General features: G+C 43.1%; 4 protein-coding genes across 11 annotated transcripts; 2 read left to right on the forward strand and 2 right to left on the reverse strand.

The window, feature by feature from the left end:
* Positions 1–48259: 48259 nt before the first annotated feature.
* mfsd8l1 (major facilitator superfamily domain containing 8-like 1) lies at positions 48260–57226 on the reverse strand. Of its 2 annotated transcripts, XM_010898724.3 has the most exons (12): positions 56584–57226; positions 54504–54689; positions 53346–53408; positions 52669–52788; positions 51978–52057; positions 51234–51570; positions 50818–50891; positions 50164–50377; positions 49772–49894; positions 49163–49293; positions 48929–49026; positions 48260–48515 (listed from the first exon to the last, which is right to left on the reverse strand). In XM_010898724.3, the coding sequence occupies exons 1-11, from the start codon at positions 56657–56659 to the stop codon at positions 48943–48945; spliced, it is 1488 nt and encodes a 495-aa protein (XP_010897026.2). In that variant the 5' UTR covers positions 56660–57226; the 3' UTR covers positions 48260–48515; positions 48929–48942. The 2 variants fall into 2 exon arrangements, with proteins under 2 accessions (XP_010897026.2, XP_010897027.2); XM_010898725.3 differs by lacking the exons at positions 54504–54689; positions 56584–57226 and adding an exon at positions 53502–53738.
* Positions 57227–60714: 3488 nt separating this feature from the next.
* Positions 60715–62504, reverse strand: polr2h (info polymerase (RNA) II (DNA directed) polypeptide H). The gene is given in 6 exon segments (NM_001303889.1): positions 60715–61125; positions 61428–61511; positions 61605–61698; positions 61794–61877; positions 61977–62069; positions 62346–62504. Coding segments are annotated over 5 exon segments (453 nt in total). The 5' UTR covers positions 62050–62069; positions 62346–62504; the 3' UTR covers positions 60715–61007.
* A 283-nt stretch (positions 62505–62787) lies between these two features.
* Positions 62788–101921, forward strand: LOC105026919 (lisH domain-containing protein ARMC9). Of its 7 annotated transcripts, XR_002197094.2 has the most exons (27): positions 63156–63292; positions 63871–63969; positions 64210–64335; positions 64661–64831; positions 65623–65778; positions 65908–66000; positions 67532–67556; positions 68191–68348; positions 68434–68532; positions 69771–69806; positions 71801–71835; positions 72240–72354; positions 72645–72737; positions 73352–73442; positions 73958–74081; positions 76173–76312; positions 82319–82395; positions 83375–83449; positions 83556–83646; positions 85960–86024; positions 86891–86989; positions 87585–87697; positions 90992–91152; positions 93746–93851; positions 95236–95417; positions 100290–100804; positions 100841–101921. XR_002197094.2 is itself a non-coding variant. In XM_010898722.3 (26 exons), the coding sequence occupies exons 2-26, from the start codon at positions 63889–63891 to the stop codon at positions 100310–100312; spliced, it is 2535 nt and encodes an 844-aa protein (XP_010897024.1). In that variant the 5' UTR covers positions 63156–63292; positions 63871–63888; the 3' UTR covers positions 100313–101921. The 7 variants fall into 7 exon arrangements, 6 of the variants coding, with proteins under 6 accessions (XP_010897020.2, XP_010897024.1, XP_012990500.2 ...); XM_010898722.3 differs by having other exon boundaries at positions 100290–101921; XM_010898718.4 differs by lacking the exons at positions 63156–63292; positions 100290–100804; positions 100841–101921 and adding an exon at positions 62788–63013 and having other exon boundaries at positions 95236–98584.
* Positions 101922–115383: 13462 nt separating this feature from the next.
* Positions 115384–119301, forward strand: b3gnt7 (UDP-GlcNAc:betaGal beta-1,3-N-acetylglucosaminyltransferase 7). Its single transcript, XM_010898716.3, has 2 exons — positions 115384–115642; positions 116847–119301. Coding segments are annotated over exons 1-2 (1263 nt in total). The 5' UTR covers positions 115384–115640; the 3' UTR covers positions 118108–119301.
* The last annotated feature ends 2357 nt before the right edge of the window (positions 119302–121658 follow it).

Raw genomic sequence — 121658 nt, forward strand, 5'->3', positions numbered from 1 at the left:
GATGTTACATTTTAGAATAAGGCTGTCACATATCAAAATGTGGAAAAGGGAAGTGGTATCTTGCTGCAGTACACACTGTTTTCCATGGATTTGTCCAGCGGTCCCAGAGGAGAGGAGTTTGAGAGTCCTGAACGTCTGTGATAATTGTGTAATTTTGGTTAACAAAAGTCCAATGCCTTTTCCTTTAATTGTATACTTGTGACGTTTTGGCAATTGCGCTAAGGAGTAGAGTAGAAGCTAAATATGGCAAAGTGTCTAATTTCAATGTCGTAAACGCAGCTGCAATTGGGCAATGCCGCCTTCAGGTTTAATGAGGATGAGGTGCAGTACTGAGTGTGCGCCCGCGCGTGTCGAAGTGCAAACGTCGTTTCCGTAACTAAGTGCACTTTACGTAGGCGCCTGTCCTCACTAGCATGGCTCGGCTACGGTAACCCAAAGAGCGAGGCTCCGCTCCCAGACACTCCAGCTCAACAGTTGTCTTTACTATATTTTTTCCTTCTGCATTATTCAACAGGCTCCTCCACCTTTAAAAAGGAGTCCAATCCCATCCATTATTAACATGCTTTTTTTACTCTGGCAGGAGGTACCTTTAATTATTCAAAGGCAATATAGAGCATGGCAAGGGGTTAATAGGACTTTTGCTGGCACTGAACGGCGGGGTGAGGGAGGGGGGTTGGGGGGGAGGCTGGGTATTGGGGGAGGTAGAGGATTGATGACACCGGTATACCGGCTGGGCGAGAGAGTGTGGCGCCGGAGGGGGTGGTTGGGCTTGGGGGGGGGGGGGGGGGGGGGGGGTGGGGGGTGAAGCTGAGAGACTGAGAAACGGAGTGGGCGGTAAAAGCCTCCAGGACGGCATGGAGGAGAGACAGTGGTCCGGAATGTGACGGGATCACTGTGTGTGTGTGTGTGTGTGTGTGTGTGTGTGTGCATCTCTGGCATGTGAATCTACAGCGTGTGGCAGATTTTTATTATTAATACCGTTTTTTTTATTGTCTTCACTTCGCACTCAGTCAACGTACCACGTCACTGACTCATTAAAGGTGTGACCGTACAGTGTGTGTGTGTGCGTGTGTGTGCGTGTGCGTGCATGCATGTGTGTGTGAGTGCGTGTGCGTGTGCGTGTGCGTGTGTGTGTGTGTGGGTGCGTGTGCGTGCATGCATGTGTGCGTGCATGTGTGTGTGTGTGTGTGTGTGTGTGTGACCTTGGTGCGTTTGAGGTGATAGCGCCGCCCGTGACCCCGTCAAGGCCAGTGTGCTAACAAGGATTCCGATGGCATCTTCACATGTTTCCAGTGGCATGATCTTGTTGAACACGGTGTTATTCACAGCCAGGCAACAACAGCACCGGGGAGCTTGTCATGGCAGCTTCACAACAGGCCGGCTGTATGATCCCAGGTCATCTACATACACGCTGAAAATTACGATTGTGCAGCAAACTGTGTCAGATTTGTCCGTCGGTGCCTGAAGCAGTTCACTAGAATAATGCGTTCCTCTCCCCAAAACAGGTCAGCAACATGCTAAACCGGTTTTGTCGTTTTTCTGTAGTATGAATACAGACATGTCTTCACTTCCTGACTCCGTCAAGCTTCATTCAACACATCCCATAATAGGTATTTCATTACATTGCACCTTGCAATTGGTCAAAAGTCCTAATTTTGTTATCTTTATCATTACCAATTGATTTGATAATCCATCCATTCCATTTATAATGTAATGTATGGGAAATTAAGAATTGAACTCCCCATGGACATTAATGTGATCAAGATGTAATAAATGCATTTATTATGTCTCATTAAATTTAATTAAATTTAATTCTGTCGTCCAGTTTCAGTCTAGCCCAAAAGGATTATATATTAGACCTTGGATGATGTGAGAAGTTTTTCCATCTCATTAATAAAATGCACCCCTTATACAGTACATCGACATGGAACACTTCCTTTGAAATCACGATGTGATTAGATGGACACAGCGAGAATCTCCTGAGTTAACTGTCTCCGGTTGAGCTGTTCAACACCTGAGCAGTTGTCATAATGGTAAGAAAAGCTTCATATGACAGCTTTCACTGGCTGTAGAGTACTGTACTCCAAATCCATATCACCCCACAACTTATTTCTCCATCATTTGAGATGTTGCAGCGCCCCCTGTTGATCAGGCTAAAGTCAGAGACCACGGAATCCGGCTCCTATACAGAGTTTCAGACTTCGCTCTGTAATGTATAGCCAGGCAGGAAACAACAAACCCTGCAGTTAATTGATGCTGTTTAAAATGATATCTCTGATCTGTTTGCCCTAATTACCTAAATCGCACCCAATTTCCTTCATTGTACTCTGACTACAGGAATATATAGGATCAAAGGATACAACCAGTCAAAACAGCGACGCCGGCCAAAGTGTTTGTGAGTAATTGACCGTGCCGTATCTTAAATGTCATCGGGATCAGTTCAGATCTTACGGTGTGCATAAGAGCTTTGAATTCTTTCCACAGGAACATTTCATCAAATGGCCCTCTGATATCAACACAATTACGGTTTTATTTCCCGCAGCTCGCAAGACAAAAGCGTCCCCTTTACCAAACCCCTTTTAATTTGAAGTGGGGCGACTCTCAGTTGCCTGTGTCTGAGACAGCCTCTTTAAAGCCTGTGGCCCGTCCAAACTGGACATCAAGCCTGGACGCGTTGTCCTGACAGTGAAATCTTGATGCTCTTCACCACAGTCAGAGGGATGGGGAGCGGTGTATTATCTTTGGGGACTGCTTTCTTGCCTTTGGCAAGTACTGACACGCACCCTCATGCACACACACACACACACACACACACACAGACACACACTAATGTTGCTGCTCACAAAAACCAGACTATTGAGTATATCAACCCTCTCCTCTTCTGTGCTGTGCACCCAGAGACTCACTAGAATCTTAATGTAACTCTTCCCATCTGTCGGCCTCTCTTTCACTCTCCATCTGTCTGTCCAAATGTGTCTGTCCATCTTTCTGTCTTTCTGTCCGTTTGCACGCTGGTCCGTCGGTGGAGAAAAACACCCCGGTGAAAATCCCCGGGCCCTGGGTGACAGTTTGGAGAAACTCACACGAAGCCCTCCGCTGAGAGGTGGTTGCTGGGACGTTCTGAAAACAACGTGGTAATTAAAGCGAGGGTTCAGCGTGAGTCCCCTGGAACTCAGTTTGACGTATGAACAAGCCGGGGAGATGTTTTACTTTCAACTTTTTTTTTTTTTTTTTTTTTGTGGGGGGGGTGTTCAGTTCAGATCAAGGGATTTGACACAATCTGGCTGGGGTTCGGGCTTAATGAATGGGTCCAGTTATTGGAGCTGAGAGGCCGTCTCCGTTTGCACTGTGGCCCGGCTGGACCTGGGGCTGCGGCCCGAATAAGGGCGTCTGTGGCTGTGTGTGAGCACTTTCTTAACCGCATATCGCAGATCGTTAAATTGGGCAACTAAATCTAGAATTGGTCTAATCTGATCATTTCAAAAGGCAGTTTCAAAAGGCAAGACTGGATTCCCAAAGATAACACGCTGTGCCATATGGGAAGACTTAGGGAAAACTGGCTTTTCTATACGTTCATCAAGATAGGTGGGGTGTGATGTACATGAGCAGGAAGGGCTAGGGAAGAAGGAAAAAGGCGATTTGACCACATGTTCAGGGAGGAGAGGTCAAGTTGAGTCTTAGCTCAATACGATAAGCAAAACACGTGTACGGAGAACCTCTGGTTCGTCTCTCTTCATGATTTGTCATCGCGTTGCTCCCTGTTGACGAGGTCTGAGAATGAAACAGCGGGCAACTCCCATATTCCTGGTATCTCTCATGAACACAGCCTGACTCTAATCCTCCACTGGAGCCTAAACTGAGCCAGATAGACTCCATAAGCTGGACACAGTTCAGACAAAGACGGAGGGAGCCAGCTAGAGAGGGAGGGAGAGATGGACTACATAGAAGGAAAGGGAGGTCACTGCAGTTGGGAGTGGCTTGTATGCTTCCCGGGATAACACCGAAGGAAAGCAGAGAAAAATGAGGTCTACTGTTACATCGACTGTCATGGGAGGCTTTGACAATGCCCAAATATGACAGGTTACTTCATGATTACTGACTTTACAATTGGCAGAGTCAACAGTTAGGCTTTCCTTTAAGCCAAATGTTGAGTTGGGGGAATTCAAATGTAGAAAAATTATAATAATCATGATAAAATGCACTGCAAATGAATACTACTTGTGGAGGATTAGGCAAGAGTTTCTGTTTTTCGCTGGAAAAGAAAAACATTTGGACAAATCTTCTCCTATTTGTAATTAATTCAAAGTTATGTTGTAGGTGTTTTTTAGCATGGATTTGTGTGGGCTTTGGAACCGAAGATGATTTCAAGATGAATCACACATACTATAACCATACTATAACAATCGGTTTAATCTGAAATTGCCCATCCAGGCCCCTGCCAAGAATAAATAGAAAGTCAAACCTTTTTGACATCAGATGCCTAGCTGACAGGCAACCATCTGATCCCATCATCAGCATTTCTTGTTTACCATTCTACTATACTTGTCTTGGTAACAACTGTCTGTTCCGATGTTGACAGCTGCTTGTTGTGCCAAATATTGGCGGCCCTCCTGCCTGTCTGTGTGCCTCAATGCCTGTCTGCCTGTCGCTCTTCCTGTCTGTGTCTGTTTGCCTGTCTGCCTGTCAGCCTGTCTCTCTGTATGCCTGTCTGCCTGCCTGTTTGTGACTGTCTGCCTATCGGCCTGTCGCTCTGCCTGTCTGTCCTTTCTCTCTGCCTTTCTCCCTGCCTGTCGCGCTGCCTCTCCGTGTCTGTCTGCCTCTCCGTGTCTGTCTGTGTGTCAGTGTCTGTCTGTGTGGTTGGTTGGTGACATTGCTGATAGAGTGGTTGTCACTCATAGGTGACAGGTCTACATTCAGCCAATCCACCCCATCTGCCACCCCCGGACAAACACCCACACACACACACACACACACACACACACACCATCTAAAGGAGCGTGTCATAGTCAGGGGTGCAGAGGGCCCTGAGGGTGGCCATGTGGAATTATAATTGTAGCAATGTTGTGTCAGCAGAGAGGGCAAGGGGCCTGACCTTTTACACTTCAACATATCCAACATTTAGGAGAAATCAACAGCAGTCTCCGCCAGTCTGAGACATCCACTGAACTCAGATCCAGATTTGGCTTTGAGTTTCATTGGATAACTTTGTGTGTGTGTGTGTGTGTTTGTGTGTGTGTGTGTTTGTTTGTGTGTGGGTCTTTGGGTTTGTTTATGAGTTTGTGTGTGTGGGGGGGGGGGGGTATTTTTTGATTTTATAAGCACCTAGGTTTTAAATCAGCACAAACTATTTGCATTGTCTGTGAGGTGATATTCAAAGCCATCTGTTTGAAACGGGTCGGTTGCTAAAGCGCAGTCATCCAAATTGAACCATTTAGAAAATGGACTTGCAGTCCAATTCTGTACAAAGCCTGAGACCAGGCAAGTTGTTTTTCTAAGGGAACAAAAACATAGCCCACCGTATTGTGTAAAATGATAAAAGGTTTTATGGCTTCACAGCTCGGCGCAATCAGGAGGGACATTTTACAAGATGAGTTTTGCTGTCGCGATGACCACAGGCAATGGCTTTCTAAGTGAATGACATCAACTGATACAGCGTTTTCGTTGCGCTTCAGTACACCATCAACACACTTAATTCTGGGGCCATATTACTGTATTTGCCCGAACTATCTGCATTAGCGGGTCCACAGTTTTCCAGACAACAGAAACTGGATGGCGTCAACTGTGACGTGTTTCTTAACTCGTATCTCTGAGGGACTGAATCCAGCGCTGTCCCTGCGATGCCTGTGGAAAGTGAGCAGACATCCAGGCTGCGGTTGAAGCTGGTATCACCCCAAACAGATAGCACTCGTCACGATTTATCTCCGCGACCGGCCAGGATGCGATTGTCGCGGAATGATCCTGGGCTGGATGCAGACGTCAACAAGCATGGGGTGTCTGCACTGCATGTGCATTTCACGTGGAGGGGTGTGTGTGTGGGTGTGTGGGTGTGTGTGTGCGTGCATGTGCGTGTAGGTGTGTGCGTGCGTGCGTGCGTGTTTGTATGTGTGTATACAGCGGGGGGAGTAATGGGCCGATTGCAAACCGGCCGGCGCTAAGTAAAACACACGCGTCTCTCAATGGGAGCTGATAAAAACGTCGCGTGAATAAATATCTGTGTATCTATTAGCGCCATTACAGTACACTGAACCCTAAACACTTATCCATATCTGTCCGTCCCAGAGATGACCCCAGAGTGTGCAGTGTGGGTGTGGGCAATGGGCAAGATGCTAGGACAGGGCCAGACGTATGGTTCCTTTCTAGATTACAACTTTATTTTCATTGAACAGTACAAGTACAGCGAAATGCAGTTAGCATCACCAGAAGTGCAAATAGAAACGAGCAGAAAATGTGCAAGTATAATGTATGTCACAAGGGGGATTTATAGACGTGCAATGAAGGCAAACTCAAATACAAATGGTGTTTCTAAATGTGCAACGAAGGCAAATTGGAGGTGCGTGTGCAGCTGAAATGCAGTAATACTTGTATTCGTTTGCAAGTATTACAAATTTACAAAATGTACAAGAGAAAATGTACTAAGTATTAAGGACAAGCAATGTGCTGGGCGGTTTTCACCACCCATTGCAGGGCCTCCCTGGCTGCCACAGAGCATCCACCAAACCACATCGTGGCACAGTTAGTCAGAATGCCCTCGATTGTGCAAAGGTAGAAGTTCACAAGGATCTTGGAAGAAGGTTTCTTTTTAGGTTTTCACCCAACTAGGTGGTTTTTCCTGGCCACTGTGCATAAACTCTGTTGTTGCTTTGCTCTTTGGGATTTCAGGCTGGGTACCGGTAAAAGCACTTTGTAATAACTGCTGATGTACCATGGCCTTTAAAAAATACATTTGACTGATTGAATTTGGAAGGGGGATGCATGGCGGTAGTAAGTGTTGTATATCTTTGTGTATTTATATGGGCTTGTTTTACTTACCTACTGGGGAATTCTGGGGATTAAAATTCCCCAGAAGGTAAGTAGAACTTGAAAAATGGATGATGTGCGGATATCCCTGCACATGAAAAAAGGCTGCCTTAGTGGCTAGGTTAGGGTTAGGCATTAGGGCTAGGTTAAATTCAAGCATTATGGATTAGGCATTAGGGCTAGGTTATGTTCAAGCATTATGGGTTAGGCAATAGGGCTAGGTTAAATTAAAGCACTATGGATTAGGGAATAGGGCTAGGTTAAGTTCAAGCACTATGGGTTAGAGAATAGGGCTAGGTTAGGTTCAAGCACTATGGGTTAGGGAATAGGGCTAGGTTAAATTAAAGCACTATGGATTAGGGAATAGGGCTAGGTTAAGTTCAAGCACTATGGGTTAGGGAATAGGGCTAGGTTAAATTCAAGCACTATGGGTTAGAGAATAGGGCTAGGTTAGGTTCAAGCACTATGGATTAGGCATTAGGACTAGGTTAATTTTGGGCATAGATTAAGTTTAGGTACACAAAGTTTCAATTATTGAAATTAAGATTAGGGTTAGGGCTCTGTTAGGTTTAGAGAACATCAAATATTTCTGTTCGTGCCCCCACAAGGTTAGTGATACTGAACTGTGTTTTTGTGTGTGTGTGTATTTTTGATTGAATCCAAGCTTTTCCATGTGTACATGTCCCTCTCTTTGTGTGTGTGTGTGTGTGTGTGTGTGTGTGTGTGTGTGAGAGTGGTACTATGTACTGTATGTGTGTGTGAGAACTGGACTGGCGGGGCGAGTTGCTGAGTAGGAAGTGGTGACGGAGGACCGTATAAGCTCCCCATTCGACCTAAAGGGCACTGCGGGGACAGCTTAGAGAGGTGGCGACGAGTGAGCTGAGGAGAGAATTAAAGAAATCATCGAAAAAAGAGAAGGGTGTGTGTTTGGCGAGGGAGGGGTGACAGAACGGGGCTCTTCTACGCTGACCGACATCAAACGAGAGCACAGCTGAAGGGACCCATTGTGTGATGTTGAGCGAAAGCGAGAGGAAGAAAAGAGATGGAGAGATGGATGGAGGGAAAGAGATAGTCAGAGGGTATTGGAGGGCGAGCCTGTGGGAGAAAGAGGGATTATGGGAAACGTTTGGGGGGACACTGCAACACGGGGCGCGATTGAGAGGAGTCGGAGAAGAGTACAGGGATGCTCTTTGTTGCTCTGTTTCTCAGGGATTTTTTGTGATCCCGGTAACTCCCGAATAAGCGGATGTTGAACATCTTTCAGGCCAGAGTCCACTCATCCATGGTCTGTTTGTACGCCAGGCCCGTCAAATGCCTCAGAAACACACAGACGGAAGATAGCCTGGCGATATTCCCCATTTGTGAAGCTGACGGAAGGCTATCAGCTAAATCTTTGATGGGGGGTAAAGAAGTTGAATTTGATATTTTAAGGGTAAGCCATTTCATCACATCAAGCCCCTGAAGCGTAGAGGGACAATCACAAAACTCATCCTTGCGCACGTTAAGAATTTGGCGCCGTCTGTCACGGTTGACAACGCGCCAATGGAAAGACAGTCCACCTGTGAAAAGCGACCCCTCCCTGACACAGCCATAGTCTCCCACGGGTTCCATCTGGGATCAATGGGAATGAATTTCAGGGGTTGAGAAGAGAGAAAGCAGGGGGTGAGAGATGATGTACAAGCTAGAAAAACAGTGTCCCCATGGTCCCCTCGCACAACACGCACACACACACCCACTTACACAGTTTCACACACACACACATTCCTTAGCCCTAGCTTTCTATATCCGTAGCCTGTCCTCGACGTTGGCACTCTAAGCGATTTACTGTGTAGCGAAACAGCCACTAGCCTTGCGAGAAAAAAAGCACAAAAAAGCATGACCAGGCAGACTTAGGAAATCAGATTCCCAGGGGAGTTTTAATGCTGTTGGACGGAAACAATTGGCTGTACAGTAAGGGCAATGTCTTCCTCAACGACAACTTCAGAAAAGAAAATACTCACCCCAGATAGGATAAGAGAGAGCATCGGTGTACTGTAATTTACATACTTTGAATTTTAGGGCAGCCTACTGCTGACATGATTATTTGTTTGAAAAAGGCCTTTTTCCCATGATTCGATCAGGATGTGGGTGTCTCATGCCCATCGTCATCTGGTACGGTGCTGCCGACACATTGAAGCGCCACTGGCAAAAATGATGAAAGTTTGGCCGGTGAATGAAAGATGTACCGCAGATCAGCCCCTGTCTATGCCAACTTTGTACTGTTAAGTATGATGACAGGCATAAGCAAAATAAACGGTCACTTAGGACCCCCTGACAGCTAAGTAAGGGGTCCCAACAGGCTACAGCCAGCCCTGTATGATCATATTTAGTTATAAGAAAGCAATTCTGTTTTAATTGGCTAGAACCTGATGTCACTCTTGTTTTTTCTTCTAAACCAATGGTTTGTCTGCAAGGTGGGACTTTCCAGACGGTATAAATGTCAGCCATTCATGTGATCAGAGTGCACCTTTAAAAGCATTCCATTAATTTCAAGCCCTAATAGTAATTCATATTTTCCATTTTTATACTGTCATAATATATTTACAATGTACTTATTCTTTTGTCTTCAAGAGTACGCCTTAGCAATGCATTACTATATTGGCTGGAATGTGGGTTGCAGACCATGAGAACTCTGCAGCATTTTGTCTTTGTTTTTGTCCATCTCATGGACAGTTGTTTATTTTGGATGTCAATCGACCTAATTCATGTTTTCTGTTGCTTCAACCTTACTTCCCCATGTGTAGAACTGGCTGCAATTAAGATAGAGCATTTCTGTATTTATTCTGTAGAAACAGGCTAACATTGAGCTGTTCCTGAGAGTGTTAAGGTGAAGACAGATGACCATTGCCTGTTCAGTGTGAAGACTGCTCCCTTCACTCGCCTGTCAGAGTCCAGGCCTATCTGTAAACAAACTGTGAGCATACACAGACACACACACACAGACACACACACAGACAGACACACACACACAGACACACACACACAGACACAGAAATGTTCTCAAGCACATACTGTCTACTAGTGAATTGCTACAGAGGACCTTTTGGAGGGTAGCCACGTGTTTACATGGAAAATCATATCTTGCCTAAGCCCTAACCCTAACCCTAAACCTAACCCTAACCCTAAACCTAACCCTAAACCTAACTCTAACCCTAAACCTAACCATAAACCCACCCAGATCCCTGTTTCCCTAATCCTAACCCAGACAAAAATCTAAATTAACAACATGACCTTTTATATTTCAGTGCTCAGGAACGCAACACGTCCGTTCTACCAGTAACACCTTACAGTAATATACTCTTTAAGTGTCATTGCTGCCCTTGGCTTTCTAGTCCTCACTTGAAACACAAAAGAAGAGTGCACACTTATCAGAAGAGAGGTCTAATACAGCTAAACCCTGTTCCTCTATTTTTGCCTGTATATCTGCTGTTATTGTCCTCAAAAATGAGTCCCAGTTGATGTCAACCAGTATTTGTCCCTGCCCAGGATCCCCCTTACAACTGTGGCTTGTCTACTAGCTCCGGGATTTGGTCCCCGTTAATTCAGCCTTACGAGAAAAGGACAATACACCGGGATTCGTTAGGGGTTCGTTAGGGGTTCGTTAGTGGTCGGCCAGTACCAGGCGGGAGCCAGAAACCTTTTATTTGCACACAAAAGTATTCACTTGACAAGAACCAAACATGTCTTCCCTTTCATTCGGATTGGGAGTGTGCTAAAACGTTTTATACTCATGACACTTTGACAACACAACGTGTGGTGAACTTTTTAGAGCCAGAAATGTGTGCAAATTGCCGTGCAAGCCTTCTTACAAACCTTTTCTTTAGTCTTGTGCATTAGAAGATGTGAATTATGTATGCATTGGTTAGTTTGCTTCCATCACCTCCTAAAAACGCACATTGTAATACAAAATGTTGCAATAAAACATCACTGCCACATTGTAATGTTAAATTTAATGTTAGGTTTTGTGGGAAGAAGTGTATGTTATTTTTTTTGCTAACATTTTAGTTTGCATCATGAAAAACCCTAAGTCTATTCAGACAGTAATTTTGCCATGTGTACTTTGGCGTTTTGCAGGAGACAGACAGTATTAGAAACCTCACAGGACTAGCTTAAAGAGAGTATACCATTAAAAGGCAGACAAATAAAATGTGACAGGCCACGCTCCTGGACTGAAATGGCTGTCACATATCAAGTCAAGCCACTATTATCTCAGAGGAAATGGAGAGCGCGTCCTCCACAATGCAGTTTTCACTAAGTGGAACAGCCATTATGGCATCATGGTATTTATGACTTTGCTTTCTCCTGACTTGGTGAAGACGCCTTTGAAGATCACCCTGTAAATCTCAGTCAGTGATGTGATCAGCTGAATTGACAAATGGAGCGTGAATAATCCATAATCGAGTGATATCAATGCCCATCCCAAATAAATCTTGCGATGGCAGGAGGCTCTTTGATGATCAGAAGGTCACCTTAAGAGGACGTAAACCCAAATGTTCATACCGATCCATTGTTTTAATTCCAATCCAAGTGGAGGTTAATGGAGGCCTTGTTTAACTGGCTAAGATATTCCATTAAATACATAACCTTTCTGCCCTCTTGGCAAGACACTAAACTGTTGAAAATGTTCTACATATTTAATAAGGACAGCGTCCCGCGCTGGTAGACCCTTTTATAATGCGCCAGTTCTTCCTTCCATCTTTCATTTATACCCTATATAAATATGTATAAATATTTACCATTGTGTCAGTCTCATAGATAATTCATATGCTATAGAGTGCAGGGTCTCGTGGCTGGTTTTAGTTGATGCTCTTTTATTTGGTTTTATTATGCTTGTCCCAGAGCTCAGATTATTATTTTTTTGTTTCAGGTGTGCGCCGAGTGGTTTTGTTGGTTCTGTAAGTGTTGTCTTTTTGTCTGCTTTTCAGAAGCTTACCAGTGAGAGGCCAAAATATGAAATAGGTCAATTGTGATGAATGCCTGGTTTAGAATTATGTCTGGATTATGTTTCAAGTGCATCCTAAAAGAGGAAAATGTTTCATTTTACTGGTGCAGACAAAGTTCTGTCTCAGGAAGTGCCATCTTCCTGAAATGTCTTCGGTCTCTGTCAAGTCACATAGTCAGAGACAGATATTGTTTATCCATTCAGTGAATCCTACAGCCCACTCCATCACAACCACCCCACCATATGGGCTTTGTCCAAACCTGCGTGATTAAGCCAGGTCTGTGGTCCAAAGAATACACAAAAAATCTAAAGTCCGGTGAGTAAAGCCCCTGTCAGATTAAGGTTAATAATACTTGACTTTCTCCCAGCTGTCTTTGCGGTACTCCCACGCAGGTGGCTAGGAGAGGGAGGTCTGCCAAACGTTAAACAAGATGAGCGCAGGAGGAACAGAACAGAGGGAGCGCTAATGGAGGGTAAGACGGGAAGATAAGGGAGAGATGTAGGCAGAGGAGGAAAGAGGAGGTAGGGGACGCTGAAACAAATAGGGGACGCTGAAACAGATAGGGGACGCTGATGAGCATTTGGACGTGAATAAAGATATTGAAAGAAACAGACTTTGGGATGGGGGGCTGACAAAATAAAGACCGGGGCAGGACTGGGACTGTGGTAAGAGAGAGCGAAGAGCGAGACAAACATTGGACAGGGAGAGAGAGAGAGAGACAGAGACAGAGAGAGAAAGAATTGGAGGTGAGGGGATATTAAGTTACATAATTACTGCCAGACCCAACTAAACACTCAACCCTGCCCTCCGGCGGCAATGGCGGTACAGATGCCTCTCCCAGAAGGGCCAGGGCAGGTCACCTGTCTCCCAGAAGGGCCAGGGCAGGTCACCTGTCTCCCAGAAGGGCCAGGGCAGGTCACCTGTCTCCCAGAAGGGCCAGGGCAGGTCACCTGTTTCCCAGAAGGGCCAGGGGAGGCCAGGTGAAGGCCAGAAATATGGTCTCAGGGATGTCCCGTCCTGGGGGCTGCCCACTATCATCCTCCCAGGTCTCAGGGATGTCCCGTCCTGGGGGCTGCCCACTATCATCCTCCCAGGTCTCAGGGATGTCCCGTCCCGGGGGCTGCCCACTATCATCCTCCCAGGTCTCAGAGATATCCCGTCCCGGTGGCGCCCATGTCTGGTTATTGCACTCACTGTGTTACTGAGCAACGACTGAACGCCTGACAGGGACGGACCACCTGCATTTAAAACCGCATTTCATTAAGTGGTTACGTGGGCCCTTTAATGTTTTTACTACGCCAGCACGTAAAGATAAAATTGAGTCTTAAAAGTGGGATGATTTAGGTATTTTTCCTCTCTGACTAGGCCTTGAGGGTCCAAGGACTTTCCTTTATCTTGCCCAAAGGTTTTATAGACCATTTTTTATTACTTCCGCACATTGTTTCAGCAGATGATCCAGTCGGAGATGTTCGCATATAAACCCCCTCCCCTTAGTTTTTATTCGGTGGCCGTGTCCCATGTGACCATAAATGTCTCCTTAAAGGAATCATGTTTTCTGGAAAATAGGTGCAATAAAGTAGCTAAGTCAATGAATCCTTCTGGAGATGTGCAGTTCTAACAACCCTCTCGGTGTCTTAGTATCTGTGCGTAAGCTCTGACCTTTCACCAATATCTGTTCCAAGGAAAGACTCCTGGGAAGTGCCAAAACAGTGTATGTATGCGCTCAACAAACATGCGCGCTTACAGACACTGTCACACACATACGCATATACACACACACACACACACACACACACACGCAATCCACACCACATCCATCAAAAGCCCGGAGGACCATTGCACGCTCACCAGTTCACCACAGGTCACCGACCAATCAGCAAGCCTCTTACAGACGAATCAGCGGTGAATGGCACTTCCTGGTTGCTCAAAAAATACAAAACACTGATGCATCCTGAGGGGGATGTAATTGCATTCCGGAGTTTGTACACACAGAAGTACACACCAGCTAACTACTCAGAACCTCCAGCCCAGTTCTCGCTGTGTGGTCAATCAAATCAATCAATCACATTTATTTATAAAAGCTCTTTTTACGTCAGCAGGTTTGAAAACCCAAGGAGCAAGCAACAACAACGTTGAAGCACAGTGGCTAGGAAAAACTCCCTAAGAGGGGCCGAAATTTTGGAAGACACCAAGAGAGGAACCAGGCTCAATGGGGTGGCCGGTCCTCTTCTGGCTGTGCCGGGTGAAAATGTTATGACTTACAAGAGCACATCTGGGTTGTGTGGTGATGCCCAGGGAGCAGCAAATAGATGGGCTGTGTCCTGTCACCAGTCCAGTCTAATAAAACCACCACAGGCAGAAGGAGTGATCCAATGAGCGGTAGCTAGGAGAGCCCCAACGTATACATGAAACTGTACAACATCCTGATACAGGCGTTACAGGCAAGGCTCAAACAGCGTCGTTGGAAGTGGGACTTCTCATAAGAAACAGTCTCCCTTTGGCCAAAATGTATTTATGTAGGGATCAACTTCTATTTGTATTAGATCAGCACGGGTGAATAGCGATGACACACAGAGGTGTTTTAGTGTTTTGGCGTTCCTCCACTTCCACGCAACCACATCACAAGGACATAACAAGATCACAACCATCACAAGGACTGGCCAGCGGATGACTGTGAGCTGGTTATCGTGGATCTTTAAGAACAACTGAGAAGTCACAAACAATGACTGGGCAGTATGCCAGAACATGTCCAACATACATCTGTTGTCACTCAAAAAACCATTACAGTCAAAAGACACTGGGACTCTAGCTATGCCCATTGCCAAATATTGTCTGACACACACACGCACACACGTGCAGATAAAAAGAAACGCACAAAAACACCTTTCACGCCAAAACGTAAATTTTATGACACATCGACCAATGATTCCTCAACAGGAGATTCCCATGACTCTGGTGTATCCCGCCCCCTAGTCAACAGCCAATGAGAGAAGCTCCACAGGTCACTGGACGACAGACCCACGTCATCAGGGGTCACTGGACGACAGACCCACGTCATCAGGGGTCACTGGACGACAGACCCACGTCATCAGAGGTCACTGGACGACAGACCCACGTCATCATGGGTCTCTGGACGACAGACCCATGTCATAAGAGGTCACTGGACGACAGACCCACGTCATCAGAGGTCACTGGACGACAGACCCACGTCATCAGAGGTCACTGGACGACAGACCCACGTCATCAGAGGTCACTGGACGACAGACCCACGTCATCAGGGGTCACTGGACGACAGACCCATGTCATCAGAGGTCACTGGACGACAGACCCACGTCATCAGGGGTCACTGGACGACAGACCCATGTCATCAGAGGTCACTGGACGACAGACCCACGTCATCAGAGGTCACTGGACGACAGACCCACGTCATCAGGGGTCACTGGACGACAGACCCATGTCATCAGAGGTCACTGGACGACAGACCCATGTCATCAGAGGTCACTCGGCAACAGACCCACGTCATCAGGGGTCACTGGACGACAGACCCATGTCATCAGAGGTCACTGGACGACAGACCCATGTCATCAGAGGTCACTCGGCAACAGACCCACGTCATCAGGGGTCACTCTCACCACCTGCAGGTAATGAAACTGGATATGGACACATTCATAATAAAACAGAAATCACATACAATAGAAATGGTTTGTCGGGATACCATTAAACCAGGAAAAAACCTGGTCTGTTCAGCAAAACGCCCTGCACCATAATACCCCACTAATCTGCGGTTAGCTATTGCACTTTTAAAAGACTAAATCGTTCATTTTGTGGATGTTATACCGGTATGCCCAGAGGCTGGGGTAATAAAAAGTTTATAATTCCACATTCTTGTTTTATTATTATTGGAATGTAATCATAACAACATATTTATTGCTTTTATTAATTTCCTGCTTGGTTTGAATAAAGCTTAGATACACTTTCTTTGCATATAGTTTTATCAATATCCACGGCAAGACAGACTTTTCAGTCACTGAAACTTGTAAAAGTTGGTACGCTGGTTCTTAGAGACATCATCAGCCACACAATGTTCACCCTATTCTCTATTTAGGGCACTAAATATGGCCAAAGCATGCATAACATTGAGAACAAGCTGCCATTTGGCCCACAGACCTTCTCGACTTCCACTAAGTGAAAAACAACATACAGAAGTGAAACACAGTAAATGCCTCCCAAGGAAAGAAACTTGATTTGGTTCATTGGCAACCATAACTCTAGCATCAAATTCTCTTATACCCTTACCCATTAATTTTTAATGTTGAGCTAGTTAATGGCAAGAAACGCTGTCATTCGGTGTCAGCGAGGGAGAGGGGGGGGGGGTGAGAAAGGGGAGAGGGGGAGAGAGAAAGGGAGGATGTGTGTGAATGTGTGTGCCCGTCATACTGTCTCCAGGAGGATTTAATGTAGTCCCCCAGGTCTTGTGCAGAGAGGCAGTGAGTGGCAGCTGGCAGGGTGTGTTAGAAAATATTAAGTGTGTGTGTGTGTATGCGCACATACTTGTGCATTCATGTGTGTGTGTGTGTGTGTGGCTTTGAGAGTTTGTGTAATTTGCCCCCTGTATATGGTTGTAAGTGCGTGTGTGTGTGTTATGGACAGCTGGAACGTTCTTTCTACAGCATGGCAGGATGGGTAATCGAGGCTCCATCTGCAAAGCGGTCGTTAGTGAACTCCATTTGTGGTATGTTAATGTGTCACCCCTCCACGTCGCCATTGGTGGAGTCAGTATGTTAATGTCTCACCCCTCCACGTCGTCATTGGTGGAGTCAGTATGTTAATGTGTCACCCCTCCACGTCGCCATTGGTGGAGTCAGTATGTTAATGTGTCACCCCTCCACGTCGCCATTGGTGGAGTCAGTATGTTAATGTGTCACCCCTTCACGTCGCCATTGGTGGAGTCAGTATGTTAATGTGTCACCCCTCCACGTCGCCATTGGTGGAGTCAGTATGTTAATGTGTCACCCCTCCATGTCGTCATTGGTGGAGTCTGTATGTTAATAACGTGATAATTGATAATTGATAATTTACATAACTAGTTAAGGAATGACAGTGGGGAAATAGACAAGTAGGAACTAGACAGGTGGGAGACACTACAGCGGTAGAGTTGGGGTTTGAATCCCAGTCTCCAGTCAAGGGAGGGGCTGTATGTGTGAGGAGTGATGCCAGTAGACCACAGCAAAAAAAAAACAGAAACGTCCTAAACAAGCTGTCTGCCTGGCCAGTCAAGACGTTGCAGAGAGAAACCAACCAAGCATGTTTTTTATGTTTCAATTATATTTTTCAACATTTGCTATTCGTGCAAATGGAAGCTAACAAATGGAAATGTTTTACAATGACTAGAAGATGAATCATTTAGTAATGTCATTTTGAGTTGTTGGAAACCCATAGAACTTCATAGATAAACACACTTGAAATTGATTTGAAACGTACCTTTAGTTCTACAAACCTATAGGAAAGCATTTAACAATGCATTTTTACCTGGCAAAACAGAGCTAATTGAGGTAGTTCTTTATTTTTTGCCTGTCATGTCCTGAGACCGGGTTTGAGAAGTTAACTTTGTAGGAAAGAGATGGCGGTCCTGTCATGAATTCTAATCTTGGGAACCTGGTGAACCACATCCAGGCAAAACCGACCACAAGCGTCTTGGTCCCTCAACACCACACTTAGTTAAAATACTTATTGAATGCCTTTCGGACTGGGTTTCTAGCTCACACGGTGGATTCATAAACTATCCACAGGGCACCAGGGCTCGGCGAAGGGCTGCTGTGTACGACAATGATGTGAATCAAATGCTAGGGACTTGGAAGTCAGGACGTCTCAACCCAGTCGAACACCCATGGGAGACGTGTTACACAATGTTCTCCACCACCACCATCAAAACACAGAATGAGGGAATGTATTTTGGAAGAACAGCGTTTCATCTATGGTCTGTTCACACTGCTGCCGTCTGGTAGACGCTACCAGAGGATCGGGGGCACGCACTTCCAGACTCACAAACAGTTTTCTCCCTCAGGCCAAGAGGCTTCTCAACCAGCAACACTGATCTATGATCATACTGATCACACACAAACATTCCAGATGCTCTGATATCTTTCCATGTATATTCATTGTACATAAGAATATTATGTACCATTAATAGGCCTATCACACTCATATTTATAATATTCAATACTTCTACCCATATTGTTCATATTCCCCATTCTACCCATTTTACAATTACACTCTTTTACAATTGTTGCTATTTTAAATTGTTATTTATAGTATTGCTATATTTTTGCTTTATATATTTCTTAATTCTCACTACATATATGTCATGTGCCATGTCATATACATTTTATTGTTCAGAATGATGCTGTGTTATTGGGTGAATTTGATAAATACAGTGAACCATCCCTCCAGTAGAGTTCCAGAATCCTCCAGTAGAGTTTCCGAATCCTCCAGTAGAGTTCCTTAGTCCTCCAGTAGAATTCCAGAGTCCTCCAGCAGAATTCCAGAGTCCTCCAGTATAGTTCCAGAGACTCATAGAATCTATGACAAGACACTTTGAAGATGCTCTAATGGCTTGTGACCACACACTTAACTGAAACACTACATGTTGGCTTTTTCTATAATTTGTCACCTGTCTGTATTTTCTGTACAGACAAAGAGCAAGAGAAACTGTATGTAGATATACAATATATAGCTTTATAGATGCTGTACATAGAGTCAGGAGTAAAGATCAGTGTAAAAGAAATTCCATTCAGGAGAGTCACCGTAGCCAATATAATTATTTAACACGATGACAAAGACCTTCCAGACACATCACTGCAGACATAAACAAATCCCACTAGCTCCTAATAGCATATATGTCCGTTTACATTAGCTTGATTAGCGAGAACATTAGCTGCCACTCACTGATAGCCGACACAAAATAGACCTAGCCTAAATAAAGGATGTCCACTTTGATGTGAAGGTGCATGCTCTTCATTATCGCATACCAACACGACTGTGGTCAGTCGTTGACTAAAGACATAATCACACATGTCCTGGCCGGGCCTGTGAATGCCAACAGTGTGTGTGTGAGACCTACAGTGGCCAATGTCAATCCATATAGGCTCCGGTTTCTATACATTAAGCCATACTATTGTTACAGTAGCTACTGTTGGGAGGTGTGTGTGTGTGTGTGTGTGTGTGTGTGTGTGTGCATTTCTTTCACATTATCAGCATGCGTTTGTGTGTGTCCATTCAATCTATGTTTGGGTTTGCACTGGGTGTGTGTGTGTGCGTGTCCATTCAGAAAATGTGTGTGTGTGTCTTGGCAACAGATCTGACACGGGGCAACAACAGGACCCCCAGTGGCACTAGAAGTCCACTGCTGCCAAGTCACACAGAGTTCCACTTAATCTCCCATAATCCACTCTGTCTCCAGCCAGGTGATCTTGGTGTCAGGTCACACTCTGACATCACTGGTGTGTGACCGCTCCAGGATCTGGGTCTCATTTTCCCATCAGCCTCTGGCTGTCACCTCTCACTGTATCTTTGTGGGTCTGTAGCCAATAGGATAACACCCCCCTTCACAGTCCACAACCCAGCTAAGAACTGGGAAATCTTATCGCGACCTGTGTCTTTCACTAGGGGTATTCCATGTCAAAACATTCCACTTCTCTCGTGGTAATCGCCCCCCCGACGCATCGGGGGGCATTGAGACGATGTGTCAGTTACTAAAGCACTTCCACACATGTACATGTGAACCTGCACACCCACCCACACACACAAACACACACCCACACACAAACACACAATTCTGCATCCATTCCTACTCCTGTTCACCCAGTTGCTTTCCTCACCACCCACTGTGTGTGTGTGTGTGTGTGTGTGTGTTTGTGTGTGTGTCCATTTGTCCATCAGTTTGAACCCCCCGCTGTACCCCTGTGTGAACTTCTCACCCCCGTCGTGGAGCACTTGGCCTCAGTCCAGCAGCCTTCAGCCTCCCCCCTCTCTCTCCCCTCTCTCCCTCCCCCTCTCTCCCTCTACTTCTCTCTTTCTCTCCCTTTTTCCCTCTTCCGCTCTCCCCTTTCTCTACCCCTCTACTCTCCCTTTTTCCCTCTCCCACTCCCTCTCTCTCTCTCTCTATCTACCCCATCCATGTCCCACACTTCCTTGCCCCTCTCTCTCTCTCTCCCTACCCATCTCCCTCCCTCTCCCTCTCTCTTTTTCTCTCTCTCTCTCTCTCTCCCTCCCTCTCCCCCCCCTCTCTCTCCCTCCCTCTCCCTCTCTCTCTCTCTCTCTCTCTCTCCTTCTCTCTCTCTCTCTCTCTCTCTCACTCCTATTCTATTCACAGCACAGACATTTAATGGAGTCGAACAGATCCGTCATTCAGGCCTCTGGAAGTTTTCCTGGCCTAGGCTCTTAACCAACTATTCTTGGTATGCCCCTGAGTGACAGCATTTAATAACATGTAAAGAATAATAGTGCGCTATATTAAAAGGCGGCTAACAAATATTTTGGGTCCCTGTCAAAAGCCAAGGGAGCATAAGTTCCTGAGCCAGTCAGGTGAGGAGTTGGTTGCTGAGTAAATGTTACACAATCACACACACACACACACACACACATAAACACGGGAAAAAACTGAACAAAAAGCTTACAAATCTAGTAGGTCTCCAGCTCTAAGATCGATCTACATTAGTCAGGTGAGCGACAATGTTGATTGGGGTGAGATCCCAGATGCCTGAGGTATGTACCCCGCACTGAATGTAAAACGCTGGGTATGTACCCCGGTCTGAATGTAAAACACTGGGTATGTACCCCGCACTGAATGTAAAATGCTGGGTATGTACCCCGGTCTGAATGTAAAACACTGGGTATGTACCCCGCACTGAATGTAAAACGCTGGGTATGTACCCCTGTCTGAATGTAAAACACTGGGTATGTACCCCGCACTGAATGTAAAACACTGGTTATGTACACTGCTCTGAATGTAAAACACTGGGTATGTACCCCGGTCTGAATGTAAAACACTGGGTATGTACACTGCTCTGAATGTAAAACACTGGATATTCACACCACTCTGAACATACAACACTGGCTATGTACCCCGCACTGAATGTAAAACACTGTGTATGTACACCACTCTGAATGTAAAACATTTGGTATGTACACCGCTCTGAATGTAAAACACTGGGTATGTACACCGCTCTGAATGTAAAACACTCGGTATGTACACCGCTCTGAATGTAAAACAATGGGTATGTACACCGCTCTGAATGTAAAACACGGGGTATGTACACCACTCTGAATGTTAAACACTGGGTATGTACACCACTCTGAATGTAAAACACTGGGTATGTACACCACTCTAAATGTAAAACACAGGGTGTGTACACCACTCTAAATGTAAAACACTGGGTATGTACACCACTCTGAATGTAAAACACTGGGTATGTACACCACTCTGAGCGTAAACCATTGTCTTCTATGGTTTGAAGATGTAGGAACTCAATACACACAATCTACACAAAGTCGACATGCATTTCCAGATGTGCAATGAGCATATAAGATAATGGGACATGAGTGGTGACTGTATAACACACATGGGTATGCATGTCTCAGCATAGTGGAGCTACAGTAGAGGCAGGTGAGCAGAGTGTTCAGTGTAGCACATTGCAGTTATTTACTTTACAGTTTTGAGGCGGCTTGATGTGGTGAGCGTAGTCCAATTCATTTCTTTACTGCCCACCTGCCCCCCGACTGCCAGATACATTTTTTGGAACAGTGGGACTGGAGTGGGGGGGGTCCAGTAATCATCTTTCCTGCAGGCTTCCTCTGGAGTCGTGTTGAACCGAGATGGAGGGTAGGTGGGACTGGAGTGGGGGGGGGGGGGCAGTAATCATCTTTCCTGCATGGCTTCCTCTGGAGTCTTGTAGAACTGAGAACCGAGATGGAGTGCAGGTGGGAGCTGAGGACTTTTCCTCAGAACTGGTAACTTATAATATCACGAGACACTGATTGTGTTCTGCGTTAACCCACAGATCAATGGCCCGGGATCACTTTTCAGCACCTCACCTTACTAGCAGTAGTCCTGCATGGAATAATCAAAGAGCGCCAACGTTAGTTCAGCGTGGAGTTTAACGTAATCAGCATTAGTTAATGACACAAGCATTACCGACACGTCTAGGAATGCATGCTGCAACTTGGCCTGTTCCCGGCGCGTGATAAGACACCATCTGTTCCTTCTGCAGATCCGATTGGATCTTTGAACTGGAACCAGAGCCAATGAGGGAGCCAGTCACCGTCACTTGTTCCAGAAGGTTCAATGATTCCATACTGTGATGGATTGGGGGGGGGTTTGAGGTTGAGCCGATTCCTTGTTTTTTTAGCTTCTCAGGGTGGTGGACTCTCCCATTCTTCCTTTTATTGGTGTCTACGCAGGATTAAAGTCTTTAGCCGGAGCCGGCTATCATCACATCTCTGCCGAGCCTAAGATGGACAAACAAGATGCTATCTTGTTACAAATACAAAACAGAGAACTTTGAAGACCTGTGCATGATTCAGAAACATGCAACGTACTAGTGCCAAGTATTTAAATAGAGTTCAGTTAGTTTTGATACTTTGGAGATAATAAAACGTGCCGACGAGAGAGATGGGAAAACTTTTCTTAAAATGTGTCTCCTTAAATGATAGCATAAAGTCTGCATGTAAAGAGTAAACATAGAAAAATAAATACTTTTGTGAACAAATGTCAAGGATAAAAATACAGAAAGTACCTGTCAAATTAGAACAAAATAATAATAAATGATAGGTTGCGTTGGCCTGCTTTGACGTCATCTATTTGTGTATTGTACGATGAGTCAGGGTTCAGCAAAGCCTTAGCAGAATAAAACAATCATATCTCTAAGGGTTACTTATTTTTCTTGGTTCTGTGCAGCTGTAAATGAAAGGGGAAGACATTTAAACACCAAATGGGAAATAGGCCCTATATTACGTTTTATAATATATAAAAGATGTAGCTATTATAAGAGCTAGAGTAAAAGATGCTGAAAATGTATTATAAATACAGGCCTCTGAATTTTTATAAAATGTAATATATATATATATATATATATATATATATATATGTTATTGTTTGGGTCAGCAAAATACAAAGTACTAAATGACATATGTACAAATAGTAATGAGATATGTTTTTTCTTTTTATACTGCCCATCTATGGTCCACCCACAGCCACTACCCATCGCCAAAGCAGCCCCCACCTCACCCCAGGGACAGAACCTTGCGAGGCTGCTGTAGCTCTCCAAGCTGCCCGCTTCCAGCCGTGGCTTTGTTTTAATTCGAACTGATGTGCCCAGCAGGAGAACAAGGCGACAGGGGATCAGCCTTTTGTCTTCCGGTTTCTCCGGACCGGTCTGGACACGCCTGGCTGTTGTGTTTGGCCAGGACTGGACGCATCCAAGTGGCCGGGGGAAACCGGGGACCTCGGCCTGGTGAGGGAGCGCTGTGGGCCGGCGGGGGTTTAGCTAGCCAACAGTCACAAGATTGTATTTCTACAGAACGCCGCCGAAGGCCCTGTGACTACATTCATCAGGGATTAATTAAAGAAGTTGAAGGTTGGTGCTTATCCTCCGAATCAAATGGAAATGTTGATCGGCTTGAGAGGCTGTAATGTTTTCCCCTTGCCCCGCTAACACGCGAAAAGAGCCGGATCCATTTCCTCCTCAAATCAAATGTTCTGTTTCATATTGTTTGTTATCTGACGGCGGTGGCTAGAGGGAGAGTGCACTTAGCTGTACCTTTGGGGAGGGGCGGGGGGTGGGGGGGGGCGCAGGTGTTCCTCACTTTATTTCTTCTTTTCACCCCAACCTTCCGTCACTCCACCCTGATGATCGCACAACCACGACGTTGCCTTCTTCTGATCCGGCAGATATCGTTGTGGTGATAAGAAATGCCTAGGCATGCCGTGCCAATACAAACCCAGAGGTGTCTCCAAGCTAATCGAAAAACCTCCCCCTCGAAAAAAAAAACTCCCCCTCTTAAAAAAAAAATCTAAGAAATTTAAACATTCAGTGTGCTGGCGGGATGTATTAGCTGTGACAAGTGTGTGTTCGTTCCATCTACCACCCAACACACACACACACACAACAAGGTGTTTGTGTTCTCTGTGACCTAGGCGTCATCTCTCCCTGTCAGGGTGCTAACAAACCATGAAGGGTGTCAGCGCGGACGGGCCTCTGATCACATGTCGGCAGAACCATGAAACCCGATGGGCCGAGTTTGACTGGACCAGGCAGCCGAAGAGCGAGTCAAAGGAGGACTAATGATTGGTAGGGAGGGGAAAAAGGCCCAAGTTGTGAGACTTGCAGATGTGTGTGAGAGAGTGTATGTGTGCGCGAGTGTGTGAGTGTTTGTGTGTGTGTGTGTGAGTGTTTGTGTGTGTTTGTGTGTGTGAGTGTTTGTGTGTGTGTGCATGGGTGTGTGTGCGCATGCTTGGCTCAGACATCCTCTACAATTCTCGGTCCAAGCCTGCGAATCTGAACCCAATTAGCCAGCGCCTAATCATGTGCGTCCAAGTCCTGGCTTGTGTTAGGAACTGAAAAAGAGAGGGATGAGGAGGAGGGGGAAGAAGGGAAAAGGGAGGGAGAGAAAATCCAGAAAGTGAAGCAGGAGAGCTGGCCAGGGGATTGTTTGGAGAAGAGATCTGGCAGCAGAGGTTTAAATACTTCTAATCGAATCTGCAAGGAAAACGTTGCACTCTCCAGCTCATTCGCCACAGCCCACCATCCTGACTGGCCTGGGTGTTGGCAGGGTTACACATAGAGGGTTCTGGGTTTAATGCCCCTGACAGGACAGAATAGGATATAAGATAGTATAAAGAGCAGCAAAGTGTAGTGTAGTACAATGAATTGGATTTGGGTTAAAGTAGGGTAGGATAGTGTAGGAAATAGAATAAGATCTGGGATAAGGTAGCGCAGGATAGTGTGGGATATAGAATAGAATATGGGATGAGGTAGTGTAGGATATAGAATAAGATCTGGGATTATGTAGTGTAGGATAGTGTATGATATGGGGTAGGGTAATGTATGATAATGTATGATACATTGCATGATATATAGTAGGTCAGTGTAGGATACCATATATGGTATATGGTAAAATAGAATTTTTGGTTTTAGTTTGGTCTATTGATATTATAGTACTGACTTCCAGACCTTACCCATTGGCCCCCACCATTGGGGTTTCAACAGCCCCACATGCCTTTGTGGAGTCAGACCGACATTTAACTCACTGTATCTATTTGGAAAAACAACCGTTATAGAAAGAAGACAGTCCTGCTGGGATCGGCAGGATTTTAAGTTCATCAAAGGGTCATATCTCTCTCTTTCGCTCGCTCTCTCTTTCTCTGTCATATTCTCTCTCCTTCTTTCTCTCTTTCTCCCTCTCTTTCTCTCTCTGTCTCACTCTTTCTCATTGTTTAACAGCAGCCACACACAGATGGCCACCTAGCCTCTTAAACCGGGGAGACACTGCTCCCTAGTGGAACACATGGGTACCTGCGTTGGATGTCATGTCACTTCTCATTCCAAACTCTTTTGTTTCTCGTAATAGGCAGAATGTTACAGAACTCGATGGAGTGCCGAGGCTTGCCTTCAACGGTGTTGGCAGTTAAGCATCTCTGTTGTGATGACTGAGAATAAAGATGCACTTGAGATTTGTTTTGATTGCGAGTTGGTCATAAGACGTATTTATTTATAGTGTCACTACTGTGCTAACAACAACACGTTCAAGGCGATGAGTAAAGACTTTGGCCACAGACCCAGTTGATTGGGCGGCATGTCTTAGTCAGCCTAGCTGGGGTCATGGGAGTGTATTCCAAGTGTAATTTCAGAACAACATTACACAGTCAGGACATGGAGATATTGCTAACAAGAAATGTGAAGTCCTGCATTTGAAAGCTGGCAGGGTTGGCTAAGGGCACAATGGCGAGTCAAAGCAAGATTTAAACATCACGACATCATAGCACCTTTATTGTTAATTGGATGCATTATCCCTTTACATTTAATTGGGTGAGTTTTCCCTTTACTATTAACTGGGTGCATTATCCTTTTGCTGGTAACTGGGTGTATTATGCCTTTACTGTTAGCTGCATGCATTATCCCTTTACTGTAAAACTGGGTGCATTTACCCTTAACTGTTAACTGGGTGCATTATCCTTTTTCACACAATGGCGCTGATCAAAGCCCAACTGGACTGGTTCCAATCCTGTCTATTCACATTGTCATTTTTAGCATGATTACAGAACCTACAGCGGCTCTGTAACCAGCCTAGCACAGCTTGGTTTGGCAAGGTTCAGCTCAGCTGAGTTATTTCTTAGGCCTTGACATTGCTTAGGATCTCCATTGGTAATGCTTGCCTGCTGCGGAACATGAACAACAAAAAGGTTGTCTGGGCCAGTTTGTCCATCGCTGTAGAGGTATTCCAGAGGCAATAGGGTCAACAGAGCTCAAAAGACCTGGATGGTCAACACACCAGACAGGGAATATTGATTGGCTGGACCGCTGTCATGGTCCAGTAACCAGTCTGTCAAAGACATACACACACACACACACACACATACACATGCACATACCCTCTCAGCCAGAGTATTTGACTACCCAAAGTATTTGACCAGTCAGATTATTTAACTACACAGCATATTTGACTACACAGAGTATTTGACTAGTCAGAGTATTTGACCAGTCAGAGTATTTGATTACACAGAGTATTTGACTAGTCAGAGTATTTGACTAGTCAGAGTATTTGACTAGTCAGAGTATTTGACTACACAGAGTATTTGACTAGTCAGAGTATTTGACTAGTCAGAGTATTTGACTACACAGAGTATTTGACTACACAGAGCATTTGAGTAGTCAGAGTATTTGACTACACAGAGTATTTGACTACACAGAGTATTTGACTAGTCAGAGTATTTGACTACACAGAGTATTTGACTACACAGAGCATTTGAGTAGTCAGAGTATTTGACTACACAGAGTATTTGACCAGTCAGAATATTTGACTACACAGAGTATTTGACAAAGTCTTTACTGAGAATGTATTTCTTGGTACTGCATGGCATCTGCAACAGCAGGCCTCAGGGTTCAGTTCCTGCGACCAACCACACATAAACATCCATGACTAGATAGAAGCGGGATGTTAAATATCATATATAATATTAGCCCATATTATTACATATTATGTACATTATTATGATTTTTTATAATCCTCTGTATGCCCACTACTGATAATACGAAGTCTGAGAAATATGTTGAACAAAAATACAGCTTCTTTGGGCATTTAAGTTGTCTCCTATAAACAAGAAAAGATATTCACTGTCTGTAAGCGCCCGTTCCCCTGGCTCTTACCCCATTTTCCATGCGGGTGTCCCAGGAACAGTGGGAATCATCGACACATTCATTTCTAAAGTGCATTTACACAAACCCAGAAATGTACTTAGTGTAATGTTGCTGTTATTCATGAACAACATTTAGGGACACAACACACAAAATGTACAGGACACTAAGTATTGAGAGAGTGAGATCAAGGGATATGAGCAGTAAGAGTACATCAAGGATCGCACAGAGATGTGTAAGTTGGTAATTCACATGTGTATAATACATACAGTACACATATTATTATTATGAAGTTGGAATGATACATACATACATCTAAACAAGATATATTCATTTTGAATTCATTTCAGGACTGTTTCCATCATATTATCTAAATTGCATCACATTGATTTGAAAACATGCAACCATTTTTAAAAGAAAAATGATTTGTTTGAAAACCTTGTCTCCGGATTGACTTCAGATGCAGTGTAACATCAGCTATGTATCTAGCTAGCTAAGACTGAGGGGAGTTAAACAGACCACAGATTTTTGAGTAAGCTACCTTTAACATTTCTAGCAATTTTTTTGACTGACTTTGCTAACTGATAACAACATTGATTTGGTTTCTTCCAGATATTTACCAACTTTTTCAAAGTAATTATATTTCCCAGCCCCGGATGACTATTTTATACTAAACATTTGTTTAAAATCATTAGCCCTTGATTTACTTTTTAATCAAGGGTGTAGCTGTGGGGTCTGTAAATGCATATAACAATAGTAACAGCATGCGTAAATGTCTGAGGTGCCAACTCTGAATACTGTGACGAGATTACCCAGTAGATTTCTGCCCTAGAACTTTGGGATTTTAATTCCTTAGCAAAAAATTGAGGGCCCTCTGGTTGGAAGACCTTCTTTCTACAGTAGGACATCAGTGGAAACAAGGCCAGGCATTGGCCAGTCAGTCAGAGCTTAGTTCAGTGTGAAAATTCGCAGAAGGAGACAAAGGGAGAAGTCATTAACGATAAAAAGCTGCTTAGGTTTCTCAAGCCCCCAGTCCAGACATTGGGGACCTATAACCTTTGGCATTAGATGAAAGAAGCTAGCTGGTCCCGATTTACTGTCATTTAGTGTTGTGTTTAACTGTTGGTTTTACGGTATGTGGTGAATGAATTTACCGAATAACATACTTGGGGGGAAATTACCTATGATGGTAAGTATTGTCCAGGCCCTATCCTAATTTCTCTGACTTGTTGTTTAAATTATCATAACCAATAATAATAAGAATAAGAATGTATGTGCTTAATCTTGTTTAAATACAGATAATATTAAAAACAATAATAACAAAAATAACAAAATGGACACTTATGTGCTTATGCGCTTTTGTCAGTAATTTTAATAAGTGAATCAAAACACAGAATACAAAATAAACCGTAATATAGAGGTCTCCAAAGGCAATTATTACATTTTGGGGTTTTAATGATACACAACAAACCCATCATTTTAAATAAAAAGGACAATATTTAGAAAATAAAATGTTTTAAATTCTTTAAATTAAAATTTCCTTTGATTTTACAAGCAGCTGAAATTATGATTTAAAAAAATAGAGTTATTGTCTGAATGCATTATATTTTAGACAGAAAATACAGCTTTGATCAAAAAAAAATTTAAGATAACAAAACCTGCTTTAAATACCTGAGGTTTATTATTATTATTTTATCATCTGACTAACTGTAATATGAAGCATTTCTTACATGTTTTTTTCATATGCTTGTCATTTTAAAAATAATCCTAAATTCAACTAATATTAACAAAATGCGTAAAAATATATGTAAGACTAAATATGTATACATACATATCAATATATACAGACATAACCAATATATAGTATTTTTCTTATGAAATATGTATTTTTACAGTTATTATTTATTTACAAGATTCACATTTAATAGAGTGATTAGTATCTACTTTTATATTATTTATTAAGTCATGGAAGCAACTGCGAAATTTAAGCATGGAAAATATAAAACAATATTAAAGGTTACCTTCATAAAGAGCATTCACCTTAAATAAATATTTTCTTTATTTTTATAACACACAAAATTATCAAATGACCCAGTGTGGCAAATCAAAGTCCTGTGGGTGGCTGTAGCTTTCATGTGTGAACAGATGATTAAAATATTCATACAGGCCTTTCCTAGCATGGCTAAATATTTATGAATTTAATTTACACATTCAATGAATGTTTCAGACATAGTTAAAGTGCTAGATGGGAGTACAGCATAAGTGACCAAATTCTGAAAATTCCAACTGCCTTTCAAAAATGGTTCTACATGATGAAAAGACTTAGACATTTCTAGATTTTAAATTCTGTGTTTTAGTTGAACAGACAGACTACATAATTCTATTGGTGGAAGGGACCTTTCAGTAAAATGGTCCCTTCTCTGTACCTGAAAATGATGTACCAGCACATTACAATCCATTACATAGCACCGCATTTGAATATTTTGGAATTATCTTTCCAAGAATAAGTAATATTTATGTTTATGTAATAATTTAGTACAAAACACAGGGAAGGGGTTACATTTTTTAAACAGTCGTTTTTTCACCAAAAAACATCTACACCTTACGTAATTTTATTTGCAAGATTGCCAGGGAGTGTTCAAAGTTTACTGACATTTTCAGCAAAGTGCAGTACAATCAATCAATATTACCGAACACCAATGACAAACCGCACATTGTTTGCATTTGACCTGATGAGAAACGCCATTGCAGTTCTCTTTGTCTCTGTCGCCCTCCCACTCATCTCCCACTCATCCTTCCATTGCAGCTTCCTGAGGATTATTCATGCTCTGGAGAACCGGAGAACGGGCTAGCCTATTTGTCAGTGTTTATCATTGTTTTCACATACATGACAGACACAACGACCTGGAGCAGTGTTTGTGCTGGGAGGAGGGCCGAGTACCGAGCTAGGGAGGTTCAGAACGTGCTCCGTTGCATGAAGGCATATGATGCCACCGCTGCTTAAAAATGTGGGTCACGGCTTTTCAAGTTCCCATAATAGCAACTTCACACAATAACAGGCTGGGGTTTTGAGACTATGCTGTGCTTAATGAGGTCCGATCCCTTGTTTAGCCCACAGTGGCCCTACGATAGGATTGCTTTTAAATAGGCCTCTGTAGGATGCCTCATTCCTCAGGGGGATGCCCATTGCATGCAGAAGAGCAGTTTTGACCACTTGCTCCTCAGCGATGGTCAGTGCAGCTGGAAAGCGCTAGTTACACTGCTAACCTACACTGTAAACCCTTAAACGTGAATGTTTACGTCTTAAACGTGAGGCGTTCAGCTATGGGAAATTAGTGTCCTCATCTCAAAGGCCAGCATTTATGATGCAAGATTATACATGATGCTGAGCTTTATCATGGAGATTATTGTATAATCAGAAAAACTTTATTTTGTAATTCAATCCTGGTTCCAAAGGGAACTACTAAATTAATTCACAAATCAGCATACTGTTGTGCCCTGAGACAGTTTTTCGTAATCTATAGCCATAATTAAAACATCATTTGTGACAATTAAGGGTTTCACTGAAACATTTTCACTTAGAGTAAACACTTGGTGAATACTTCAGTAAAGAATGGTATTGAATGCAACAACCATGTCTCTTTGTATTAAATTCATGGGTGGATACAGCTAATTCATTTAAGAAATATATGAGTATGGATTTACGCTGTTAAGAATTCCGGCCAGTATTAGTTTTTTTTAGAATTTGAACATTGTGTTTTTAAATATGTGTTTAAAAGTGCAAATTAACATGTTCTGGTGTTCACAATCTAAACAATGTGACACATTGAAGCATTGAAAAAGTGTCAAAGTGTTAAGTTGGTGTTCAAATGTTGATGCAATTGGTGAAGGAAAATTCAATGAGCCTTTTATTTGTCGGTTTTGTTGTAGGGTTGTAACATTAGTATTGGTGTCCAATGCTCTTAGGATTTCGTCACAATCACTAGAGCTGCGAAAATAATTATTATTGCCAATCATTTTACTTTACCTATCAATCAAATTTTAATTAAAAATCCCTTTTCACATCAGCAGTTGTCAAAAAGTGCTCATGCAATTACCCAAAATAAAAATAAGAAGCACGCAGCGACAAGAAACTGAAACACAGTGGCTAGTAAAATCTCTTGTGACCTCAGAGAACCATGAAAGAATATCTGTCTGATTTGGCTTTTGATGTAGCTTCTGAGCGATGGCAGCCTACAAAAGGTTACACAGCGTTCATTATTATGCACAATGTATCACACAAATTAAAGCCAGAATGTGTAAAAATAAAACCAGAGCTTCAACTTGGCATATTTTCTGGATTATTTCTGGAGATATAGACACGTCAAAACAAATATAGATTTACTGAGTTAAAACAATGCAAAAACTTAAAATGCAGTCTTTCTAATGACAAATGGATTACACCGTCATAATTTATTGTTTTACATATCAATTATTAAATGAAAATTCCAAACTATGTGATCTTATTATTTGTGACAGAACTCGGCAGCTTTTTCTGTTGCCACACCTATGAAAAAACAAATGCAACAAATAATAATCATTATAGCTTTTCTGCACCTAAGTATAAACAGTTCTGGTATCAGAACATAGTTTTTTTTGTAAATAATTGCTATTAAATGTTTTGTCAATCACTCAGGGTGTCTTCAGGGTCAGGATCAAGGTTTGTAAATCACCAAGCATGTAAATAATTCACTGTTGGTGGAAAGAGTAGAATTCATATCAAAACAATTCAAATGTTACTTATTGCGACAAAGCAGTTGTGTTCTATCAACGACAACTGCAGAGGATTAAATGAGGAAAAAAGTTGTTGTTTTTCAGTGTTCATGTTTGTCTGGGTGTGTGCCTAAGAGTGCATGTATTACTATATTAACGTTTTGCCTGACAAGACACCCACCCACCCACCCACCAGCCCTTGTTAAATAGCGTAGTGGTTAGAGATGCAGACTACAGAACAAGAGGTCCTGCGTTCCCCTCCTGTCATATTCAAAACACATTATGCGTTCAGCTTTTTCAGGACAGACGAAAGCTTTGCTTGCTACAACCCTGTGTATCTACATAATAGGAAGTCTAAAATAAAACAGTTCTGGTGTATATTGGGATTTGTTCAGGACAGACAAACACTTTGCTGCCTACACGATTCTCTCGTCATCACTTGATGAAAAAGTCTGTTATCGTCACCTATATTGATAGTTATTGTATCAATGTCATTCACAAATGGCTAATAAGCTGTTAAAACAGCCAATGGCAAAAGCCATACAGTTCATAGATGCTATTTGTGGTGGAGGTAAACTTAATAAGAAACGTTACTCAGTTTAACACAATGCTTAATGGTGTCTAACAAAATATTCAAACATGGTGTGATGTGGCGTAGTGGTTAAAGATACAGCCTCTCACGTGGGCGGCCTGGGTTTGAATCCTGGGAGGGCAAAAATGAGCGACACTTTCTATTGCGGACCGGCTGAACTAGACTTGCTTGGTTTCTTGTTTACCAATATGCGTGCCTTTGGCTTCACTGGGAATTGACGTGGCAACAATAAAAACAATAGTTAAACCTGAGTGGACCACCCACTGTATTTTTGTATTGGTTAGTAGTTAGCTAAGCAGTTCTTGAGGCAGGCAAGTTCAGTTTAGGGGTGTTTGACTATACTATTTCATTTCTTGGGTCCAGCTCAGCCCCTTTTCCCTAACCCCTTTACCGTGTGTTCATAATAAACATTTTATGTTTGACGGTAGCTTTGGTTGTCTGTGTCGTTTGTTCTTGCTGTACACTACACCACTTTGCATGAGTTTTATGTTACGGGGTCTCTGTACCATCCAGAGAGGTTCGTAACAACATCCAACTAGGGAGGTCAAGATCCAAGTGCACCAGATCCAAAGAACATCGAAGCGAATGTTCCGCCGGTTCCGTGTGTTTATTTGACCTCAAGTCGAACAAATCCCCGAACCAGTCCTTTTTCAGTGTGCCTAAGTGCTCGAAGGTGTTTGTCTGTGAAATGTCACGTATCATCTCATCTGACGGGACTATCAGTCAAAGGAGCAGACGAGATATACAAGAGGGAGAGAAAGTGAGGGCGTGAGGGAGAGGGGGGAGAGCTACAGCTATATATAGAGAGTGAGAGAGAAGGGGGAGGGACACAGTGAGGACCAGAGTGTTCACTGAAGCCCAGGGAACATGATGCTATCAGTGCCAGGGTATACTTTCTATCAACGCCACGGCGGTTCACAGTTATGATTACATGAAAGATTTTGCAGCATAAAGGCACATAAAATGCTACCAGTGAAATAGATACAAGCCAATTTCTATCATAAACAGTGTGCATTGCTGCCCAAAACGTACACTAAACAGAAAACAAAATATGACATTGCAGATGCTTCAAAACACTGTTCTTTTTTAATTAGACAAAACACATTTTGCCGGCCACATGCAGCACCCTCGTGGATGATAACTTAAAAGCCAGTACTCCATGACATTCTCCCAGAGGGGACCGTGAGACTAGAGTAAAAATCACAGAACTAGGACACTGGGCGTTCCAGATGGTAGAGTGGCTGTTCTAGTTCAAACATCTCAGAATCCTTCACACTTCCAATCTCCTGTTCAGTCGTTAACATGGGAGTTAGCCACACAACTGAGCCAAGCTCACAACAACATCCGCGACTTCTGCGTTAGCGCTAACGTCTTCTGAAGGAAATAACGATGGCGATGGAAAATCCACTTCCTGTTCAACTGTGAGAGGTTGCTGCTTTGCGGTGAAGTACCAAAAAGGACCAGGAATGCCGGATGGTGTCCTGTGTTTTAATAGAGCGTCTGTGGTGTCGGAGCTGCCCCCCCCAACCCAGCTTGTCATTATCTGACTGATTTATAATGATAACTACTCCGAAACACATCGACACTCATCCTCAACATTCTTTTCTCATCTGAAAATGATCGAGACAGCCGGCAATACGAGGCCTCTGGCCTTGTGGCGGGAAGAAGTTAGTGCCTTGCTGTGGGATTCAATTAGCGTAACCTTCCACATAGAGAGAGGGGGGCAAGCAATACGACTCCCTTGTGTCATAGTCTATATTGGCCTGGTTCAGAGGTTAGCAATCCTCATTACTTAGATGTGGTGTTGAGGGAGACGCACAGGGAGTTAGAGACATTTAAAATAGAGTGGCTCTGATATGATATTCACCTCCATGGATAGCGGTAGTGGTATGTAACTATCACAAAATCTGACGTTCAGGGTCACAATATTTGACCTGGACACAACTGATGTTTGGTGAAATGAATACTGCTACAAAAAGGTATGGACAACTTTTTGATTAAAATACTAACCCTTGAAGGAAGTAGTATTCTCCACACAATAATTAAAAAGGCTGACTCTCTGCATCATGACTCAAAATAAATGTAATATTGAAATAGACGCACAAGTACTATAATGGAAAATATAAAAATAATGAACATTAATACAGTGTTTGATGGTGTTTTTCCAGGGGTCTTGGCAACTGCCTCCAGAACACACGTACACATTACTGGGGGTTTGTGTCCAGCCCACTGGTCCACACATTTCTGTCAAATAAAGCTCCAGATTTTTTTTTAACAAAAATACAGTTTGATGGCAATCGGTACTGTACCACTGAGGTGGGCAAGATTTTGTTTGTTAATTTAATAAACTTTTATATTTAGAAAAAAAAAATAGTGATGCCTGGCTACCGCTAGTATTTTCGTCTACCCCAGTGAATAGGGCACATGCAGAAATTAAATGTATTTATATTTTATTTTCCAGTTATTTTACCAGATAAGTATGCTAAAAACACATACTAATTACAGCGACGACCTCAGAGCAATTTAGGTTAACTGTCTTTTCTCAATGTCAAATACCACATGGTATATTACACTTGTTCAGCGACATGGTTATAATTTATGGTTTAGCTTCATGCGTAGTCAGACAGCAGTTACTCTTCCTCCTCGTACGTCATCTCCCACCTCAGAACTGTCCAACGGCTACCACAGCCTAGCATGGCCTCCCTGCCCAGTCCATGTTGTTTGCATGGTCCAACAACCTGTCAGGTTTTACAGCCAAACTGAAAGCGCTGTTTGGAACAGTTTTTTTTTTAAACTAGTTGGTGGCCTCTTTAAACAAGACTACATTGTTGTCCATCGACACGTTTAAGTGATGCATTTACGAACAAAATGTGTTTTTATTTGTACAGCCACTGTTACTTATTTAAAAAACAAGATGAATAATAATAACCTCATAAGAACATAACAATAATTTGTGGGAAATAGATGAGCCACATTGGTTGAAAACATGCATTCGGCGGGTTGTGGACAACTGGCATGGCTATGTGTAAAAGTTTATGATGATGACATTCCCACATCTTGCCCACAGCTGTCTGATAACGCAAACATGCTCAGAATTATTCAAGACTGTTGCTTTCAGATTTTAGTTACGTGCAACAGACAGAGATTTGACTTAATGCTTTATTTCATTAATAACTTCAGGGAGATCAAATGTACAAACTAATAAAAATTTAAAATCCACAATGACAGAATGTGATCTCATGATTGCGAACCAAGGGGGTATTTTACATGATTTTACATTACGGCCTCAGGTTTAACTATCCCAAAGTCCAATTCCAAAATACATAAAAACAAAAAAAAAGACTTTCATTTTCATATTATCAGAATTTTTTGTAATATGTTGTTGAGGTTTTATCTCAAAATGCACAGTGACAAATATAATTACCAGTATAATGACAGCAGGTAATTGAGTTTCATATTATAAATTAATCAAGTGAATAAACCACCATTGGTCTTGGTAAATTAAATTTTAAATCATGATTGTAAATTGCTAATAAAACATATAGTTCGTATATAAATAGCTTTATATGTATGTTCCCAGGTTTATTAGTATTGTAAATCTATTTTTACTTTCATAAAGCAAGTGGACATTGTATAATGGACAGTTTTCTCTTGTGCCAGTGGCTCTTGGGGATGACCTAAGCATACAGCTTCAGAAAAGATTAAGAGACCACAGCACCTTTTTCTTTCTTTTCCCAAAAAGTCAAATAGGTAGGTTTTGAGTGAGGAACAGAAGGGTTAAAATTAAGAGACCACTGCAAATTTTAACGCTTCTGTTCCACACTCAAAACATTCCTTTTCGACTTTTTTGGAAAAGAAAGAAAAAGGTGCAGTGGTCTCTTAATTTTTTTCAGAGTTGTATATTGGGGTTTTTAGACCTTGAAATCGGTCCAGAATGAGGGCCCGTAACCGTTTTCTCTCTATCACAACTGCAGTGATGAGCAACCCCATTTAAAAGTCATGAAATGATTATGGACGGGTAATTTGATCCGAACACTTACCGTAAGTATGCAGTGATATTCATTAGGGACCACTTTATATGAGAAACAAAACAGGCCAATTAATAAATAATGAGTTGAATGTGTATATAGCATGTTCCTGATTCTGTCTGACACTAACATAATGATGACACATCTTTAATGAGTTGTGTATTTCATACACTAGGTTGGTCAATTGTTTGCAAGATATAATAATAAATAATAGTCTGTTATTAAAATGCTTAACGAAAGAGATGATGAGTCGATTAGTGGACTCAGATGTGCTGTACCACAGCCAAAAAAAATTTACAATAAGAATCCACCAGTAAACTTGAAAACAAGTGGGGAATTGCAGAAATCTGCTGAAATTTTGACCATCTACTAAAATAAATTGGTTTCATGAAATCCTGCTAAATTAGATTGCGGGGCTATTTTGCACTTACACAAGCTGTTATACATTCCAGCAGCAGTTTTATTACAGAATTGTTAGCATTAACAAAATGTTTTAGAATTGCATGATACCAAAAAATAAGAATAAGAATCATAATGGAGCATTCTGATGTCAGGAGAATTTTTACAAAAGGGATATTTCAGATGAAAATCGGTTTACAGTGGCTGATTGTGGACAAAATAACTCCCTCTGGGAAGATGGTTACCCCAACTGATCTCACTTGACCGTCGTTGGGATTTAGACCCAGATCCGAACCATTCGACTGCTGCATTTGACAACACTCACCATCAACTATTCATGTTACAACTTGAAAGCACTGCATGTAGCCTCAGCCAGAAGTGACTGGTTTTGATGTGGCCCTGGGATAAATGGGATATTATTGCTCATGCACGTTTAATACAAATGCTTCTCCAGTGAGTGATGAAGTGAGGTGCTCCATCATAACGATATCCTTCACGGTAGTCATATAGATGATAGAATAAATTAATAAAAGCACAGCATGTAAAGGATCAGCAAATTGTACCAAATCACGCTAAACTAGGGAAGGTGGGCGCCGCAAATGTCCTCTGAAGCAACGGCGTTAAGTGTCGATGGTGTGTGGCGACAGGGATTTCTCAGACGGGTTTTCTGCGGTGTGACGGCATCCCAAACTGCCATCTACCGCTTTCCCCTTTTCCTGCACCAAAACACTAATTGGCATGACAATGAAGACAGAGTGGCCGAACCCGGGGGGAGCGCTCCTCGTTGTCGCTCCTCGTTGCAACAGGGTTTTCGGCGTCCATCATGTGCATCACGTCTATATTTTGCCCCGGCAACAGACAGGAAGAGAGAGCGAAAGAGGGGAGGAGGGGGAGGAGACTGGAGCGAGAGGAAACAGCCATGGCTTCGAGGGGACCGTGGACGAGAGAGAGAGGGAGGGAGGGAGGGAGGGAGAGTGTCCTGTGAGGCTCTCCATCCTGCAGCAAGTTCAAGAGTTCACAGCAACATGCAGGCTTCCGCATCGGTCGGCGGGGTCACAATCTGTACCGGGAGCAGCTTGGACCGGTTTAAACTGCCCTCTCCTCTGCACCCCTTTCTAATTGGATTTAATGAGTGATTTAACAACACAGCACTGCCTGATCAAATCAAACGACTACTGTCTGCACTGCTTAATCCCGGGTCACCAATTTGCCATGGTAACCAAGCTCCTCCTGCCCTCTTCTCACACATGCCCTCACCCCCTGGGCCCCCTCCCTCCACTACCACCTCTCTCCCTGGGCCACCTCCCTCCACTACCACCTCTCTTCCTGGGCCACCTCCCTCCACTACCACCTCTCCCCCTGGGCCACCTCCCTCCACTACCACCTCTCCCCCTGGGCCACCTCCCTCCACTACCACCTCTCTTCCTGGGCCACCTCCCTCCACTACCACCTCTCCCCCTGGGCCCCCTCCCTCCACTACCACCTCTCTCCCTGGGCCTCCTCCCTTTACTACCACCTCTCTCCCTGGGCCACCTCCCTCCACTACCACCTCTCTTCCTGGGCCACCTCCCTCCACTACCACCTCTCCCCCTGGGCCACCTCCCTCCACTACCACCTCTCCCCCTGGGCCACCTCCCTCCACGACCACCTCTCCCCCTGGGCCACCTCCCTCCACTACCACCTCTCTCCCTGGGCCTCCTCTTTCTCCAGTCTCTCACACCCTTTCTTTTTTCCTGTCTTTCTCTATTTTCAAGCCGATACCAAATCCAGATGGATTCTTTTCAATGGGGATGATTAACATGGTTTCAGCAGGATGAGACGAGGGATGAGAGGAGCCTGTGATGGACAGAGAGTAAGTCCGAACGTTGATTAGTTATGGGGTCAAGAAAGCAGCTGGCCATGATTGGTGTATTCTCAATATCACTTTGTTTTGAATATGGATGTTCATTTGTACCCAAAGCATTGGTACCCATGAATTCTTAAAGGACGCGTTTGTACAATTTCTACCATGCTAACACTGTGAAATGTTATGTATATGTGTGGTCTATAAGCACAATCGCTATCTTTCTCAGTTAGTCATTAAATTAGAAGTTGGAAAGCGAGTAGTATTTTGATGGTATTTTGATGACATTCCCAGCACCAATTGTACAACCAGTGGCCAAACATCGCAGACTGCATCTTCAAGAACTTTCCAAATGACCAACAGCATACATTGTTTTCCTACAGATATGCATCCCTTCATAGCTCTGATCTTTAGGGTATTCTGGCAGGTGACATTTTTGCACACAACACCTTGAAATCACCTGGGTTCAACTGGATGCCGGAAATGAACCATCTAAATATGAAGTCCTAAAATCTGAACTTCCTTGACATTAACGTTTTGAGTGAACGTTAAATGCGTAACAAATATTGTTCCTGTATAAACATGATAACATTGATATTCGTCGATCAGGTGGTGTTTTGGTGCAATCAAGAGCAGTACAAAGGAGAACGAGCGGCTCATGTCCAACTATCACATACCAAAGGAATGAAGGAATATTAAAGGAGAAATAAAACAGCTATAATTGAATAATACAACGAAGCTAAAAAATGATGGGAATCAAGTCGCTAACATTAAACATATGGCGGCTTACTTGGTTTACACATTCTACTGAAGTTGATAAGTGTTTTCTTAAATACTACAGATTCACTGGCAACATGACAGTAATCCTGTCCAGACATGACTGCAACGGAGATCGACATCCACACAACAGCTTCCCAGAAAATCAAACAGATGTGACTTCCACTCAGGATAATTAACATTTGCCTCAGCTTTTTGATCAATCAAACTAAATAAAATGTCAGACAAGTTTCTGTGAGTCTGTCATTTGTACTGCTGCCACTCTTCACGTCTCTCTGCATTTATCTGGCTCCTTACCCCGCCTCCCATGTCCCTCTTTACACACACACACCTCCTCTCTCTTCCCTCCACTCCCTCCCTCCTCCTTCCCAATTCCCCCTGGTTCAGTGGCAGGGCAGTGGGTCACGACTTGCAGTGGATTTTCACACTGTTCCTCGACTGAACGACACATCAGGTTAATCAGGGTTAACGATCGCAGGGCCTTGCTGAGCAGAGCCCCCATCAGCCCCACCGGGGACCCAGATGGCCCTGTAATCCCCGGGGTGGGGGCCCAGAAGAGGAGGAGGTTGGTGCAGGGTGGGGTTGGAGGTGAGAGAGGTGATGGAGGAGTGATGGAGGAGTGATGGAGGTTAGAGAGGTGATGGAGGTTAAAGAGGGGATGGAGGAGTGATGGAGGTTAGAGAGGTGATGGAGGAGTGATGGAGGTTAGAGAGGGGATGGAGGAGTGATGGAGGTTAAAGAGGGGATGGAGGAGTGATGGAGGTTAGAGAGGTGATGGAGGAGTGATGGAGGTTGGAGAGGGGATGGAGGAGTGATGGAGGTTGGAGAGGGGATGGAGGAGTGATGGAGGTTGGAGAGGTGATGGAGGAGTGATGGAGGTTGGAGAGGGGATGGAGGAGTGATGGAGGTTGGAGAGGGGATGGAGGAGTGATGGAGGTTGGAGAGGTGATGGAGGAGTGATGGAGGTTAGAGAGGGGATGGAGGAGTGATGGAGGTTGGAGAGGTGATGGAGGAGTGATGGAGGTTAGAGAGGTGATGGAGGAGTGATGGAGGAGTGATGAGGTTAGAGAGGTGATGGAGGAGTGATGGAGGTTAAAGTGGTGATGGAGGAGTGATGAGGTTAGAGAGGTGATGGAGGAGTGATGGAGGATGCCATAACCGCTCCCAGTCATGTTTTTATTAAGTGTTATTGACTGTGTTAAAGATGTGGTCTACCCATCAAGTACACCACCCGGACAGCCATGTGAGCTAGGCGGTTGTGGTGTAAAGGTAAAGAGTGACGGCTGTGCTCATCAAAGCATGCCGGGAGACGATAAACAGGAGGCTTGATGGAAGAGAAGTGCTAGAAAAATGCGCCCCTCTATTTGAAAGAACGCAACGAGAAACCATCCGAAAAGCTGTGAGCTCAAAGTTGTGTTTGAGTCTTCAGTGCTTAATTTATGTTTTGTGTGCTTCAGTCACAGCTAAAGGACTATAAATAAATAACTAACACTAATCATTTTGAACTATGCCTGGTGTTGGGTGAATACAGCCTTGGGAATCTGCTGCACAGGCTATGAAGAGTCGACATGATCAACCATTAATTTAGAAATGTAAAAAAAATAATATGAGTGACGGGTTTAAAGTTCTGTTCAAATGTCAAAACGCCCCAGGGGAGGACATTTAAAAAATATAAACCCAGTCTGAGCATTACACAGAACTACAAATAAGAAAAACACATCTGAATTTTGTTTGTCAGATGACCTTTTCGTCCCATCCAAAGACATCTAAAACACACTGTAAAAATAGACTCAAAACAGGGGTATGGTGTCATACAGCCACTAAAATGAAAGCACCTGAGCTCAGAGGATGTCACAATAGAAACCCAAGGTGAGGCGTTACAATACACAGAAAGGGTTTTAAGAACAGAATATCAACCAGTCTTTAATTGAGTTTTGTGAAAAGCCTCTTTGGGGTTTCAGTTCACGCAGTGCATGACTTGGGCATGAGCTGTCCAGAGCAACGTTCCGGCTCCACTTTTTTGTGGGAATAACCCAGAGTTCCAGTTCCTTCTCCATCCTAAAACCCACCAAACGAAAGAGCTAGCACCCCCCTGATCCTCACCTTCAAGAAGCCCCTCCAATCTATCAAGTTAGTACAGTGAAAAAAAAATATTGTCATTCATCCGCCAGTTGTTTTTGTATGTTATTATTATTGTACACTTACACGTAACTCAGTCAAAGCTTCAGAAACTTTCTGGATCAAATCTGGTGGAAAAACGAATCGTAATTTAACATGTTTAACAATGATCTGCTACGGGATTTGAACCTGTTGGTTACTCACGCAAAGCTCTTTTAAGTAATTTAGCAAAAAGGCTTTTCCAGAGTGACACAGCCCCGGTCAAATGTGCCATGAATTCACATTCCACTCACACGTTTCTACTGTTCTCATTTCTTTGGGACGTCACAGTTTCTGCTTTCTTTCCCCTATATCATGCAACTTTTCCTCATGCTTCTTCCCACCGACAGCCTGCCATCACACTCCTACTCTGAGGACATCTCACACCTCGTTGGAGTGACACATGTATTATTTAAAACACACCCGAGTGCTTTCCCATCCACAGACACGGACGGACGGACTGACTTTCACAGGTTTTTATATAGTTTCAACCGAACGCAACTGTGTAGAGGCTTCTGCTGAAAGATTACGATGCCGATGTTTTAATATTTCAAATACAGCTGGAAAGTTCTGATGAAAACCAGACCGGTCTGTGTTTTCATAGCTATTACTGTGTACATCTTACTACCATAAGGTGAAGGACATAAATTAATCAAATAGAGGTTTTTTTTATTCCCTAAACAGAAGAGGGATCAGACCATATTTTCTGATAATGGGTATACGGCAAAAGACATGTTGAAATAAAGCACTATGGCAATTATTGTGGCTCCAGTATCCAAAACACTGGATTCCCCTGAAAAGAGAATCTATTGGTAGAACATGGCTCCACTGGTGCGGTAGCACTTAACATGACAAAACTCTGCCGGGCTGCAGTGTCACAAACACCCAGATCACAGCAGCACCTCCTTGCTTACACCCCCCCCCCGCACTCCCCCCACACCACACAACCACTCAGCCCCACGCGGTCAATCTCCGGTCACTCTGGGAATGAGATGCAAAAAAATATATATTATACAAAAAAAAAAGGAATAATCGAATCTACCAATTCACCCCACCGTACTTTCCCCCTTCCGCGTATTTGGGTGCCCATTCCAGATGCCTGCCTCTCTAACCTGCCCCACTGCACTGGCTGTCAGGGAATACATCTCAGAGTTCAACCAAAGTTCACACGTCCAGTATCATTGAACCGCACCGTGCCATCGTCATCTGCTGTTTACATCTCTCCGCCGATTTGGTTTTATTCAATGTATTTTTTTTTTTGGAGCGAAGTGGGGGTAGAACAATTTCACATTACCCGTGTCGAGACAAGTGACGTTCTTTAAACTTCTGACCCCATGCCGGGTGGGTCAGTGTTCGGTCAGACGTTTCCTGCGGGCGAAGCTGGCTCAGGTTGATCCAGTAGTATAGAACAATCCAAAATATCCTCTTGTCATTGGTGCAGCGCCATATTTTCATTCCCGTGGTTACCCCCCGGCTAAGAAATGGGTTCAACGAGAGGGCAACCGCAGTGGCTCCGCCCCTTTCGGCAAAGCTTCATGACGTAAACAAGAACTTCCGGTCCACGGGAACGGGCGCACCCTTCGTCCTGCCCACTCGTTAGCTCAGCCTCTCTCTCAACAGGGGGTGATCGACTAGCGCTGTGGGAATCACAAGGGACCCCAGTGACCCCTGCTGTTGAGGGGCGGTACATGCCGGAACACAACAACTGGGCCAGCATCCAAAACTCTGCTCAGCTTCAGTTTATGTTGGCTCAGTGACCAACTCCTGACTCCTGCAAAGATTATCAAAACTTTGAAAAAGAACTGGCAACTTCATTAGCCAAACTGTAAAATACAGGACGAATTGATGATTGCGCAGTGCATTTTTCAACTTTAACACTCGGAAAGACATTGGACACATTCATTAATTTACATAACTTCTAAATGACTCAAAAGAATGAGTTCCACTTTCATTCCTCAACATGAGTGTACAAACCCAAAATGCACCTTTGTTTGTAAACAATGTAACCGCAACCAAAATCTGTATAGCCTCAAAACTGGGTTTAAACTATACATTCATGTTACGTAGAGCCATGTCGTTACATGAGTGGTTACATTCCTCCAAACTGTTCACCTGGGAAATGGGTGGGGTATCCACATGTCCCAATACAAAGCTATTACAAATATACTACAAAATGCAGCCCATTGTTTACATGCAAAAAATTATAAATAGGATTTGTATTTGTGGAATCTACACTGCCATCATTATTAAGCAACATGTCCTAATTAACTTATTTAGTTTCAGTTGAGAAATGTGTCATAAACTAAGAAATGTTCTATGTATTGAGATGTCTTTTTTTTTTAATACAATCGTTTGTATGTATGTGCCAAAAAATTTATTAGAAAAAAGGAGTATAAATGTAAATAATTTAGGGTAGTAGAATCATCTCAGAAAGACTGAGGGGTTATCCGAATTGTAATGTATTTCCCGAAATGTAATAATATCACCTACTTGTATATTCCAAATTATTATAATAAAAAAAAAAAACTAAAACATATGGAGAGCAAAAAATATGTTTGCAGGTTTCTTGATCCCGATGTATGTTTAATACAAATATTTTTAAATGCCATGTTATTTTTTCAATACTGTTTGATTATTAGCAAAAGTGCCTCTCAGTTCATTTGGTAAAGACTTGGTAAAAAAGCATCCATCTTACAGTGGATTTATACTATTTCTTACTATTTATTTTACAATAATATATTTCTTTCTTAATAATTAAAATCAAAAGAAAACTTAAAATACCTGCATGTTTTTGTCTTTTCTAACAAACCGAAATATTTTAACAGCTATGTAATTGTGAACATTAGATTGTACTTAGAAAGATTTTCCTTAAAACCATGTATTTTGACAATAATTACATAATCACCTAAAATCACATTTCTACTCAAACCATAATAATCCTGAGAGATACATAAAGGCAAAAAATACAGAAGCAAAACAAAACGTTTTTTTCTTTTTTATTGGAAAAATATTTCCAATTTCAAAATATTATTTCTAATGGCACAGAAAGTTCCAATGAGAAGAGCATAACATCACGAAGTCCTATAGGAATTATAAGCTCGTAGATTGCCTCCTTTACAATGTATCCTAAAACGTATATATTTACATAGAAGTCACTGTTACAAATGGTTACACAGTAACAACATCGATGGGTTCCTGTAATCACACGTTAGCACTTCAAAATCCATCCTATTTATTGAAAAACTCTAAATTAACGGTCTGAAACTTGTTTAAAAAAAAAAGTGCACACCAGGTATCATAGTTTGACGCATCTGAGAATTATCTCAAATGTAGCAGTTCTTTGGTTTTAATATATAATACAAAATAGTGATATACTCATTTTATTTTTTTTAAACTGCCGTACCAATATTTCCTAACCATTTAAGTAAAAGAAACGTACTAAAAGATGCCAACGTAACCTATGTAAAAAATATTTCTTGACTTAATATTTTTGAATTGAGTTTTTGGGGGTTTTAAAAAAAACAATGTCCTAATTCACACAGTTAGTGCAGAGGTGCTGTACAGAAATCTCACTTATTTTATCTTTTTAAACAAGGATTTAGTTGTTATGCACATTGTTATTAAATAGCTTCCGTGGGTTTCCATTTTTTCATTTAATAACCACACAAAAGCAGAAGAGGAATCAAGTGCATGCAAAAATTCTAAACCCAAAATATGATTGTTTACAAGATTTATTTAGCTGTTCTTAATACAAAATGATAGATTGAGGATGACAAACATACTTGATCTAAGAGAAGATATTCATTTATATATTTTAAGCGTTTATTGCACATGTTAGAGGTTTACAATAAAATAAATAAATAATCTCAAATTACTCAATTAATTTGAGCCTCATGTGTTCTTCACAACCAAGTCACAAAAAATAACTATTAAATATGACTCCATTCTTATAAAATCATTACATATTAAATATAGTCAGTAATGATCTAGTATTTTCCCCGAGCCCTCAATTATTGCTCTGGAGAGTATGTTGTTGCAATTATGCCAACTCCAGGCTGGCTAATAAGGGCTCAGAACTGGCACACATTAATCTTCAGAAACACAACATGAACTCCATAACATGAACTCCATAACATGAACTCCATAACATGAACTCCATAAGATCTGGAACAGTCTTACAGTGAGTACGGGCTCCAACCAGTGCTAGAAAACACTCATCTAGGCCCCAATCAGCTTAAGCTTCTCTCATCCCTGTTGCGATGTTCTCACTTGTATGATCCTCTGGGGAAAATGCAGTTTCCTCATTGGAGGTCCTCATTAATAAAGTGTAGGCTCAGACGTGTGTAGGGCTCCATTGATCAGACAAATTGGTCGTGTTGTGGCAACAATTGCAAGGCACTCTGGACAAAGTACCTGTTTATGGTCAACATCATCCGGTCTGTAGCCGAAATATTTCAATATAAGTGACGATGAATTTCTTTTTCCAACCACATTTTTGATTTCTGCTTTTTTAGCCTGTTCCTCGCTCATCATTTCGTCATGTGCAAGCATAGCCTGCATGTCAACCATGTGCAGCAACGAACTCTGTTTAAAATAATAATTATTATAATTAACTGTGTATCCAATAACCCATAAATCGGAGTCAATTACATTCTCAGACAGATATAATGCTAGTTTTTCATTCGAAAAAAAATATGTATTGTAGACTGATAAACAGTGGGTATAGAAAACAATCACCCCCCCTTTAAAATAATCACATTTTGTTGCTTTGCAGCCTGAAATGAAAACGGACAAAAAAAAAGTGTTTTATTCAGCTGTATTTACAACTTATAACATCCAAGTGAAAGATAGAATACCAACTTGTCAAAAAAATAATAATACAAATTAAAAAACAGAATCTGAGTTGGAAAAAGTATCACAATGAAACCCAACCAGGTGTAGTTAATCACCTTCTCAATAGCACACAAAGCTAATTGACTTTCAACGGTGATCAGCTGTGGTCATTTTGATTAGCTCAGCATGAAACAAGCTTTTCCTGAAGCATTTCAGTCCTTGGTAGTGCAACTGAATGAAACAATCAACTATGGGTGGCAAGGCATTGTCAAAAGATCTCTGGGATAAAGTTGTGGACAGGCACAAGTCAGGAGATGCATACAAAAAAAAAATGCAGTGCCTAGAAGCACAGTGAAGTCTATTATTAAGAAGTGGAAGGTATTTGGTACAACACAGACCCTCCCTGGGTCAGGACGTCACTCCAAACTGGAAGATAGAGCCAGGAGGAAACTGACCATCCAAATAACACAATTCCTACAGTAATGCATGGAGGTGGTAATATGTTATGGGGTTGTTTCTCTGCAGCAGGGACTGGAGCACTTGTCAGGATAGACGGAAAAATGGCAAGGGCAAAATACCGTCAAATTCTTGAGGAAAATCTGCTGTTCTCTGCCAGAAAGTTGTCAATAGGAAGAAGATTTACCTTCCAACATGACAATGACCCAAAGCACACAGCAAAACTTACCACACAGTGGTTAAAGGAGAAAAGGTGAATGTCCTTGCATGGCCTAGTCAGAGGCCGGACTTAAACCCCATTGAAAATCTGTGGAATAACTTGAAGACAGCAGTCCACAAACGGTCACCATCAAATTGAACTGAACTTGAGCAGTTCTGCAAAAAAGAGTGGTCAAATATTGCAACGTCTAGATGTGCAAAGTTAGTAGAGACATATCCCAACAGACTAAAGGCTGTAAATAAAGCAAAAAGTGGTTCAACAAAATACTGACACAAGGGGGTGATCCTTTTTCCAACTCATTATGTTTTTTTAAATTCTTTCTGACATGTTGGTGTCACCTTTCACTTGGATGTTACAAGTTGCACTGAGTAAATACATCTGAATGAAACAATAACTGTGTCTGTCTTCATTTCAGGCTGCAAAGCAACAAAATGTGATTCTTTTAAAGGGGGGGTGATTCTTTTCTACACCCACTGGATATGTTTACCTTAATAAATCACACGTTCTGCGATGTGACTATTGCGGACGCGTTCATCGCCGTGTTGATGCTGAAACTATATATATCGTGCAGCCCTAATCCAATGATATCTAGCGTTCCTGCATTTCAGTAAGCTGAAGCCGTGCTTTGACTAGCATTGGGGTGAGGTATAATCATGTGTTTTGATCATTTGCTCCTATTATAACATCTGAAAACACCGCTCCCACAGACGGTGAAAATGAACAGTGACATTATGTGAAATCCATTAGTGATTTAGTAGGTTATAAAATATCTTGCAAAACACAAACACTGTTGTGCAAAAGACACACAGAACACTTTTATTAAATATTCTGTACAACTGTGTATTAACAAATGTAATTTTGTTACTGTATTTCCACAGGAGGTATATCAGAGGTGCATTCATGTTGCACATTCTGTACTGTGTGTGGGCGCGCATCATCACCCTTGTGTTTGTCCCACCGTTCTTCCCCCTAAGCCCAGAGAGAGACCGTGCCACTGGGCCAAGAGGTAGTTGAAGAGGTGTCTTCTCACTTGTTTTCGTCACTTCTCACTAGCAGTGAAAGGAAACACAACAAGACAATGTACGAAAGCTCCGGCTAAGGCTGGAAAACAATCGTTCTGGTCGATTTAGTAGCGAAGCAGAAGTTGTGATTGACAATTATTTGTTAAAAAAAGTGTTTGATTGGTTTAGGGCAGTGTTTCCCAATCCTAGTCCCGGGGACCCAAAACGGTGCACGTTTCTGGTTTTTGCCCAGGCACTCACACACTCAAACATTGCCTTACCAGTTACACAACTGACTGACGCAGGATTGGGAAACACTGTTTTAGGGTATGATCGGACACACAAAACAAAAGGTCTTATAGCAAAAAACTATTTTACTGGTTGTCTCACAAATGAACAAATATTTCATTGTAGATCTGACACAAACTTCTAGGGTTTCAAGATCAAGACTGCACACGTACCTTGGCCAGCTTGTTCATTCCCCACAATCCTCAGAGCTTTCGGCATGTTCCACCACATTGGGCTCCACCAGGCGGTCATAGGAGCAGAACATCATGATCTGACAAGAGCCAAAAGTTCAAGCAACCATACCGTGATAACTTCCACCCAAGACCGTTTTGAGACAAGAAAACAAAACATGTTTGATATAATGGTAAAATGTCCTCCCACACGGCAGCCAGACACAGTGAACTTACAGTGAGCAGGGCCAGTAGAGCTGCCATCACCCCCAGCATGACATACAAGTTCCCTGTCAGACCCCCTGCCCACAAGGGGCCCAAGATGGTGGCCAGACCCCCCACGGAGCGACGGACACCCTGGCTGAACCCTGGAGGCGAGAGAGACAGTAACTAAGACAGAAACCACAGACACAGCAGAGGCCGTGGCCGACACAAATAGGGTTCGTGATCTTCTAATAACATTGTTAATTGATTGCTGAAATAAGGATATTTAATCTGAACTGCAATTTTGTGAGAGAATTTAAGTATTTTTTATAAGAGCAAACAAGCTATGTGTGACAAATTAAAAGATTAGCAATCACATTTTTTTTTTTTAAACACTCACTAACCTGATGACCTCAGGCAGGTTTAAAGCAATTAGAATTATTCTGAACTAATGGTTTCCACCAAGACAGTAACCATTACTGTTGTTGGCGTATGGGGGTAAAATGACTGGCTGTTCGATGTCCCTAACCAGAGAGCGTGAGCTCTGTGAACAATACCCTTGTTTTGACTCGGCAATACAGGCGTACAGATAAACCACATAGCTGTTCACCAAGCTGTCCTCTAGAGGGAGATATTGTTCACCTTGAGTCTTCTCCGAAGTCACTTTGGAGAAGAGAGACACCTGTGCCACAGCAACAAATGGGAGCCCCAAAACCTGAAGGAACACCCCGATGATGAACTCCGCTAACTGCCAGGGGAGAGTGCCTGAGAGAGAGAGAGAGATTTGCTTTTGATCTGCAACGCAAATATCAAACTACAGATCAGAGGTTAAACTCAAAAGTTGTATTTTACGGAGTCGTAATCTGTTCCTTTAAGCTTGGCACATTTCAGTGAACATATTTAGTCAACCAAACGCTTTCTTGTTGTGTGTGGTAAATGCTTCAGAAATGACCCAGACGCAGGATCAAAACGACAGTTCGACTTAAAAGATTAAAACAAAAAGGAGACAAGCACAAAACGCCCCCCCCACTCACCCTGCGGGTTGGCCAGGAAGATGAGGCACCACACACAGGAGACGTTGCAGAGGATGAGCCCCACGGCCAGCACCACCCTCTCAGCCGCGCGGCGGCACAGCCAGCGAACAAACAGGAAGCCGGCGATCACCTCCACGCCGCAGATGCAGTACATGACGCTGTTCTCCAGCTCCCCGAAGTTGAAGTACTGCTGGGTCAACGGGGTCACCATGGTCTGAGGGAGGAGGAAGTGAAGACGCTCTGACTTTTTCCTGGTCCAGCGACCCCCATCCAAACCAAGAGGCAATCCAGGGTTGTCAGTGTTCACTTGGTTGTTGTGATTCCCACGGGGGGACAGGGGAGTTTTAAATAACTCCAATTACTCCATTTAACTATTTTAAGGCAGTACGGTCTTTTTTTTTTGTCTATCTATTATAGTAATTTCTCACATCCTATAGTTAATCCTTGCACTAAAATGTTTCACCCGTAGATGTGATTTTTTTAATGTTTCTTTCAAAATCTTCTTCCAACCTCGCCAAAACCATCATTACCTTGATTGAAGGTTCCTGCTTTAACGTTCTCCCAGGTCAGTGGGGCTCACCACGTTTTAAAGGGTCAGGAAATAATGACCCAAATGGGAGTGTATGTGCATGTGTACAGTGGTAGAAGGCTCACCTCCAGTGCTGTCTGGTTGAAGAGTGTGATGAACTGTGCCGTCAACAGCACAACTACCTCCTCCCTCAGGAACTCTAAACAGGTTGAGAACCAAAACGAGGCAGATAGAGGGAAAAAAGGTAAAAGGAGAGAGAGAGAGAGAGAGAGAGAGAGAGAGAGGGGGAGAGAAAGAGAGAGATGGAAGAAGGTATAGCAGTATGGTTGCGTGTAGGGGCGCCATATAGGGGGGGGGAAGGACAATTCCAAGGGCCCATGACTGACAGGTGCCCCAAAAAATTGGTAACAGCTGCGCAGAGGGGGCCCAATTAGATTTTTTGTCATGGGACCCAAAATTCTTAGCAGCACCCCTTGTTGCGTGTTCCAGAAGGGAATAAACAGAATTCACCACACTGCAGAAAGCCACCATCACCACCCACCTCTTCTTATGTTGAACATCTTCAAAGAGCTTGAGATGCCCTCCCCCTCGGGTGGGGGCGACGGGGGAGAAGAGAGGTGAGGCAGGTTGCCGTTGGAGATGGCCAGGTGGCCAGCCACGGTCCGGGAAGGGTCAGGGGTCACCACTGATCCGTAGGAACCCAGGAGGTCGATGCGCGGTCCAATAAGGGGCTTCGCCTCATCGTCCCGCTCCTCCCCATCTCCCTCCCCCACCTCCCCATCTCCCTCCCCCACCACTGGCTCCTCCTGGGGAGGGATGTCCCAGTACATGAAGACCACCGCCAGCTGAAGGAGGATCCACATCAGGCACATGAAAAGCTGTGGAAAGGTCAACAGAAGACAGAATGACCTCGTGTTAGAGCTGCCAACAGGCAGTCTACATGTTCAATGACCTCATGTTAGAGCTGCCAACAGGCGGTCTACATGTTCAATGACCTCATGTTAGAGCTGCCAACAGGTGGTCTACATGTTTAGTCACTGAATGGGAAACAAAACAATAAAAATCTCAACAAATCCTGAGTTACTTCAGACAGACAAGATGAAATAACCAAGATGCATTTTAATTTAAATATTGTATAACAAAAAGAGCTTTCCAAATGCAATACATTATCAGGGCATCGTGAATCTTTATAAAACAAAAATGTATGAAGTAATTACAACACAACGTACAGGACGTCTTGCTAAACTCAACGTTATGAAAAAAAAAAGCTCTTTGCGAGTCTCACCCCAGGGGCAGTATACTTATTGACCACAAACGGTCCCAGCTGGAAGTCACACAGCCTCAGGAAGATGTTAAATCCTGGTCCTGTGTGTGGTGAGAGAAAATACAATGGACCAAAGGAACCAAGATTAGCCCATCGATGTCGAGACGGGTGTCAAGTTAAAGGAAAAATCTGAACGCTTGACCCCTGGAGGCCATGTTACGCCGGGAGGGCAATAGTTTGGGAAAAAGGGTCGCTGCAAATCATTGCAAAGCCCTTCTGGGTGATCACTTCTTTCCTATGGTTATATGTTTTTATCCCAATGGGAGGGGTCTCTTCCAGGATGACAACGCCCCCATACACAGGGCACATGGGGACACTGAATGTTTGGTAAGTATGAAAATGACGGGAATCAAATGCTATGGCCTTTGCAGTCATCATTGGGAGATTTTGGGCCGACGTGTTAGACAGCGCTTTCCTCCACCCCCACCACCACCACCAAATGGGGGAATACCACCTCGCTGAGACACTTCATGTGGCTTTTTCCTTTAATTTGCCACCCGTCTGTATATACTGTATATAAAGCATTAAGCACTGGTCGTGAATAGACATTAGATAGCGTCAGTATCAGCACCTTCATTTCATCATTTTCACAAACCCAAACCCTTTAACTAACCAAAAAACATTAAGTAAGCAGCCAGAAAACAACACTGACCAATCAGGAGGCCGGCCTGTCGGCACGCCATCACCGCAGCGAACACGGTGGAACGGTCCTCCGGCGCGGTGCTCCGGGTCAGGAAGCCGAAGATGGACGAGCCCGCTCCAGTGCCAATGCCTCCAGGAACAGACCAAACGCACCGTCAGTCACATTGGCGCGGAACGCGGCGTTTGACAACAGACCGACACACTGCCTGGATGAAGCATTCTGACTACACTGTGCAGCGGCGCACAAACGTTTTCACCCCCTTGGACTTCATCCTACTTTGTTACAACATGAGAACAACCAGGATGGACACCATCTCGCTTGTAAGCCACAGCGGAGAGGGTCATTGTCCTGCTGGAAGATCAATCTCCCCCCAGGCCAAGGTCTCCCGCGGACCTCAGCAGGTGTTCTTCCAGGATTTCCATTTTGCTTTCCAGGCTCTGACGCTTGGAAGCATCCCCACCCCACGAGGCTATTATTGTATGTTATAAACTCGCAATTCATTTAGAAACATACACATTTCCTTTGACATTCTAAAGTTTTATTTGTGTTTTACATCGGCAAACACTCAATTTTGATTTCATGATAAAAAGTCCCAGGGGCTGTAACGCAAATAATCTGATAAATACAAACAGCTTTACTGTGCAGCTAGACACTGCATTTATCAAGCGGTTTAAGAGTATTCTCACCTGCTACAAGTCGGCTGGATAGCAAAAGCCATTTGGAGTAGCCCATGAAATACATGAAGTTACCTGGAGGCCAAACACAAATGCCATTAAGGTGTAATCCAAGAAATATATAGTTATTTGTAGAATAAATACTAAATTCAGGGAGAGACAACCTACCCTGGGCTTACATGTAGGCCTTACAATGTGTACATCTGAGAAATGTTGCCTGAGAAATGCTTTCATTGCTTATAGAAATAGACTGAAAAACACAGTTCTATATGTTATCAATAAAATATATATGATCAAAATTATAGCCTATAGCATGTCTGTATAAGCACTTTGAGACAACTACTGATGTAAAAACAGGCTTGGCAAAATATATACAGACAGTGTAAAAATCCACCCCAGACTTTTCCGCAACATTATCTCGTAGAATTGCGCTATTAAGCTGTTGACTACTCTAACTGCTTTCAATCTGGACTAATCAAAATCACGACAATTGATCACAGATGGATGCCAATTAGCTTGATTTGAGGTCTCGAAGGTGGTTTGTTACACCTCAGCAAGTTTGCAATTGCAATTCTGAGGTGGGGTGTTCACCAATCCAATAAGGCTATTTGACCGTTTTCATTTTAATACATTTTCAGACAATTATTATAATTTTTTTTTTAAGAACTTGTCACTTTGACATTGTGGGTTACTGTGTGTAAATAATTGCGGAAAAAGTCTGATTTTATGTGTTTTAATTTCTGTAAGGCAACAAAAGGCGAACCTTTCAAAAGGGGGTGATATCATTCAACACCAACTGCGTGACTGAGAGGCAAATAAAGAATAAGAGCAAGATGTCACATGACAACATTAGATATGGCTCATTTGCTCTTGCTCGGCTCTGCAAACCTCTTCAGTGTTTTGTTCTGCCCAGTTGGCTTCACTAGCCTTTATTGGAAATTACAGTTCCTGGCCTACCCGGTTTAAATTAGATGGCAGTGGTACAACTCCAAATACATTGGGTCATTGTAGGTTACCATGTACTATGTTAATAGTATGCTAACACAGCATATAGTAACCTGTGAAGGTGTAAGCAATATCTACACCATAGGGTTTACAACAGGTAGTAGAAGTAGATATTTATCAGCTAGAATGAAAAATCCTCAGGCTCCAGATCAGGAAATACCGTACCGACAATCTCGAAGAGGTTGGCGAACAGGATGATCTTCTTGGTGGTGCGGGTCTTGTCGGACCAGTGACCAAACAGAGGCCCGGACAGGAGACCAGTCAGACTGAATGCTGAAAGGCCCAGGCCCAGGAAGTAGGGCGCTGCCCCAAGAGTCTGAAGGTATCTCCATATCGTCGGCAAGATCACAGCTGGACAGGGGGGGGGCATCAGTTAGGTGAACCAATAAGCACACTTATTCACATTAAACAGTCAATTTCCTAACGACCTAAAAGCCTGAAGAGGTAAGTTTGATAGCATACAGCTGTTCATTGTTTGACAATGAACAGACCATGAGGTGTAGTCCATATCAGTGACTTACCACAGCATCACACTGAAAGTTCTGAAAAGCCTGGATACTCTTGTCCCAGTATCCCTGGAGTGTTGTAGCACCCATCCACTACAAATCTACTCCGGTCATTAACGGATCCCAGGTCAGTTCTCTAAATCATTTTAAGAATACAGGCCCTTGGCCCAACCTCAAGCCCTGCCGGAGGTCACTGACTGGACCGTCCCTATAGCTGTACTGGATACATGAAAGTGGACCTGATCTCCTGGGCCTCAGCCAAATAGAACAGTGCTAACTCTAATCACTGAACTCTCAAGTCATACATCAGATGCACGTTTCCAACAAAAACACTGGAATGCCTTTTTTAAACGTGATGTGACATTTGAGCACATTCTATCGGCTAATGAGGGCTAGCCCTGTTCCCTGGGTTTTGCTACTGCTTAGAGTAGACATCCGGCCATAGTAAGAGAGACCCTTAAAAAAAAAATTTATGAACGTGCGCTGATTGAGGCACAGCCCCCGTTCTCAAGGCTGAGCAGGGACACTCAGCGGCAATCCAAAGGATAATGCTGACTAAGTAGAACCCATTGATTCATTGACATACAGCTTCCCATGGAACATGTCTGGGAGCCAGTGTAACTAAAGACCTTGTTACGAAATAAAGACCAATGAGGGACACACACACACAGTTGGAAAGGAAAGTTGAGTGAGTAACAGAAGCGTTCAATTTGCAGTGGTCTCTTAATTTTAACCCTTCTCTTCCTCACTCAAAACCTGCCTTACCAACTTTTTTGGAAAGGAAAGAAAAAGTTGCAGTCTCTGTATATACACACACAACCTCTGATGTCAGGTGACCGGGGTGAAGCTTGATCAGGGTCTAATGGAAGCCAATGCTCTTAGATTATCTGAAGTCATGAGCAGGTTAGAGAATGCTCTCTCCTCGACATCAAGGTTAGAAACAGCGTGCTTGCTGAAATCAGTCACCCTTCAGGACATGATGTAACCCAGAGGCAAATTTGCTTCTCTTGACATGAGGCCGGGGGCCCAGTCTAAACTCTGATTGTGACAGCAAGACTCTTAGATTAGATGGAAACCTATTCCCAGATCTACTTGTGGTGTACTTAAACCACATGAGGGAAGTTTGGCATTTGATATGACCAATATGTGTCGTGGAATGCTTAACCATGGTAAACTTGCAATACCCCCCCCGCAGCCCCCCCCCCCCCCCCCCCCCCCCCCAAATGCAGTTAGAGCAGTTATAAGTGAGGCAATGTCACACCCTTCATAAACTGTCTTCTATACCATGGGTATCAGCCAATTAGCATTCAGGATTTGAAGCATGGGTTTCATAATACAGTATACTTTTCTTCAAGCCTATTAGAAGATTAAGCAAGGCAATAGTTGTGGAACATTGATCAGCACAGAGATGATTAGCAAAGCCAAGAGGAGGCAGTAGTTAATAAGCACAGTTGTAGAGGTGAGGGGAGCCACTGGGGTCTTGCAGATTATGTTCCTAGTATATCCCTTAATGATCAACACTAAATTCAACAGGGCCAGGATTAGCGTCTCCTATATATAGTAAAACGATTAGCTGTATTATTCGCAAAGACCGATTCAAATCAGTTTAGTAATCCCAAATGTTTTGATTTCCTGGTTTGACTATTCATTTCCAAAGACTTAAGCCATCTGCCCAATGTAAAAAGTGTACTATGGTACTATTATATGCACACAGGAAATACCAAAATAATTATATTTACCATATTCGATGCCACTCAAAAGAAAGATCAGTCCAATTGTGAAGTATGTCAGCTTCTTTTTTCGTTTATACTCCATTGGGCCTCTTATTTCATTTGTCCATTAATGTTTTATTTTTAATATTTTCCTAGTGTTACCATTATTGATCAAACACATATGCTATTCTTGTGCGTAGGCCACATTCAAGTCAACATGTAATTGTATCAGTTGGAAGCAGCTTGCTGAGCAATTAATCCAGAGAACAGACGGTACGCGTGGACAGTAAGCGTGATCTTCGGTTGTCGTCTTGCATTCACCAAATTACTAATAATGACACATATTTCAGTAACAATATTGAAGCATCTCTTCAGGGGATCACCGACCAGGACAACGAATGTATTCGAGGTGACTGTCCCAGATCCACAGCACCATGCATTCCAAAATCTGCGGACTTTGGGGTACTCACCGAGCAGAACATTAATTAACTCACTCTAGAATTATGCTCTTCATTTTGCAGTTCCCCTGTTCTTATGTTAAGTATGAAAACTATTCAACGTTTTGTTGAGTTGTAAGCAATGATCGTTGTCGATAGAATCGTCTGTCAACGCAGAGAAGCGCATACTTCGTGACAGAACGCCACCGCGGTGTTTCCCACGTCGTTAAGCCGTTCACTTCCGGGAAAATAAATATTTAGGATGCAATTTCCAAGCTTATATGTATCTGTGTAACTGCCACAATTTTTTCTGCGTTGTAGAAATTATTATAACATTAAGTCTGAAATAAAACCATGAATATAATATGTATTATAAAGAAATGTAATAATAACAGAAATGCAACAATATGAATTTGCCCAAATATTCAACTTGTCACTATAGAATTCACACAGACATCAACACGCATCTCGAATTTATCTACATAGCTCGGGGGAAAAACAAATAGCTTCCCCTTAAAAATGTACAACCGCCATGCAGACATACACCTATTTGTGGAAGAAAGTGTGTAACTATAGAAAGTGTGTAACTAGTCCTAAAACGGCAATCTCAGTCAGGCATGCTCTGATTGTACATGACTTGTATGTAAACTTCGAGAGTATTGCATGACTTGTGTTTTCAGAGGTGTTACTTGTATTTGTGAGAGATGTATGCTCTGTGTACTGTTTCCACTGTGTGAAGACAAGTGAGCTGCATTTGCTCAGAAAATCTGGTTCTATTTTAATGTATTCATTTATAGGCACTACTACACTTACATTTATAATATTTAAGATTTCTATACATACTGTCAATATTCCCATTTTTACATTATTTGACATTTCTTCTGGTCACTGTTGTAATGTCCGGTGGATATAAAAAGTATACACACCCAAGTGACTCTGATTAATCACAAATAAAGTTCAGCTGTTCTAGAAGGCTTTTTCTGAAATTTTCTTAGTTGCATCTCTTAGTTGGAAGAGCTTCCAAAGCTTCAGAGGGATCTCATTTTTGAAAGATATCAGTCAGGAGAAGGGTACAAAATAATTTCCAAAGTATTAGATATACCATGGAACACAGTGAACACAGTCATCATCAAGTGGAGAAAATATGGCACAACAAAGACATTACCAAGAACTGGACATCCCCCCAAAATTGATGATAACACAAGAAGAAAACTGGCCAGGGAGGATTCCAAGAGGCCTACAGCAACATTAAAGGAACTGCAGAAATTTCTGGCAAGTGTTGGCTGTGTGCTACACTTGACAACGATCTCCTGTATTTTTCATATGAATGGGCTATGGGGTAAGGTGACAAGACGGAAGCTTTTTCTTACAAAGAAAAACTACCAAGCTCGGTTGAAGTCCCCCAAAAGCATATGGGAAAATGTGTTATGGTCTGATGAAACCAAGGTGGACATTTTTGGCCATAATTCCAAAAGGTATGTTTAGCGTGAAAACAACACTGCACATCACCCAATGAACACCATACCCACAGTAAAGCATGGTGGTGGCAGCATCATGCTTTGGGCTGTTTTTCTTCAGCTGGAACCGGGGCCTTAGTCAGGGTGGAGGGAATTATTAACTGTTCCAAATATCAAGCAAAATTGGCACAGAACATTCAGAACCACCACCAGGCTCTTTGAAAACAGTGATAACAGTAAGGCAAACATCTACTTCAAGGTCTCAGAGTGACGTAACCGATTGAAATGCTACCAGCGCTGATCACGAACTGGTTATATATTTCAAACCGGCTAAATTTACCCCACTTTGACCTCTTTCCTATCCACCGCAACCACAGCAGCTAGGATGATCCAACTGAATGATCTGGTTCACGGTACCGACGTAACAGCCTCACTTCCTCAATGGTCCAACCACACCATGCAAAGTGTGCACCAGTGGTCCTCTGAACATACTGACAACCATCCCCCAAAAACAATTGTTGCCATTGCCCCACAAAAGCCACAGACCTTATGAGGCAAGGGAAACAGCTACTTCAAAGTCTGTGTCATACCCAGTTAAAATGCTACCACCGCTGACCGCTAACAAACTTGTCATTTCATACACTCGCACACAACTAGACGTTTAACAAATTGGGAAGGAGTGATCTACTAACACGTTTTATCAAACCAGAAGAACAGCAAATACAGATTTTTTTTTTTACACCTGCCCCTTGACTGAGTTTTTAATTGTCAAAGTGCACACCTGTCTTCGCTCTCAGAGAATGTGGTATAGCAACAGTGTGTGGTACCTCACAAGGTCATGAACCCTTTCCAACTAACACTATATTTCGTTGCATACAGCAAATATAATAAAACAATCATTCTTTGACTGCATGTGACAGCCTACATTTGGGAAGAGAAGCAACAACTTTACCATCCAAGCCACAGAGCATACATTTCATGAACATGGATTTGTTTAATCCAGAGAAAGACAATAAATGTTGTTTCTGGTGATATGACTGCTGCATTAACAGACACTCTAATACAGAACAACGTCTTAAGACATTACTCAATCTCCATTTACACTTCCTCATTCCAATAGCATGTTTTCTTTGTATCTCTTTTAGGCTGGAGGGGGTTGAACCTCTCAACTCATTAAGTTACACTCCACTCGCCAAACTGGCCTTGTGTTCTGTAACCTAAATGTGGGATACAGTTGTATTTTTAAGCAGGACAATTACCCAAACTGTACATGGCTCTCAAAACAGTGTTGATACTGTAGCTCTGTAACGTCGCAGTTCCACCACTGAGACAGTTTGAATATCGTGGTCCATTACGGTGTCCCAACTAAAGTTTGAGCAAGATGTATTTTTCAAAAACAATATACTGTACATTTGCTTCTCCAACAGTTGTACAATGTTGGTAGAATATTATTCAAAATAATCTACAGCACTGACTTTTGTAGAGAAATATTAAAGGATCTTAGTTTCTCATTAACGTTTAGAGTTGAAAGGGCAGGCCAACACATAAAAACATCCTGCGTGAAACCTGCTTAGTTAAAAAAAAATAGCACCTGCAACTACAACAGGTAGAGAAGATTCCAACACATGTCCAGTACAGGTTTAGAAACAGATTCTGTCTCTCCTCCCAAACAAACCAGGTCCATCGGCCTCAGTGACCCAGTCCTGTGACTTCCATTAAGGCTGACACTGGGAAAGCTGTGTAGCACACACTGCCGCTTTCAGGAACACATTTAATTCAATTACATTTGCAGGGCATCAATTTATTTTCTGCCCTGGAAGCATAATAGAACCATGCCCCATAGTCCTCTTGAGCGGACACATTTGGGGGAATTCAGAGATAAACTTCACAAGGACGACAAGAACGTGAACGGGTGTCCATCTTTACCGCTGTAGTTATAACATCTGAGACAGAGCTGACATGATTCTGTACCCTACAACTTTCCAAATCGTATTGTCTTCTGCATCCCCCTTGAAAAGCATTGGCCAAAGCCAGGAGAGGAGCCGCCCAATATTGATGTTTTTCTCTTTACCAATCAGATGTGAAAAGCAATGTGTGAAAATCTGAAGTAATGTGCAGAAACAAAGATCAGAGTTGTCAAGACTGTGTAAACGATACCTTTAGGTTCATAGTTGCTTCCTTAAATACATAGTTGCTTCCTAAAATACCACACAAATGAATGTTTAAAATTCTACTCTACATTACCGGACACCACAAAATAGGAAAACATTCTCAGAACATATTTAATAAAACTACAACATTTATTTACATGGTTTGACAGCAGATGACATTTGCTTGAGGTTCCTTCAATTCACTGTCTCTTTCATCCACCTCTTTGGGAGAATTTAACATCAGTAGAAAGTACATCCTTCTACCTCTTCAAAGTGTCAGAGAATTTAGGAGATGGACAGCTCCTGCCCATTTTCCACACAGAATGTGAATGCATAGAAGCAGTCTGGAGTTTGAGAGATCCTGTGCGCTATGTAGAAGGAAACGCTGAGTTCACCGGAGGTGGGGTTTAGAAGGCAAGCTTCTTCATGAGCAGATAGACTCTAGAATCCACTTCAAAACCGTGCAGATTGTTGGCGTCACCTTGGAGCCGCATCAGAAGACCTCCGTAAGACACATATGCAGAGCTGAAAGGAGGAAAGGAAAGTTAAAAACAAAAAACGAAGAGTGAACATTAGTGTTAGGTGAGGGCAAGGGTAAAAGTAAGGGAGAAGCAGTAACCTTGGTCAAATGTCCTCTAAGAGCTTTCAACTTGTTTAAAAGGTAAGCTCGGCTCTAAAACATTACATCAACTATTCATATACATTTTGCCCCAGGGGCAGATCTGCTGCAGTAAGATTCATGACGAAACAAATGCCCAGCCTCCTTCTTCTTATCCTCCCACATTCTTAGTAAAACTAGGGTTTAGATTGAAAGATCAGTCACTCACAGACGTGTAGCTGCTTCAGTGGAAGTCTCGTCGCCCTCAATCTTGTATACTTTGCCATACATCACATAGTCAAATTGGTCAGCCCTAACGAGAATTAAAAAAATGATGTACAGGGAAATTTCCACAATATCAAAATCTAATGCAGAATCTCTGCGCGACGGATTTACAATAACATACCTAGATGGCCGTTCATCCTGTGGATTATATTCCCCATCGTCAGGAGTTCCATCTTCATACAGTGTGCTGGCTATTACCAATCTGAACTTGTCGCCTAAGAAAGGGAACCGAACTTAGAGATGAAGCTGACATGCACACAAAACAAAAGGTTTTATCAGGAAACTAGACACACACATCTGTATCACTTACCGAGGTCAACGGGATAGATCTGTATATTTACATCCAGGATGAGGTCCATCTTAAAGGACTCGCTTTCACAGTGCAGACGAGAAACTGAAGAACAGACAAAACCCAAACAAATTAGCCTCTGTAAATGCCTAGAACTAAATACGCGCAGGTGTCTTTTTAAAACAAGTTAATGCCAAATTTCACCTCTGTCAAATTTCATCCCGTCTGGGTCGATGTCTTTCACGTCAAATATGTCCTCAAACAATATACCAGCCATATCGGTTGAAGTCCTGAGACCTAGTCAACAAAATAAAGGGAATGCTGTTACTTTCACACTACAGCATGGTTACAGCATCAGTGCTTTTGGTTGCCATGCACCATGGAACACGTCTGCAAACCGTTAGCTACTTACAACTAGTTCATTATAACAAAAATTTCACACCGATTTGTCAAATTGAGAACTCAGTTATGGTTAGAATAAAACACGGTCAAACTACGGATGCTACCTAGCTATGCTAGTATATTACAATCAAGCCAGAAATAAATCTTGGAGATGGCAACATAATCACTTACCGCAATTGGGTGAATATTGCTCTTAAACGTGTTGTCTTTGTCTATGTACAGTTATTTCAATATCTTTCTTCTAAACAGTTATAAATGAGTACTGAGAAATCGTAAAACACAATGAATGTTATTTCATTCCTGTGGCGGACTGAAATGTACCGCGCCGACAAAATGTGCTCAACCTTTGACATTCGAACTCTGTAGCGAGCAATTTCCTTCCGCAAAGAATCGGAAATGGGTGATTTTTTTTTTTAATACATTTTTCATCCTGAACGAATGTATTATTGTTGATTATGTTGATTATGTTGATGATGTACTACATTGAATAAACGGAAACGTTGGATATATTGGGCGTAATATGAACCTAAACGTTTTCCTTTAAAAACACCAATATATTCTTCTCAGCCCAACTAAAGACGCAACAGTGTAGGAACCATAGATAATAGAACAGAACAGAGACAGCCCACTCGGAGACGTCACCCACTGGACACAAACGCTGACTTCGATCTGCTTATTGCCCCCGCCCCTGATCAGACAAATAGGAGAGAGAGATTTCTATCTCTGCAACATGGTCTCAGGGCACGGATTCGCCCAGCTGGGATAGAAAACGTTTAAGAAATTTTTAACTGTGTACAAATGAGCTGCAGAACTAATTTGATATATTATCTTAGTTGAATGTAAGTTCCATGGCCTTCCACCACAATCTTAATGAATCACTGTTATTTACCAAATATTATTTATAATGTCGTCATGTCTTGTGTTTTGGACATGTACGACATCTGTCTTCCTTTTCCTGTTTCACAACATTTGGTTGCTAGGGGTTCTAAGCGTCTTGTTAGCTAGCGACCAGACTAATGTGCTAATTAGCCGTCTGTATAACTGAGGAAAGCTAAATTCCCATTTTGGCCAGATTTTAGATTAATATTTTTCATGTATACTCGTGCAATGTGAAAGGGGTAAGGCATGGCGCTTACCACATATAATTGGTTGTTTTCATTTAGCAAATTATAGATGGGAACGGAACGTTGTTTACGTAGCTAAAGTGTCTTAATAGATCACTAGCTAGCTAGCTACAGTACAGTAGGTAGCTAGTAACTTTGTTTTCATAATAACGATAATCTTTTTCTGCAATTCCTCAGGCTGTTCGGTGCAACATATACTATGTTGTGTAGTAGTGTATGCCTTTTTTGATAAATATATCTGAATAATCATGATAAAAAAGTAAAATATTGGTATTTCGTAGCAAATAATAGCTACATAGCATCTGTACAGTATATGATTTACTAAGTTTACTAAAGCGTAAATCGAATATATGAGTCGCCTACCGAGCTAGCTGTACTCAAGATTTCTAATTAACAAGCAACCTCGGTAGTGCTCCTGCTTGCTGTTGTTATGCATGCCATGTAGAAAACCAGTCATAAACTCTATTCGAGGCATGTCATTGTTGTGGCTGCGTCATTTCATACTCAAATTTGGTGCAGATAAAAGTGTTGAGCAGATAAAAGAATGCAAAACGTTTTTTTGTGTCTTTTAGCCAGAGAATAGTGTTCTCATGAGTTCCAGAGAAACACATGTTGTGGAGATGGGGGACATCTTGGCCAATGAAGCTGATCTTCTTGGGATGATCAAAGAGGTTTGTAAAAGGAAGGCCACTAAACCATCTTACCATGCAAAACATGTATTTGTCACAAGTCAAATGTGCTTTCTGTAACAAACCATGCCAAAATGCTCCACCGTGTCATTCTAATGTAGTTGTTCTAAAGTCTGATTAAACTTTTTTGTAGCGGTAATATAGCATTAGAAACATAAATATATGGAGTCTTTGTTGTTATCTAAATTGAGCACTGTGACATCTTTCTCTCTTTTTGACCAGTATCTAAAGTTTGGTGAATTTGATGACACGGTCCATCAGTTTGAGAAGGAGTGTAAAGACAAGGGGAAACTTATTCCAAAATCCAGAGGCAACCGCCTGCGGGATTCTAAAACATTAATTATCCAGGTGAATGGTCATTGATGGAAATATCTGGCATCCATTATAGACATTTAAAATTGTGTACTAAAGGGCTGCCTGACCCTGTTCCTGGAGATCTACTGTCCTCTAGGTTTTTGTTTCAACGCCATTTGTTACTTACCTGATTTAGCATTTTATTCAGCTAATTATTAGAATCCGGTGTCCTAAATTAAAGTAAGAGAGAACCTACAGGATAGTAGATCTCTGGGATTACAAGGTTGGGCAGCTCTGGTGTACAAATCTCAAAAAAGCAGATATCCCATTCGGAAGTGTGATGACTGGACCAGTTGCCATCTTTTCTGTATCTCTACAGAAGGACCTGTTGAGCTCATTTGATGACGGGGACTTCAAGGTCTTCTTTGAGCTGTGGGAAGAGTACATCCCCGCAGAGGTCAGGGACTCTGACCCCCAGACCCAGAAATTGGAGTTTTACCTCCACATCCACTTCACCATCTTTCCCCTGAAAATCCACTTGGGTGGACCTGTACGTATAACACACCAAATGCTGTTCTGAAGCACTCCAGCAGGCAGATTCATTCCGTTGATCAAACTGTCTTTGTCTTGAATTCCAGATCTTGGTTCAGGTAGTATTTTGTTTGCTTTGAAATAGAACGTACAAGGATATAAAAGACAGTACATTGTAGGTAAACCCAGATCTAGTCCATGCAATGTTATGTCTCGACAGTGTTGCCTCTATTTCCGAGTTACTGTTTAAGTGTTGCTTGTTTTACTTAATCCGCTTGCTCTGTTTCATGTTAAATGTGTCAAATCAACTCCAGCCAGCAGGTGGCCTCATTGTGCCATGCAGCCATTCTGCAATCTATCCAAATTGGTTATAAGCAGTCCACACCATTCCTAATTTCAAGTAAACTAAAACAATTTAGATCTTTTGGACTGCCATTGTATAATCTATGACATTTGTGAAGCACAGATAGGAATATGTTAATTATTTAGCATAAATAATGAAATACATTTGGTCACCTGTTCAATAACGTAATAAACTATAAATCCAGTGCAACAATGTAATTAACTGAGTGGGATTCTACCCTCCAATATCTACATTGTTTCTAGCTCTGTCTGGAAAAGCCCGCTACATATTTATTTAGGTTTCCCTGAACGGGGCAGTACATTAGATCCGACCCAATGCAGCGGCCTGGGGGAGGGGGCTGTTTACCCCCCGGCGGCTCTCTACCCAAGGCCACATTGCCCCTGAAATGTAATTAACATGCAAACGCATCCGATCAGTCATTTAGTGTGAGGGTGTTTGTCTCTTAGGAGCAGACAGACCGTGACGGGAGGATCACCCACTTTAAGCAGTACCTGGAGACCCGGGGCGCCACGCTCAGCCAGACCACGGAGTTCCTGCCCTACTATGCCCTGCCATTCGTGCCCAGCCCCGCGGTGCACCCCTCCTTCAGAGATCTCTTCCAGGTGCCACGCTGTCCTCCTTCCCCCTTAACGTCTAGCACCGTTGTGTCTGAACGCGGTACCGTTGGTCACGACGCCTGAACGAGTGACCGTGTTGCTCTTGCCTGCTAACCCACGTTGTGCTGTTCTCAGGACACCTGGGTGCCGGAGGTCAGGCGGAAGCTGGAGGCGTTTCTCTCCGCCACGCTGAAAGTCACCAACGCGCCGAGGCTGCTGCTGTTATACGTATCCTTGTGACCAGGGTGCTTGAATGGGACCCATGTTAACTTTTAATTAGTGAATGTCTGTGGTCTATGAAGAGTGTTTTGGGTGCAGCGTTAAGTACATGTGATGAATATCAAATCAGCCTCTTTTATATAGCAAAAGTTAAAATGCATTCCACGGTGCTTTAGTAAAAAGAGAAGTGTTAAAATGGAATGGTTCCTACAAAAAAAACCACAATGTAATAAAATGTGAGCATTTCCCGGAAATCATTCTAAAACAAACACTGACACCTAAATGCTGCAAAATAGTTTTCTTGAAAAGGGAAAATAAATAAAATATACCTGTATGGCTAAGATCACTAAAAAGCATAACTTAAAAGGTAATCTTTCAAAACGGTCACGTTTCTGTGGTGCACAGATTGTCCACCACCCCTCTAGAAGGACACAACCCGCGTAGCTGAGAGGGGCCTCACCAAACAATATGGTCCATACATTTGGACCGACTGAAAGGCCAGAGGCTCTGAGGGAACAACATTTCATCTGGTGGTGTTCATGCCTGCAAACACCCAGCTGTCTGAAACTGCCACGGCGTTGCATATTCAAACAGCCTTATGGGTACCGTGCTCGTCTATGCAGCCAGTGCAGTAAAGCAACAATAAAATGAGTTGAATTTAATTGAGTTAATTTAAATAGAAAGCACGCACATCCTAAATCATAATGGTTAGTAGACGGATGGCCAAGGAGTTCATGGCTTAAGTGAGGTTAAAGTTCAGAGGTGGTCAAAGGCAGCAGGCAGTGCGTTGTCGTCACGGTTGCTCAACCATCGAGGCAGCAAGTTGGTGTTTTGTAAGGCTCTATTTGAACCTTGCCAACTAGCTAGTGGCCAGCTTTCCTGGTCTCTCTGTATTCAGAGGGCACTTCAACGTCCTTAGTTACCAAGATGGCTTAGAAAGTCACACGTCAGAGAGTTCCAAGTCAAAGTCCTGTAGTATATTTTAAGGCTTGCAGCCTCCACAAGCCTTAGGCCAGGAAATGGAACCGATTTTCATGTTTAAAGCCAGGCTATTTTCAAACTTAAACTATCATTTACAGAAACCCCTTCTGACCTGTGAAATGGGTGAAGGGTTAGCCTTATACTAATTATTCATAACTACTGCGCGTTCTGCACACCTGCTCTTCAGTCTTACCTCCCTTGGAGACATGCTTAAATAGTCTTCAATGTCTTATTCTATTCTACTGACACATTTATTTGATCCTTATTTTATCCTTTATTATTTTATATTACTTTTTGCATGGTTGAGGAGGTACATGGAAGAATGCAATTCTTTGTAAGTTGTTCTGTGTGGATAGAACTAATACAACTTCTGACTAGAAAGAAGATGAGGTTTAACCTGTAGATAGAACTAATACAGCTTTGTTTTCTGTCCAGCTGTCAGTTATGATGACCTAAAGGATGACTTTGGAGATCTGTTAGGGATGCTTGATAATGACCCGCGTTAGTGTTGACATATGGATTAGAGTTTGTGTTGTTTCTTAACGTCAGTGTTACGCAGAAGGGCGGCGGAAGTTGTTCCAAAGGTGACTGTTCTATTGTCATTCTGTTTTCACAACTTAACCTGCGTTTGTGTAAAATTTGCACAGCTGACACTGATTGAGCCCTGGGTTATTTGCACCAGCTGTGAGCGTGTTTAAACTGAGCCTGAATTATTAAGTGAAGAGCTCACTCCATTTGGAATGAAACTTCACTGAAACCAAAAGGGTTAAAGTTTTAGCTAGCTTACTGAACTAGCAAGCTAGCCAATTGACCATCTGGTAACCGTGTTATGTGGTGTTGATTGTCTACAAGGTTATCCATGCTAGCCAATCGACCGTCTGGTATCCATGTTATTAATTGTTGATTGGCTTTAAGGATATCCATGCTAGCCAATCGACCATCTGGTAACCATGTTATGCAGTGTTGATTGTCTACAAGGTTATCCATGCTAGCCAATCGACCGTCTGGTATCCATGTTGATTGGCTACAAGGTTATCCATGCTGTGTTTCTGCTGGCCACCAGTCTATTTATCTTGGTCTCCTTGACTTGAATGGGGACCCTCATTCTAGTCGTTTTAATTATTTTGGTGCTACAGTATTGCTAGGTGTGTGTGTGTGTGTGTGAGTTTGTTGGTTTGATTTTATCTTTGTGTGTGTGTGTGTGTGTGTGTTGTGCAGACACCATGCAACAGTTGCAGCTTCAGCTCGCAGAGGCAGAGAGGAGAGCCAGCTACTACATGAGGAGGTTCGGTAAGATGCAGGCTGACCACCACAGACTCATAGACGTCACAGCCGAGCTAGTGGATTCTCTGGAGGACACCGTCAGAGGGAAAATGGTATTTCCTGCCTGCCGCCTCACCAGCGCTCTGTTCCAACACACACACAACCAGGCGGGGTGTCATGGCGCTGTTGTTTTTGCAGGTCTCCCCGGAGTACCTCCAGAGCGTGTGTCTACGCCTGTTCAGTAACCACCTGAGACAGAGTTCAGTGCAGAGTGTCGACTTCACCAGGCCTGGCACCGTGAGTGACAACACTCCATTTCCCATGAGCACCGCAGGGCCTTTTAAGTTCATTGTCAGATACTTTGTGTGCTTTTTGTAGTAACCATATGTTGCATAGCATTGTGTAGCTAGAACTAATTTCATCATCCTCTCGTGTCAAATAGGGCCTAATGGGAACTCAGTGGGGACTAAATGGGGACAACACCCAGTGTAAAACTGTGTTCTGTGGGTGAGCCACAGTTTTCGATGTACATTGGCACTCCTCTTTCTAAGAAGTTCTGCGTGGGTTTCTGAAGGACGTCACCCCGCCAGAATACACATAGGCACACCCCACTTACTGCTCCAAATGGTTAAAGCCTTTTGTATAAAACAATATACTTTACATAGCATACTGTCCTGTGATTGGCCGATAGAAAAGTTGTATGTCATAGAATTGCTACTTCTATTGATGACTCAACCAGAGACCCACACTGCACCCAAAGGTCAAACCGGTACGTACCCACTTCACCCAAAGGTCAAACCGGTACTTACCCACTTCACCCAAAGATCAAACCGGTACGTACCCACTTCACCCAAAGGTCAAACCGGTACGTACCCACTTCACCCAAAGGTCAAAGCGTCTGCCTCTGGCCTGCCTGCTATTGAATTTAAAAATGACATAGCAATTAAAGTTCAGTTAGATATTGTACAGTTTTGATCTGCGAACAAAATCTGAAAACTCGGAAAGTCAAGAAAGAGGAAGAATGTCTTTATTAGCGTGGTAATTCATGATGTACATTTGTGTAGATGTTACAGCATTCTCAATGAGAAAAGGGTTAACACAGTCTTTTAATACAGAGGAGGCGGTCTAGACAATGGTTATTTGCCCAACCAGTGGTCCTCGGACCCTCATACAGTCTGTACATCATCCAATCACGTGTATTCTTTATTTCTCCCTTATATGGTGTTGTAAAGTGTCCTCTCAGTCTGTCCATGGGTCTTATTACCGTCATATGTAGGTGTTTGGTAATTTGGTCATTTTTTAAGATAATGTGTGTGTCTGTTTTAAACAAAAAATCTTAGTTTGGGGATTTCGAAACCCGCCTTGTCAATATCCGTGTTTTCTACTTGGTCCTGTTCACGCCCCTGGTGGGATCTTTGGTTTGAACTGGCGTGTCCGTAAGCTTTAATTGTGTCTGTGTGTGTCCGTAAGCTTTAATTGAACACTACGTTTCTTTTTGTGTGTGTCTCTTTGTGCGTGACTCTCTGTCCATAAAGGGTTACTACTCTATGAGTCCTTATGATGACGGATATGTAAGTTTTGCATCCTTCTTCTGTCGTCCCGTCTTCTCTTGTGTTGCTCGTGCCTTGCCCCTGTGCTCCTTCCCTCCTCTCTCCCTTTCTTCCCCTCCTTTCTTCCCTCTCTCTTTCACACTCCCCACCTCCCTCTCTCCTATAATGTAACTCCTTTGTAACTCCTCCACAGCCCCGTGTCTGGTCTAGTCATTTCCATTAGGTTACCTTAGTGTTGGGCTGTATGTCTTCGTAAGGAGGGTCACCTTTGTCTGCTAAGGACAGAGCTTGTTTGGTGGTTGCCCTTATCGCAGTGGCCATCGACGTCATTAAGCATTCACCTGTTCCCCGTTCGTAGTTTGCCGTCATCTAGTTTCTAGGTTGGCTCTACCTTTAGGAGTGGAAGGAACTTGTGTATGTGTGACACAGATGCTCCCATTAATCCCATTTAACCCCATCTTTTAAGCATTTTTTGCCTTCATCACCTCACAGGAGAGGGTCGATTAGCTAAGAAATGATACATTATATAAATCAAAATGCCAAAAGAAAGCAGAAGATTGAAGTACAGTCTTGAGTTAATTCCACGTTTGACGACCGAGAGCCTTGCAGGTATTAAAAATAATTAAAAAAAAATATGAAAATAATTTGCCAGACAAAGTATCTGTGGTTTAAATCTGTTGTATAGTTCCAGTAAGGGGCAGCCTTTTCATAAGCCACACACAGAATGGCTGTGTTCTCTTTTGGAATACAACACCATAAGGCTTCTGTAATTATTGTAATTATCATAGCTTTACCCCCAATTTACAGCTGGATGGCTCTCATTCACTATACCTAGAAACCGAAACTCACATAGTCATCTGACCTGGATTGTATTGGGAAAACAACAGACTTATCACACATTAAGCCCAATGATGGGCAACTGCTCTATGAGTCGTCCCCAGAAAGATGTCATAGTCAAGAAGTTGGCATTTTCTGTAAACTGTGGAGTTTGATTCCATCGCCTGAAATATTATTTTAGTTAAACTATTAAAGGCTTTTGCGTGTTTAATGCTTGAAAGAGAACTTTCAACAGACAATGGCTTTTATCCTATGGACTTTAAGATGAAATAAATTGAGTGTTAGTCATTTCAGAAGACTCCTAGTACCTACATTGTCCAACTTATTTTGATTGCTCTGGCCTGAAGATCTGTTTCCTTTTAGCTTGGCTTAGGGCCAACTAAACTAACACAGGTCAAGTCAGTGTCCCGTTTGCAGGAAACCTGTCACATTAAGATCCCTGTCAAATGGACAGCATGACATGCAAACCTGCTCTGAGGGAACAGACGTCATTAGAAAGCTAGACCCAAAGACAACTCCCTGTATCAAATTCCATCTATGACAAAAATGTCCCTCAAGTCTCTGAGGACATGGGAAAACTCCCCCAACCTATTCCTCAGGCTTATCGTCCAGTTTTGAGATTGGTTTACATTTGGAAATCTCAAATGTCCCCCGCCCCTCCGCAATTATACACACACACACACACACACACACACACACACACACACACACATGCGTGCGCAGAATAAAAGAAACCTCAGCAGACAACATTTTGCACGTTCCGTCTATCTTTTCCAAAGGTCAGGCTACAGGACGGGCTCAACAGTGAAACACTGAACAGTGTAGGTTTCCCCTCACTAACGCCCCTTTTGGTTCTTCTCACTCATCGGAATGGGCATGTGAGTCATTGCATGGGCACTGTTGACATCGGTAACGCCAGGGGATTCTGCATGTGATCGAACCGTAACCTGCACGAATGACCCCCCCCCCCCATTCCCCCGCCCACCCTGTAGTTCAGCTAACCCCCGTTCATCTAGGGCAGACGAGGAAACTCGGGTGAGTATGGGCCAGCTGAGTGGGAGCAAATCTCTTCTTTCCTACGTCAAAAGATAACCAGGAGAAGCAGAAAGTCAACGCGCTGAAAGTGTCGGTGGTGTCAAGTTGTTTTGTAACAGAGAGACTGTTTTTCTGTGCCCTAGGCTTCCTCGATGCTGCGGGCGTCTACTGCACCACTGTGAGTTCCCCCTGGGTTCTCCTGTAGAACCAGCTTGGCATAAAGGCAGCACCTACAGAATTATACCCCGTAGCTTCTAGACATTATAGCAAGGTCCATGTGACCGAAACGTTGCCATTAAAAATGTTGAAAATTGCACACGTTGTGAAGGAGTTTTTTCTTAATGAACTCCTCCCACCGTGTCAGGTCATTGTCTCTGTGTTTAAAGGCACATCTCAGCAGGTCATCCAGGTGTGTTGGGGGGGGGATTTCTTTCATTTTGTTTTATGTTTCAAGCAAAAGGGCCAGTAACAATAAACATTTAATTCCATAATATAAGCTGCTGTTAGTTGTAGTGTTGCCTTTGTTCTATAAGAACAGTTAACTACAGCAGGTTGTTAATTGAAACACTTGATTCTCCCAAGTAGGAGGCCTCAGGAGGTTCCCCTGCTCCCCTCTTTGGACTACGACAAGCTGAAGAGAGACCTGCTGGGCGGGTCGGACCGCCTCAAGGCCCTGCTGCTGCAGGCCCTGCGCTGGGTGGGTTATTCAGACTGGACCTGCCGACACCCAACACCACCGTGTGGCATGTGTCTTCTTGTGTGTGAGCGTGTGTGCAGGTTTTACCGATAGTGAGGACATTTAGCGGGTGGTCACTTTGAAAGAATAAGCGTTATCAGAATATGGTTTGGGTTATAATTAGGGTTACGTTAACACTTTATCGCTTATGTTAAGGAGTTAGGTTTAGGTCTTGGCGTTTTGAGGGTTAAGTTTAGGGTTTGTTTGCTGGGAGCCTTGTTAGAGTGTCGTGTGTGTGTTCTTGTCTCCAGAGGCTGACCCGTTCTCTGCACGGTGAACAGAGGGACACTGTACTGCAAGCCTACATCAGCAATGACCTCCTGGATCTCCACAGCGCCCAGCAGGTTGGCTCAGATTCCCAACCCAGGGGTAGTTGCAAAGCTGATCCTAGATCTGTACCTAAGGGAGGGCCCAGGTCTCCCAGGATTTAGTTTGACTGTAAGAGATATTATCTGTGAGATAACTTCTTTAAAGATGCAGTCCGGGCCTTTTGCCAATAACAACATGTTCTGGGCTGGATGTGTAATATATTGTATATGTGTGCATGATGGAAAAAGTTGCACGTGAATTATTTTGATGTCACTGGACACATGCTGTATCTGCACATGCGTGATGTCCTACACAATTTTTGGGGACTCGTTTGTTGCACTATTGCAACCAGTGGCCAAAACTCCCAGGATGTGTCTTTAAGGCCAGCCTTTTCCCCACCCAATCACTCCCACTGAGGTAATTAAAGCATTGGTGGGCACTCTCTTGGTGAATAGTGAGTATTGCAGCGCCCGACCGGAAAGCTCAGTGGGTTGTTCCTACCAGAACCCAGACCCGGTGTTCCTGTGGCTGGCGGAGGGACAGCATCAACAGATGTTAGGCCTCGGTATCAAAGGATGGCCCGTTCTTTGTATAACATATCAATCAGGGGTTTTCCCATTAAGGATCTGACCTAGAACATGTTTTGCAGAAAACCATGCTTCGCTTGACAAGGTTGAAGAATGAGATTGTCAGGCAATATATGGCGCGGCTTATCAACGCCTTGGCATCTCTCTCAGAAGGTAAGTAAAATGGCCATTAATGACTGAGCGTACACCGTTCTGGACACCACTGTTCATATGTAAGGCACATCAGGGCGCTACGATGCAGCAATTCTACTTGCACATGTATTGAATTTTTATTTTGCAACCTTAAATTTAGTGTGTCCAACAGATTCTTTCTGTAAAAGCTGAAAATCTTCTCATTTAGACCTATATTTGTTTGTGTGTACATAAAGTACAGTTTTATTTCCAGAAAATATTAGAACAGAGCCCTTAACGTATTGTTAATTATTAGGTCCGTGCTTCTGAAGCTTTGCCTAACCAAGGCTGTAATATCTTGTACGTCAGATGACGTCCCTGAGCATTGCTTCACGTTCTTGTGTCTCTTTCGCTCTTCTCATGATCACAAAAGGATAACTTAATAAAATTGCTGGCTGTTTGCACCATACCTTAGATGTGGGTTATCAGAGATCATTGAGTCTGTGGTCTCTGGTTCCCATGGCAGTGACCCCCTGGTTGTGTGTGTGGTTTTCCAGGTCGTGCGTACCTGTCCCAGGTCCCCTCCGTGTTGTTGGTGCTCCTGGAGTCCCTGAAAACAGAGGAGAAGGACTCTTTGAGCAGAGAGAACGTGCTGGGGGCCCTGCAGAAACTCAGTCTCAGGTAAACAAACACAGCCCCAAACAACATGGGCCACGTGTTGGTGGCGTTGTGAGGCATTTCATTAAGCCGGTCTGGAGGTGTGGTCCTAGGTTTGGGGTTGATAACTGGCCTGCGCCCCAGGGCTTTATGGCAGTGGTTCCCAACCAGGGGTGCTACGACCCCTGGGGGTACTTGGCCTCTCCACAGGGGGTACTTGAAAACACTCACGACACCATAGACTTACTAGTGAAATGAACATGAGGGGGTACTTCAGGGGTACTGAAAGCAGTGCAAAAACATTTTGGGGGTACAGTAACTGAAAAAGGTGGGGAGACACTGGTCTATGGCATAGGTCTTCAACCCTTTCCTGGGGCCATCTCAGTTTAGTTTGGTCTATGGTCACAGCTAAGGGTGAGTGCCTAGACTGCTGATGCTCTTAGCTGTGCTTTACTGGCTAAATACCGGAAACCTCTTAGGTACTTTTTATTGCTATTACAAACCAGTTACCGACCCAGTTACAACAGTGAAAAATAACATTACAAACCAGTTACCGACCCAGTTACAACAGTGAAAAATAACATTACAAACCAGTTACCGACCCAGTTACAACAGTGAAAAATAACATTACAAACCAGTTACCGACCCAGTTAGAACAGTGAAAAATAACATTACAAACCAGTTACCGACCCAGTTACAACAGTGAAAAATAACATTACAAACCAGTTACCGACCCAGTTACAACAGTGAAAAATAACATTACAAACCAGTTACCGACCCAGTTACAACAGTGAAAAATAACATTACAAACCAGTTACCGACCCAGTTAGAACAGTGAAAAATAACATTACAAACCAGTTACCGACCCAGTTACAACAGTGAAAAATAACATTACAAACCAGTTACCGACCCAGTTAGAACAGTGAAAAATAACATTACAAACCAGTTACCGACCCAGTTACAACAGTGAAAAATAACATTACAAACCAGTTACCGACCCAGTTAGAACAGTGAAAAATAACATTACAAACCAGTTACCGACCCAGTTACAACAGTGAAAAATAACATTACAAACCAGTTACTGACCCAGTTAGAACAGTGAAAAATAACATTTTCGGTACACGTTCTATCAGCTTTCAGCAAGTCAGCATTCAGGGTGAAATGATAATAATAGTTTGACTGTAATTGTTGGTTATCCCACTAAGACTAACCCCGCTGCAGCACAGTGTAAAGAGTTAACTCTACACTCAGACCACAGCAGGCGAGTTCAGTGGAGGATACTGTGTATGTAGACCAATGTCCCCACTCTGTGCATTCAGAACTGTTCCAACACCGTCGGAGGTAAAAACACCTGTTTGTGTTTGGGCTTTCCTTCTTCTTTATGTTTACTTGTGTGCCTATGTGTCTGTTTATTTGTTTGGGTGCAAACGTGGTGATGTATTTGTGCAGGTATTTCTTTGTGAAAATCAAGAATGTGTGTGTGTGTGTGTGTGTTTAGTAGTGGGTTTACGAGGTACACCATCCACTACCATGTTGGATCCCAGTGCCTCCAGAACATTCAGAATTCTTTGAAGCGTGGATTCTACGAATGGTCAAAACACTCCTTGGGGATGTTGGGTATTTGTTGGATCACTCAGTGGTGCCGAGTTGGTGATCACTTGCCCGTTGGACCTGCTTCTAGCTGTATTCAGCTGGCAGGAGGGGAGGCTGGATTAGTTTCATGGTTCTGCGCCACAGTAGCTAATTCTTAACCAGGACCGACAGGTTGTGTGCCTTCCTGCTCATGGTGTTCATGGCACCCTGTTTGGACGCCGTTGTGCGCCAGAAGGGTAGCCATCTCCGGCTTACCGTATCAGCTGGCGTTAACACTCACCACGCTCACCCACTTAAGTTGCTCTAGGTTAGGCAGTACATTTACTGAACCTGCTGGCATACCTAAACGACAACTCAGTGTGTGTGTTTGTTCACATTTTACTAAACCAGTAGAGACCAAATAAAATGTGTGTCTCAGTGTATAGGGGCCTACATATCTGAGTCTGTCTGTCTTTGTCCACACGTGTGTGTTTTGGTGTGCATGCGTTAAGCCCTGTATGTGTGTGTTCATGCATGCTGTAGGCGGAGCCAGCAGTCAGCCATGATTGGAGCAGGTCTGATTGGTTGGTTGGTGGAGGAGCTGCAGGACTCAGATTGCCTGTCTGACTACACTCTGGAGTACGCCGTGGCTCTGCTCATGAACCTGTGCCTACGAACCAGAGGTACGGAAAGACCCCCCTGGTACCACATGCCTGGTAGCACACCACACCCGCTGCACCTGGTACAACACGCACAAATGTAACCAGCAGAGCCTATTCGATTGTGTTCCCGTCGAGCCAAGGAAGGAAGTAAAAGCAGGATGTTTGTCCTTCAGTCTGTGCTGTGATTTGTGGACTCGACCTAATCTGAGATCACAAAAAAATACCATCTGCGGCAGGCAGTAGTAAGTCAGTCCTTGTCTGTGTATGCTTGGCAAATAGGAGTTAATTAGAGGTTTGAGGTTCTGAGGCTGTTCTCTGGATTTTATTTCTGTGACTGCCATGCCAAGGATCCTGAGAAAGCCCAACACAGTTGGAAGTATTCGGTAACCTGGTGGAACTGCGATCCTGGAGGAGCCCTAACGGAGCTCTCAGGCACCTTCACCTGTAATCAGTTGATGGGAAATGTACTCAATACTGAGAGCATAAGTGGTGAAAACACAAGCAAAGGCAAGTTGTTGAGGTTTCAAAATAACTATATAAAGGTTTTGTATTTATACCGCCCATGGCTGTTTCACTTCCAAGAAACTGAAACTTGGCTCTCCTCAGAGCAAAACGAAAACTTTTAAACTAGTAAACTAAACACAGACTTGGTAAATCTAACTCGGGTAAATTTAATTTGGTGCAGCAGAATGTTACCGGCTGTCAACTCATGCTGTCCTTCCTGGGCCACCGGTGAAATACGCTGGATTGACCGTGGCTTGGCTTCTCGCGCTCAGCGTGGTGTAGTCCTCTCCACCAGGATTGTTCCTCCTTGGTTAGCTGCAACTGTCAATTAGCTCACCTGGTTGGCACATACGAGGGAGTCAACTCAGGTATTAGAACCCAGGTTCCACACAGGATGTTGACGTCGATGCTCCACTCGGGAAGTAAGGTCATCTGGGGACAGGGTCACTTCCTGGGGAATGTGGAATGTTCCTCCAGGTCGCCATTTATTTCCTGCCCCTGAAGATAAACCTGGCAACCCCACAACGAGAACACGATAACCCCTTGCGGTTGTGGCCATACAAAGTTGGGAGTTGCAGAGAAGATGTTGGTGCCAGTTCTTCTCAGGAGATCTATGGAAAGCAGTGGAGATATAACAACCTCATTTACCACAGCATTCATATCGAGCCTGGCGAGGAGGTCTGCGTCTGCTGGATCAGGAGTGTGTGGGCAATTGCCGAGGAGTTGAAGGAGATGCTACTGCTGGTAGGTCAGAACCCTGGTACCAGGGCCCGGCAAGGGATTGCCAACATGCTCTCTGGCCGCGATGCGGCTTGCGCACAACATCCTGAGTTGGACCTGTGGAAGCAGTGATGCAAGCAGTCCGTCCGGAGAACCCAGCAGAAGCCCTGTCAGAGAGGAACTATGGGATCCCTATATAAGCTAAACAGGTGCAGCTGATGGAGGAGGAACGTTCTCTAGCAGAGAAGAACCTCCATGCCGAGCAAGAGAGAAGCCAAGCTGCAGTTCAGAAGGTTGCTCTGGTTACCGTGTGGGATCTTCAGTAACGTCCTGTTGTTTTGAAACTGTTTTCCTGAGTTGCGCCCATGTTTCTTTTTCATTTTGCTCAAATCTTTATTTCCTTAGGTTTTGATAGCACAACAGCTTGTCTTGGCTCGTCTTTTCACCACTCCTGCCCTCAGTACTCAGGAACTGACTCAGGAAATGATTACACAACCTTTGAATTGTGAAATTCTGCCTCTTTTAGAGAACAGTGAAAATTGATAGGCAAAGAATGACACGTATTAAATGAATATATCATCAGCGTCCCTGTCCCAGAGTTTTAACATTTCTAAGATGCATGTGGATGAGCGGTGCTCTACATAAGCTGCTGAATTTCCTCCTCTGTCCTTTTATGACCTCTGGCAGGTGAGCGAGGAATTCCTTTTCCTTGGCAGTGGTTTGGTCTTTGCCTACCTACTTACATGTTGCCTAAAGTCGCTGCCTCCTGGGCAGGCATACCGCGGCAGCACGGTTCCATTTCCCCATACTACTATTGAAGCACATACTCTACTATACACCGATCGGCCATAACATTATGACCAGCTGCCTGATATTGTGTAGGTCCCGCTTTTGCCGCCAAAACAGCCCTGACTCGTCGAGGCATGGACTCTGAAGGTGTGCTGTGGTATCTGGCACCAAGAAGTTAGCAGCAGATCCTTTAAGTCCTGTAACTTGAGAGGTGAGGCCTCCATGGATCAGACCTGTTTGTCCAGCTCATCCCACAGATGCTCGATTGGATTAAGATCTGGGGAATTTGGAGGCCAAGTCAACACCTTGAACTTGTTGTTGTGTGCATTTTTTCTTTGTGGCAGGGCACATTATCCTGCTGAAAAAGACCAATGCCATCAGGGAATACCGTTGCCATGAAAGGGTGCACATGGTCTGCAACAATGCTTAGGTAGGATGGTACGTCTCAAAGTAACATCCACATGAATGGCAGAACATTGCCCAAAGCATCACATTGCCTCCGCCGGCTTGCCTTCTTCCCATAGTTCATCCTGGGCACCCTGACTGGTCAGCAGCTACGCAGCCCCATACGCAACAAACTGTGTTATACTGTGTGTTCTAACACCTTTCAATCAGTACCAGCATTAACTTTTTCAGCAATTTGAGCTACAGTAGCTAGTCTGTTGGATCAGAACGTATGTCCCAGCCTTCGCTCCCCATATGCATCAGCCTTGGCCGCCCATGACCCTGTCGCCGGTTCACCGCTTTTCCTTGGACCACTTTTGATAGGTTCTGACCACTGCAGACTGGGAACACCCCACAAGGGCTGCAGTTTTGTAGATGCTGTGACCCAGTCGTCTAACCATCACAATTTGTCCCATGTCAAAGTTGCTCAGATCCTTACGCTTGCCCATTTTTCTTGCTTCTAACAAATCAACTTTGAGGACAGAATGTTCACTTGCTGCCTAATATATTCCACCCACTGACAGGTGCCATGATAACGAAATTATCAATGTTATTCACTTCACCTATGAGTGGTCATAATGTTATGGCTGATCGGTGTATATACCCTACTGTTGAAGCACACTCTACTATATATACCCTACTACTGAAGCACACACTACTATATATACCCTACTACTGAAACACACACTACTATATATACCCTACTACTGAAGCACACACTACTATATATACCCTACTACTGAAGCACACACTACTATATATACCCTACTACTGAAGCACACTCTACTATATATACCCTACTACTGAAACACACACTACTATATATACCCTACTACTGAAGCACACACTACTATATATACCCTACTACTGAAGCACACTCTACTATATATACCCTACTACTGAAACACACACTACTATATATACCCTACTACTGAAGCACACTCTACTATATATAGCCTACTACTGAAGCACACTCTACTATATATACCCTACTACTGAAGCACACACTACTGTACAGTGGGGAGAACAAGTATTTGATACACTACAGTTTTTGCAGGTTTTCCAACTTACAAAACATGTAGAAGTCTGTAATTTTTATCATAGGTACTCTTCAACTGTGAGTGACAGAATCTAAATCTAAATCTAAAAATCCAGAAAATCACATTGAATGATTAAGTAATTAATTTGCATTTAATTGCATGACATAAGTATTTGATACATTATAAAAGCAGAAACCTTTGTTTGCAATTACAGAGATCATACATTTCCTGTAGTTCTTGACCAGGTTTGCACACATTGCAGCAGGGATTTTGGCCCACTCCTCCATACAGACCTTCTCCAGATCCTTCAGGTTTTGGGGCTGTCGCTGGGCAATACGGACTTTCAGCTCCCTCCAAAGATTTTCTATTGGGTTAAGGTCTGGAGACTGGCTAGGCCACTCCTGGAGATGCTTCTTACGGAGCTACTCCTTAGTTGCCCTGGCTGTGTGTTTTGGGTCGTTGTCATGCTGGAAGACCCAGCCACGACCAATCTTCAATGCTCTTACTGAGGGAAGGAGGTTGTTGGTCAAGATCTCGCAATACATGGCCCCATCCATCCTCCCCTCAATACAGTGCAGTCGTCCTGTCCCCTTTGCAGAAAAGCATCCCGAAAGAATAATGTTTCCACCTCCATGTTTCACGGTTGGGATGGTGTTCTTGGGGTTGTACTCATCCTTCTTCCTCCAAACACGGCGAGTGGAGTTGAGACAAAAATAGAGCTTTTTGGTCTAATCAGACCCCATGACCTTCTCCCATTCCTCCTCTGGATCATCCAGATGGTCATTGGCAAACTTCAGATGGGCCTGGACATGCGCTGGCTTGTGCAGGGGGACCTTGCGTTCGCTGCAGGATTTTAATCCATGACGGCGTAGTGTTACTAATGGTTTTCTTTGAGACTGTGGTCCTAGCTCTCTTCAGGTCATTGACCAGGTCCTGTCGTGTAGTTCTGGGCTGATTCCTCACCTTCCTCATGATCATTGATGCCCCACAAGGTGAGATCTTGCGTGGAGCCCCAGACCGAGGGAGATTGACCGTCATCTTGAACTTCTTTTTCTAATAATTGCGCCAACAGTTGTTGCCTTCTCACCAAGCTGCATGCCTATTGTCCTGTAGCCCGTCCCAGCCTTGTGCAGGTCTATAATTGTATCCCTGATGTCCTTACACAGCTCTCTGGTCTTGGCCATTGTAGAGAGGTTGGAGTCTGTTTGATTGAGTGTGTGGACAGGCGTCTTTTATACAGGTAACAAGTTTAAACAGGTGCAGTTAATATAGGTAATGACTGGAGAACAGGAGGGCTTCTTAAAGAAAAACGAACAGGTCTGTGAGAGCCGGAATACTTACTGGTTGGTAGGTGATCAAATACTTATGTCATGCAATAAAATGCAAATTAATTATTAGAAAATCATACAATGTGATTTTCTGGATTTTTTTTTTTAGATTCTGTCTCTCACAGTTGAAGTGTACCTATGATAAAAAAATTACAGACCTCTACATGCTTTGTAAGCAGGAAAACCTGCAAAATTGGCAGTGTAAATCCTTGTTCTCCCCACTGTATATACCCTACTATTAAAGCACATACTCTCTGTAGTATGTTCCACTCTCTCTCTAAATGCGTGACACCCTGCATATTTGTAATATTTACAAATATACATGTGTGTCAAGAAGTAAGTAAAGCACATATGTTGGACACTAGGGGGCTAAACTGGGCAATGGATATAAAATGTTCTATTGATAGGTTAAGGAAAGCTAATTTAACAAAATGAAACTGAACGATTATACTTTGCAATCATTTATTCATCAAATATCAAGAGAAATGTATATACACAGCGTGGAAAAAACAAGTACACACCTAGCTTCAAAAGCTGGTGTTTTGCCCGCTTTGGCTGAAAGAACTTTGTGTAGCCGATTCTTCTAACAGTGATCTTTATGTTGACACTTGGAGATTGATTGTGGCAAAAGAGACCTGTAAATCCCTTGATGTTACCCCAGTGTTCTAGAGACTTCTATAAGCATCTTACATTCTGCTCTTGGCCTGAATTTGGAACTACCTGTCTTATGTTGATTGCCAATTTTTTCATTGGTCTGTAATTGTTTCATCTGTCAGACAGTGGAATGATGTACAGTACTACAAATAGCTTGGAAATGGCTTAGTTACCCCTCCTAGATTCATGGGCAACAATAGTTTTCTCATGGCCTCAGATAGGTCTTTTGCTCTAGTCATGATTATTTACCACACACCCACGTGGTTATTTATTGAAACCGTACAGGACATTATTACAGACACTCTAAAGCGTGTGTGCATCAGAGAAAAAAAATCCAGCTAAACAGTGTTTCTAACAATCCAATTATTATAACTGATGCACATCTAGTTTGTAGCCTAGATGTCTTGCTTTCATGATCAGTCAATTACCAAAACTGTTGTTACCGGACCTTCTCAATGCACAAAAGCCTGATACTGGCAGATTCTTTAGTATGACAGTAACTGTTATTCTAACAACTAAAATAAAACTATTTTACATTCCAACTTCAGGAAAAAGGGAGTGTGCCAGGAACGCCAAAAGCATTCTGAAGGTTCTGACTGACCTACTGGGACACGAGAACCAGCAGGTAACACACGCACACACAATACACGAGACAACACCCGCTGAAGAACGTGCACGCACCCATTGACACATTTTAGGAATCTTCTTATCCTTGTGGGGACCCAAACAGTTATTCCTATTCCAAATGCTATTTTCCCAACTTTAAACCTAAACGTCACCCTCAACCTAGTCCTAAACCTATTTCCAAGTTTTAACTTTGACCATTAATCTAACCCCTGAAGCAGAATAAGCCTTGTGCAGCTGTAGCTTAACGAATTGCTTTGCGAGACTTTGTATTACTATGTGTTATTGCTGGACAGGCTAGTAAAATACGAACACGCTACCAATTATTAATTTTTTTTCCTTGTCGGCTCAGGTATTAGAACAAGCCACCTTTCCGTTACTGGCCTAACGCTCTTGACAGCTAGACTGCCGCCGACACAGACAGACACAAATCAGTGGCCTGCCTGCTGGCGCCTGTCAAACACACGTTCCGCGGTAGCCCCTCCGTTCGTACCTCAGGCATTAGCACTATGTCCGACACCAAGCCCCGCCCACATGCCTGCGCTCGCTGGACGGCACCAGTGGAGGGGCTCACAACAGGCTGCGTACATCGCTGTGCACCGGCTTGTCCCATGGTGATGTGTCTCTCAGTGGTGCCCTCAGGCCTGGGGTCTCATCCGGTGCCGTCATCCGAATGGAGCCACAGGAAGGCTTTAAAAGACAGGAGTGTTCTTTAGCTGAACTGTCAACACTGTTGATGTTTTTTCTCTCTCCTTTTCCATCGCTACTTCTCTCCCTCCCTCCCTCTCTCCCTCTCTCTCTCCATCCCTCCATATCAGGTCATATTTTCTAATTAAGCACATATAACCTAGTTGTTGTTGTTTTTTTGGATGATGAGGTGACCAAGATAGATCGTAGTCTCTTGATGCCTTGATTTGTTTGTGTGGGTCCACTCAGGCGTGTGTGTGTGTGTGTGTGTGTGTGTGTGTGTGTGTTTACAGATTCGGCCGTACGTGAATGGAGCCCTGTACAGCATCCTTGCAGTTCCTGCCGTGCGAGAGGAAGCCAGGGAGATGGTGGGTGTGTGTGTGGCAATGTGAATTTGTCAGCGGCTTAGTAGATGATGTTTGTTTTTGATGGATTTATGTGTGTGTGGGTGTCTTCGTGCGTGTGTGTGTGTAGAGTATGGAAGAGATCCTCGGCTGTTACAGTAGAGAGGAGAACCCGGAGCTCAATCGGCAGATTGAGTTCATCATCAAACAGCTCAACTCCGGTGAGTCACTCACAAACCCGTGGAAACAGCTGTTTGTTGACACACGTCAGACACTCAACAGTGGTGTTTCAATAGGAGCTGGCCTCTTTGCCATTCATGCACACGGCTCTACATTGACCCACGTTGTGGCCAACGTGTTTTATTAGGCTTCGGCACATCAAGTCCAGGCTACAACGTCACTTTACACAATGAACAGGAACATGGAAAATATGACTGTAAAAGATTCGCTTGTGCATTTGAACCCTTAACACTGAACCACACCTAAATACTACATTACATTTATATAATACAGATACAGTGAGGTGGGGTTGGAGATCCCTTAACACTGAACCACACCTAAATACTACATTACATCTATATAATACAGATACAGTGAGGTGGGGTTGGAGAACCCTTAACACTGAACCACACCTAAATACTACTGTACATTTATATAATACAGATACAGTGAGGTGGGGTTGGAGAACCCTTAACACTGAACCACACCTAAATACTACATTACATTTATATAATACAGATACAGTGAGGTGGGTTTGGAGAACCCTTAACACTGAACCACACCTAAATACTACATTACATTTATATAATACAGATACAGTGAGGTGGGGTTGGAGAACCCTTAACACTGAACCACACCTAAATACTACATTACATTTATATAATACAGATACAGTGAGGTGGGGTTGGAGAACCCTTAACACTGAACCACACCTAAATACTACAGTACATTTATATAATACAGATACAGTGAGGTGGGGTTGGAGAACCCTTAACACTGAACCACACCTAAATACTACAGTACATCTATATAATACAGATACAGTGAGGTGGGGTTGGAGAACCCTTAACACTGAACCACACCTAAATACTACTGTACATTTATATAATACAGATACAGTGAGGTGGGGTTGGAGAACCCTTAACACTGAACCACACCTAAATACTACATTACATTTATATAATACAGATACAGTGAGGTGGGTTTGGAGAACCCTTAACACTGAACCACACCTAAATACTACATTACATTTATATAATACAGATACAGTGAGGTGGGGTTGGAGAACCCTTAACACTGAACCACACCTAAATACTACATTACATTTATATAATACAGATACAGTGAGGTGGGGTTGGAGAACCCTTAACACTGAACCACACCTAAATACTACAGTACATTTATATAATACAGATACAGTGAGGTGGGGTTGGAGAACCCTTAACACTGAACCACACCTAAATACTACAGTACATTTATATAATACAGATACAGTGAGGTGGGGTTGGAGAACCCTTAACACTGAACCACACCTAAATACTACAGTACATCTATATAATACAGATACAGTGAGGTGGGGTTGGAGAACCCTTAACACTGAACCACACCTAAATACTACAGTACATTTATATAATACAGATACAGTGAGGTGGGGTTGGAGAACCCTTAACACTGAACCACACCTAAATACTACATTACATTTATATAATACAGATACAGTGAGGTGGGGTTGGAGAACCCTTAACACTGAACCACACCTAAATACTACAGTACATCTATATAATACAGATACAGTGAGGTGGGGTTGGAGAACCCTTAACACTGAACCACGCCTAAATACTACATTACATCTATATAATACAGATACAGTGAGGTGGGGTTGGAGAACCCTTAACACTGAACCATGCCTAAATACTACATTACATCTATATAATACAGATACAGTGAGGTGGGGTTGGAGAACCCTTAACACTGAACCACGCCTAAATACTACATTACATCTATATAATACAGATACAGTGAGGTGGGGTTGGAGAACCCTTAACACTGAACCACGCCTAAATACTACATTACATCTATATAATACAGATACAGTGAGGTGGGGTTGGAGAACCCTTAACACTGAACCACACCTAAATACTACATTACACTTATTTTAATTTAGATTTAGTTATTTACTTATGTTGCCATATTGGTGTTATAGAAGGGATTGGCAATGCAATGTCGCTCAATAAACAGTATATATTACATTATTTTCTAGAAGCAACCTCTTTATTTACTGGAAGCTACCTCTTTTGTGAAATATCTGAATTGTTTTTGTTTCCTTTTGAAAATGAGAGCATAAGAAATTAATTGTAACAGAACCGTATGTGGTAAAATGTTCCTGCCACTCCAACACTCAAATTGACACATGCTGAGACCCAAAGAGTGTATTTTATGCATGCATGGACTGGGAAAGCCCACAACCTGAATGTTTCTATATACAGTACACACACAGACACTACACTTTGTTCATCTCCTTCTGTCCTTACCAGGGGAGGTTCCTGAAGAGGGACGAGAGTCTGACAATGAAGAGGAGGAGGAGGATGATGATGATGAGGTTAGGCATGCACACACACACACGCTCCTACCAACCCTATCCTGTCCAGTGGATACTCGGGGAACGTGGGTAAGGACCAGGGCGCCTCCCTTAGGGACCAAGTTGGCACAGGTGTATAAGTTGTGTGAACGGTACCCAATTCAATGACCGTCTACCAGCAAATGTGTGAAACACCGCACATCCATTAGCAAGTGAGATCAGTGCAAAGGTATAACCAACTTGTAATGCTATTTGTGAATGTCCCTTAATAATGTCTGTTTTGTTGTAAGCATTTTGCTTAGTTTGTGTGATTTCATCAAAACTGCCAAAAATAAATAGAAGTAGCACATTGAGAAAATGTGCTACTTCTGTTTTGTTAGAAACACTTGTTTTGTTAGAAAGTTCACTTGCAAAGAAACACTTACTTGCATCTTCTAAATCATTTTTTATGTCATATTACAATTTTAGAACTGTGTAGCGTTTGCAATAACAGTTTAATATAATTTCTTAAATACCCTCTTTGTTGCTTGCTTGTTGTCTATTGATATGTTGTATGCATGTCCATCTTTTTGTAATAAATTAAATACGGCACTCAATCTTAATAAAGTATTTATGAACAGCCCACATTAGGTAAGGACGCGCAAAATAACTATTATTAATTGATTCATAAGGACCTTTATTAAACACCCTACATGGGAGTATAAACCAGCAATAAGCATCATTTGAATAGAATAATTCCTGTATTATTAGTCCTTTAAAATGATAACTAAAGGATGTGTTGTTACAAAGTCCCAGTGGAATATGATGTCATACCAGCGACGTAGCCAAGCCAACAATAAAACAAAGAAAGCCTACAACTGGCAGATGATGACATGTTTCTGAAACAGGAGGACATGATGGAGACTGACCTGGACAAAGAAGAGGTGCTTCTGCCGCAGCCCAGAGAGCTGTCTGGAGAGACGCTGCTGACCACCAACTACCTGGGGGTGAGTCACGTACACACACACACACACACACACACACACACACACCAACGTATACTACACACACACACACACACACACACACCAACGTATACTACACACACACACACACACACACACACCAACGTATACTACACACACACACACACACACATACACCAACGTATACTACACACACACACACACACACACACACACACACACCAACGTATACTACACACACACACACACACACACACACCAACGTATACTACACACACACACACACACACACACACCAACGTATACTACACCCACACACACACACACACCAACGTATACTACACACACACCAACGTACACTACACACACACACACACACACCAACGTACACTACACACGTACACACCAACGTACACACCAACGTACACCCACACACACGTGCACTACACACACCAACGTACACATACACTACACACACACCAACGTATACACACACGCACCAACGTACACTACACACACACCAACGTACGCACACATGTACACTACACACAGTTGGTAAAACAGCTTAAACAGATCTGGGTCCGCAGGAGCTGATGGTTCTGTCTTTTTGGTCCAGATCATGACCAACTTGGCCACGAGGTCGAAGAAGAAGTCGTCAGCTCCTCCTGGTGTTCATGAGCCTCTGCAGCGACCTGTGACCCCTAGCTCACACCGGAATGCACTTGCCATGTAAGCGGTACACACACACACACACACACACACACACTAGTGTGTTACTCACATGCATAACACTTTTGAGTATGAATGTCAGACTTTCACCTCTCCCTTAAGTATAAACTGGGAGAGACTTTGATAGGCAGGAGAGGTCACTGTAACCAGGAACCATGCCAGGCAGTGTATCCCCTGCTGGGGCCATCTAAAAGGACTAGAATTATCAGGTGTGACACACTACCAGCGTAAATAGCTAATATTTGGTACTTTCTGTTAATGAGTAGGCTATTCTGCAAGGATTAACAATGTGTCCGACACCAAGCCCCGCCCAAATGAATGTCCAAGTGTCAGTGACTGAAAAGGAGCAATGTAGCAGCAAATTGCCAATACACTGATCCATTGTGTCAGTTAATGCTTTAGGAGTCATCAATTAGCCTGGCGTTTATTATTCAAATAATTTACTTCTATTAGAGATTAAGTATGTCAGTAAAGTACAAAAGGAGTTCAAACTGCAGAAGTACTTGACACGGTTCATCAGTGTTAAGAGAACCAACAGAAGACTGAGCTCCTACACAGTCTATTCTACAAGTCCCACATTACACCGACAAAATGTGGTCTGATGTGTCAGGCAGTTCAGCGTGGCGCCTTAGTGTTTAATGTCCTCTGGCACTCTTACGATGCGCTTTTGAACGGCACTTTGAAGTGTAGCACACGGAGGAGTCGCATGTAACTAATCATCTTGTGGTCTCACCACGCATTGGACACCAGGCAGTGCGTTTACAGTCCCACGCTGGAGGTAATCACCCTGCAGTACTCTGAGACAACTGCTGTAAACACAAGACGCGGCAGCGATGGTGGCGGGAGAGGTCAAGTCTGACTAGAAGCTGAAGAATTTATAGCAGGCCAGCAGGAAGCCGAGGCGTCGTTCCACCACCAATGCATCTGAGTGTGTGAATGCATCCGGCCATGCAAATTCTTAGGGAAGATGAGGAAGGTCAGATAATGTCAGAGGAAGGGTTAATATTGATGAATACTTGGTGCTCCGCGTATGTGTTCACCGACCGACCTTGGCGGTTTGATGGTCCAGCCTGAAAAAGAAAGCCTGGGGCTCCAGTCGACCAGGCAATACAAGGGGAAGATTAACAGTGAGAAAGCAACAATCCGTCTTTGTTCGGCCCGCAGCGTTGAGGAGAAAGGGCGGATTTCGTCCCCTGGGATGAGCTAGCATCCTCTTTATGAAGGTAACATATAAACCAGGCTACCGACCACCGACATATGCACCCCCGGGCTGCACTCACTGTCCCTTTGTCAGAAGCCCAGAACCTGTTTTGCTCTCATTTCACTTTTTGTACTCGGTGACAGTGCTTTGAATGATAGTGACTGGTGCGTTGTGGACTGTTACCGTAAACGGACTATTACCGTAAACGGACTGTTACCGTAAACGCCTCGCATGGCCCTGTTTTCTAGACCCTTATTCGGGAGGTAGTGAGTGTATACATTTTCATAGTTTTCGTGTACTGGTCAGCGGTGGGAATCGAACCGACAACCCTGGTGTTACAAGTCCCATCCAATTAGCAAGTGAGCTGCACAAGGTATATATTCTCAAGACTCCTTTTCAAATTTTTTGAATTAACGGTTTACCGCCCTAGACTTTCTTGTGTAGTGTTTGAAAGCTTGATATCCAGCAATGTTCTTGATAAGTCTATTGGGAAAGCTAGTGGTCTTTCTGTTTCCACGTAATTGGGAGGGCAGAACATGTGACCCCCCCCAAAGCCAGTCAGCCCACCTCCAGGCTCAGGTTCTGCTTGATAATTGTTCCCTCGTTTGGACTTACTGAGTCAGTTGAGCACAGCATTGGCTTCTGCCTGAGTTTAGAAGGTTCAGTACTCTAGAGCACCACCTGTCCATTATTTCCAGCCCTAAGTGGCAGATTCCAAGGACGGAAGAAGCTGTGTAAAGGTCCTTAGTTATCAAAGCTAAGAGGGAGCACAGAGGGAAAAAATGTCAAACACTGTTGTTGTCTGTGAATCCCCAGGGTAGGGGCAAGTAGTTACAAGCAAAATAAGTTGTCACAGATCTGTTGGAATTCTCTGAATTGGCTGCAGTATTGAGGGATCTGGCACCTTGGCTAGTGTTAATGAAAGACACCTTAACAGCAGTGTTCAGGGATTTGGTGTTGTTAATGACACTTGGGGTGCAGTCTTGAGGGATCTGGTTAGTTTTATTAATGAATGACACCTGCAGTGTTGAGAGGATGTTGCTGGTATTGATGAATGAACCCCAGAGTGTTGTGTCCTGATCTTGGCTGGTGTTAATAAATGAACCCCAGAGTGTTGTGTCCTGATCTTGGCTGGTGTTAATAAATGAACCCCAGAGTGTTGTGTCCTGATCTTGGCTGGTGTTAATGAATGAACCCCAGAGTGTTGTGTCCTGATCTTGGCTGGTGTTAATGAATGAAGCCCAGAGTGTTGTGTCCTGATCTTGGCTGGTGTTAATGAATGAAGCCCAGAGTGTTGTGTCCTGATCTTGGCTGGTGTTAATGAATGAACCCCAGAGTGTGTCCTGATCTTGGCTGGTGTTAATAAATGATCCCCAGAGTGTGTCCTGATCTTGGCTGGTGTTAATAAATGAACCCCAGAGTGTGTCCTGATCTTGGCTGGTGTTAATAAATGAACCCCAGAGTGTGTCCTGATCTTGGCTGGTGTTAATGAATGAACCCCAGAGTGTTGTGTCCTGATCTTGGCTGGTGTTTATAAATGAACCCCAGAGTGTTGTGTCCTGATCTTGGCTGGTATTAATAAATGAACCCCAGAGTGTGTCCTGATCTTGGCTGGTGTTAATGAATGAAGCCCAGAGTGTGTCCTGATCTGGGCTGGTGTTAATGAATGGCGCCTGCAGTGTTGACACAGAAAGACCAGGTGATGACAGTGGTGTCAGAGCAGCTGTAGAAAGAGCTGCGGATCAGAACCGACATACAAAGTTATTTCAATCAAGTGTGTCTGAGACCGCATCCTGTCAGAAGGTTAGCCAAATGCTTCAGTGGGGAGAACAAGTATTTGATACACTGCTGATTTAGCAGGTTTTCCCACTTACAAAGCATGTAGAAGTCTGTAATATGTATAATAAGTACTCTTCAACTGTGAGTGACGGAATCTAAAACAGAAATCCTGAAAATCACATTGTATGATTTTTAAGTAATTAATTTGCTAAATCGCCAGTGTATCAAATACTTGTTCTCCCCACTGTTAGTCAAACCGCTCAGTCTGGCCTAGACCCCTGACCGCCATGTGGACGCGTGTGTGTTATTCCTAGGGACTTCAGAGTGGGCAGCGAGGGCGACAGGGCCGAGGGAGTGTACCAGTTCAGAAGACCGACGAGCGAAGACAGCCTGCCTCCGTCCCGCTACAGCTCCCGCCCCCCCACCCGTTCCGGTAGCCGAGCCAGCACCGACGACGCCCTGCGCCACTCCATGGGTGGGTGATGTGTCCGCTGTCACCAGGATGTGTCCCTGGCAGTGTTTGTTTTCGTTTTATGGTCACGTCAAAGCCCCATAAAACAGAGTAGGACTATTCTAAAATATGTCAAGATGAAATACAGCCTAAATGGGTTTCTGTAAAAGGTCAAAGGCGTGCATTACATTGTTTTTGTTCTGGATTTCCACCTTCATTTTTCAGTGTTTTATTTAGAGACATTAGACATAAAAAAGAAGGTGGAAGTTAAATGCTAGTCAATGAAATTATAAGTTAATTTGGCCACAACTTGTAATGTACTGGTCAAAATGTATCTTTTATGAGGATAACAAAAGATAGAGACATTTTGTGACACTTCATTGGAAGTCTGGTTTGAATCTCCTTCTTTGTGGTTTCTGTTTTTAGAGTTTTGTGGGTAATCATGTTATGTTCTTCATAACATTTAGTATCCATGTTAGAAGAAAGGTATGCTTACTGTGGGCAGTAGCCCAGGGAACAGACACCGTACCACTGTTCTGGGTTTAACCACTTAAATGGCAAGAAACAAAACTGGAAAACACAAACTGGTCATCTGGGGCCTTTTTGTCCTCCCCCTGATGAGTCCTTATTGGAGACAGGTGTGCCTCATCGGGGGGGGGGCTGTGTTCCAGGGCCCTGTTTTGCAGCCCTGTCCCTGGTGCATCTTTCGCTGTTTATATCAACTGTGAAACACCTTTTTCATGTTCCAGGCATTTTTCTTGGCCAAGTAATTTATTTTGGTCAGTGACCACACTGGCATTGGTTTGAATACAACAGTTATTTTCACTTGTGTTTACCATGGCAACAGCTCTGGTTGATGTAAAAGTGGAATCTACGGGAAGCAATTGCTCATCCTGCATATGGGGTTAAAATCACCATCCCAGTTTAGGCACTGTTTTTGTCTCAGTCCTAATTCAGCAAAATACTGGCAAAACTCCAAACCAGGAACACCTGCTGCTCCTAAATTACATAATTCACATTGGGCCTTGACAGATTGTCCCTGTTAAATCTTTTCACAAGACACCACTTAAGTGCTTCATTAGTGTTGCCTAGCTTCCCCATGTCCTTGCCCCCTCATTATAATCCCTGGACTGTATAGCCTAATCTCCTCTTGCTTTAAAAGGATGAGCTCAAGCCTTGCAGTATGTTTCCAATAACTGTTCCTCGTCCTTGCTGGGCAATTTTGTATTTCATTTCCTGATACTACTGCTTTTCCAGGAAACACCAACCCATTTCTTTTTGTTGATTGATTTGATTTCTTTAGATGTGATGTCCAATGTCCTCAGGCCGTTGATTCCTTGGTCTGCTGTTCAAAGAGGAACATTTCACACACACACACAGACACGCGCGCGCACAAATTGCAAAAAATATATTTGAAATATATGGATAAGTCATGCAGGTTTTTTCATCCTCATCAAATAAAGGACAAATATATATATATATATATATATATATACACACACACACACACTACTCTTTATATGAATATATGTGTTATGTATTCACTTATACTGTATATGTATATGTATGTGTGTGTGTGTGTGTGTGTGTGTGTGTATTTATTTAATACATGTTTGTTGGTCTTTGAAAAATGCTAGCTGTAAGGGTAATGCCTGCATTACATTCGAATATGACATTGAGCACTAATGTCTTGACCCCAGGTGCGTCTGACACCTCTCCTTGAAGCAGAAATGCTGGCCAGTGTTGACCTGTGCTATGTGTGTTAATGATGCTGAGGGATTAGAATGTCCTGATCCGGAATAGAATGGTGTGACCTCGGTCTTTCGATCTCTCTCTCTCCTCTATCTGTCTTTCTCTATCCCGCCCCTCTATCTGTCTTTCTCTATCCCGCCCCTCTATCTGTCTTTCTCTATCCCGCCCCTCTATCTGTTTTCTCTATCCCGCCCCTCTATCTGTCTTTCTCTATCCCGCCCCTCTATCTGTCTTTCTCTATCCCGCCCCTCTATCTGTCTTTCTCTATCCCGCCCCTCTATCTGTCTTTCTCTATCCCGCCCCTCTATCTGTCTTTCTCTATCCCGCCCCTCTATCTGTCTTTCTCTATCCCGCCCCTCTATCTGTCTTTCTCTATCTCTCCCTTCTATCTGTCTTTCTCTATCCCGCCCCTCTATCTGTCTTTCTCTATCCCGCCCCTCTATCTGTCTTTCTCTATCTCTCCCTTCTATTTGTCTTTCTCTATCCCGCCCCTCTATCTGTCTTTCTCTATCCCGCCCCTCTATCTGTCTTTCTCTATCTCTCCCTTCTATTTGTCTTTCTCTATCCCGCCCCTCTATCTGTCTTTCTCTATCCCGCCCCTCTATCTGTCTTTCTCTATCTCTCCCTTCTATTTGTCTTTCTCTGTCTCTCCCTTCTATTTGTCTTTCTCTATCTCTATCAGTCTTTCTCTATCAGTATTTTATCTCTCATCTATCAGTCTTGACTCTATGACTCTGTCAATTCAATTTCAAGGTAAAGGATAGTCATTTTAAATGTTATATTACAGGCTTCATACAGTGTTGTGAAAATGTGCAAAACGTCTCTTTTCTATTTCTCTACTTTCTCTGTCTTTTGTCTCACACAGATTCAGAGTGTTGCCATTCTTCCCAGGAGTCCGTGTTGGTCGGGCCGTATGAAGGGAGAAGAGCCCCGGAAGGGAAGAGGGAAGATCGCAACGGACACTCTGCCAGGTGAACACACTGGAACAGACGTCCATATCCGTGTCATAGTAGTGATCCCCTGGAAACCAGGCGTGGGGAGGTGGACAGTGTGTGAGGGGGGAGAGGTGGACAGTGTGTGAGGGGGGAGAGGTGGACAGTGTGTGAGGGGGGAGAGGTGGACAGTGTGTGAGGGGGGAGGGGTGGACAGTGTGTGAGGGGGGAGAGGTGGACAGTGTGTGAGGGGGGAGAGGTGGACAGTGTGTGAGGGGGGAGAGGTGGACAGTGTTTTGTGTAGAATGGAGGGGCGCCACACTAATCTATGACTCAGCACCAGCCAGGCAGTGTGTGACATGCGTTTTAAAGCAGCCGTCAACAAAGAGCCTCATTCAGTCAGCCCTCCTTTTAGTCTGAATCCTAGAGGAACTTGACTCCTGCAACTCCCCAGCGTGTAATGAGCCTAGAAAACGCCACTTTAATTAAGCGCTCTGCTCCCCAGGAACGCCAAGGGCCGATGTAAAAATGCATTGAAACTCAACCCTCTGTCTGTACGGGTTTCATCTCTGTAATCAGAGAGTTTATTGGTGAGGGTTTCAACTGTGACTCCATTGTGGTTCAAATGCAAGTGTCCATTAGAATAGAGGCACCCTATATCCCGGTATAGAAAAGGGAGGAATTGTATTTAGTACTAAAATAATAGTAGTCTGAGGTAAATATATAACTGTAGTAGCGGTAAAGTGACCAGGTAGTCTGAGGTAAATATGTAACTGTAGTAGAGGTAAAGTGACCAGGTAATCTGAGGTAAATATATAACTGTAGTAGCGGTAAAGTGACCAGGTAGTCTGAGGTAAATATATAACTGTAGTAGCGGTAAAGTGACCAGGTAGTCTGAGGTAAATATATAACTGTTGTAGTGGTAAAGTGACCAGGTAATCTGAGGTAAATGTATAACTGTTGTCGCGGTAAAGTGACCAGGTAGTCTGAGGTAAATATATAACTGTAGTAGCGGTAAAGTGACCAGGTAGTCTGAGGTAAATATATAACTGTAGTAGCGGTAAAGTGACCAGGTAGTCTGAGGTAAATATATAACTGTTGTCGCAGTAAAGTGACCTGGTAGTCTGAGAGCCACAGTTTCTCATGGCTTAAATAGAAAACTGATACGCAACACCTGGTGACTATTTTGAAGTTGCCGTTGTTGTTTTTTTTGTGATCTTTGTTTATATTATTTTTCATTGAATAATGAACTGTGGTGAATACCGAGCATCACACAAAAACCCACATACACTGACACACAAACACGCACGCACGCACACACACCACACTGTTAGTGTGATAGGATGTGAACAATTCTAACCAAGCTGAAATTAGTTAGCACACTTGCCTGCCTATCTCATCTTTTCCCTCTGGTCTTGTCTAGTGAGGACGTCCATGGTTTTTCCAGCTGCCCCAGGGTTTCCCGGACACCTGGGAGCGACGACGCAGGCGGTGCTCCTCTGAGGGGTCGTGGTCTGCCTCCTCTGGCCCCCCAGTTCTCCCATTCAGAACCCCAGCAGAGTAGCAGCCGGCCGGGATCAGCAGGCTCTGTCGGCGGGGGGCGGGGTGAGTGTGAAACTGTGAAGCTTTTGCGCCTCGCGGTTCTTACTCTGCCCACACACACTTTGTGTCTTCCCTCTGTCACACTCTCTCTCAATCTTACCCTCTCTCTCTCTCAACCTCTCATACCCAATTTCGTAACCTCTATCTTTCACTCTATCTTACCCTCTATCATGCTCTCTCTGTGATATATTCTCTATCCTTCACTCTCTATCACACGGTCTCTCTATCAAACTCTATATCATAATCTATCGAACATTACTCTCTCTGTAGTACTCTGTTATACTCTCTACTATACACTCACCGGCCACTTTTTAGCCACACCTATCTACGATTGGGTAGGACCCCCTTCACTCTGCTTCAAAGTTAGAAGCCTTCAGAGATGCTCTTCTGCTCACCACAGTTGCTCACCACTGCCTGGTCAGCTTGAGCGAGTCTTGCCATTTTCAACTTGAGAACTGACACTAACTTGGGCCATATTTACTAGCTAATGCTAACTGTCGTTAACTTTACTAGCTGATGCGAATGGGCACCAACTTTACTAAACTGACGTTAACTGGCTCTAATTTAACTAACTGACGCTAACTGGTGCTAACTCTACTAACTGACGCTAACCTGCGCTGATTTTACCAGCTGACGCTAACTTCCTCTAACTTTACTAACTGATGCTTACTGGAGATGTTTTATTTATCGTCCTGTTTGCTAACTGTAAAGACTGTAATGCTTAGTGGAATACATACAGTGTATACATACCACAGCCAGTCAGCATTCAGGATTCAAACCCCACGGTTTATAAGACAACGTAAACCATGGGTGTGACATCACATCACATTCCTGCTCTAATTCCATTAGTAACAAATTCATAAGAACAATAAGGAATCTTGGGGGTTTGTGGCACACGGACAATATACTGTACCACAGCTATGCGCTACGTCCAGGCAAGAACAGCGCTTGGCTATGGTATATTGGCCATAAACCACACCCCCTTGTGCCATAATCCTTACATATACCATCAAGTTTGCACAGCTTTTTTTGATGCAAGTGAAACACTTGAGATGTGTAGAGGCCTGTTAGCCATTCATACAACTCAGTCCAGTTTCTTCCTATCCGACACTTTATTTTCGCATGTCCGGGACAGCGGTTAATGTTGGCTCTTGTTGAGCTATCCTGTGTTGGGTGCTTGCCGCTAGTCTTATTGGCTAACGATGCGATGTTTACCGGCCCTTCGGCACACCAGGTGCGGAAGTGTCTGGGAAGGAGATTCTCATGACAGTCAGAGTTACTTAGCGAGGTGGTGCACAGACGACGTGGCACACAGCCAAGAAGACCAACATGGCTGTGACCAGAGGAGTTGGCAGGTGAACAAACAGACTGAGAAGTCAGTATAAGACACACACACACACACACACACACACACACTGCCAAGGGCTTTTTTCTGCTCCTTATCTAAGTGGTCTCAGTATCACGACAAGGGTAGAATTTTCCTTGTTTTGGACAGAAAGAAAGAGTACTGTCTTAACTTAGCGACTCTAAACTCTAGGACAGTGGCTGATGTGGAGAAACAGCAAGTCATTTCACAGCGCGTCATAGCTACAGTATGGGTACTGGAGATGGCAGATAACATAGACAATCACATTTCAAAAGGATTTGAAAACAATTTCCTGCACTCCAGTTCAACAGATCATCCAGTAGATGTTATGGGCATAGTTTTCAAAACAACGTCAGTCTATAATGTCTTAACAACATATATATTTAGTTTTACTTTCCTCATAGTGCATTGATTAATATACTAGAGAGAGTGTGGGTTTTTAGTTTATGTAACTTTCAACCAAATTTATCATCAAATTTCAACTTTTTGTAAATGCCATAACATATTATTTTCATATGTTTGCATTATTTAAAGGTGACCACGCAGAAAAATGCTCATTATAAAAAAGTATAAAAGCCATTAAGGAAAGATTTCATTTGAAACCTCACAAACAGTTTGCTATTATTGCAGTTTTCCTAATGATATTCTCTTGTTTGGTCTTTTTGTGTTGCCAGTCTCAAAGTACTCAAATATACACCATACACACTTTCTAAATATGCTACCTAAAGGTAACGTTTACCACCTAAACAGTGTAAAGCCCAACATCAAACCTTGAGAGGCTCAGCATGGCATTTCTATGTTCTTTGAAGAATCGTCACCATGCCAGGAGGATTTGTCCTAGATTGGGCAATGTGTACGTACTCTGTGGTAACTACTGTTCTGATAAAGCTGTCAAACGACTTGATTAGACAAAGTGATCAGATGATGGTCGGACCTTCTGATGTTTCTGCGCCGGTATCTAAGTCACTAGATAACATCTCCCTTCTCTCGCTCTCTAACTCTCGCACGCCTCTCGTTCTCCCTCTCTCTCTGTTCTATCTGGATCTTAAATCACATTTAGAAGGGATTTGCCTCTGGTCGTTGTGCCCGATGGCTTCCTGGAAAGACAACAGTTCCCAGTCCACAATGTGTTTTCAATTCATTATGGAGGTGGGGGAGTTCTCTCTTCAGGAGAATCGTAGATATGACTCCATATGGTTGTGGATGGTGTAGTAGTTTAACTTGTGGCACAGTGGTATGTGGTACGTGGTATCTGATGAAAACCCAATACCTCAACTTTTATCTACATTCAGTTTTTTATTCTTATTGTTCTTTCATACTTCTCCTTGTACTTCATACTTAACCCTTTATACTTCATAATATCATGCGTGCATGGGTTATAAATTAGTCTTATTCATCCCCTGTAATGACATAGTGGCTAAAGGGTGTTTGTTGATAAGTGTCTGGTGAATGTGGCCATCCAGATCAGGTTTATTGGGACACACTCCTCTGACGGATGGAGGCACTTTGTAATCTACCTGGGAGGAGTTAGTTACCCAGCCATGTTTAACTGGGAGGAGTTAGTTACCCAGCCATGTTTAACTGGGAGGAGTTAGTTACCCAGCCATGTTTAACTTGGCAACCCACCCACCCTACGGTGCTACACCAGCAAGGGCTGACATTTTAGGGAACAAAGAGAAACTGGGGGCATCTTTTTCTCTGTTTACACCGCAAAACTCTCATCGGTTTCCCCTGGAAACCATATTATCCTGACCACTTACAAAGCAATACCTCTCTCTCTCTCTCTCTCTCTCTCTCTCTCTCTCTCTCTCTCTCTCTCTCTCTCTCTCTCTCTCTCTCTCTCTCTCTCTCTCTCTCTCTCTCTCTCTCTCTCTCTCTCTCTGTCTGTCTCTCTCTATCTCTCTATCTCTCTCTCTCTCTCTCTCTCTCTCTCTCTCTCTATCTCTCTCTCCCCCCCCTCTCTCTCTCTCTCTCTCTCTCCCCCTCTCTCTCTCCCCCTCTCTCTCTCCCCCTCTCTCTCCCCCTCTCTCTCTCCCCCTCTCTCTCCCCCTCTCTCTCTCCCCCTCTCTCTCTCCCCCTCTCTCTCTCTCTCTCTCTCTCCCTCTCTCCCCCTCTCTCTCTCTCTCTCTCTCTCTCTCTCCCCCTCTCTCTCTCTCTCTCTCTCTCCCCCTCTCTCTCTCTCCCCCTCTCTCCTGAAGCCGGTGACAGGACCCCAACAGGTGGACAACCTTGCGCATGCTCCTGAAACTGTCTATGGTCCGCGTGACAGATGGGAAAGGGATGTGTATTGAGGAAATATTACTGCATTGTCCAAAAGAGGCTCCATTGTTTCTTCTTTATTCATGGAAGGTGCTGCCAAGCTCTGCATAGTAAGCCTGAGTGTGCCCGCGGTTTATGCTGTGGGATTTACTTTTCAAAAACAGGGACATTTCAGAAAACAGTTTTACGCTGTCTGACGCGGGTGTGTGAACTGCAGGCAGTGGATGAAGATACACGTTGAATATGTTTGAGAAAGCTTATGTCCAAGTCGTGGATTGCTCCTCTGTCACATGGTGGTGTAGACCTGATTAATGACTTTACACTGGGATTATTTTATTGCCAGTTGGATAACCATCAAACAGTTCCTTAGTCATCTTTTCTACCCCGCCACACAGCCAGTAGGTTGACATGATCCAATCAGAAGTTCCCAAGACCTGATTATACTCAACAGCAAAATATGTAGCCAAGTATAACAAATGGTGATTTTTCAGTGTTTAATTAGCGCTGTAAGTGCAACTTCTGTTTCCGTTTTTGCCACAGTAGTGGTTCCCTCCTGAAATCGACTTCCAGGCAACCACGTTGACATGTTTATAGACTGATTCATGAAGAGCACCAGTTATCTGCAATGGTGTAGGGTAATGAAATTGCCCAACATCGGGCCAATAAAGTTGTGTTGTCTGCACCTCTTAATCAGAGTTTCCTCGGCACACATCTACTACATTCTTAAGGGGCAAGTCTTCTGGGGGAGGCCATTAGCTTGCTTGCTCAGATATATAATTTGCTTTAATTAGGTAGCTGGGAAGTAGGGCATATTTGTTTTTCAGTTTTATGTCACTGGGATTGTTTTTGCTGGAAGAGCAGCAGTTCCTGCTAGTGTCTTGCTTCTATACGGAGCCACGCCTCACAGTGTTGATATTCTCACAGTCCATATCCTCACAGTGTCCCTCCCACAATGCCATCTTTGAATGGAAGATGCTCCATGCTCTTCTGAGCAATATGAGGTTAGTGCTTATGTAAAAATAACATGTTTCATGTCCCATGTCACCTTTTGATGTCATGCATGTAGAAAGTGCTGAGAAAGTGCTTCTGAAGGTGGGAGGTCTCAACCCAGTTCTAAATGGGCACTAACGATCATGATGGCTATGGTAATGTTCTCTGTAACGCCACCTAACCAGCCAAACCCCAGCCCCTATCCTCTGGCCACCCCCCCCCCACCCCCCTCCCTCACCACTCTGCTTTTCCTTCTGCAGGCAACCAGTCGAGCAGAAATTGAGACCGGTCAGCCCAGGCAGCCATATCTCCCGAGGACCATCCAGCTTCCTGTAACTCCATCCAGGACGTGATAAGAGCCGTGGAGACGCTGCAGATGGACCGGGACTGGAGATGTGGACGGAGAGGGGGCAGGGAGAGGTGAAGGGAGGAGGGAACAATGTTCAGGATTGTGTCTCAGAGGGCCCCGTCCCTACACGGGCACAGAACTCATCGGTAACACTACACGACTCAAATAAGCACAACAAACACTTGAGCCGCTCATTGCCCGGCCGGTCCAACTGACAAGTGCTTTCTCCTCCTACCATTCTCTCTCCTGCACTTTCCTTTTTTCCCTGGACATTGCGGGACCAGCTATTATACACAGAACTATAATGCATTGCGATTGTATGTCATTGGATGAAGTATACCAACGCTGTCATCCCCTGGCTGCACAGTGGATGAAAGGGTCGATCAAGGGGCTAACGGTTATTCACTTCCACAGGTGTTACGAGAGGTGTTCAAACTGTACAGTGAACAGCGTTCCCGGGAGGTGTTCAAACTGTACAGTGAACAGCGTTCCCGGGAGGTGTTCAAACTGTACAGTGAACAGCGTTCCCGAGAGGTGTTCAAACTGTACAGTGAACTGCGTTCCCGAGAGGATGCGGCCTTCACTGTCAGAGATGGAGTAATGAAACAGGCAGAGTAGATTCTTAGGGAAGAGGATTTCATTAATGACAGGTCGGATGTAGAAGGCACAGCAACGGACGCTGTAAGAAAGTCAGTACTATCTTCCGATCAGCCTCTTACTTTTCAACTTGTTAATTGAGAGTGATGTTATGTAATGAGTAATTATAGTGACATATACTAATCCCCATATATATGTGTGAGTGAGTGCGTGCGCGCATGTGTGTGTGCGTGCGTGTGTGGTCAGTAACTATTACTTTTGTTTTTTGCAGAGTTATTATGCTGGTTTATATGTGTGAATTGTTAATGTTCGTGGCTTTTCTCTTTTCAAAGGAAGTGTCGACTAAATGAATGCAACAGCTTTAATTAGCTTTTTTTCTTGTGATTTACATTGAAAAGCTGCTTTTGTTTGAATTTCATGATGTTTTACTATGTTTACAAGAAAGACAGGCTTTGATGAAGTTCTTTTGTCCTGGTAATGTACACACTCACATACAGTAGTTAATAATTTTTTACTTTTACAATTAAAAGTATATTCCTAATTTTATCATCACAAATGCATTACATATCATCGTAGTAGTGTTACATATACTTGAATCTGGGTGACATTTGAACTACTCTTAATCTCATCTTAATCTTAACATTTGCACAGTCTCATTGATGGTTTACTGTACAATTTATTTGTTATAGTTTGCTGATGTTGTGTTATGTATTTTGAAAGCCATTCATTTTGTTTTTGTTACATTAATTAAATACATTTGTTACATTAAATTGATCTTGTCATTCATCCTCTAGTAATAGGCTCACTGCAATGAATGGCACTAAGAATAAGGATGTTTAATGTACTCCTGGGACAATCCAAATTGTTCACCCCTACCCAAGTTCTCTTTATTTAAATTTGCCATTCTTAATAAAATAAGTTGACCACGTGTTGTATACAATGCAAATGGTTAGATGTGTCTGTCAGTTTTGGTGGTGCACTGAGCTCTTGGTCTGACAAGGAGACTGGGCAGCTTGTAGTTGGTCACCTCTGATGCTCCCAAATGCTGCCCTTTTTCATTAACCTCTCATCCCCTTTTAACGTCTACTTGTTCTTTCCTTCCATACCCTTCTCACTACCTTCTAAGGCTTTTAACAGCCTATTTTAATATGATTTAGAATGTGAATCCCACCAGGTCCTGGCCTGTTCCTGATGAGAGCCTTTTCTCTTCCCGTCTCCAGAGATTATTAAACAAGGAGAATGCCAGTCATTAAACTCTGGAGAAACACTGAAAGATAGCCACATTTATTCCATCAGTTTTACAATTCTCTTTTAACATATAATCCTTGACACATGCAGAGATACCTAACTGAATATATCCTTCCTGAACTATTGATGAGGAGGTTATTACATCCATTAAACTGGGAGAGGTCCAGATTAGATAGGTTCATAAAGGCCGGCCAAAAGATACTAGCAGAGACTCTAGCCGACTCTGTATTTGTTCTAGAAAAGGAGCTTGTAAAGGACCTTCTCTGATTGTGGGGAGAGGTTGATAAGACACTTCAGTTCTGTATTTGTTTTTTGTTGTCTTGGTCAGTCTATTGCGTAACACAAACTCTATTTTCAGTATCTGGTTTGGGGGTATGGGTTTGCTCAACATATGCAAAGTCTGGGAATCTTTCGGGTTAAAAGAAGTGCAGGTTAGCACAGGCAAAATCCAAAAGGAAAAAGTGTTTTAGTCTGCCTTAAACCAGACAATGAGAGAAATTCACCTTGCAGAAATGTCAAAGGTGCCCAAGAATGAGCCTGGCGGCCACTGCCAGTTCAATGCCTGGTTAAGCAAATCTGACCAGGTTTACACAACACAATACTTCACCATCAGCCAGTCATTATAAAATATTAGATATTGCCTGAGATAAGCTTCTTTATAAGTTAGGTATCTGAGGTAAGTCAGTGAGCATCCATCAGCCTAGAGGTTCAAAGTCAAAGTATTGGATTTGTTAAGTGCACTGGATAACACGCATCATTCTGTGACATGGCAAGTGAAATATATAAAGCAAATCTAATAACAGAAAATGCTAAATATACATAACAATAGATCAGTGTTGCTGGTTGAGAAGTCTTATGGTTCAGGGGTGAAAACTGTGAGTCTGGAGGGGCTCTAGTGCTCAGGGTCAGTGCCGATCCAATGGCAAAGGGAGCTGTTAATTCCCAGGGTCCTGAGCTTGGGAACGAGCTTAGCGGGCACAGTAGTGTTGAATGCTGATCTGTAGTCCACGAACAGCATCCTCACATGTGTCACCCTTTTCCAGGCGGGAGAGGGCGGTGTGTGTCGTCATGGCAAAGGCCTCGTCTGTGGGTCTGTTGGGGCGGTATGCAAATTGAAGGGGGTCCAATGTGTCAGGAAGGTTGGAGCTGATCTGGGTTCTGACCAGCCGCTCGAAGCGGGTTATATCATCTTTTTATGACTTGATCAAAATTATGCTAGACTGAATCCCAAGCTGGGGGAAAGGTATTTAATTTTCTCCCTGAGTGTAATAGGTGACTCAATGTCTAAATCACTTCAGATTAGTGACCGCTAAATCGTGAAATTTGATCTTTTCAGTCACATTAGCTGTCTGTTTTAGTTTGAAGGTCTGGGTTAGGATTCATCTTAGGGTAACGGTTGAGGTTCTTTCTGAAGTGTTTTTCCACGGTTGATGCAGAACAGAGGGCAGATTGGTTCCAACTTCAGTTTGTGGCTGAGGTGCCTTGCAGGCACACATTCCAGGACACCTTTGTCATGCAGGCATTCACCTTCCAGCACCACAATGACCAAGAATACTGTGAATGGCTTTGAGTGGCCATTTTAACAGTTTAAAAATGTAAGTCAAGCCATGAATCTGAACACATTGGCGGAGCCTGAAAGGTTTGAAAGGGGAAAAACATTTGGCACAATCCAGGGGTGCAAAACTTTGGGGACACAACAGTTGCTGCCAAAGGTGTTACTAACAGGTGTTGGCTTATGGGGGTAGGAGGTAATATATTTTCAAATCAAAGTATTATTGTGTTTGTGAGGATTATTGACGAAAAAATATGTCAATCACACTTTGTAATGCTTGTGTGTTTGTGTGTGCGTGTGTGTTTTGTCTTCCTGCATGCACTCTACAGAATGTTGAATGCACATTTCTAATGCACCTATATATCATTTGTCCAAAACATTTCTACAGTTTATGTTTGTCTTTTAGGAACAGAGAACTGTATAGAGTTTAGATGTTTCATCGATGACAAAAATATTTCCATTTCGCTCCACTGGGCTTCCTCTTCCTGTGAGAAGCGGACATTTAATGGATTTGTATATAACCAGTGTTCATTGAAGGTGAACATTGCCCGGAGAGGAATCAGACTTTTCAAACTTTTCAAACCACATTTTTTGGTGGGTAAGAGTGGTGCTGTTGATTCTCCGCAGTCGGAAACTGGCTCTATGCCACACAGGACTCCCACGCAAAACTCTAACTGGCACAAGTGCCAAGAAAGACTTCCCAGCCTCTAATAAGCAAGACGCATTGTTGTGCCATTGATGAAGCCTCTCGTGCGCTGGAGGAGATATGCCTACGAAATGATTGCCAGCTCCAGATAGCTCAGGAAATGGTGCATGGTGACACAGCTAATTTTGTTTGGCTGCGGGGCTAGTCCCTGCGCCGCTTATCGATACCCTGTAGGCAGGGGCGTTGGACTGGGGGGAAAAGGGGTACTAAGTATATAGGGCCCTAATGTGTAGAGGGGCCCTCAAAAATGTTTCAATCTTGAATAAAGTGGGGAGGGGCCCTCAGAGACCGCCTATGTACAGGGCCCAGAATTTTGTGCTACATCCATGCCTGTAGGTGATAGTTTCATTGCCTCGGTTAATGCTGCGGGCTGTGTCACTGGTTTACTGCACAATGCGAGGAAACGAGTCGCTTGTGGCTGCGTGACGCACTCTCCAGGTGGCCGTGTGAACCCAGGGCGCGAGACACAGCAGCGTCGCTCGGCGTTCGCGGAGACTGAGGAAGTTGGCTGTTGCCTATCAAAACTAAAGTGTGGAGGGAGGAACGGTGGGAGGGATTGTGGAGGAAAATGTCAGGAAGAGACAGTTTAACCACATGATATTCCCAATTGTTTTCAGCAACGGCATGGGTTTGTATTGTGTACTGGAGTGGTCAGTGGATCCCAGGATTTACACTCTTTTCCAGGAGGGTCACATTGACCTCTCTGTAATATTGGGGCGGGTCATCTTTCTGTGAGAGATATAACCTTAAATAGGGTTACATTTATCCCCTAAAACCTCCGCACATTTAAACTCAAATAAATAATTCAAATGACCACTTTATCCTGACAGCAACAACGCTAAGAGTTTGCGAGAGACGACGCAGGCCCGTCTGGGAGCAGCCTACAAGTGGATCATGGCTCCACAGGACCACGTTGTGCATACAGTCCTACAAGAGTTCATTATCCTTGTAAGTTTCAACATGAGGGGTCTTTCTAAGGTCTCCCTGCTGTTGCAGCGGTTGTTTGTGAGCTTCAGGTGTTCGCTGAGCCCACAGAGATCCCCCGAGGGGCCACCATCTGGGGGGGGGGGGCCTCCATGACACAAGACTCACTGACACCCACTGGTACTCCTTCAGCTGTGTTTATCTCTCGCTGATAAAAGACGACGCCAGGCCTTTGTCTCTCCGGCTGTCTTCGTATCATGACCCCCCCGTCGTGAATCCACGGCGGTGTCGAAGCGCTTAGCCCCAATGGCTTCGTGCAACCCTCCCCAGAACTGTCTCCTCTGACAAAATGTGAAAGTTGAGAGAAATCAATCAATATGTCAAGCAATGTCCTCAACCTTGCAAGTCTGCTTTTCATTTCCTGCTTTTTTTTTCCCTATTTAATTTTGGTGTCTGAACTGTGCTTAAGGCGCCCATACTCAAGGAAGTAATGAGCTATAGTGTATTTGACCCAATGCTTGCAAAATAACAATTACCTGGAGCTTGACAGTGCCTACAAACTGTTTGTAACACACAACTAACAGGAGTAATCATACACGTTGTCAGCTGTACATGTGTGTGTGGGTCTTGGTCTGACCGGTCTGTAAAGTGAAGCCCGAGGTTATAATATGGACATTCACTCTTTGTCACAACTGTGCCTACATCGATTGAAAATTAAGCGGGCAGCAGTTAATGGTTTCCTCTGGTATTTTCCATCCTGCCTTTGGATGACATCAGCACACACACACACAAATTATTATACATTTTTTTATCCTTGTTGGGGCCTGACACAAACCAAGAAATCCATGGTCCCTGTTCCATAACCCTTATCTAGCCCTACCCCTTATGGTGACTGTATGTTCTTTAAACCTTTAACCGGATGTCTGCTTCTTTCCTTCAGGGAATGTGCTGAAAAACCTTCTGACAACCAGTCTTTCAGGTTTTATTATATTTGACCCACATGTACAAGTCGACCTGGAACACACAGGCTCCTTCACTCACTCATGCAGACAAATGCACACACGCAGTTTAGAGAGACGTGGTGTCTTTGATTTGGTTACATATAAATCCAATAAAACATTTACAATATGACTTCTGTTTTGGTGTATGATGCTTGTGCGTCATTGTATATTTCACAGGTCTTCAAAGGACATACCTGTAAATGATTGGCAATGTATTAACTAAAAAGCCTGATGAGGAAATGAAATCCTTTTACCCTAAATGATGTGCCATCACTGAAACGAAACAATCAAAGTGTAGCTTTCGGCATATTTCTATGCTTGGATTGCTTTTAAAACCCTGAGGTCGACGCCGGTGTGTTGACAGTAACCTTAGAACTAACGTTTACTAAACGTTGGGCTGGTGAATGGGTATGCAGAGTTCCATATGGGGGAGCTGTTCACGTTGGCCTCCTGTTGACAGGTTTCATGTGGCACACTGTGACTCCTTCTGCATTTCACAGAGGAACGTCCTCAGTGGACATGGGAGAGAGGCCATCTCCTTCCATACTAGCCGGTCCTATCACTTCTGCGTGGGACAAAGGTGTTCCTGGCCAGTTCCAGTCCAGCCCATGAGTGTGACAGACTAACATATGACTAACACTTAGGAAGAGACAGGCAGACCACTAATCCCCTTTTGTCTCCTTATGTACTCAGGTTATAGACAACGAATGATTACATCGTACTTCAACCAACAAAACCGTTCCAGGCGGCAGGTGCTAGGTTACCATTTCATATTGACAGAGTTCGTTTTGAATACCCACCAGTGCTAATTCACTTCCTCATTGTGAGAGAATTGACCGGAGGCGATGGAAAATGGGATGTTGCCGAGGAGTAGAGGTAGCTGAGGGCTTGGAGATTAGGCTGTGCTGAAGATGCTAACAAAAAATGTTAAACTTGTCCTGTCAACACCAAGGTTTCCATTACGTTTCTGTCTCTCTCTCACCACCAGATTGTTGATCAGAAATGAAGGCCTGGGGGGGGTGTGGGGGGAGGGTTGGTGGTGTTACTTGCTGTTAGGGGCCGGCCTTGCGACTGCACAGCTACTTATCAGAAAAACGAAAACCCCAGCAAACGACAGGATGCACATGGCCCATGGAGAAGGATGGCTGGTTAAATCCAGGAAATGGAAGAGAGAAAGAGAGGAAGAGGGGAATTTGGGACACAGCTGGGTTCAGATTGAAAAATTCCTGTTTTGAAGCTGTTTTTTGTTCTCCTTTTTTTCTTTTATCTCAAAAGGACATCCAGGGTCGATGCAGGGAAAGTGTAGTCGTAATCACCTTTATTGTCTGTCAGTGTGTTCACAACCACGTACATGAGATGGGCAGCACGTCATAATAACCAGTATTTACCCTGTTGCTCTACACAGACACATTTCGACCGGTGCCTACTTCAGTATACAGGGTATGTTGTCAGGTTCCCATGTTGTTAGGCTTTTACACAGATCTCCTATGTGTTGAACATTACAAGACATTGACATTTGCCCTCTTCTTGGATCAGCACCCAAGGCTCTGGTGATGTCCTGACATGGGCAATATCAAAACTTAATAAGATCAGGACAAAGGCTGCATTGTTTATAAGTAGTTAAACAGGGTCTATATGACAGGTGTCAAAATACCCGGCTAAATAATAACTGATGGCGACCATTCCTTTAAAATCATCCTTTGAGGCCATTCCATTCCTTTAAAATCATCCTTTAAGGCCATTCCATTCCTTTAACATTATCCTTAAAGACCATACCGTTCCTTTAACATTATCCTTAAAGACCATATCGTTCCTTTAAAATCACATCACAATCAAGATTACATGCTGCCTCCAAGCAGCAGAAATGTGTAAATTGATTTCTATGCTTGGATGCTGTATCAGTTAACAAATAATGGCAATACTTTTGTATAAATAGGGTTTCTCCATGTAATTGTCAGATGCCCTTATACTCGCTCCACTTTGCATACCATATTAAACCCTGTTGACTTTCACAGTATTGCTGTTGACGCCCCAGACAATAGAAAAGACATACACAGCTGACCACTAACAAAGCCATTGTTGTGTCAAGCAGCTACTTATGTTTAACTATAGAAAATAATTTATGATTTTGATCATCACTAAATGGGTTATGATTCAAATTAATGTTATAAATATTGTTAAAGTGTTGGTGTGCTACGAATTGTAATAATAATAAAAAACAATGCAAAAAAAGAGAAATATGATAATATTATGCTAATATTTGTTGTATTGATATAATACTGAAAGAATATATAATTTCTGTGGTTTAGTATTTTATTAGGATCCTTGTTATCCACTGTTCAGGAAGCAGCTTATCTTCCTCAAGTCCAAACAGAAATCAAAATACAATAAATAATAATGCCAAATAAAAACAATAATGCAATCTGCACTGTAGCCTAAAATACTACAGTTAGGTGCAGACTTATTTGGACACTGACACGATTTTTATAATTTTGTCTTTGTACGCCACCACAATGGATTTGAAATGACTTTCAGCTTTAATTCAAGGGGTTAAACAGAAATATTGTATGAAAAATTTAGGAATTACAACCATTTTCATACACAGTCTGCATCTGTCTTCAGTTGTTGTTTGTTTGTGGGTCTTTCTGTCTTAAGTTTTGTCTTCTGCAAGTGAATCTATGCTTGATCGGGTTGAGATCAGGTGATTGACTCGGCCATTGCTCTTCTTTGCCATAAAAAACTCCTGGGTTGCTTACGCAGTATGTTTTGGGTCATTGTCCATCTGTAATGTGAAGCGCCATCCAATCAACTTCGCTGAATTTGAGCAGACAATATGTCCCTATACACTTCAGAATCCATCCGGCTGCTTCTGTCTTCTGTCACATCAATAAACACCCCATGCCATCACACTGCCTCCACCGTGTTTTACAGGTGATGTGGTATGCTTGGAAAGGCATGAGCCATTCCAAGCCTTCTACATACTTTGATCTTAGTTTCATCTGTCCAAAAAATGCTGTTCCAGGACTGGGCTGGCTTTTTTTAGATTTAAAAAAGAAAAAAGTATAATCTGGCCTTTCTATTCTTGAGGCTTATGAATGGTTTGCACCTTGTCGTGAACCCTCTGTATTTGCACTTGTGAAGTCTTCTTCACAAGTGCAAATAATGATATTGGGTAATGATATGTCTATCTCCTGGATACTGTTCTTCACTTGGCTGAATGTTGTGAAGGGGTTTTTCTGTACCGTGGAAAGGTTTCTACGATCATCCACCACTGTTGTCTTCCATGCACGTCCAAGCCTTTTTGTGTTGCAGAGCTCACCAGTGCATTCTTTTTTCCTCAGAATGTACCAAACTGCTGATTTGGCCACTCCTAATGTTCCTGCTATTTCTCTAAAGGAAATTTATTTTGCAGCCTAAGGATGGCCTGTTTCACTTACATTGAGAGCTCCTTTGTTCAAAGCAACAGCTTCCAAATGCAAATTCCACACCTGGAATCAACTCCAGACCTGCTTAATTGATGATGAAATAAAGAAGGAATAGCCCACACCTCTCCATAAAACAACTTTACTTTTGGTCCCTTGAAAAAGAGGGGGCTACATATTAAAGAGCTGCAATTCCTAAACCCTTCCTCCAATTTTGATGTAAATACCTTCAAATGAAAGCTGAGAGACTGGTCTTCAAGCCCATATTCATTATTTAACTGTAACTTGAAAATTATTTTGGTATACAGCCAAAATAACAAAACTTGTGCCAGTGTCCAATTATTTACGGACCTAACTGTGTGTCTTTACAGTCCTCGATCACACCTCTTGATGTTTCTTTCTGTTGGTTTTTGACACACTGTGTAAGAGGAGCCATCACAGAAGACTGTCTCTAACTGACTGAATGACTCAGTGACAGAATGTGTGTCTGACTGACTGAATGACAGGATATGTGTTTGTCTGACTGACTGACTGTCTGTCTGACTGAATGACAGGATGTGTGTCTGACTGACTGAGTGACTCACTACCCATTGTTAAATGGCATGGTTAGAGATGCAGACATCCAATGGACTGGCTACCGAATCTGACCAGGGCCCAAGGTAGATTGGTTAATGACAAGCAGGCCACGACCATCCGTAGTTACACACAGGGCCCGCCCACACTGATATCACCTACAGGAATCCAGTCCTGACCACTTCACACAGCCGAGGTGCCCCTTGGCCCATAAATAGCTGCTCTTCAAGACCCCTACACCAGCTCACCACTGTCACATGTACCCACGGGCCGGCTGAACTAGGCCTGGCTCATTGTTCTAGGTCCAAGTGGTCATGGCTCTATTTAGTGCTGCCTGCGTCCCATCTTCAGTTCTGGATTCAGGGCACTGTAATAACACATCCGGTGGCGTGCTTTTTGTGGTGGTGAAGTGGGTCGGTGCTACGAGCCAACTGCCTGAGCAGACAGCTCCGGAATCCCTTGGCACGTTCACACCCGGCACAGAGACCGACAGTGACCCTGTCAATCTCTTGATTGCGTTTCGCTGACCTTTGCTCTCCGTCTATATCCAAGTGCACTACATGGTTCTCTGTTCTGGATCAATTGCAATTTAGGCACACTTCCTTTGCCACATGTCACTGTAAAGATGTGCCGTAGTCTGGGTGTGATGAAATAAGGTGGTATAGTGGTCTAGGGTGGTGTAGTGGTCTGAGGTGGTGTAGTGGTCTTGGGTGGTGTAGTGGTCTAGGGTGGTATATTGGTCTATGATGTAGTGGTCTTGGGTGGTGTAGTGCTCTAGGGTGGTGTAGTGGTCTTGGGTGGTATAGTGGTCTATGGTGTAGTGGTCTTGGGTGGTGTAGTGCTCTAGGGTGGTGTAGTGGTCTTGGGTGGTATAGTGGTCTATGGTGTAGTGGTCTTGGCTGGTATAGTGGTCTTGGGTGATGTAGTGGTCTTGGGTGGTGTTGAGGTATAGGGTGGTGTTGTGGTCTAGGGTGGTGTAGTGGTCTAGGGTGGTGTAGTGGTCTAGGGTGGTGTAGTAATCTAGGGTGGTGCAGTGGTCTAGGGTGGTGTAGTGGTCTAGGGTGGTGTAGTAATCTAGGGTGGTGCAGTGGTCTAGGGTGGTGTAGTGGTCTAGGGTGGTGTAGTAATCTAGGGTGGTGCAGTGGTCTAGGGTGGTGTAGTAATCTAGGGTGGTGCAGTGGTCTAGGGTGGTGTAGTGGTCTAGGGTGGTGTAGTAATCTAGGGTACTGCTGTAGCATGAGTTCAGTTACAACCCACTGCTTGTTCAGGGATCCTGTATTTCCACTAGTCACGATCATAAAAACACTCAAATCACTAAATGCCTAGAAGGCCAGCGTCCCGGAGTCGCCTCTTCACTGTTGATGTTGAGACGGGTGTTTTGGGTGGACTATTTAATGAAACCGTTGTCTGTTTCTACATCTAGACACTCTAATGTATTTGTCCTCTTGCTCAGTTGTGCACCGGGGCCTCCCACTCCTCTTTCTGTTCTGATTAGAGACAGTTAGTGCTGTTTTTTGAAAGGAGTAGTACACATCATTGTACAATATTTTCAGTTTCTAGGCAATTTCTCGCATAGGAATAGCCTTCATTTCTCAGAATAGAGAGATTTCAGTTTTCCGAAGAAAGTTCTTTGTTTCTGGCCATTTTGAGCCTCTAATCAAACCCACAAACGCTGATGCTGAACATACTGAACTAGTCTATAGAAGGCCAGTTTTTATTGCTTCTTTAATTACCAAATACCTTTAAGTGTATCAAAATAAACTCCAAAATACAGCAGCTGCACCATGTATCAAAATAAGCAGCAGCTTTTCTCTGCCTAACGAGTCATGCGATAAATCTGACATCTGACATAGTTAATAACCAATCTAATATTCACATATCCCTGTGATCACCCCGATGAAGATTAGTTTTAAACTAACCAACTCTTTAATATTTAACTCTATCCTAATTTAGTTGTTTGGTGTTTGATAATGAAGGGACTACTCTGCATCAGCAACACTGACTCAATGACAGTCATTTATAAGAAAACAACTGATGACCTTTATTCATAGCAACTAGTCTCTAAGTAATTAATCTTTTGATTGTTAATCATAAATATAATACTAAATTATGTGTGAGACAGTCATTCATGCAATGGTATGCAAAATCCTGATCATACCATACAGCTACTTCAATAAGGGTACAATCATTTAGCAATCAATTCTTTATTTATCAATCATTGGACACCTATTTGGAAGTTGAAAATAAAAAATTTAGCATTTTGTCAACAATTATTAAACGATTGATATGTTTTCATTTTAAATGTAGCCAGAAACATAATCAACAAGTAGCAACAGAACTTGTCAAGGAGGATTAACCCAACTCCAACTACTGACTCTATTGAGAGCCTCAGAATATAGGTATAGAGGACACAAACACATTAATAGCGTAGTAAGATTAATTTTCTGTTCAGATCTCAACAAGTCTGGGCAAATTATTGTGTTGGTACCAATCAGAGGCCGCATTTTTATGATATCATCATGTAGACTCCTCACAAAGTATTTTACAGTGAAGCGCCATCCAATCAACTTCGCTGAATTTGAGCAGACAATAAGTCCCTATACACTTCAGAATTCATCCGGCTGCTTCTGTCTTCTGTCACATCAATAAACACCCCATGCCATCACACTGCCTCTACAAAATACAAAACACTTTGTAAACACAAGTATTTTGATACAAAATATGAAACAATTTTCATCAACCCTATCAAATACAAATGACCAAATAATATTTTGTATTTTAAATACATATTTTAAATACATGTATTATAAATACTGCCCATCCCCGTGTACGCCTATGTAGATATTCCATAGAATATCAGCCGTTTCCAGCTACAATTGTCATTTACAACATTTACAAGGTCTACAATGTATTTCTGATCTATTTCATTTTATTTTAATGGAGAAGAAATGTGCTTCTTTTGAAAACAAAGACAAATTTGAAGTGACCCCAAACTTTTGAATAGTAGTGTATATTGTAAACATTATATAAATGTAAATGTAAGAGTAATGGTATTTAGCATTTTTGCTTCCCTGGGAACCTTCTTAGGATCCATGTATGACATTGTGACCTCTGTAGCGTACTGTGACTTCTGTAGCGTACTGTGACCTCTGTAGCGCACTGTGACCTCCGTAGCGTACTGTGACCTCTGTAGTGCACTGTGATCTCTGTAGCGTACTGTGACCTCTGTATCGCACTGTGACCTCTGTAGCACACTGTGACCTCTGTAGCGCACTGTGACCTCTGTAGCGCACTGTGACCTCTGTAGCGTACAGTGACTTCTGTAGCGCACTGTGATCTCTGTAGTGTACTGTGACTTCTGTAGCGCACTGTGACCTCGTTAGCGCACTGTAACCTTGGTAGTGTACTGTGACTTCTGTAGCGCACTGTGATTTCTGTAGTGTACTGTGACTTCTGTAGCATACTGTGATCACAGTGTTGTATTAGTGTGGATTATTCACATGCTTCAGAACAGGCCTTTAGATTTACTGCCATAAAATGGACATCAGATTGCATGTAACAGTTTGAACCGCTTGAAGACTTCAGTCAATATATAAATAGGACAATAAAATATTTTTATAACCTTTTGATATATGGATATGGATACTGACTGTTTGCACTCAGTGTTTAATGGTAGGTCCCCATGGGAACAGGCTACAGGTGAGACATTTGAATCTGTTGCCCTGTCGTCACTTCAATATACAATCAACACAGAGTATTGGCACCATTCATGAAATCGAGCAAAAGTGAATGCAAAAAATAAACAACACTAACAGTTAGTCATTTATTGGGCTCAAACATAAGGAAGAACCACATACTTTTATTTCAACACAAGAAAGGAAAACGGTAAGTTATTTCGGCAAACACCGGTTAATGAAATGAAGGGTGCACTTATTTATATCACATTATGAAATAGCTTTTTTGTATCATCTTTCAGTGCGATGTGTTAAATTTAGCTAACTTTATCTTTCAATAAAGTTTAAGTGAAGTCTGTATATTCATGTGTCCAAATATTTTTAAAAATAGTCAACTTTCCAAGGGGTGTCTTTACTTTTTCACATGACTGTGGCATAGTGTTTTGCGCTGCATATAATAACAGCTAATAACATGGCACTTTTTTAACAACAAAGAAACAATAATAATAATAATGTAAGTAACGCTTCTTAGTTAGTTATTAAATATGAATACATATTTATATGATGTGTGTTAATATGAATGTGTTATTATGTTGATTATTATAATAATTTCTTGCTGCAGCCAGACCACAGCTGTGTCAATGAAGTTCCATCTGGAGACAGCTTTGCCAAATCAGAGGGGGAAAAAACATTCTGTGCTTTGTGGGTCTTATTTATTGATGGAGATGTGATGAAATCAAAACATGAACTGAAGACAGCACCAGTGAACACAACTGATGGAACTATTGAATACCACCTGTCTGTGATTGAATTAAAAAAAGTGAGCCATGTTAGCTACCACTGACGAAACAGTAACGCGGCTGCGGGGCAACGTTTTGGCTGTTCAGTTCTAAGCTAGCTGCAGTCAGAATACAGTTACGGTGGGTATAGGCGCCCCTGGGCCCAGGTCATTCACAACGACATTATGAATCCCAATGGAATTAATTGGCATGTCACGTTATTTAATGCTTGCCCATTTCCAAAGGGGACCGTTAAAACTACTTACTGGCTAGTGTACCTGGCTTGACAGGATAACTTACTAGAACTGTAGTTTGTTACCCTGCTTTACTATCGGACGAAAGGTCTTGAGGCCAGAGCGAGAGTATGACGTCAATTTGACATGCACTGCATCCCTTCTAGCTATGGCTGGAGTGGTACACCGTACTACAGCGATGAATTACTGCCCTAGTACTCTCATACTTCCTGCCTCTATTTGCATACAGCCTACGTAACGTGGCTTGTGCTTATAAAGGCAGCGAGGTTCAGAGATATTCGCTATATGGCTTTCATGCCAGTCTTGTAGGCGTCGCTGCAGAGAAATTGTGGCCAGAGGGAAAGTACAGTTTTGTTTAAATGATTATTCAAACTTTTTTGTGAGGGAATGGACTAATTTCTGGCGTTTATTTGAGAGGAATTTACTCAAGCAAGCGACCCCATTCCATCTCATCAGCAGCTGATATTCCGCTTTAAAGCGCACTCGGGTGAACTGGTTTGGAGCCATCCCATTGGTATCAGCAAACGAAAAAATGTAAATATACAACCGTGTGATGTCCTGCATTGTAGGCTGTTACTGTTATTTTTGTTGATTATGTGGATATAGGCCTATTCGTTTTTTGATTGCGCACAAATGTTTTCTATTCACCATTTAATCGTTGGAAGAAGAATGATGCCAACTCCGTTTCCAAAGTAAATCAGAAAGACAACATCGTTGTCAACTATAACAACAAGTAAAAAAAAAAACTATTCTGCAAAGGTTACAATTGTTTACTAAAGCCGAGGCAAGAAGGCAGAGGAGGGTGGTCGTAGTGTGGCACAATGCGGACTCCCTGGACACAGCCTTTGCCATCGGCTATTGGCCATATAACACAGTGTATTATTGCTGTTATAGACCTGTTACCAACGCTATAAAGACCGCGAATTTCTTTTCTCCCGTTAACTGTCTCATATACCGCGTTTTTCAACCAGTCACCTTAGATTTTGATAACAGGTTTTATTAATTCCTAGCAATACACGTATGGAATACAATATTAATTCAAACAGTTTTAGATAATACTTTCTAATCTAGACCAAAGAAATACTTTTTCGCCAGACCCCCTGCAAAAATGTGAGTGCGTCGAACTGGGAGGGTCTGATGGGATTTTATTCTGTTATTGCACCTTTTCTATCATATAACTGTCGGAATTGAGTTTTTATAAGGAAACTGCCATATGATCAATGCACTTGCTGAACGTTTCTAAACTTTATGTATCTTTGTATTGCTATTTTAAGTGTAATATGCTCATTATTGTCTCTTCCCTTTATATAGAGTTCATTTGTATTTATTTTTTTACATTATGTGGTTTTGTGTGTTGTCTGGTCATGTTGAATTTGAATGCCTTGGAGGCCAGGTCAACAATTAAATCAAAATGGACTTACCCGGTTAAATAACTGTTAAATGAAATTAAAAGTAAATAAATTAGAATATTTTAGTAAATCAACTTTCTATTTTTGGGCTTTACATAATAATACATTGCCAGACCATTAACTTGAAGGCAGAATCATATTCCAGTCTCTAGGGTGTAGTGTCAAAGCAGCAGTTCCAACATCAGGTGAATATCAAGTTCCAATATCTTTGAATATCTTCTTATGGAACAGCTTTAGGAAGTCTCAACCTAGTGTCATATCTTTTTAGGCTATTATTCAATTGCATCTGTTGTCCTGACTAACAACCCCCTCTGTCTGTCTCTCACCAGGCTGACCACTAGGGACAAGTGGAGGGTGTACAAACGGATGTGTGTCATGTCCTTACTGGCGGTTGTTGCTCTGACATTGGTCCAGAGAGGGGGCATCGGCATCGGGGCGCCCTTCCAAATCGAGAGGCAGGCTCGCATGGAGGCTTCCTCCAAGGATGGAGAGGACAAGAACCTGCAACATAAGGCGGTCCTCTTTGCTGGGTCCAACACTTTTTGGAAGACCAGCAAGCACAAACAACCAGAGCCTGTCGCCACGGACACCACAGAGGAGCCCAGCATGACACAGGAGCAAACCATCCCCCGGACCTGGGACGTGTCCAGTGTCAACTGCAGTGCCAACATCAACCTCACCACCCAGGACTGGTTCCTGGGCCTGGAGGCCAACTTCAAGCAATTCCTGCTGTATCGCCACTGCCGCTTCTTCCCCATGCTCATCAACCATCCGGAGAAGTGCTCAGGCGAGACTTACCTGTTCATGGTGATCAAGTCCATCATCACGCAGCACGATCGCCGCGAGGTGATCCGCAGGACGTGGGGGAAGGAGCAGGTGGTGGACGGCAAGAAGGTGAGGACGGTCTTTCTGCTGGGGACATCTAACAACCAAGCTGAGAAGGCCAACCATCAGAAGCTCCTGGAGTACGAGGACTACATTTATGGAGATGTCCTCCAGTGGGACTTCCAGGACAGCTTCTTCAACCTAACCCTTAAGGAGACACACTTCCTCAAGTGGTTCTCCACCTACTGCGCCGACGTTCACTACATCTTCAAGGGTGACGACGATGTCTTTGTCAACGTAGAGAACATATTTGAGTACCTGGAGACTGCGGCTCACTCCAAGAACCTCTTTGTTGGCGACGTGCTCTTCAAGGCAAAGCCGATTCGCAAGAAGGAGAACAAGTACTACATCCCTCAGGCACTTTACAACAAGACCCACTACCCTCCATACGCCGGGGGGGGTGGGTTCCTAATGGATGCTGGCCTGGCCAGGAGGCTCTACTGGGCCTCGGACTCTCTGGAGCTGTACCCCATCGACGATGTATTCTTGGGCATGTGTCTGGAGGTGCTGCAGGTCACACCCGTCAAGCACAATGCCTTCAAGACATTTGGCCTGGTCAAGAACAAGAACAGCAAGCTCAACCGAGAACCCTGTTTCTTTAGGAGCATGATCGTCGTCCACAAGCTGCTGCCACCTGACCTCATAAACATGTGGAACCTGGTGAAAAGTGATCTCATCTGTTCACAGAAAGTGGAGATGTTATAGTCTGTTAGGAACTGGGAACTCTAGCGCGAGAAGATGGTTTGTACTCTTGAGTGAAAAATGTTCTTCAGAGTTTTTTTTTGAGCATAGACAAAGTTCTTTTGAAGAACCCAGAACTTTTAGGGATCCCCCACAGTTTTAATTTGAAGGACCCGTAAAAGATCCTCTGGGGACCTTTTATGTTTAGAATGTAATGGGTCATTTGGAGTGTGAGGGAGGAGAGGGGGAGGAAGGTGTTCCCTTTAAGTTGACATCCAATTCAAATTCTCCTTTTTCCGGAGAAAGAACAGGACAATATATAAATTTTGTATTTATACCTGCAATGGAATTAAATTATCTGGAGGTGTTTTACAATAAATGTTTGTGGCTTTGGAAATACATATTTTGATGTCATTTCGACATACTCTTTAGGTCAACAGGCATATTCAAAGATGCCACACCAAGGGGGTTGAGGTATTGGAAGACTTCTGCAGAGAACAGCAACCTGCCCTACATAGTCACACATACTTTTGACTCTATACAGAATGTAAAACAGCTTTTTCATTTGGACCAAGCTTTATCGATACTGTAGTAACAGGGAGCTCATAAGATAGGAACAAACAATGTCTCTACCTCAAATATCTCATTTTAAAACTCTACTCATATGGATAGTCATTAATAATATCTTTCTTAACTATGCAGTGATTTTTGAAGGCACCAATATTTTACAATGTAAATAGTAAATGTTTGGTTTTACATCTAACCTTGCAGCCCATTGTAGAGAAATATGTCACTTTGGGCGACTGCACTGCAGTGGGTGTGTTTAACTATGAAATGAAACTTGATCTGGACTTCTAATAGTGTAAAATGAAACTGACAAAGACGTCCAAATTAATTTGTATGTACTGTATGCGTCCATGGATTCGAATGTGCTGATATACTTGACCTGAATTGAGTTGAAGGTTTACACTGAAACTGTGAAACAAATAACTACTGTCGGTACATGTTTGATGTGTTTATTTAACAGCCATGCAGACCAGAGGGCTGCCAGAAGGTGTTTGATATTTAATTAATGTGGGGGAAGGTTTAGGAACTAATGACAGTGTGTAAACACCATGGTGCCTAATGTTTAGAGCAAGGTGATTGTGTGAATGATGTACATAAATGTAAAAAATCTAAATGTATATAGGTTTAAAATCATATTTGTGAATAAATACTTTAAATTAAAAACAATGTGAGTCTTACTTTGTGGTTGTTATTAGATTGCGTTAGATTACTGTACTGAAATCCTGGACACAAAATGCAAACAGGTAAGCAAGGTGTTAATTAACTGTTCATTGTACTTAATTTAATACTTCAGTTTATATCAACAAGATTCCTTATTAAATCAGTGCTGATTCCACACTTGAAAACCAATGTAAATAAATTTGGGTTTACGTACATAACCTTATATATGTACAGAATGATAGTTGGATGGCCTATTAGAAACACAGGCAAATATTAACCAATTCTGTTTTGAGGTCTCCACAAAATTGTCCACAATGTTTAGTTCCAGAGATGGATACCGCACCAAGACCAGGATGGTGGTAGTTTCCATTGTTTATACAGTAACCAAGAATATAAGACAGCAGATAGCTCAGATTTTAGAGAATTTGGCCAGTAACCAAAAGGTTGCTAGATTGAATCTCTGAGTTGGCAAGGAGCGGTTATTTCCCCGAGTAAGGCAGGTAATTAACCAGCACGGTTTATAATTAGGTTTAGCCTGGCCCGGGGGCGTGTAGGTGACCAGTAGGCTTGAGACTGTCCACCCTTGCTGTCTTGCCAGGTGGGCTCTCGTCGTCACTGGGATGCCCTCCCTCCAATGCCTTTTGGGGGAAGAGTCACTGGCTTGTTGTTGACTCTCTGTTGCGCACTTGTGCAATTAGGCTGTACGCTGCTGGCAATACTCGGCCCTCTTTCAGGGTGGTTGCGGTTGAAGGGGGGTCCCTTTGGTTGATGCCTGGCAATGTGGGTGGATTGATTTCCTGCCTGATGGGCCCTGTCTGGGGCCTCCCCAGGGTAGGGCCACAGTGTCGCCGGACCCCCCCGTCTCAGTTCCAAGGTGTTACGCTGCTATATTATTGTGCTGGGGGATATGAGGAATACACTTTCTAACTTTTCTCAGTCTCCTCCAGTTTAAAATTTTAGGAGGAGATGAGGTCCTGGTCCACACCTGCGGAGTACCTGGTTTGGGGGGCCCGTTGCTGTCCCTGTCCTTGTCCACCTGGTCATACTTTTGACCTAGTCTAGAATCAAATAGACTCTGGATTTAGCCCAGAGAAATGTATTTATTATTCTAATTGGACTCTTACCCCTCTGAGCCTGGGTCCTCTCTAGGTTTCTTCCTAAAATTCGGCCTTCTTAGGGAGTTTTTCCTAGCCACTGAAATCCAACACTACTGTTGTTTGCTCCTTGGGGTTTAAGGCTGGGTGTCTCTGTAAAGCACTTTGTGACAACTGCTGTTGTAAAAAGGGCTTTATAAATACATTTGATTGATTGATTGATTAACCCTAATTACACTCCAGGAGCACAGATTGGGGGGGGGTATACCTGATACATTGTGATACATATGTAGATTTGATCACACATACCCATCATTCTACTTGATATCATGCCTCAGGTAATGACAGACAACCTAGGAAGAGATAGTGGGATGTGTGAGCTACTGTGTCTCTCAAAGGTATTCAACACCTATGGACTGTCAATATGGATTTAATTAGATCACTGAAATTAAGAGTTTTTGCCAATAAAAAAAAAACATGCTTCATGAATGTTCTCGGGATGATGTGTGGTGTTAACATAATGTTTTGCATTGTGGCCAAAAAGCTCAATTTTGGTCTCATTGGACCATATAATCGTCCTAAGATTTGCTTCTTTTTGCCACTCTTCCATGAAGGCCACTTTTGTGACGCACGCAGGCTTTTTTTGAGGTATGCACAGTCTCCCAGCTCAACCGTGTTGGACTGTCACTCTTAGAGTTGCCATCAGCCTATTGGTGGCCTGTCTGACTAGCGCCCTTCTGACTGAGACTCAGGTTATGAGAACAGCCTGTTTAAGACAGATTCAGAGTGATGCCATATTCTCTCCAAATCTTAACAATAGACATGTTTTATATGTCCTACCCCTGATTTGTGCTTTTGAAGAACCTTATTCTGGATTTGTTCTGAATGTTACTTCGTCTTCATGGACTTTCTTTGTGTCAATCAGTGGCAGAAACTCGTAATTCTCTAAAATAACACAATAACATGAAAAAGTCCAAGGGGGATGAATACTGTTGAGTGCCCTCCAAAATGTTTGCCCTCCTTTTGAACATGATAAAGAAAATGCTAAGAGAAATGTTCTTGTTTTGGGATGGCTATACATCTGAAACACTGTTTGGTCTTAATTTGGAACGGTTCATGAGATACTCTATGCTAATTCAGAGAGTTAAAAATAGTAGGTTTTCAGGAATTGAAAGTTGTAATGGCATAAACATGTAAACAGTGTAGTTTTGGTGTCTATAGCTACTGAAAAAAGATTGCTTAAGGCCAATTCTG

Source organism: Esox lucius, chromosome 8 (assembly GCF_011004845.1).
Source record: "Esox lucius isolate fEsoLuc1 chromosome 8, fEsoLuc1.pri, whole genome shotgun sequence".
Classification (NCBI taxonomy): Eukaryota; Metazoa; Chordata; class Actinopteri; order Esociformes; family Esocidae; genus Esox; species Esox lucius.

Excerpts from the sequence above, each read along its gene's own strand:
- mfsd8l1 (XM_010898724.3), bottom strand. The coding sequence starts at position 56,659 with ATGGAGTATAAACGAAAAAAGAAGCTGACATACTTCACAATTGGACTG. Across the intron at positions 49,895-50,163 it reads CTTCCTGGCCAACCCGCAGG|GCACTCTCCCCTGGCAGTTA; the intron begins GTGAGTGGGGGG and ends TCTCTCTCTCAG. Across the intron at positions 49,294-49,771 it reads GACTTCGGAGAAGACTCAAG|GGTTCAGCCAGGGTGTCCGT; the intron begins GTGAACAATATC and ends TCTCGCCTCCAG.
- LOC105026919 (XM_010898718.4), top strand. The coding sequence starts at position 63,889 with ATGAGTTCCAGAGAAACACATGTTGTGGAGATGGGGGACATCTTGGCC. Across the intron at positions 74,082-76,172 it reads CTGCAGAAACTCAGTCTCAG|GCGGAGCCAGCAGTCAGCCA; the intron begins GTAAACAAACAC and ends TGCATGCTGTAG. Across the intron at positions 86,025-86,890 it reads AGGAGGATGATGATGATGAG|GAGGACATGATGGAGACTGA; the intron begins GTTAGGCATGCA and ends TTTCTGAAACAG.